Source organism: Portunus trituberculatus, chromosome 23 (genome assembly GCF_017591435.1).
Source record: "Portunus trituberculatus isolate SZX2019 chromosome 23, ASM1759143v1, whole genome shotgun sequence".
In the NCBI taxonomy this organism is placed as follows: domain Eukaryota; kingdom Metazoa; phylum Arthropoda; class Malacostraca; order Decapoda; family Portunidae; genus Portunus; species Portunus trituberculatus.
This window is the reverse complement of record NC_059277.1, coordinates 6,717,270-6,829,769: the sequence shown is the minus strand read 5'-3', so window position 1 is coordinate 6,829,769 and position 112,500 is coordinate 6,717,270. Positions and strand designations below refer to the sequence as shown.

General features: G+C 38.2%; 8 protein-coding genes across 38 annotated transcripts in view; 4 read left to right on the top strand and 4 right to left on the bottom strand.

Annotated features, from left to right (window-relative positions):
- Positions 1-10,595, bottom strand: part of LOC123507652 (death-associated protein kinase 1-like) — a 45,150-nt gene extending 34,555 nt beyond the window's left edge. For all 5 annotated transcript variants that reach the window (XR_006675698.1, XM_045260721.1, XM_045260722.1 and 2 more), the window contains exons 1-8: positions 10,460-10,595; positions 9,515-9,739; positions 9,087-9,225; positions 8,627-8,732; positions 3,815-3,908; positions 2,572-2,724; positions 1,575-1,710; positions 1,266-1,382 (exon numbers count right to left, since the gene is read on the bottom strand). Coding sequence is in view for 4 of the 5 variants with exons in the window: in XM_045260721.1 (XP_045116656.1) it covers positions 1,266-1,382; positions 1,575-1,710; positions 2,572-2,724; positions 3,815-3,908; positions 8,627-8,732; positions 9,087-9,225; positions 9,515-9,739; positions 10,460-10,527 (1,038 nt within the window). In the remaining variant the exon portion in view is untranslated. The remainder of the gene's footprint in view (positions 1-1,265; positions 1,383-1,574; positions 1,711-2,571; positions 2,725-3,814; positions 3,909-8,626; positions 8,733-9,086; positions 9,226-9,514; positions 9,740-10,459) is intronic.
- An 8,425-nt stretch (positions 10,596-19,020) lies between these two features.
- On the top strand, positions 19,021-31,211 carry LOC123507697 (tyrosine kinase receptor Cad96Ca-like). Its single transcript, XM_045260834.1, has 13 exons — positions 19,021-19,681; positions 23,616-23,842; positions 25,603-25,822; positions 26,012-26,208; positions 26,363-26,677; positions 26,796-26,966; positions 27,151-27,255; positions 27,551-27,731; positions 28,156-28,337; positions 28,479-28,618; positions 28,937-29,031; positions 29,259-29,353; positions 29,459-31,211. The coding sequence occupies exons 1-13, from the start codon at positions 19,615-19,617 to the stop codon at positions 29,636-29,638; spliced, it is 2,175 nt and encodes a 724-aa protein (XP_045116769.1). The 5' UTR covers positions 19,021-19,614; the 3' UTR covers positions 29,639-31,211.
- Positions 31,212-31,365: 154 nt separating this feature from the next.
- On the bottom strand, positions 31,366-39,111 carry LOC123507698. Of its 3 annotated transcripts, XM_045260836.1 has the most exons (5): positions 39,027-39,111; positions 38,738-38,916; positions 38,332-38,528; positions 37,355-37,534; positions 31,366-37,253 (listed from the first exon to the last, which is right to left on the bottom strand). In XM_045260836.1, the coding sequence occupies exons 2-5, from the start codon at positions 38,796-38,798 to the stop codon at positions 36,951-36,953; spliced, it is 741 nt and encodes a 246-aa protein (XP_045116771.1). In that variant the 5' UTR covers positions 38,799-38,916; positions 39,027-39,111; the 3' UTR covers positions 31,366-36,950. The 3 variants fall into 3 exon arrangements, with proteins under 3 accessions (XP_045116771.1, XP_045116772.1, XP_045116770.1); XM_045260837.1 differs by having other exon boundaries at positions 38,332-38,525; positions 38,738-39,072; XM_045260835.1 differs by having other exon boundaries at positions 38,738-39,070.
- A 1,333-nt stretch (positions 39,112-40,444) lies between these two features.
- Positions 40,445-47,035, top strand: LOC123507707 (transmembrane emp24 domain-containing protein 1-like). The gene is made up of 5 exons (XM_045260849.1): positions 40,445-40,676; positions 41,000-41,103; positions 41,228-41,414; positions 44,705-44,872; positions 45,239-47,035. The coding sequence occupies exons 1-5, from the start codon at positions 40,500-40,502 to the stop codon at positions 45,320-45,322; spliced, it is 720 nt and encodes a 239-aa protein (XP_045116784.1). The 5' UTR covers positions 40,445-40,499; the 3' UTR covers positions 45,323-47,035.
- Positions 47,036-50,281: 3,246 nt separating this feature from the next.
- Positions 50,282-80,116, bottom strand: LOC123507911 (hrp65 protein-like). 15 transcript variants are annotated; one of them, XR_006675819.1, is made up of 14 exons: positions 79,506-80,115; positions 75,363-75,395; positions 73,985-74,203; positions 73,714-73,872; positions 73,151-73,293; positions 72,867-73,016; positions 72,525-72,670; positions 72,183-72,373; positions 71,685-71,943; positions 71,446-71,498; positions 66,059-66,133; positions 52,770-52,796; positions 50,763-50,980; positions 50,282-50,418 (listed from the first exon to the last, which is right to left on the bottom strand). XR_006675819.1 is itself a non-coding variant. In XM_045261240.1 (12 exons), exons 1-12 carry the CDS (start codon positions 80,013-80,015, stop codon positions 63,568-63,570), a joined length of 1,851 nt encoding a protein of 616 aa, XP_045117175.1. In that variant the 5' UTR covers positions 80,016-80,116; the 3' UTR covers positions 62,634-63,567. The 15 variants fall into 15 exon arrangements, 9 of the variants coding, with proteins under 9 accessions (XP_045117175.1, XP_045117174.1, XP_045117168.1 ...); XR_006675823.1 differs by lacking the exon at positions 66,059-66,133 and having other exon boundaries at positions 71,877-71,943; positions 79,506-80,116; XR_006675820.1 differs by lacking the exon at positions 52,770-52,796 and having other exon boundaries at positions 79,506-80,114.
- A 583-nt stretch (positions 80,117-80,699) lies between these two features.
- LOC123507914 (putative glycerol kinase 5) lies at positions 80,700-96,237 on the bottom strand. Of its 11 annotated transcripts, XM_045261248.1 has the most exons (18): positions 95,799-96,237; positions 95,572-95,692; positions 94,059-94,169; positions 93,161-93,368; positions 92,642-92,767; positions 92,165-92,388; positions 91,721-91,814; positions 90,863-91,032; positions 90,468-90,557; positions 89,932-90,054; positions 89,425-89,616; positions 88,856-88,982; positions 88,298-88,402; positions 88,013-88,107; positions 87,642-87,805; positions 85,913-86,064; positions 85,548-85,709; positions 80,700-84,828 (listed from the first exon to the last, which is right to left on the bottom strand). In XM_045261248.1, exons 6-18 carry the CDS (start codon positions 92,312-92,314, stop codon positions 84,563-84,565), a joined length of 1,890 nt encoding a protein of 629 aa, XP_045117183.1. In that variant the 5' UTR covers positions 92,315-92,388; positions 92,642-92,767; positions 93,161-93,368; positions 94,059-94,169; positions 95,572-95,692; positions 95,799-96,237; the 3' UTR covers positions 80,700-84,562. The 11 variants fall into 11 exon arrangements, with proteins under 11 accessions (XP_045117183.1, XP_045117180.1, XP_045117178.1 ...); XM_045261245.1 differs by having other exon boundaries at positions 95,566-96,237; XM_045261243.1 differs by having other exon boundaries at positions 95,572-96,237.
- Positions 96,238-97,713: 1,476 nt separating this feature from the next.
- Positions 97,714-98,999, top strand: LOC123507614 (tigger transposable element-derived protein 1-like). The gene is made up of 3 exons (XM_045260628.1): positions 97,714-98,339; positions 98,468-98,561; positions 98,886-98,999. The coding sequence occupies exons 1-3, from the start codon at positions 97,714-97,716 to the stop codon at positions 98,997-98,999; spliced, it is 834 nt and encodes a 277-aa protein (XP_045116563.1).
- A 3,741-nt stretch (positions 99,000-102,740) lies between these two features.
- Positions 102,741-109,767, top strand: LOC123507823 (heparan sulfate 2-O-sulfotransferase 1-like). Its single transcript, XM_045261039.1, has 9 exons — positions 102,741-102,897; positions 103,703-103,836; positions 104,043-104,254; positions 104,424-104,509; positions 106,173-106,311; positions 106,525-106,622; positions 107,031-107,188; positions 107,478-107,557; positions 107,856-109,767. Exons 2-9 carry the CDS (start codon positions 103,704-103,706, stop codon positions 108,006-108,008), a joined length of 1,059 nt encoding a protein of 352 aa, XP_045116974.1. The 5' UTR covers positions 102,741-102,897; position 103,703; the 3' UTR covers positions 108,009-109,767.
- The last annotated feature ends 2,733 nt before the right edge of the window (positions 109,768-112,500 follow it).

The following is a 112,500-nucleotide window of genomic DNA, read 5'->3' as shown; positions in this document are numbered from 1 at the left end:
CCCTACCCCACATTTCTATGCCAGAACTTAGACACACAGCTGGGTTAAAGGCAGATCACAGAGCATCACTTCCACCAAACAAACCCAACAACACAAGAACCAGAAGTACAGTAAAAGCAGCCCAAAATCAAAGTCTGTAGTAAGCAAAAGAAAACCAAGAAAACCTGAAACAGAACTTAGATAAGGAAGATAATTAACAGACCATCATCTCCCCATAAGCAACTCCAGGAACACAAGAACCAGATGCATAACAAAACCAGTTACAATTCAAGTATTTTCACCAACCACAAGAAAACTAACTAAAAAGAACATACAGGCAAGTGAAGAAGACAAGTTACATCATTTCCAGGAACACAAGACTAAGACACAGCCTAGAATCATTGCAACAGAAGGCACAGTGCATGCAGGTCTTGCTCTGACTGTCACCTGGTCACACTCACTACACAATTCCTCAAAGAAATAAAAGGCTAATCATTCAAGCGTTCTCAGATGGCTGTGACAGGATACAAAGGACCTTAAAGGGTATGCTCATGGAAGGCTAGTGGTGTGTGTTGTAGGAAAAGATATGGTTCTGATTCATTGAGCAGGGTTCTCAATCTTTTTCTCATTAAGAACCCCTTGAGTTATAAGACCATCTCTGAACCCCCAGTAATTTGACAGTGAACAGCATGTTAATTTAGTCACTGATACTATTATATCAGCCATTTAAGTACCCTGCAAATCTTCCTGTGAACCCCAGAAGATTTGCAAACCCCATATTGAGAACCCCTGCACTACAGGAACGGGATAATCACAATGGCTGTCCTATATTAACCCTCAAGCTTAGATATAGTTCATACTTCATAATATCAAAGGCTTAAATATAGAGTCCAAAAACTCCAGCACATAACACACTGACATGACTCTTTCAAGGACACATATTCATTATCCAAAGAAAACACAAGATCTTGAAAGGTTAACTATGATAATGTACACAAAAAAATTCAATATGACATTTACATCCATTCGTAAGGTGTTTGCATAATCCCATCAAGCATACAAACACATCCTCCCCCAAAAAATGCAATAATAAAAACTATACATAATAATACCAACATAAATAAATATTATGTCAGAATTGTTTTGATTGGCTCTCTCAAGGCCACATGAACACACTCCCCCTTTCCCCACCTCTGCATGACAATTACAGAAAAAAATTAGTCATGCATGCAGAACACCGTGAATAAACACACAACACGACCTTGAGCAGAGCAGCCACCACTCACCTGGTCCTCCTGCAATGTTATGGCACTTGAGCGTGTGTCCAGCAGCTCAGCACTCTGGCTCCTCAGCTTGGCACTCCTGGACAGCCGGTTACACAGTGTCACTACCCTCACCGAGTGCTGTGTCAAAGGGGGAAGACAAGAAACGAGTTAAAATTTCTTGTAAGTGTATTTTCATATTCCATCATCACCTTCATTGCAACCTCCACCTGAGAAACAAGAACAAAGGTTATATTTCTTGTATGTGCATTTCTATATTCAGTTATCAGTTCCTCCCTTCCAACCATCTACCAGTCCTCTTAACAGCCTTACCTTCCAGCGACGCCTTGCTTGGTAGGACTTGAAGTTGTCCATGTTGGTTTGTGCATACCGCCTTTCCTCCTCCTGCTGGCTGGACTGAGGGCTCATCCAGGGGTGCTTCAGGGTCTGCTCGGCTGTCATGCGCTTCCTGAAGAAGGGGTGGAAAAAGCTGGTTACTCCCCCTATCTCCTGACTTTGTTGCTGTGGCACTGAACTATCAATGAATAGAAACAATAGGATCCTACAGTGCAGCAGCTATTAGTCCTTTGATTGACAAACAATGATTCTTTTGTTCCTGTTTTTCACCCTGCCTACAACTTGAACTGCTTGAAAAAAGGAGTATCAAGAAACAGTAAAAATCAATGGTGTATTCTCTAGTTTCTTTTCAAGAGCAACACTGTGAGCAAGGTTTTCTAACACCTTTTTCACACTTGGCCTGTTTCTCTGACACACACACACACACACACACACACACACACACACACACACACACACACACACACACACACACACACACGGTAGCTCAGTGGTTAGAGTGCTGGCTTCACAACCCAGAGGACAGGGATTTGATTCCCCGGCCAGGTGGAGATATTTGGGTGTGTCTCCTTTCACGTGTAGCCCCTGTTCACCTAGCAGTGAGTAGGTATGGGATGTAAATTGAGGAGTTGTGACCTTGTTGTCCCGGTGTGTGGTGTGTGCCTGGTCTCAGGCCTATCCGAAGATCGGAAATAATGAGCTCTGAGCTCGTTCCGTAGGGTAACGTCTGGCTGTCTCGTCAGAGACTGCAGCAGATCAAACAGTGAATCACACACACACACACACACACACACACACACACACACACACACACACACACACACAGATATGACAGGAATGGACAAGGAAACAGGACACAGAGAGCTTAACTCGGGCCCTGTAATACACAAATAGGTAAATACACACACACACACACACACACACACACACACACACACACACACACACACACACACACACAGTACAGCCTCACCTTGCATCCTTCAGCAGCAGACTACAGATGAAGTTCTTGGCAAGGTCTGAAGTGCTGGAGAAGTACTCTGCATCGAAGGAATAGTCCACAGCTGTTATGTTATTGAAGGTCTCTTGCTGGCTGTCCCCGAGGAAAGGTGACGCACCGGACAGCCTGACAAGATACACCACCGCCATCACTGTCACAGTCTATGCATACCTTCAAAGTTACATGAATGCCTCTCCTGACCAGTGGTAAGTGTCTACTGATCTTCTGGCTGATAGTGATAGTGATACTTGCTAACTGATTTGAGCAACCTTACATGATTTCACAGAGCAAAAATTAAAGTACCAGCACTATAAGATTCAAACTACTCAATTAGGTGAAAAAAAAGGAAGGGAGCCATACCAGTCTTCTTCATTTGCACAGTATCCACACCAATGTCTGATGATTAAATCACTCGTGTCACATTTAACAGTAAATGTCTGTTAGCTTTATATTCTACAAAATATGTCTACGTAACTAGAAACAGATTAGTCTTTTCTCTCTCACCTCCTATGAAGTTCACTTATCACATTCATAGTGTTCATTATTCTATCATCATCCTCACAAGAGATGCAAATTAATGTTAAAAATATTGGAAATGCAATGAACACTGCACATGTTCACTTAATACAAACATTCTGAATCTTTGGAAATCTATTCATTGCAAAAATTCAAATCTTAGTTTGAAAAACATTGCAAGCTGAAACCTAATAAGTGTAGTCTATAGAAAATGTTTCTTCATTATATCTAAAACAAAAGAAATTTCTCCTTAAAAAGTGAAATAATCATGCAAATATTTAAAATGAAGCATCTTCCTGATATATGAACAGTGTGCTTTTCAATAGTACCACTTGTTGAATCTTATCAAAACCCTCACAAGAAATTATCATATAAAAAATCCTGAACAATAATGGAGAACCAGTGCATGAGAAGATAAGTAAATATCAAGTGTAGCATTTGAAGCACTCACTCACTCACTCTCTCTCTCTCTCTCTCTCTCTCTCTCTCTCTCTCTCTCTCTCTCTCTCTCTCTCTCTCTCTCTCTCTCACACACACACACACACACACACACACACACACACACACACACACACACACACACACACACACAGGCATTTAACTACAAGAGGCAAGAAACACTGTTGATAGAGGACTTTACATGTGAGGAACTCCTGCCATCTATAGCAAGAGAAACCATGCTCTCTCATAACCCACTTACAAGATATAGGTAATGACCCCAATGGCCCACATATCAGTGGCCAGAGACAGCGGTTCATAGTTGACAATCTCCGGTGCCACAAACTCTGCCGTCCCTGTGATGTGTGGGGGTTTGGTGGGTTCAGAACAAAGGGTGAGACAGAGGATGCATCACACGGCATTGCTTCATTTATGACAACACCACTAGCCGTCACATTCAACAGGCCACAAACTAAGTTGCTCTGCCGTGTGGTGAGTTGCAAGTAGTAGTTGACACAAGAGCATATGCAGCAATTGTTGTTTATAATGTATACTTGGCTATTTAGATATCTAAACATAAATACTTGAACCAAAAAATGAAATAAGAAAACAGGCTTTTAGATATTATGTTTTATATGCTAAAATTATTAATGAAAAGCAAAAAAATAACAGTTAAGTCACAAACTAAACTCACTGTCATACACAGACTAACATGCTTAAATGGCAACTTTATTATTTAGTACTCAATCTTAATTAAACCACAACATTTTAATCTATCATTTAAGGAGGGGAAAACAGAACCAGAGTCAAGGTGAAGAACGACAGTACAAAGGAAAGTTTTATTCACCATAAGGTTAAGGAAGAAAGAGGGATAAGAAAATGACAGAAGACTTGCATATCCTTTGGCCACAACTATATTTATGTATGTGGATCCTATACACACAACCACAGACATGCCATACACTCCTTCAAAACAACACCATCCATCACAAAAAGTACATCAAATCTTGGAGGTCTCAAAAATTTTCCCTTTGATGTACATAGGAAAGAATTCAACTCATGCACTTCTGGTAAAATTTTAGACATCAAAGTTATTATATCCTTGAATGATGACGTCTATTAGATTTGAAAAGTGTCAAACAAATACAGTGGAGTCTGCAATACTGTAAAGGTCATTTAACATACAAATTGAATAACAAACTGGGTTAATTAGGATACAACCACCCACACCACACCCCCACACTCCCAACTATTTTTTTTTTTTTTTTTTTTTTTTTATGGCCTATAGCACCTGTAGGCATATTTGGAGTACATGTGGGAAGTGCTGTTCAGCTTCCACCCATAGCAGAGCAGGCAATTTTATTTATAGTGGTACCTGTATTAGGGCCCATATCACCACCCACAAGCACATCTTTGGTATAACCACCTAGAACCTGGGTATCATGGTGACATGTAGGTAATTTTAAACCACTCGACAAATGGCAAAGTTTTTAAGGCTGTATGTGGTGGGATTCGAACCTACGCTTGAACATCTGCCCAATCCCACGCTCACCACCTTATCCACTACGCCAACGCATCCCCTACAACAATTCAAGTCCCAGAACCATTAACACAACTTACAACCTACCCTCAGGACTCACAACCATCCATATTATCCACACACCTTCCCCTCTACACCACACAATCATCTACACCACCCACACACCCACCCATGTACTGCAACCATGCACACAAGTTAGTTCAAGCATCCTATTTTTAAGCTCCTCAAAATGAATACAATGTTTAGATTCGTTTCAAATAGTGAGCAAATCATCACACGATGAACAGCTAACTAGTGCAAAATAAATTCACTGTTGCAGACCTTGCTGTAATATTTGCCAATTTATCAAAACTTCATGGTTACTGTGTGTATTTACCTAGTTCTAGTTTTACAGGGCCTGGGCTTTATGCTCGTGTAGCCCCGTCTCCATATCTACACTTATCCAATTTTTCTTTAAAACTATGTACACTTGTTGCTGACACCACTTCCTCACTCAAACTGTTCCAAGTCTCAACACATCTTTGTGGGAAACTATATTTTTTAACATCTCTCAGACATCTTCCCTTCCTCAGTTTCTTACTATGTGATCTTGTGCTTCTAATGTCATATTCTTCTCTCAGGATTAGTTTCTCATTATCCACTTGATCCATTCCGTTAATCAATTCATAAACTTGTGTCAGATCCCCTCTCTCTCTTCTCTGTTCTAGGGTTGGTAGACCCATAGCTTTTAGTCTCTCCTGTCTCCTCATATGTCATCCCTTTAAATTCTGGAACCATTCTTGTAGCCATTTTTGTAGTCTCTCCAATTTCTTTATGTGTTTCTTTTTATGGGGGGTCCACACAACTCCTGCATATTCCAATCTGGGTCTTATTTTAGTACTTATCAATTTCTTCATCATTTCTTTGTCCATGTAGTGAAATGCTAATCCAATACTCCTTAGCAAATTATATGTCTCTCTGTGTGTGTGTGTGTGTGTGTGTGTGTGTGTGTGTGTGTGTGTGTGTGTGTGTGTGTGTGTGTGTGTGTGTGTGTGTGTGTGTGTGTGTGTGTGTGTGTGTGTGTGTGTGTGTGTGTGTGTGTGTGTGTGTGTGTGTGTGTGTGTGTGTGTGTGTGTGTGTGTGTATTTACCTAGTTGTAGTTTTACAGGGCCTGGGCTTTATGCTCGTATGGCCCCGTCTCCATATCTACACTTATCCAATTTTACTTTAAAAGTATGCACACTCGTTGCAGACACTACTTCTTCATTTAAACTGTTCCACGTCTCAATACATCTTTATGGAAACTATATTTTTAACATCTCTTAGACATCTTCCTTTTCTCAGCTTTTTACTATGCGATCTTGTGCTTTGAATGTCATATTCTTCTCTCAGGATCAGTTTCTCATTATCCACTTGGTCCATTCCGTTGATCAATTTATAAACTTGTATCAGATCTCCTCTCTCCTTCTTTGTTCCAGGGTTGGTAGATCCATAGCCTTTAGTCTCTCCTCATATGTCATCCCTTCAAATTCTGGAACCATTCTTGTAGCCATTTTTGTAGTCTCTCCAATTTCCTTATGTGTTTCTTTTATGAGGGGTCCACACTACTCCTGCATATTCCAATCTGGGTCTTATTATAGTACTTATCAATTTCTTCATCATTTCTTTGTCCATGTAGTGAAATGCTACTCCAATATTCCTTAGCAAATTATATGTTTCTCTAAAAATTCTATCAATATGGCTTACTGGTTGATTGTTTTCTTCCATCGTCACTCCTAAGTCCTTTTCCTTTTTACTTTCTCCAGTTCTACTCCATCTCCCATCTTATAGATTCCCACAGGTCGTCTTTCACTCTTTCCCATTTCCATGACATGGCTTTTGTTCACATTGAATTCCATTTCCCACTTTTACTCCATTCCCAGATCTTATTTAGGTCTTCTTGCAGTATTTCACAATCCTCTTTTGCTTTATAACTCTGCACAGTTTCGTATCATCTGCAAACAGATTTATGTAGCTGTTCACTCCTTCTGGCATGTCGTTAATATAAATGAGGAAAAGTATTGGTGCCAATACTGACCCCTGTGGCACTCCGCTTTCTACTGCTCTCCACTTGGACTTCATATCTTTAACTACTGTCCTTATTTCTCTCCCCCTCAAATAATTTTCTATCCATCTCAATGTGCTTCCTTTTAAGCCACCCTTCTCCTCTAACTTCCATAGTAATCTTGCATGTGGCACTTTGTCAAACGCCTTTTTTAAATCCAAATAAATACAGTCAACCCATCCTCTCTCTTGTACTCTATCAACTATTCTAGAATAGAAACTCAATAAATTAGTTACACAAGACCGTCTTTTCTAAAACCAAATTGGCTATTTGATATTAATTTGTTGTCTTCAAGGAACTCGATCCATTGTTTCTTTATTATTCTTTCACACATCTTGCATATTACACTAGTTAGTGATACCGGTCTGTAATTTAAAGGTTCTTCCTTCCTTCCGCTCTTATATATGGGAACCACCTCAGCTCTTTTCCATTCTACTGGTACTGTTCCATTTTCTATTGAGCATTTTATGATGTTGTATATAGGACTTGCTAGTTCTTCCCTACATTCTTTCAGTATTCTGCCTGAGACTTCATCTGGTCCCATTGCCTTCTCTTCATCCAGTTCCTTCATTAACTCTTTTATTTCAAGCTTGGTTACTTTAATCTCTTTCATATAGACTGTCTCTCTATTACCCTGTGGCCTTTCAAATTTGGATTCCTTAGTAAAGACCTCCTGGAATTTATTATTTAATAGTTCTGCCATACTTTTTGGGTCTTCCACCATCCCGTTCTCTCCTTTTAACCTTTCTATTGTTTCTTTTGCCTAATTTTTCCATTTATGAATCTGTAGAACAATTTTGGTTGCTCCTTACATTTTTCCACAATGTCCTTTTCAAAGTTCTTTTCCTCTTCCTTCCTCACCTTAACATATTCATTTCTCGCTGCCTTGAAGTTTTCCTTATTTACTGGATTTCTATTTCTCCTCCACCTTTTCCATGCTCCATCTATTTTCTCCTTTGCCCTAGCACACCTTGCATTAAACCAATCTTTCTTTCCTTCTTCTTTAGGTCTATATTTCGGGACATATTCCCTGACTCCTGTTGTGTGTGTGTGGGGAGGGGGCCACCATGTACAGAAATGAGAATTAAGAAAAGAAGAAGAAAGGGAAGACATCTGTCCCTCACTCATGCATCATCAACCAACATGACTACTCAGTGCCTCCTTGCCTTGCTTGCCTTCCCTTCGCTGCCACGCTACACACCAGCCAGAGTGACCACAGTGAGCATCATGCAGCTTGGCTCTTTGCAAGGCTGTGCCATGTTCTTAAAGTGTGTCATGCTAGCCAAGTGCTGCTAATCAAACCAAGAAGAGGAAGAGAGCAGGAGAATTAGGAATATACAAGAAATGAAAATAAAAGGTGAAAAAAGATGGAAGATGCTATGCAGGAATCAGGATGATAGGAGAAATGAAGGAAGGGAAGAAGGAAAAAGGGTGGTGGAAGCCTCACTTACCCATCAAGTCCCGCACTTCCTCCGCCTTAGTGATCTCCCTGGACAGACCAAAATCAATCAGCTTGATGTGCTGTCGATTCTTGCTCAGTAACAAAACATTTTCAGGCTGCAATACAAAACAGGAATATTTAGATGACATTGTCATAATCCTCAGCATTCTCCAATCATGATAAAGTATGTGTCTGTAAAATACCAATCCAAGTTATTAAACAATTTGAATTAGAAAAGTAAGTAAGATTAGTTTATAAGAAAACTATCACCAATATGTTCATGCATACTTCCTACAGCTTGAAATATTACCTGCTCTAAAAGACTCAAATCATCACTTCAGAATAACTTCATAATTATTAACCATTCTGTGTCCTGTCAATCTAAATACAACCCCTATTAATGTATTGCAAGCTACTGCAAAAGACAGCTTAAATGATGTTAACAAACACTGTTCCTGGGTGATGGCTACCTTGAGGTCGAGGTGAGCAATGCCCTTGGAGTGCATGTGGCTCAGTCCCTGCAAAATCTGGTGCAAGAAGGCTGAAGCTTCCTCTTCCGAGAGACGTTCCCGCTCACTGATATGCTCAAACAGCTCACCACCCCGCACCCTGAAATAGTTATTAAAAAAATTTATTTAAGATATTCTTTTTAACAAATATTTTGACATTTTTTCCCTTTTGAAGTGATTAAAATAAAACATCTAATGAAACACCAATAATAATAGTAAGCTGCTAGTGTGAATGACAAATACATCAGCCTTCATATCATACATGCATCACACATCTATCTCTCTCTCTCTCCCAGCACTCCTCATCCCACTAGCAAAGCTACAATATTCCCTGAACCTGATGAAGAGGAGTACTATCTAAATGGTCACAAACACACTGAGGAACTCACAGCTCCAGCACCAGGATTACATGTTGACCGTTGTCAAACACTTGGTGGAGGGAAATGATATTCTGGTGTTTGTCGAGCCTTTGCAGGACCCGCACCTCCCGAGCAATGGCCTCCAAGGGCAACCCACGCCGGGACGAGGCAACACGTCGCTTGCGAATGTACTTGGCTGCATATTCATTGCAAGTGGCCTTCTCCACACACCGGCGCACCACTGCAAACTGACCGCTGGGAAGGAAGGGAGTGGTCATTAATAAGTCTACTCCAGTTCAGAGAAGTATAAGGAACATGATAGTTGACAATATTAGGTTAGAGGAAAGTTAAGAGTAGTGCAGCCCCGCTGTTATGTCACGTTAGTTCAGTGGGGATTGAGAGGGGGCTGAGCATCCACTGTGTTAGATTAGGTAAAGGGTCAAAAGAGAAGTAACTCTCCCCATTAGATTAAGTTTGAGAACCAATATTTTTGTCATATTTGTTATACCAGCCCAAAAAGCTTCAGAAATAAATACTTTTCCCGTATACTTTTCACTAAGGTCTAAATTCATTATTTTTTGCATTTTTCACAGAAAACCCAGACTCTCCACTATGTCTTCAAGCTTATTGGGCTAGCCTGGGACGATTAAAGAATATACAAGATGCTATTGGCAGGATTTACTTCCCGGAGTTACCTATAAGTTCACTGGAAGGAAAAAGCTGACGAAAGATTTTTTACACACGAGTCAAAGGTTGAGTATTGGTACATACATACATACATACACCCCACATCCACGTTACTTTTCACTTTCTAAACACAACATAACACCAATCATACACACATTCCAAAGCAATAATAAAGAATAACCAACTAAACATGCAAATACAGCCAACCTACTTCATCGATGACTTAAGATTAAAAAAAAAAAGAGAAGCCCAACAGGTTAATTAGATGCACCTGCTTCCTTTACTCACCTGCCGATCTCCTCAAACACCTCGTACAGCTCCTCAAAGGGCTGGGTGCTGTATTCGATGCCCTCCATGTCTTCATGTTGGCCTCTGCCTCACTCCTTATTCACCACTGCCTGGGGACACCCGCCCGCCATCACCACCACTGTAAACAAACAAGAACTATAGACGCCTTGCTGATCCTTCATGATAATACATTACGATTCCTTTCATCTATACTCTTCGATTGCTTTTCAGTAATACGGTTAACTAACTCTATCTTACTGTACAGTCGAGGCATACAATTCTGCATGACGGCCATTTTTTTCTTTTTCTTTTTCTTTTTCTTTTTTCTTTTGAGCACACACACACACACACACACACACACACACACACACACACACACAGTAAGAAATGAATATGCTAAGGTGAGGAAGGAAGAGGAACTCAGGAAAGGAACTATAAAAAGAACATTGTTGAAAAATGTAGGGAGCAACCGAAATTGTTCTACAGATTCATAAATGGAAAAATAAGGCAAAAAGAAACAATAAAAAGGTTAAAAGGAGAGATGGTGGAAGACCCAAAAAGTATGGCAGAACTGTTAAATAGTAAATTTCAGGAGGTCTATACTAAGGAATCCAAATTCGAAAGACCACAGGGTAATAGAGAGACCGTCTATATGAAAGAGATTAAAGTAACCAAGCTTGAAATAAAAGAGTTGATGACGGAAATAGATGAAGAGAAGGCAATAGGACCGGATGAAGTCTCAGGCAGAATACTGAAAGAATGTAGGGAAGAACTAGCAAGTCCTATATACATCATAAAATGCTCAATAGAAAATGGAACAGTACCAGTAGAATGGAAAAGAGTTGAGGTGGTTCCCATATATAAGAAAGGAAGGAAGGAAGAACCCTTAAATTACAGACCGGTATCACTAACTAGTGTAATATGCAAGATGTGTGAAAGAGTAATAAAGAAACAATGGATCGAGTTTCTTGATGACAACAAATTATTATCAAATAGCCAATTTGGTTTTAGAAAAGGTCGGTCGTGTGTAACAAATTTACTAAGTTTCTACTCTAGAATAGTTGATAGAGTACAAGAGAGAGAGGATGGATTGACTGTATTTATTTGGATTTAAAAAAGGCGTTTGATAAAGTGCCACATGAAAGATTACTGTGGAAGTTAGAGGAGAAGGGTGGCTTAAAAGGAAGCACATTGAGATGGATGGAAAATTATTTGAGGGAGAGAAATAAGGACGGTAGTTAAAGATATGAAGTCCAAGTGGAGAGCAGTAGAAAGCGGAGTGCCACAGGGGTCAGTATTGGCGCCAATACTTTTCTCATATATATAAACGACATGCCAGAGGAGTGAACAGCTACATAAATCTGTTTGCGGACGATGCGAAACTGTGCAGAGTTATAAAGCAAAAAGAGGATTGTGAAATACTGCAGGAAGACCTAAATAAGATCTGGAAATGGAGTAAAAAGTGGGAGATGGAATTCAATGTGGACAAAAGCCATGTCATGGAAATGGGAAAGAGTGAAAGACGACCAGTGGGAATCTATAAGATGGGAGATGGAGTAGAACTAGAAAAAGTAAAAAAGGAAAAGGACTAGGGAGTGACGATGGAAGAAAACAATCAACCGGTAAGCCATATTGATAGAATTTTCAGAGACATATAATTTGCTAAGGAATATTGGATTAGCATTTCACCACATGGACAAAGAAATAATGAAGAAATTGATAAATACTATAATAAGACCCAGATTGGAATATGCAGGAGTTGTGTGGACCCCCCATAAAAAGAAACACATAAGGAAGTTTGAGAGACTACAAAAAATGACTACAAGAATGGTTCCAGAATTTGAAGGGATGACATATGAGGAGAGACTAAAGGCTATGGATCTACCAACCCTGGAACAGAGAAGAGAGAGAGGGGATCTGATACAAGTTTATAAATTGATTAACGGAATGGATCAAGTGGATAATGAGAAACTGATCCTGAGAGAAGAATATGACATTCGAAGCATAAAATCACGTAGTAAAAAATTGAGTAAGGGAAGATGTTTGAAAGATGTTAAAAAAATATAGTTTCCCGCAATGATGTGTTGAGACTTGGAACAGTTTGAGTGAGGAAGTGGTGTCAGCAAAGAGTGTGCATAGCTTTAAAGAAAAATTGGATAAGTGTAGATATGGAGACGGGGCCACACGAGCGTAAAGTCCAGCCTGTAAAACTACAACTAGGTAAATACAATTAGGTAAATACATGCACATACAGGACAGCACGTACGAGCATAGCTCTTTTCCTATAAAACACAACTATAGCTAAATACAACTATAGGTAAATACAAGTGGTGGGCAGGAACCGTCAACTCGAAGTATTCAAGGAACCGGTTCCTTGGGCGGGCGGAACCGTCGGAGCCGGCTCCGGAACCGGTTCCGCGTGGAATCGGTAGAGCGCGGCTGCCAGCCTGCTGGTGAATACCGAATACCATAGTTTCGGAGCCGCTGCTTGATGAATACCAGACGCGCTGGCGGTTCCGAAACTCTGAATTCATTAGCCCGCGGAACCGGTTCCGGAATCGTTTTCTCGGGGGAATCAGTAGAGCACGGCTAGTGAACACCAGTCTGAATCCCCAGCGCATTGCTTGATGGTTACCAGGGAAAGGTGTAGTGTCCCAGGATTCATCTAGATTACTGGCCGGGATGATTTTAGAATACAAAGTGCTGAGTCCCGGTCCTAAGAGACTTATAATCTGTGATGGATACTGAATGACAGTGAATGTAAATGGATGCACAGTTCAGCTAATGAAATACTCTTCTCACACAGGATTCCTTTAATAATACACATGCTTGAGCTGTCCTATTTCGCTTCGATGCCATTGTCTTAGTAGATTTGAATGTGATAAATGTTTTTTTTTCTAATACCGCAAATTTAGGTATTACCTCGATATATACATCTTTAACACAATGTTCTAGAAAAATCTTTGGTGTCTGGAAAAAATTACGTTATGATTCGATGAAAAAAGTTATTGCATAATCAGCAAATAATGAATTATGCGTGTGTAGGCAAATTATGTTTTTTATTTAATCATTAGAATGACGGTCGCGGGTCCCACTCTCAGTTCGGCAGGCTTAGCTCTTATGACGTGTCTTTCTTGGCCATCACCCTAGCATGGGTATTAGATAATTTTTCATTGGTTTAATTATTTTTTCTTATTCTATTTATTTATTTACTTTTTTTTTGGCCATCATCCTAGCATGGGTATTAGGTCATTTTCATTGATTTATTTATTCTTTTGAGATTTCTTGGATTTCTATAAACAATTATTTTTATTTATTTATTTTTATTTATTTATCTTTTATTTTTTTATGTTTATTTTTTAATATTAGCATTATATACACACTCAGGTTCTCATACACGCTTCATTAACACAGGGATCCTACTCCTATCTCAAAAACTTTGTCCTTTGTCAGGGCATCGGGGAGGAAGGGATAACTCACAAGCACTCAGGGTGGCTACGTAGCATCACTACGTATTGCACATATACATGGAGAGAAAACATTTACATCACATCACGCAAGACTGAAATCATGCACACTTTCATAGTTTTATTTACATACATAATATTGTTGAAATATTTACAGTGCAAAATAGATGAACACACATAAATCACAACTGATTAAATTGGTCTCAGTCAAGTAAATCATCAGTCTAGCGATAGAAATAGAGAATGAGAGAAATGAAATAGTCTGCCTTTTTGTTTAACCAATCCAGGGTCACTAAGGCCAGCATGTTGTAATGTAATTTATTCAGTAATATTTCAACCTGTAGAGAGCCACACAAATAATGCTCAATACAATATAGCACAATCAGTCATATGAATAACGTCACACCAGTAATAAGGAACTCTTAAATAAATCTGAAAATATTTAATTCTCTTCAAAAGAAGAAGAAAAAACAAAAATATGGAAACACATCATGAACATATGTGGATCAGTACACTGATAGTAAATATCTCAGACAGCACACTTATAACACTGCCAGGCCCTGCATGATGAATATGAGTAAATGGCATCTGAACTGAGGGCATAGCATCCCGCAAACAATGCAGTGTGTGTATATATATATATATATATATATATATATATATATATATATATATATATATATATATATATATATATAGATAGATAGATAGATAGATAGATAGATAGATAGATAGATATAGATAGATAGATAGATAGATACATACATACATACATACCCTATGTTGTGACGTCATAGGATATCTACCAATCAGAGCACAAAGAAATGATGGTGATATGACAACTCTAAATCGGTGCCTGCTATTGGCCAATGACCAGTATCATTCGTGCCATTTCTTTGAATAATGGATACAAGCCTGCCTGCAGTGCACATGATTGTATTATGCTCTACTTCGTTCATCTGTAGATACTGACATTTGCAAGGATTCCTAAATAATATTTATGATAACATTCTTTTAAATAAGCACTATATAGTATGCTATTTCTGATTTGTAACTCATGCGTATCTACTATCTGTAATCATGTGGAACCGTTAAAGTGGAACCGGTTCCAATTCTTAGGACCGGTTCCTGCCCAGCTCTAGTGAACACACACACACACACACACACACACACACACACACACACACACACACCAAAGCATCCCTCGTGCCCCGACCCGCCAACTCCCGCCAGCCCCGTCCCTTCACCCTGCAGCCAAATGATTTGGGGCGTTTTTCTAGTATTTTCAATCGTTTTGCAGGTGTTTGCAGGTGTCTTAAGATTTCGCTGTGTTGAAGTAGATGGATGAGATAAAGGTGGAGGGATGGGGAGGAATGTGGGGAGGGAGGTGAGGGGAACCGGAGATGGTGAGAAAAGGTGCAAAAAAAAAAAAAAAAAAAAATTGGCATTACATCACAAATTTTTCTCATTTATAATTGGAGTTTACATTACTTTTGTATTTTATTTGTTGATAGAAATGCAATATTATTCAAGTTATAATTCATGATAATTAAGATTGTTCTTATCTGCTTTTTTTTTTATGTTTGATTGTTTCTTGTTGAAATAACACTTTCGGTATTCTATGATGTTATTATTTATTTATTTATTTATTTATCTTTTTTTTTTTTTTTTTTTTTTTTAGTACACCGAAGATTGTTTTGATGTTTGATATAAGGTTTTAAAAGCATGAAAAGCATGACCTGAGGAATAATATTCAGTAAAATATATTTTCTAGTTATTCATATTTTCAAATTTAAAAAATGTTAACGGTACCATGATAGAAAGCAAAAATCATTACACGACCAGGAATCTGTTTTCTTTATTTGGCTGGAAAGTAAAAAAAAAAAAGAAAAATTAGTCTTCAGAAAATGTAATATAATGTATTGTGGCTCTGCTTTCCTACTTGACATTATGATGTGTTAGTGGCGCTGTTATTTTGAAATACAAACCGTCGTGCGACTTAGCTATGTAAATAATCGGTACATTAACATTATCATATTTTGGTTATTAGTTAAAATATTTGTTGCATCAAAAATTGTAGTGCATTTCAGTCTGGGTGCCTTTTTTCTTCTCGCGATTTCGAAAATGAATTACGTACGTAAATATTGAGGGGCACTTCAGCCAAGTTTCCCTCCAGGTCAGTCCACCAATGTTTACCTGCATTCCCCTGTGTTTCAAGAGATCCAGAGAGTGAAGCAAAACCAGAATCAACCACCAAAATAGATAAATACCCCATTACTGTGTTAAATAAGGCATTAGTTCCGTATAGGCCCGTTCAGACCACCCTGTGCCCACCATGACCCAGACCAAGACCCCATCCCACCAATAGCCTACCCATCCCTCCCTGTGTCAACTCATGAACATTTCCTTCAATTATCAGTTTTTCGGCCATCTCCTACGGTTGCCCTCCTAAAATGCATGAAGTGTAGTGATAGGAGGAAAAATAGGGAATGGAAGTGCGTGAGGTAGTTTAGTAGTAGTACCAGCAACAACAGCAGCATTATTATCGTTGTGTGTGTGTGTGTGTGTGTGTGTGTGTGTGTGTGTGTGTGTGTGTGTGTGTGTGTGTGTGTGTGTGTTTACTTAGTTGTGTTTTACAAGAAAAGAACTATGCTTTTGCTGTCCTGCCTCCATGTTTATAATCGTCCAGTCTTTTCTCTTTGACCTTGGTTGATATAGGCGTCAGTTTGGATTATCATTGTTTGTTAGTGGCCCTGTGATCTTGTTACTGCAACGAAGGTAAATAAATTGAGTTTTTTTTTTTATATTGATTTACATGTTTTCCAATATTATATCAAGTGTTAAAGAAGATGTCCGGAATTTTGATAGTTAATATATGGCAACCCTACTCTAAAATGCTCCTATTCTGAAACGCTTTGCTTTCTTTCATTTAAGAAACCTTTACGTTATCACACGATAGACAAAGAAATATTTTCTCGAAATAGAAGTACACAGTGTGACAAAGTTAACATGGAAGCAGTCATAAATGTAAAAGGGTCGCAAACGGCAGACGTTGTGTAGGTATATACATGGATGAACGCAGCGTGGGCGGGACGGTGGTCGGTCGTTAACAGGGTACTTTAAATAAGGTGGGAGATGTTGTTGGCAGAGAGTGATGATTCATTGGAATGGAGGGGTATCAACTGGAGAGGAAATTTGAATAACGCTTCAAAGGATGACGTACACTGTCCCACCGACGATGAGTTCAGGCGTCACTTGGAGAGTGTACTTAATCTCTCCCAGGAGGAGACTCACGATGTTGACACAAACACAACAATACCAGTGCTTGATCCTGTAATAACCGATGTCGACGTAAAACGACAAATAAACAAACTGAAGCCATGCAAAGCGCGGTATTTCACCAGGATTGCTTACTTTATCACCAGCTGAGTGGATTGTTATTCTGCATGAGTACACTGTTCAATAATGTGTTTTTCTCTGCATCTTATCCTAAGTCATGAATTAAAGCTACGATGTTTACACTTTTCAAGCAAGGAAATAAAATGGATGCAAATATCTATCAAGGAATAACTATAATTAACTGTTAGGCTAATTTACGACATGGTTTTGTGAGACAAACTAAATCTTTGGTTTACTCCTTCCACAGAGCAGGCCGAAGCATTTTAGTAAACGGGATTGTGTTTAACAAGTCGCCACCCTGCGGCTTCTGACAGCCATGGCGAAACGTAAGAGAAAGGAATTGCTTGTAATTTTTGAAGACTTATCAAAGGTATACGGCCTGTCCCTTAGGAATATTCTCTTTAATGTGCGTACTTAACTCATAGGATGTGGCAGACTGAGCATTTCATCAGCTCTGGTCTCCTTTATTACCAAAGAACATGGCAACAACCTCTGCCATATGCCTTTCACACCTTCCTGCTCAGATCAGCAGGTGACTTTAATGCAAAGATGATTATTCCAGGCAGTCTCTCTCTCTCTCTCTCTCTCTCTCTCTCTCTCTCTCTCTCTCTCTCTCTCACACACACACACACACACACACACACACACACACACACACACACACACACATACAATATAATATAGTACTCGACATCTATATAATATCTATCTATCTCTACCATCCTAAGGTTCAACTCAGTCTGTATAAGCTGGTTTTATTGCCGTATCAGCCAGTGCACTGTACATAACTATAACTTTTTGCAGGATCTACATCTCAATGTTTGGGTTATCTCTAGTCCCATTACATCCTGTTGGAAATTAATAATGTCTACTCTGTGGTGGACCTGGTCATAATAGGTGAAGTGAGCGACACAATCTCTCTCTCTCTCTCTCTCTCTCTCCGTATGTCCGGGACTGAACAATAGTCTGTGCTCGCTGGTGGTTCTATTTTCAGCACAGTATCATCTTGTCCAAGTTTTTATTTTCCTGTAATTAATTTCGAGCAGCTTATCGAGTTTATCCCTGAAAAAAAAAAAAAAAAAAGACTGAGCAGGACTTGAGATCATCTGTCTGGAACCGATATGTTCTCTTTATTTTTATTTGTTTATCTTTCGCTTTTGGCAAGGGAAAGTGACTGGACAGCAAGCTTATTTGTAGATCCGGGCGAAGGAAGGGAGCAGGTGAAGGCAACATATTTTAGTGGGTGATGTCGTGGTGGGAATGCCCGCACTAAAAAGGCTGTCTTGACGTCATTCATGTTGGGCTCACGTCGTCACCGCTGCCCAGCTTGTCTCTATGACTCTCCTGCTGATGCTACGTTGAACTCTTAAAGACATGGTGGTAAAGTTGATGGAAACTTGAGAGAGAGAGAGAGAGAGAGAGAGAGAGAGAGAGAGAGAGAGAGAAGTTTTCCACAAGGGAAAGTTGCTACTTGTATACATAACTTCATTATTTTTCATTTTCTCTAAATTATCGTTCGAGTGTCTATATGGTCGCGTGAAGTTACGTTTCTCTTTTCCCAAGACGCCGCACATTCTTCCTTCCTATTGGCTGCTGCTATTATGACCTCCATTCTGATTGGCTGCTTCGTGTATGACGTTGCGCCGGTGACAGACATTGCGAGCAAGAAGATTATCCCGTTAATGTACTCATACTGGCCATTCCTGCATGCACATCCCCACTGCCTGTTCGACCACTCAGCCTATCTTACAGGAATTAGGAGTAGGAGTGAGCTTCTTGTGACATTCAAAACTCGTTTATTGTGTCGTGAGTGAATATGATTACTCGCTAGATGGCAAAACTCTAGCAGGCGGATCTTTGGCCCTTCAGGCCTTGAGAAGTTCTGAGTGTGGGAGTGTGGTGCTACTGCTGCTGTGAGTGCGTGGCGCCCCTGGGTGGCTAAGGGTGTGGGCACCTTCTTTACGCTGGTCCCTACATGACCCTTTGAGTCTAAGTAAAATAGGTTCCTCTTGTATGAACGGAGAAGAGCGACTGGAAGTGAAATCTATTGCGGCCCAGTGAGTGGGGCAAGACGGGGCCGATTGTGGTGCGCTTGTGAGAAGTGTGTCGGGGAGACTTGAGTGCCTCGGCGTGGCTCACAGATGTCTGCGTGTACGAATTTTAGTGCCTCGCTGTTTCGCCTCGACAGGACCCGCAGGATGTAATCTGTAGCTGGCGGGCCTGTGGCGAGGCTGTGGTGAAGTGTGTGGGTGTGTGAGGCCTGGCTGGCCCTAGGTAGTGTGAGTCACCATGAATCCCTGGCGTGCACTCAGGGTTACTCTGCACCTCCTCCTCCTCCTGGTGCTGGTTACTCAAGGTGAGTGAGTAGCAGGTGCTGTGTTACACCTTACCCCTTCCTCCCCCTCTTATCCTTCCCCTACCTTGCTTTGATGTGACAAAAAAATAAGGGGAATCACCATCTGCCCCGTCTCTGTTCACTGTCATGGTAAATTTAGATAATCTTCAAGAATATATGTTTGTCATTGTAATCTTTTTTTTTTAATACAAATAAATGAAACTGACAACTTCAAAATATGACGTACATTGTCTGAATTATTGCTTCTTTTTTTTCAAATCAAGGCAAAACTTAGACTACTCGTCACTCTTCGTTTACCATTGTGCCACCTTCCCACGCATCACTGAATGTTCTTTCTTATTGTTACGTAGACGTAACAGCCTTACCACAGTACCATGAGGACATTGCTTCATCATCATATCTTTCGTTCGCTTTGGAAGGAAATACGTCGCTTTTCTCTCCCTTCGTATCCATCGCATTAGCTTTACCCGTGTCCTCGTCCCCGCCAGCCATCAGGAACCTCTACAGCGTGACGTAACAAGGCTCCCTCAGCGACAAGCGAGAGACTTCAGTGCTCTGTTAGAATACCATTCACTTCCTCAAGACTCGATCCCGCAAGGCTGCGTATTTCATTCATAGCAGGATGGTACAAGTGATTGACAGTTACATGACATATACGCACAAGAAAATAAATGTGAATAAATGTATAGAAATTAAATAGATAAATATATTAGTTTATTAGCGTGGGTCAAATAGAAGGAAATGTTTAGATAGATGACGAATAGTTAATGCTCTCTCTCTCTCTCTCTCTCTCTCTCTCTCTCTCTCTCTCTCTCTCTCTCTCTCTCTCTCTCTCTCTCTCCTTTACAAAGACAACTGGTACAACCACCTTGCTCTTCCTTGTTGCGACACACACACACACACACACACACTTTCACCAGCACAACACCGTTAGCTCGCGAGGTGTCGTTCGCCCCTTTCACGTGTTCTCTTGCCTTCATCAATATACGTGCTGTGTCCTTATGTCCAGAAGCAAAGGTACACTCACTAATACTCATATTAAATGGAAATCTGAATGTGGCAAAAAAAGAAGGGAATATATGCATGATATCTCTCAAGATAATGTGATTCTCATCGATGTGGCGTAAGATATGGAAATAAGAATGGATTGTGTAGTATTCAATAGCATTAATGTGTGAATTAGAGACATTTTCTCATTCAACATCTAGTAAGATTAAAAAAGATAATACTTATCGCGTCACAGAATATTGATACATTCCTTGTTCTTCTTACTGACCTCATAATATATCTTCACCTTTTCTTTCTTTGGTATTTCCTTGATTACATAGCGACATTCCCCCTTGTTAGTTCATCAAGACACACACACTCTCTCTCTCTCTCTCTCTCTCTCTCTCTCTCTCTCTCTCTCTCTCTCTCTCTCTTGAAATGTTTTTGGGGAGGACGTAGTATACTCAGTGAGTCAGGAAACGAGGCAGATACAAGGGAAGGACGTGCGGGTGATGGGAGGCTTACGAGACAACTCTATTAGTGACGCCGCGTTGTTTATTCGTCTATTGTTTCCCTTTGTTAGCTATTAGAGCGTAGCAAGTAAACACTGGAACTTGATTATAAAACTTTCTAACCATCACCGCTTTCAAAGCCTCTTGTTTTTTCCTCTTATCTTTTTAATAGAAAGTCTTCCTTGTTCAAGACCACATTCTCGTTTGAACATTTTTGTATTTATGCTTTTAACATACTAATGGAAGTTAATTGTTTTCATTAATTTTTGTTCATGTGTTATGATGATAGCTAACACGATTGATGGTGTTGCAGTGATTATGCTTCGTCAGTAGGAATCAAAAGCATCTAAGAGAACCAGACTAACGATCACCGTAGTCCTTGAAAACTCCCTTTACGAAAGAAACCATTTCAAAACACTGGCGTAGGTGTACGATTAGTCATCGCCAGGGAGAGGAAAGGAAAACTGGTCACAAACCAATAAGAAGCATTTCCCCTCAACACCATTTTCTTCAAGGACTTCGGGTCAAACAAGGTCGCTCTCCTCGTGTATTTAAAAACCTTGATCCTGTGATCGTCATCAGACCTTAACCACTGACCAAGTCCCCGACAAGTCACCCCCCGTTCCCCCACCGCGTTCCTCTTCACCTGTCCGCTGCTTGGAAGTCAGGTGCGGTCAGGTGCGGCCACTCACGCGTTACATGAACCGCTAAACTGAATCCAGGGTGGGTATTGAAGAGAAGCTAGGATCAGACTCGCGGAACTTTACTTTTAATATGTATACGCGTATGAGAATGACAGCTGAAGCCAGGCTTGATATAATGCTCGTTAAACTATCAGTAGAATCAAGAAAACTCTTAAAAATCCTAACTACTTCCACTGGAGCTGTAAAGATAAGACACAAAGTGTTTGAGATTGCAGTAACAAAAATATAAGTAATAACAAAAAAGGTAGTTGAAGTTACTACGTACGTTTATGCATCACGCTCCTGATGAACAGAGATACATAGGGGAAAAATCTCTAGGACGAACAGTAAAAGGGGAAAAGAACGTTTAAATGCAGTGACATGCAGCTCTCGTCTTCAGTAGTGCGTTACTAGAATATCTGATGCCCAATAGTAATATCTTGAATCACTTCCTTCACCTCACCGGGAACAAACATGATACTCATTGTTCAGCCTTCCTCAGTACAGTAACCCATTGCGTGGTGACTGACTGCTTACATGCATTTTCAGCCCAGTGTTTTGAGACGTTCTCTCATGACTATATTCAAAGATTATATTGATTATTTGTAGATTATTTAATATCTTTCCAAGATCACAGAGATGATCTGTAGAATATATCATTACTTTAGACACATTATTTAAATTCTTGATGGCAAAGGAAAACGCGGGAAGCAGGAAGTGCAGCAAACGTTGAGATGTTATCTATAGGGAGGGAAGCGAAAGTAGCCGGGATGCTCAGCAGCTCGTTTAAAATCATTTACAGGACATAGACACAGACATTTGCAGAATGCATTAGTACTCTGGGCAACTGCAGTGTAATCAACTTATGATATCATGGGACACACAAGAGGAAATGATCATATGAAGCATGGGAGATGTCATTAGGTGGAAAAGTGAATGCACTGCTAGCATCTCAGGTCAGAATAGTCATTGAAAAGCCATAGAGATTTGTAGTCTCAGTTTCTGATATCAAAGGAAAACGCTAAAAGGAAAGATTATGAAGTACGGGAAATGTTATCACATACGGAAGGGAGTGAAGCGTTCGTCAGCTCAGTGGCAAGCCTCAAATCATTCCTCCATGTCTTGACGAACCGCAAACCTGTTAGCACTGAGGAGTAACAGGTTTTTGCCGCTCTCCGTTACGAAGAGCGAGTATCATCAACTAACGGTCGTCATTTCCGCCACAAGGAAAATTACTGCTCTTCCTCATTTTCTTCCCTTGCCCCACTTCCTCCTTGCACTATACATAGAGGCATCGTATTTGAGATGCTCTGTTCTTTCTAAATGCCAGAGATAATTACTTTTTGATCCACATATTTATTCTCTCTCTCTCTCTCTCTCTCTCTCTCTCTCTGACGATTATGCAAATAGCAGAGTCCCTGGGGCCGCCGTGGTACAGTGGAACCATGTGCGCTTTGGGGTCCGAGGGGTCTTCTAGCGCACGGGTTCGAATCCTGTCCACGGTCCGAGTGTAGGTTGGGCTTCCTCACTCGGGGCAACGGTTTCCTAGCGGGTGGGCTTTGAGATAGGAGGTACCCCTAAAAGTATCCCCTTTAGCCCATAAATTTCCGTGAAAAGCCCACATGGTAAAAAAAAAAAAAAAAAAAAAAAAAAAAAAAACGCTCTCCCACTCATAAAGACATAAACCTTGGATCCACGCCGCATCGCAAGTAGTACTACATAATAACCCAGCTCCTTCCCTTAACCACACAGAGGCACGAGGGAACAACATTCCGCCGGGCTTGAAGTCAGAGAAGGACTGGTTTGTGTCGGAAGACGATGCTATTGGGACAGTGGTCACCCGTCTGATAACCTTCAATGAAAAAAATAACACTGTCACCTTCCTGCTCCAGCCTAACATGGAAGGCGAAACAATACACACGTACTTCGTGGTGGATGACCAACGGAGAGTTGTAGTCGCCAAGAACCTGAGTGATTTGGTGAGTACGGTGTAGGTATAGGCTTGCACTCATACAGGTTTTTATGTACCGTTTGGTTTGTGCGTCCCCTGTGAGGTTAAGGTCGCCCGGTGCAGTTATGTAAGTTGGCAAGCTTAGCAAAACTCCCACTTAGTAAAGATGTCAAGCAGATTGTTTAATATGTTTGGTGTTTACTTGCTTGCCATTTCTTTTACAGCTGGGTAATGTTGTTGTTGTTGTTGTTGTTGTTAATAATATTAGATATTAATGATAACAACAATAGTAATAATGATATTATTATTATTATTACTTCTGTTATATATATATATATATATATATATATATATATATATATATATATATATATATATATATATATATATATATATATGTAATATAATATAATATAATATTGTGTGTATTTACCTAGTTGTATTTACCTAGTTGTAGTTTTACAGGGCTTTATGCTCATGTGGCCCCATCTCCATATCTACACTTATCCAATTTTTCTATAAAACTATGTACACTCTTTGCTGACACCATTTCCTCACTCAAACTGTTCCAAGTCTCAACACATCTTTATGGAAACTAAATTTTTAACATCTCTCAGACATCTTCCCTTCCTCAGTTTCTTACTATGCGATCTTGTGCTTCTAATGTCACATATTCTTCTCTGAGGATTAGTTTCTCATTATCCACTTGATCCATTCCGTTAATCAATTTATAAACTTGTATCAGATCCCCTCTCTCTCTTCTCTGTTCCAGGGTTGGTAGATCCATAGCTTTTAGTCTCTCCTCATATGTCATCCCTTTAAATTCTGGAACCATTCTTGTTGCCATTTTTTGCAGTCTCTCATATTTCCTTATGTGTTTCTTTTATGGGGGTCCACACAACTCCTGCATATTCCAGTCTAGGTCTTATTTTAGTACTTATCAATTTCTTCATCATTTCTTTGTCCATATAGTGAAATGCTAATCCAATATTCCTTAGCAAATTATACGTCTCTCTGAAAATTCTATCAATATGGCTTACCGGTTGATTGTTTTCTTCCATTGTCACTCCCAAGTCCTTTTCCTTTTTTACTTTTTCTAGTTCTACTCCATCTCCCATCTTATAGATTCCCACTGGTCGTCTTTCACTTTTTCCCATTTCCATGACATGGCTTTTGTCCACATTGAATTCCAACTCCCATTTTTTACTCCATTTCCAGATCTTGTTTAAGTCTTCCTGTAGTATTTCACAATCCTCTTTTTGTTTAATGACTCTGCACAGTTTCGCATCGTCCGCAAACAGATTTATGTAGTTGTTCACTCCTGGCATGTCGTTTATGTATACAAGAATAAATATTGGTGCCAATACTGACCCCCGTGGCACTCCGCTCTCTACTGTTCTCCACTTGGACTTCATATCTTTAACTATCGTCCTTATTTCTCTCCCTTTCTAGTAATTTTTCATCCATCTCAATGTGCTTCCTTTTAAGCCACCCTTCTCCTCTAACTTCCATAGTAATCTTTCATAGTGCACACACATATAAGCTAAAAATGGTCATAGAAGAGAAAGAGAGAGAGAGAGAGAGAGAGAGAGAGAGAGAGAGAGAGAGAGAGAGAGAGAGAGAGAGAGAGAGAGGAAAACTGCATTTTATTATAGATTGCAGAAAGTGCTGCAGTGGGCATCCTTGAAGCTCCACACATCATAACTGCTGAAATACTGAATGTAGCTTAAGAAAGAGAGAAGGCACCAAATGATGGGAATAATAATTCTAATATCCTTAACATTGCAGTTGAAGCCCACAGAGAAGAGGAGGGACTTCATGCTGCGTGTGAAGCTGGTGGACGGTAAATTTAACCCTGTGGTGGTGGTGAGGGTGCAGGTAGCTAGGCAGGGGGAGCGGCATGAAGGCCCTAGAGGCTTTGAAGGTCCTCCAGGCTTCAGGGGGGAGCAGCCACATGGATTTCCAGGTGGCAACTTCCCCCACATCCAGACACCAGCAGACATCATGCGTAAGTGGGAGACCTCGTGTTTGTTGCACGCTGAGACTGGATGGTGAAATCTGAATGTTATTGTGTTCTAATATGTAGCTGAAATTGTTTGAGAAGCCAATGCAATTACAAATGAGTTGGATATATACACTGATTATGTCACTTGATATGTAACTGATTGACTGGTCTCTCTCTTTCCCATCACAACAGCTGTACCCTTTCTGTCAGTTGAAAAGAAGTGGCATGTGAGGGAGGGTGCACCAGTGGGCAGCCTTGTTAACACAGTGCATGTGTATGACTTTGCACAGAACGGTTACATCTTGGATCTTGTTGACCCAACTGAGCTCTTACAGATCAACAAGAAGACAGGACGCATCACCTTGGCCAAATCACCAACTGTTGAGAAGGTGTGACCTCTTGCTATGTGCTCAGGGCTCTGATCAGCAGCACATTTGGAGTAGTCTGAAACTTGAAAGTGATGGAATTAGTTTACTTGTGGTCAATGAATCTTACTATCATGAAGGGAAAACACATTTTACTGATACTCCTTGGATTTTTCAGGTTGGATCCTTCATTGTGAAGGTGATTGCCACTAGTCCACAAGGCAGTGCTGAGGAGGAAGTACAGCTACTTGTGCTTGCATCCCACCATATTCCAAGCACCAGACCAAATCAAGTAAATCAACTGGACCTCCAAGTGGTCGGGGGAGAAAGAGGAGTGGCAGTAACCAGCAGTACAGAGGCCCCATCTGCAGGACAGGCAGGAGGCAGCCTGACAGTCATCACTATTCTGTTAGTGGTGGGGCTGGTGCTTGTGGTTGGGGGCATCCTGTGGTGCTGGAATAGGCACCGCAGACTGGTGGCTGCAAGGTCTAAGGTGAAGTGTTGGCTGACAGCTGATATATGAAATTAATCGTGTACACATATTGAATATGCTTAATAACTTCTTACTTCTCTACACTTTTACAATTGCTAATCCAGTTTTCATCTCACAGAAGAGTGCAGTTATGTATGACAAGGAGAAGGAAGCTGCAGCTGCCGTGGAGCCTGAGGAGCAAAGAGATAGTGAGTCACAGCAGCAGGGAAGCATTGTGGGTCTGGCAGCACGATGGTGGCGCCGAGCCTCCAGCAACACCTATGAGGACTCCTTCAGGAACAGTAAAGAGGTGAACACTTTACTAGTAATTTTTTTTCATTGCTTCTTGTAGTGATTCTCTCCCTCATATATTTAGATTAGAAGTTCTTTATCTTATTATTGTATAGAGTAAATATGTTTCACCTGAATTCAAGCATAATAGTAATTTCCATCCATGTCTGTTTCTCAATATTCTGTTATTACATGCCCCTCAGAAGCGGAAAAGTACGACCGTTGCACCATCCTCTTCAGACATGTGGGAGTTTCCACGTCACCGTCTCAAGTTCATGGGTATCCTGGGCGAGGGATGCTTTGGCCAGGTGGGTGGTGCTTACTAGCAGTAATACCTTATTCCATTATCATTCTTAGCAGTGCAAGTAAGAGTCAAAATCTGAAGAAATGGAAATTTTCTTAATAATACCTTATAGCATTACTTAACCTGACCTTGCAAATAAGAATAAAAATATAACACATGGAGATTGTCTGAGTAATTCCTCATTTCATTACCAAATCTGACAGTGCAAGTATGAAACAAAAACTGAGGAGATTATCAGTCAGAATAGTAGATATAACTTTTTGTCATACCACCACTTACTTTGCCCTTCACCACTGCAGGTATGGAAGTGTGAGGCCACAGGGCTGAAGGGTGAGAAGACCATGTTGGTGGCCGTGAAAACCCTGAAGGAATCTGCTGGGGAGCGGGAGAGGAAAGACTTGGTGCAGGAGTTGAAAGTGCTGAAAAGCCTCGGTCAGCATCCCAACGTCCTGTCCATGTTGGCTTGCTGCACTGAGAAAGGTGAGACATGCAGGACATAACTGTTCTGGCAAAGAATGCATCAATTGGCAAGTTTTTAAGGTTGTACATGGTGGGATTTGAACCTATGCGTGGATGTCTGCCTGATCCCACGCTCACCACCTTATCCTCTTCGCCACCCTAGATATTCCTTACCTTTTCAGTTTGCTAGTAAGCATTGTTACAAGTTTTATTACTATGTTGAAATTTGATGTTCATTCTCAAAAGGGTTCTTAGTGAAAGATTGCTTATTATGTACGTTTGCTTTTCAAGATAAAGATAAAAACTAAAGGGATTAAATGTATATAAAAGAACAGGGTGATTTGAGGGAACATAGTTGACCTAAGAATAAAGTAATATATTGGTACCTGAATGAAAAGCAGCTCCTGCCCTCCATGAGGTTAATCTCAAGTCTCCACTGCCTCAGACCCGCTGTTCATTGTGCTAGAATATATGATCATCGGGAAGCTACAAAGTCACTTAAGGTCCTCCCGTGCGGACACCTCTTACAACAACCTGCATGGCTCTTCCTCCTCTATCACGCCAAAGGACTTGATTCTCTTTGCCTACCAGACAGCCAGAGGGATGGAGTTCCTGTGTAGGAATGGGGTGAGTCTTGATGCTTCTCTTGGGTGTTCAGCCTGTTTTATTTAAGAACTCTGAAATAGATACTACTTTATATTATCTTAAGCTAAGGATTTTTCTCAGTGATTTAGATGTACGTATACATGAATGTGAATCTTTTTCCAGATTGTACATAGGGATTTAGCAACAAGAAATGTGCTGCTTGGGGAGGATAAGGTGTGCAAGGTGGCAGACTTTGGCCTTGCTAGGGACGTGGCTAACAACCGGATCTATGAGAGAAAGAGTGACGGCCGGCTGCCTGTCAGGTCAGTGTCGTCAAGACAAGTCCTCTTTCCCGTATTCCATATAAAAATATCTAAAATTACATTGTGATCTACATGTCATGAATCTACTTTGGTAAGTGATCTACACCTTATACTGCAACCAACATGGTACAAGAACCAAGAAAATTCTTCTCTTAATTGGTTTCTAGAGAATGTGATGTACAAGAAGGTACAACAGTTGTTGAGATACGTAGAAGCAAGGTATCAAGCAGAAAATGTACACATAACTTGTTACATGAGTTGATATAGATAATTATTGGGTCTTTCGTGTATTTGTATTTTGTACATCTTATTTCACAGATGGATGGCTCCTGAGTCACTCTTTGACAATATTTTCTCTGCAAAGTCTGATGTTTGGAGCTTTGGTGTCCTTTTATGGGAAATTGTTACCCTGGGTATGTACTATTACAGCATTACTCCTTGCTGCTTATTCAGCTAAGACACTGTAGTATAAGGCTGTTAGTAGTGTGTGTGTGTGTGTTTGCACACATGCGTACATATATGGGTGATAACTCCAATTAAGCTAGATTCTAACTGAGAAAGTTGTAGACAAATGTAAAGAATATAATTGCTTTTCCATGCTAGCTAAGTTAGCATAGTAATTACACTGTTGTCATGGCAGGTTCAACGCCCTACCCAGGGATGGGCGCCAACGAGGTCATGAGAAAGGTGCGGGATGGTTACCGTATGGAGAAACCTGATCACTGTCGCCGGGAGGTAAGCCAGAGCTGAGTCATTAGGGACCATTAAAAGACAAATTTATCGGGTACTACAGCAAATCCAGATGACAGGGATGTAATAATTATGATTTTACCTTGGCAGATCTACAATATCATGTACTACTGCTGGGACAAGGACCCCATGGAGCGGCCGTGCTTCACTGAGCTGGTGCACACCCTGGAGGGGCTCGTTATGACAGAGGTGGAGTACATTGAACTAGACCGGTTTCCAGACCGCAACTACTACAACATTATGCAAGGGAAGGCTGATGAGCTTTTATAGGGCTGATTTAATCTGGGTGAAGACTGTTTGTAGTGAAGAAGAGAGTACAGTAGTCAGTTGAATTTGTTGTAGTAGTAGTAGGTTGATGCACAGTGTAACATCGTAAGAGCACAGTCAGTCTTATTGCCAACTTGTGGGTGTAAACAGTATCTTTAGTGTGTGTGTGTGTTGTCCTTTCACATTTAATTTATGGGACACTCTTTATGGAAGGTGCTGGTGCAGTAATGGTTAAAAGTTGAGCTAACCTGCCGCACTCCCTTTTACTGTGTTAGGTATTTTCCAAAAAGTATTAGTCCTCTGACCTCTTTAGAATCAAACACTTGTCAGGATGTGTATGGAGACTGTCAGGAAAACACTTAATACAGTGGGAAGTTGTGGCATGTTGGGACCTTTGACCCTAACTCTATCCTAAGATTAATAATCCTGTGCCTAAGTAGCCCTTCCTGTTTGTGTGAGTGCGGCAGTCCTAGCTGCCACTCGTCTGGTCACAGTCTTGAGCTCTTCACTCTCCCATTGAACACCTCAGGAGTCTCTCAGTGTTTTGGTCACAGAGAAATACTGTCGGAGATGCGAGATTAAGGTTCCTAGAGAATTATTCTTAAGAAATCTAGAATCTTTAAGTGGATACATGCTTCATTATTTGCTTTTATTCATGAGATATTTTATGTAGACTCATACTAGAACAATGGAAGATGATAGTACTCTTAAGGCAGTGAAGTAGAGAATTATAAAGCAGAGTAAATCTATGGAAAGTTTATGTAACTTAGGTATATTTAGTGAGGTTTATATTATAAATGATATATATTTTTATAGCATGTATCGTAGGAACCAAAATTATTAAAGATTTAGTGCTATATACCACCGTTGATCTGCCATTGATCTTGGAACTTGTACCAACTCTGGTGCTGATGGCATGGTGCAGGAAACCATGTATTTTGAGTGTGTGAGGTAAACCTTTTATAACTATATTGTTGTGAGACTGTGTAGCAGTGTGTATATTGGATGTTTATTTGTGTTTTAATAGATTCTTCTACTATTTTTACCTTCAAGATATTGATAATTTCATTATGTTCTGTACATATTAATCATGTATTATCATGTACTATATCTCTTGTGTCTTAAAAGGCATGTGGATCTAGAAAGGCAAGTCTAATCTCCTTGGTGTAAGGAAATGTATCTGAAAGCTCTTATGTGCTTTCTTGGGGAAAGCCATCCTATCCTTAAAGGCAGAAATATATGGTACTGTACATGTGTTGTTGTTAATTCTCATAAGTAATATTTATAGTAATACTCATGTTCATCATGCCTTATTATATAAAAATCTTCATATGAATTAACTGGTGACTAAAGATTAAGTGACTCACTGAAGAAGATTACATTGAATCACTGCCCAGTGACTCAGGGCCCCCTGTGAGGATCTACCTCCTGTCTTACTTGGTAGAGATAATTTATAGACACCAATATTTTTGACATGTATGTGATTAAAGATGGACCTTTAATGAAGAATATAATAAGGAATTCTTTTGTAACCACAAAATGTATGTATGTATGTACAAGAATCTGCCATTGCCAAGTGTTGGTTTTTATTCTGCACAAAACTTTACATTTATTTCCAAACTTTATTTGACTGTGAGACTCCTGATAACTGATTGTTTTCCTCATTGTTATTTAATATCTTGAATATTACACTTCATCAGGACAAACTATGAAGAGGAACAGGACACAGAGGGAGAATTAAGTTTTTATTCAAGTGGAAAGTAATGTAAAAGGAAAGGGTACACATATCACATGTTGAAAAGTGGCAGCTGGTGCTCCCCTACCATCTTGCTGTGAGGGGCAGTAACCACCTGAACAGTAACTGGCACTGCTACACCAGGCATGCCATGAAGCACAGCTGCCTCACCATTCATAAAAGATACACATTATGTACTTGTACATTCTTTAGAGCTGAATGTGCAGGAGGGTTATGGGTCTCTGTCATTGGCATCCATGATAATACTGATTCAAGGGAAGACTGGAATAGCTTTATCAATAAACAAGCTATCCAGTGCAGCACATTGCATATGTTTTCTGCATGTTGGGGTGGAGTCACTCAGCCCCAGCAAGACCATGTAAGAGCCTGAAACTGAACCTTACATTAAAAGAGTTACTGTCAAGGAAAAGCAGGAACTGACACATTCCACTAATTCATGTGGATTCATTTGATACAGAGGGGAGATCTGCAGAAACAGCAAACACCACAGGTAGAGACATGTATCACTTGGTTCCAACAGACGGTAAGTACTTTGTATGCATGAGCTGTACACCAAAAACATGGCCATTCACATGAGACATTTTCAGCAACTGTTTTGATTTTTATGAGATACATAAACACCCAAAAAGGAATGGTAATACTTTCAGCCATTTGGCTTGAATGTGTCAACATTTAAGAACATTTTCCATTTGGTAAATATATATATATATATATATATATATATATATATATATATATATATATATATATATATATATATATATAAAAGAAAAAAAAAAAGGTCTTTCTGGGATACTTAATCTGATATTGTTCAGGTGAACTTGTACTTCCATGGTTCTCTGTCAGTATGTTTATAAGTTGAGTTTAATAGTATTCTGAAATATGCATGAGTCAGTGGGGTAGTGAGGTGCTGTGGTGCACCCCTGCTGGATGGCAGGTGAACACCACACCCATGAGTCATCGCAAGACAGTGGAGCTCCTATAATGGGTACATTTATTGTTTTGGTTTCTAACATATTTGTTCACGTTAATTATTTTTTGGCAAATTGTCGTTGTTTGATTTAACTTGCTGAAGCAAATGCCTCTTTGGTAGAATTTAGCTTTTAATATTACTAATGTATTTATTGTTAGTTTCTTTAATCAAGAAATAGTTGATATAATACTGACAGAGTTTTTGTTATATATGAATGGATCAAGTATGAAAGTGACCACAGTGCAATATTGTGGTTATGTTGTCATAAAAAATATAATAAAGTTATGAAAGCTGACATGAAAAGCACCTTAGCTGATCCTTTTATGCAGATGTGTCACTCAAGAGTACAAGTGTTGAGATGAAGACTCCACACAGCAATTCATTAAAAATGTTGAGTTATTGTTGTATGATTTTCATGGATATAATCACAAGGCAGTGAGTGCTATTTAATATATCAGTGAATATCAAGCTATTTTTTTTTTCTTGTACATATCTGCACATGTTCTGTAAAGATTTTGGCAATCAAGTGGTAGGGGAGCCTTAAGCCCCATGATAATGAAAGGACTAGATAATAAAAGTGCAATGAATGCAATAGTCAAGCCAAAGATGCTTTCAAAACAATGTGTATGTCACACCCTCTCAGTGGATGTGTCATTCTTGGATACGAGTGTGATCAGATTCATAGGATGATTATGTAGCAAGATTATAATATAAGAACCTTATGAAAAATTGAAGTGCTTCATCTTGCAATTATAACACTGAAGAATTATGCTGTTAAGACCATATATATTTATGTAATAATCTTTTTGTGAAGTGTCTTGATACAGTAGTTGCCCAGTAATCTCTTGTTTGCATAATCCATTTCTTTAGTCATTCAGTCACTGACAAAATTAGATAAGACAATTATGTTAACAGAGAAATTAAATTAGCTCAAATCCATGCATGTGTGAATGAGCAAACATTTTTGGCATAATTACTGCGAGCAAAATTCCCAGTCAGTACTGCATCAACTCACTTTTAAACCTGATTGGATCTTTGCATGTTTACATTACTCCACAATGTACTGGGCAAACAATGGAGGTCATGCTTCAGTAGCAGGAACGCTACCAAGGTGGTGCACACCACTGATATGTAGACACCACTTTGAGACTTTCTGTTGAGGTAACTTGATTTCTTGGTGTTTCATGATCACCAACAAGCCTGGGGGTGGATCACTGGGCTTCTACTGTACACAGATTCACATCCAGAGTGTCACTACAGTGCTTTGTGCACTTAACCAGTAACTACATATATGATTCTTGTATATTTCTTGGTAAAAAATGTTATCTTAAAGTTCTCTGTTATTTCCAGTCAAGATACTTGACTGGAAATGCAGTGTAATTTACTTCCAGGTATTGAATAGATTATTACTGAGTTAAATACTGACAACAGTTGTAAATTTGGTAGTGAGAACACATGGCAATGTGGCATGTGTGACCACTCCCAGCAAAGGCACTGTGTTGATGTGAGGGGCTTGGAGCAACCCTCAGCCTGATGGCAGACCAGACCAGCCTTGTGTGGGAGCATCCTGGAATTGCAGTGTCTGAGAGGGAACAACAGATGCAATCATTTACTAGCTTAGGATGAATAAATGACACCTGATTTTTGTTGTTAAATCATAACAGTTTCAAAATTAATCTTGCTAGTTATAGTTGTGTGTTCCATCAATGGCAAGATTATGTCATCCTAATGAGCATCTTACAAGGTTATGTTGTGCTAGATATTTCTTGATCTGATACACCACATATTGATATAAAATGAATAAAAATGACATCATATCATAATGTGATAAATGTTGCAATCAAGGCAATCTTTACTATCTGGAATATCTGATGATTTGATTTTATCAATACTGCCTTGCACTGATGTTTTCTTCTATAAGTGGAGAAATATTCTGTACGGCCATGCGAAAAGAGAAGTTCTGAATTATAATTAGTATTTTACTGTTTTGGTTTGATATGGTATGAATTTTTAAAAATTCTTACATGGAAAGATCTACATTCCATCATATATTGTGAGAAACTGGTCATCACAAAGTTATATAGCTGCAATGGGACAGTGTTTGCATTTGCTCAAAGTCCCTTGTAGAATGTTCAATGGATTGTCAGTTATCACAATATAATTTCTTTGTTTGCGTACTTATTTTCCTGTCAACTCAATAAAATATTATTTCACATAACAATAATACCCTGGTGGCACTTACAAATCTGAGTCATTAAAATGTTACAAACGTTCAAGACTTATATACGTATACACATTTCACACCAATGGAGGAGCCATCAGTACATACTACATACTTCACTACTACTGAGTCTATCAGGCCCTTGACGTGCGACCCCGCACCAGTGCCGGCCCTAGACTCTACTGATGGACTGGTTCGTGGCACTTGTGTGGGGCCTCACGCCACTCTAGGTGGCAGTAGCAGCAGACATTAAAGATGCTCTGACCTCATGAAATGTCTAACTAATATGGTCTATTTAATTACACTAGGTTATTATCACACAGAGACCAACACTAACTTATCAATTCTTTTCACCTGGAATATATTACTGTATGCATTTAAATACTGGAATGAATATGTAATTATATTCATATACAGTGTGCCATTAGGCCATGGCACAATATTTTTCTATAACATTTTTAGTTCAATATAAAGACATTTATCTAACAGATGTATTACATGGAATTGATAAGCAAGTGAAATAGTAAGTGATATGTTGTGCTTCTCAGCAAACCTAATCCATAAGAGCATTCCAAGATGAGTTTCTTTATGCAAGACAGTATATTGAGAATAAAATCAAATTAAAGTGTAAAGCTTCGACCATAAAATGAGTTTTGAAAGCAGCCATTGTTCTTAAACACTTGACTTACTTTTAATGGATTAAAATTCTAACTAAAACTTGATTTCCAACAGATAATGATACAGGTGGCTTTATATATCCCGATGAACCTCTATACATTTCTAAAAATTTGTGTAAATTTCAAAAATAATAAATTGGGGAATTTATTTTCCCCAGACTTATATTATATTAGACGAGATACATTCATAAAACACAAGAAGGATACTGTACATCATACACTTGTGACATTTTATGCCACAAACATGCAAACATATTACATAGTATTGAGAGATAATGTATTCTGATGTGATACTGGAATTTCACAAAGAAGAGTTTATACAAAGAAGGCAATTTCATTGCCATACCATGAGAAGTTGCCCCCAAAGAAATTTTTTCATCAAAGTGTGAAATTTATGCACATTTATTTTTCAAATTGTTGAAATAAAAAGGTAATCTCTGTAAGGATGAATTTTGCGTTCTTAATTCAAGACAAAGGGTAAAAATAATCATAACTTAAAATTTGTGATCTGAGTGCCCATTAGTCACTGTTTGCCTGCATACTAATTTGTTCAAAAGCACTAAACACCATTATATGTATATTCAACAAATGTGCTGGTCCAGCATTTGTCAGACATCTAGAATTTTATGTGCTACCACCTTGTGCAAATATTTTGAGCAATATGCATTAAATAGAAAAAATATGACTGCAAAATTATACATTTCGTAAAGGCAGTATGTATTTGCATGTAATTAACAGTTTGTTATTTCTAAATGCAACATTACAAATTGATTGTGAGGTTTATAATACTGTTTGCACTTGTGTACTTAACAGTTTCTTATCCTGCATAGCCTTAAAGAAATTCATTAACATTTGGCAATTTATAGGATATGTAAATAGTCATATAAAATTATCTAACAAGTAACTTTTATAAAATTTTGCAAACTCAACACTTAGGTTAATGAACCCATCTTGAACAACAACGAACACCATCGCAGCTGCCAGCCTTGTATGCGACACCACCAAGCCACCACATAGGAACCCACAAGGCTTTCGTTCTCATACCTACACACCTTTGGGAATCTGACACTCAATGACAGCAAGCCAAATCTGCACACTGAGCTTCCTGAAGTATAATATTCTACATAGATGCAGGCATGTTGATATAAAAATACCAACAAATTGTGTTAAGTTTGTAATGCTATACTTTTTTGTTCAAAGCTATGTTGTCATGAAATACTATAAATATAATCGTTGAAGATTCTGAGATGCAGGATATTCAACATTGCTGTAAAAAATGGAATGTAAAAATTTGTCTTGCACTCTTTTTTGACAAACAGCTTAACTTACTCATCAGCACCAAGGGGCAAAAAATATGTAATGTATTATGGTCCCTGTTAAAAAGCATTCCTTCCAATTAATACTGATGACCCAGAGCAAAATATTTCATCCTCATGCTTTTCTGAAAGGGATTTGATTTACCACCAGTGTAAGAATGTATTTGTTTTCAGTAAGTCATCTCCTTTTTTTACTTTATTTTTGCAAGGAACTTTACTACACAGATGTAAGATGCAAGTGAATGTGTGGCATATCAATCTACAATACATCAATACACTGGAGGAACACTGAAACCAATAATCATGAGGGCCATCATCTGCTCTATACACACTCACTACCATAAGCCACAGAGAAGGAGGAAAGTAGACCCTCTAATAGAGGGAACCACGCCTCATGTACTTGTCAGTTGACTGCAGAAGCTGGAGGGACATTAAGCTGACGTTCTTCAGTTCATCATTAAGATGCTTTTTCAAGACCATGCTCAGCTCTGGTTCATGCTGCTGCCAGTGAGTCCTGATCTGATTTGCCAAGTGGGAACTTACGTACTTGCTGACTAGTGACCCACCAGTCATGTGGGAGAGGTCGAGGTGCACATCTCCCACCACCAACTCACTCCTCAGCTGGCCTACCTCCAGGCGTCCCCGGCATGTCTTCAACTTCACCCACAAAGTTATCTGAAGGACAAGATCGAACTTGTTACTATTACCATTTGCTGCAATCAATGTAAAAAACAATCCATTATATATCAACTAATGATTACTTAGGCAGTGCTTACCCTTGCATTGGAGGCAGTGACTGTGAAAGGCCCTCGAGTGGAGAGGGGGATGACCTTGACCAGTTTGCCTGAGATGTCGTACTCCCCATCAAGCAACAGGGAGTCATAGCGCAGGTTGATTGTCACGGCCAGAGTTTGGACATTCACACACACATCCTCAATGATGAACTCTGACAATCCCTGCAAATCAAATAAAAACTCAGCATTCTCTGGCCATATGCTCTAAGACAAATTGTATTTCTTAAATATGCATATTGTTTTGTTTTCAATAAATGGCATCCATTGAGTTAGTGGTTACACTTGCGTAGATATCACTATATTTTGTGGCCTGCCAATGTTGTTTATTATGGTACATGGTGATTTTTTTTTGTGCATTGAGTAAGAACTATTTATGAAGGAAGGAATATCTAATTCATATCATCTTGTAAGAAGAAAAAAAAAATAATAATGAAGCACACTATAGGACAAGGTTGTTTTGAGTGTACTGTCAGGGTCAATGTCTTAGTGCAAAATCAAGTAACACAAAAATTGTATTACCAGCTAGTGATGTCATATCAACCAAGTAGTAGTAGTAGTAGTAGTAGTAGTAGTAGTAGTAGTAGTAGTAGTAGTAGTAATTCCTTAGCTAATGCTTTCTGATTCTATTATTATTATTATTATTATTATTATTATTATTATTATTATTACTATTATTATTATTGTTGTTATTATTATCATTATTAGTGTTGTTATTGATGATGTTGTTGTTGTTGTTGTTGTTGTTGTTGTTGTTGTTGTTGTTGTTATTATTATTATTATTACTATTATTACTATTATTATTATTACTATTATTATTATTACTATTATTATCATTATTAGTAATTATTATTATTATTACTATCATTATTATTACATTAATAATATTATAATTGTTGTTGTTGTCTACTTGTATCTAATTATTCTTTAATGAAGAAAGTTGCAGTTAAAGTGAAACTTACAATTATTTCCATGCCTTGAAGCTTGACCACAAAGCTTGCGGCAGAGTGCTGATAGGAGAGGAGCTGAGACTCCACCACGAGGGGGTCAAGGGCGAGCACCTCATCCCCACCACTCTCCTCTTTCTTCATGTCCTCTCGGAGCGTGGCCAGCAGCCCTCTGATGACCTCCTCCCCCGCAGCACTAATGGCCCCGCCTGCTGGTATGATTAACAACTCTAAATTATCAAGAACTGTTGCATGAATTCACTGTCAGTTCTTCAAACGACCAAATAAAACCCGTAGACTTCATTCACCATGTGGGGGGGGGGAAGCATATGTATGAGGCGCGAGCTCGTGACACTGCCACTCTATGATCACAGCTATCGGTGGTGCAATCAGTGAAAAGGTGATCACATTGAAAACATACCCTCCTCAGAACCGGAGTGCTCTGTCATCGCCGCTATCCCCTTCGTTGCCTCACGCACCATCACGCCCTCATCCTCAGCTTACCGACTCACTCACACGCCCACCTCCGCCCTTCACGTGTCCACAGGAGTCTCAAGAGTTACATACTACTCCGCCTCCTCACATCGTGGTGTAGGCAATCTATAACAGAAATCTGTTATCTAAATACAAGGTAGAAAAGCTATATCTTGTCCTGGCGAGAGGCGTTGTGAGGACTGAGGAGCAAGGAAGCGTGTCCTTCTGTGGCGTACCTATTGATCGCTGAGTTGTGGCTTGTGGCACGTGCCTGGCTCTCTCACCCCCCTCTGGTTAGCGGCCCTCTCGAACTTCCTTCCCCTCGCTGGTTCCCCACCCCATTCTTTCCTATCAGTTACCACTTGTCAACTCATCCATCCTTCTGACCCTCCCACTCCCCCATAATCATTTATGAACAATCGAACTCCATCACAAATTTTTATTCGTAATGGTAAATATGTTAATAAATGTTCATGTTGTTCCGTTGCAATGCCATTGTCCTTGTACGTAGATATTTCTACTTTAATGTGTTCGTGCTTGTAACATTAAAGCATGTAATATCTAAACGGTTTTAATAACATTAGTGCACCTCTTCAGCCCATGCCCTTTCTTTGCTATTTACTATTCCTTTCCAAAATTCACAATCGAGGGAGTTTCTCAACTTAGAACTCACCGAAGTGCGCAAACAGCAGTTAGCCTACTATCTTGTGTTCACAAGTTCTTTTGTATGCATGAAAGAAGAAAAGCAAAGAACCGTATCGAGAGAGGCTGCTGAGTCAATAATGAGCTTTAAAAGAAGATTAGACAAATATATGGATGGAGATGATAGGTGAAAAAAAGGCATGTTCATACATAGACTGCCATGTGTGGGCCAGATGACCTCTTGCAGCTTCCTTCATTTTGTTATGTTCTTATTCGTGTTACAGTTGTTTGCCTTACGCACTGATAAGTTAGTGGTATTGTCGCTCATCTTATCACATATAGTAAAGCTATTACATAAGTATACCTATTTTAAAAAATTAAGCTCGTCATTAAACAGATAGGGAAATAGGAAAATGATTCTAAGTGAATAAAAAAAAAATAAATAAATAACAGCTATAGACTTTATCGGGCGATAGTGTGCCCACGTGGCTTACCTATTTTTACCTACACTGCGGGACTGCGATACAGATATTACAATATCTGCTTTACCAACTCACAAATGTGTTGAATCATACATCCCTGTAGCAACGTGTACCAGTGACACATTTCCAACGTGTCTCTTCCGATTCCCCCCCCCCCCCCCCCTTCACCTGCTCCGCCCCTTCACACCGGCATCCAGTGTGTTTGTCCCTATTTTATATTGGAAATATGAATATTAATGATGGATAATATAGTTTACTTTTAAGATATTGAAATAGGTTAGATGAATTGCAACAATAGGTGTATTATAGGGATAATTAACACATTTATCCTATGTAGTTATTCTCCCTCTTCCCTTTTCCATAACTCTCCCTCATCTCTCCAATAACCATATCTATCCATTGAACATCAGCAATAATAAAATCCTGGTTACTGTATCACAACATTTAAATATATAAATAGTCAGACCAAGTAAAACATTATATATGAAGAATAAGATATACAATTTATACTTGTCCTAGCTGGTATCTGACACTCGGCCTCCCATCCTGCCCTCCCCCACTTCCCTTCTCCTGTACGTGTAAACAATGGCTAGTCACCGAGGTACAATTCTAGTCATCAGCATCTTTCCCTTTTTCCTGCTCCTCCAACCTTCTTGTGGCCGAGATATAGAAAGAGAAATGACGGTGGAGGTGAAGGCAGGAACGGAGGAGTGCTTCTACGAGACGATAAAAGCCGGCGAAACTCTAGATGTGGAGTACCAGGTGAGGGGTAAATCTGTGCTAATGTGTCCTTATGCAAGTCAAGATTTTCTGCGTTTTTGTCATGTACGTAACTGCGAAGTGTATATTTATTAGCCAGTGTGGATGTGTGAGGGTGGGGTGAAAGGTGGTGTGTGCCAGACCAGGTTGTGGGTTGCCAAATTTTGTAGGCTCTGCTTCACGGGCACTACTGATAAATGTTTACAGCAGATTTTGGTAGAGCTGGGCAAGACTATTTTTTGGGACCTAACTTAACCTAATCAGCTTTTTTTTTTTCTTGTTTCGTATTGAGTCAATATTTTTTTGTGACCAGTATTTTCCTACAGGTTATTGATGGTGGTCAAGGAGAGCTAGACATAGACTTCTACCTGGCAGGACAAACCGGGGAAATTCTGCTACAGGATCTGCGGCGCTCTGAAGGCAACCACAGGTGTATATGTCATGTGGACGGTGTATCCACAGCTAAAGAATGGAGTTAAATCTCATCTGATCTCATGAAAATATTAAGGTAAGTTGGATAATTATAAAAGAAATAAATGCTTCTCTATCATCAGGACCACCATCAGCGAGGAAGGTGACTATCGGATATGCTGGGACAACACCTTCTCCCACTTCAACACCAAGACTGTCTTCTTTGGCATCACTGTCGAGAGTGATGAAGATGATGACCTCTGGGACGATGGTCTGGAGGAAACCATCACAGCAGAGGAGATCTATGAGATGAAGATTGAAGATATCAAGGTGGGAGCGATCAGATGTTTTTATTTCCTGTGAAGATTTTCTTTGAATTATTTTCTAAATTAATGCCATTGTGATGATAATACTTGGATAATCTCACTATCCATGCTAAAGGCCATTTCACACCGGATGCAATGTTTGGCAAGACACGCAGGTGGGCTGATTTACACTAGAGCCTCAACTTTCGCGCCTAATTGGTGCCAAAAAATCGGCGCGAAAGTGAAAATCGCGAAAGAGGGGGCATTGATCTTATGGAAAAAATAATAATCGGTTCTGGAGCTATCCATAAAATACCTATATCTCCATATAAATCTGACAAACAAATACATTCTATTATGAAATACAATTGTACATCAAATAAAAACACCTTGCACTGTATGAATGTAGTAATACTTACCAAATATACAAGTATGAGGTGCTAGCACTTATGTATGTTTATGGTGGCCACCCTACTGGGGCCCACTGCTGCTGCAGCTGCTGCTGCCGCCGCCGCTGCCGACACTGTCTCCGCCATTCTGCATTTCTTCCTCTTCCAGTCTCTGACGTAACAATTCCACTCTGTCTTGCCTTTCCACATCTGCCATTTGTTCTCGAATAAATCCAGAGAAATCTTCATCCATGTCGAGCTCAGCATCTTCCGTTGGTTCTGCTGCCTCATCAGCTTCCCCTTCTGCTTCCAAAAGACCCTCTGCCACTTCCCTTGGCCTTTGGAGGTAGCGGGTGATTAATGCCTGTTGCCCTTCATAAACTTTTTATTAAAAGTTCCCCAAAGGTATCAGTGATGGTTTTTAAGCTAGCCAAGATTTTCTGTTTGTGTTCAAAGGCTAAGGGGTGTATCTGTTCAGTCAAGGACTCAAAGTTAAGTAACAATGATGACAGTATGGCGGTTGATGGTGAACGATCTTGCTGAAGTTGTTGTTGTTGTTGTTCAGGTTGCTCGATGTGGTCCCCTTCCATGTTGTCCTCCTCCAGCAGGTCTTCAATATTATTTTCTTGGTTGTAGTCGACTAACTCCAGCATTTCCTCCCTTGTAACATCGGCAAACCCTGGGCTTCTAACCTGCTGTACCACCTCGACCGTCTCTGCCAACAACTGCTCGGTCTGCTGCCTGTCTCCCTGGGCAGCAATCATCAGTGGGAGTAGTGGTTTCCATGCATGTTTTAGGGTGGCGATTGTGAGAGTTTCCCAAGCCTTAACTAAAGCCTCAACTACCAGCCGAATGTTAAACTGGCGCCAGAATTGTTTTACTGTGACTGTGTCAGATGATGTAGAGGTGCTAACAAGGTCATCACAGTCACTTTCGCGGTCTGAGGACGGTGATGAAGTTGCATGATCATCTGTTTCAAGGTCCTGAAGTTCCTGAAGCTCCTGAAGTTCCGCCTGACTGTCTGTTGCCTTTCTTATTCTCCCGTGCACGTCTTGATAAAACAGTAATTTAGTGTTGGCAATTACTTCCTGGTCCATGGGCTGAATCCTTGATGTTGTATTTGGGGGCATAAAAACTACTTGTACCGATGGATGGCGGCCTACAAGGAAACGTGCATGCCCTGGTGCATTATCCATGAACAACAACACACGGAAATCCAAATTGTTAGCCTGACAGTTATCAAACCAGTCCAGTGATAAAGCAGAGGTCATGTACCCCTTGACATTTGACCTCCATATGTAGCCCTTAAGTTTGTCCATGTTTGCATTTTTGTAGGGGCGAGGGCACTTAGAATGATACAGAATTAGGGGTTTCATTCTGTGTGTTCCATTGGCATTAGCAGTTAGCAGTGCAGTAAATCGGTCTTTGGCCATTTTTACTCCACGAGCTTGCTTTTCAGAGACAGAAATAAACGTGGACTTTGGTGATCTTTTCCAGTATACGCCAGTTTCATCAGCGTTATATATTTGCGCCAAGGAATAGTTGCCATCTTTTATCAGTTGTTGGGCTACTGCAGGAAGCTAGAGGCAGCAGATTCGTCTGCAGACTGGGCCTCACCCTGATAAACAGCATATTTCACCTTCACCCTATTCTTAAAACGATGAAGCCAACCACGGGATGCAGTGAAGGGTGGGGGTTTTTAAGATTCATTTTCTTGATTACAGCATTGTACAGAACACGGGCTTGGTCCTGAATCTGGGGCCCTGTTACGCTAGCACCTCCATCATTTTGTCGATTTATCCACCTCAATAGATAATGTTCTAAAATTATCATCACCTTGTTATAATCAGTAACAGTTTTCACGCTTCTCTCGCCCCCAGAATGGTTCCCCACACCACTAAGGGTAAAATATTTCTTTGCTTGAGCCAGATTTTTCTTGATTTCACTATTCTGCTTCCTCATACTACGCACTGTAGATTCGGGGACATTGTACATACGACAAATCTCCACGTTTCTAGCACCTTGGTCAATCTGCTGCATTATTTTAGTTTTCATTTCATTATCATACTGCCGCTTTTTCACACCAACTCTGTACTCACGCCTTTTAACTTTCCCTCCTAATTTTGAAGGTCCTGGGCTCTTGCTTTCTTTGCTGGTATCACTAGGGGCGACCCCCACACCACCAGGCACACATGTGGCCATAGTTCGTGAGAATTCGCCTCTGTAGCAGGTAACCAGAAGAGTCAAGGTAGCACGACCATAAAAACAGGTATGAACACAGTGGCGGTAAGCAGTAGACTGTGACGAAAACACCGTGACGTCATCCAAGACGGCGGAAAATAGTTGCCGCTCAGCTTCCGGGTAGAGCGGGAAGTTTAAATATCGCCGGACACAAGATACCGCGAAACAGAGAATCATGAAAGTGGTTGTCGCGAAAGTTAGGGCTCTACTGTACTTTGTTCTGGGTATGTTCACACTGAAAGCTATGTCTGTCTACAAGGCACGAGCCAAACAAGCAGACAGTCTGAGAGTTCCTTGAGTTGAGGAGTCAGGTCACTGCGATCACAGTGAGGTGTGGGACAGCGGTAGGCGGGAAGCGAGCCTCTGGAGATGAGAGCACTAAGGCGGGAGTCCCTTGGGGACATGAGTCATCCAAGTTATGGCCAGAAAAATTGCCTGCCCACCGATCTTGGAAGTGGGTATGTGTCCCATATATTGGAAATATACTGAGGCGATTGTAAGCCATGTAGCTTGCACCGTATGCGTGGTGTATCTCACATCTGGTGTGAAACGGCCTCAATTAATTTATCTTGCTCTTGTAAGCCTTGTTACTACCATTGTCTTTGTCAGTATCAGGTTTTCTTTTTATCTATTACTGTTTGAATGTTAAGATTCTGTAAATACATCATTCCTTGCTTGCTTCCAGGATGCAATGGGGAGGATCCGTGCACACCTCACCAAGTCACGGTTCACACAGGATCAGCTGAGGGCATACGAGGCACGAGATCGCAACCTGGCCGAAAGTAACTGTACCAAAGTGACTACCTGGTCAATAATCAACATTACTGTCATGCTGGTGACTGGTCTCATTCAGGTGAGGGATGTTTATTTTCCTAGTTGTGTTGCACAGGGTTTGAGGTAAAGCCCATTTGTCCTGGCTCTATATCCATGGTTGTACAATTTTCTTTAGTTTGCTCACATTAACAGTTGTAACCACCTCCTTTAAACTATTCCAGAATTCAGTGCTTTGATATGGGAAACTATATTTCTGGTCTGTCTACTTTTTTCATATTAATTTGAGTTTAATTATCAAGCTCCTTTTCTGTTTCCTCCTACTTTCTCTATCTTCTTTTTCAACCCAAAGCTTAACCTGCTCTTGTCGACATGTCCACCCCTAACAACTGATGTCCATTCATGTGGTGAGAAGAGCTGTAATCTGATTTTTTTCTTGTCCCTCCAGGTCATATTGTTACGAAGCTTGTTTGATGATAAATCTCGGCTACATGGAATATGGAAGAAGGAAGTGCCATCTACATTTTCCTAGGGGGTGGCTAGTTAGGTTTTATTGATGTGTGTGGGTTTTTAACTTTTGTCGGAGGTAAGGACGGGATTGCGAAAGTGAGTGTTAACTATTTTTTCTTTTAAGTTTCTTGATTTTAGCCATTTTAAGATTTTAAAGACTTGAAACATGTGCCTGTGCTGACCTGAGTACACATGGAAAATGGTGTGTTGGGGATGGGATATGTTGTGGTATTATAATAGTTACCAGTTGTCAGGGAATGAAAGCACTTGTCACTTAATGAGTGGTATGTTTTAGTGCACAAATAATCATTGCAGCAATAATATCATGAAAGGCTTGTATATATTGTAGTTTGTGAAATTGTGACTGCATGATATATTAATTTTAATTACAGTATGTTCTGGACCAACTGGCTAGTTCTGAGGGTCTTTTTAGGTCAGTATGTCAATCTAAAAGGGCATTTCATGGTTCTCTGTACCTTAAAATTTTGCAGTTTTTAATTAGTGCCATATGAAACGATTTTGCTTTGAATGAAACTCTAGCATGTGTTTTTTTGTTGCACGTTGCTTCAGTCATTACGCTTCACTCAGTCTGCTGCAGAACATCCCAATGAATATCATTTGCTGCAAACAATCAGTAATAACAGAGTTTGTGTACAGAGACATTGGTAAGAAACTGACAGTAATGCTAAGTTGTACAACATGAAAAGAACTTAAGCTTTCTATAGTATAGAGAGATTCACCTTTAATATATATATAAAATTACTTATAACTGATGGTTCTTTCATACGAGTGGAGAAACAGAAGAAAGTCATATGAAGGTATGTTGCATAGGAAATGAATAGCAAACATTGCGTCTTGTGCAAAATGATGCTCTTTACTAAATTACCAGGGTTGTCACTCACATTGCAGATTGATCTGATCCACATGAAGAGTCACACACTTGTAGTGAACACTGGCCCACTGATGGAGTAGTAATAGTTGTTTTTGTTATTTTATATGGTGGTGTGAAAATCATTTTAGGACTACAGCCAATACTTTTATTCACATACAAAGGTCGTTATTAATGTGAAACAAGTAACTTCATAAATTTTGCACTGGCCATGAAAGACTCACTTTCTATAACATACAGTCCAAGAATAGTGAAAGCTGCATTTTGTTGCTTCGTTTGATAACTTGTAATTGCACTGTAACTTAAGTAGTTTTGATAATTTGGTAATAATTAACTTTTAAATTGTCAAAATAGCCTTTGGTAGTGTTGTACTTTATACTGTGCTTCTTAAGATAACCAGATACAGTATAGTAATTTGTAAACCAAAAACTTAACCAATGCATCACAGAAAGAGAAAGCACAAGTATGGATTTATTTTGTTGGCGATTTCAAAACATATAAGACTAAATTATAATGGAAAGAAATGGAAGGTTATTTGTATGTTTAAGATTGAATCATTGGAATGTTACTTTTTATCTGCAACAGGAACCTCCTCACACTGTGATCTGGCTGGGTGTTGATGTCTGGAGCTGGAAGTTTAATTTCTAAGTAACATGAAAATTTCCAAAATACTTCAGTCATTAGAGTTTCCCATGTAATTTTCAGTATGTAAAATATGTGTGTAAATTTCTACGGTGACTGGAGTGTTCAGTCACAGCAAGCGTGTGTGCAGGAAACGTTCACCTTTCCAGTTAACACAATCATGACTAGCTTTTTCAGGAATTTTTAAATAAAAATAACTGAAAATATTAATATGATTGTCCACATAGTTATACCATAACTACTTTTAGACTGGTACTGGCATTATCTTCAAAACTTAATGATACAATCATAGCTCACTATATGTCAGCCTCACAAGACTTCATTGCCATGTTGGATAAAATAATTTTAAAATAGTATCAGAATCACTCCACATCTAATCCTCAAGTGAGTTATATCTAGGCAATTCATAAACAGTTTTGCATACTTCCCATGATGGGAAGCATATCCTGGCCACAGAAGGACTCGTTAAATAAATACAGTTACTGTTGTATTGTAAAAGGAATGTTAAAAGGAACAGAGTCCCTCTTGCATTTATCACATGGAAATACTCCTTTCCACTAAACTAAAATTTGTGAACAGCTATATATTGAAAGAGAATTCTGTCATGTGATCATTTATTTTCTACATGATAATCATAGAAAAGTAAATAAATATGTTACTGCCACCAAGAAAGGAAGAATGCTGTTATGGAGGGAGGGACAAGTGAGGCTTTGACCATGCAATGGGCAATAACTGGAGAAAGGAAGAGATGGACATTTCTAAAACAACCGTGCCCTTGAGACTAGATCCCTGAGGGAGACCCAGCATTGGAGGTATTGAGTATTCAGGTAGCTGCTGCTGTTCCTCCTCCTCAGAACTTCCTCAAGATGGTGGCCATGGCAGAAAAGTCATACTTTTGCCTCAGTACATAAATCAAAACCTTGGATGTCACCTCACTCCTTCACTCTGATGAGCCACTTTATTGGCAGCAATTCCTTTCACATTTGACCTTCACTTTCAACCATATACACACTCTTCACTCACTTATTTCAGATAGATAGATAGATAGATAAATAGATATGCATATAGATATCTGACATGTTATTTGACTTGTGCTCTCACATTGACTTCAATCATACCAAGTTTACTACAATTTTAATCAAACATTGCTATGATCTATTGATGTATCTATCTATATACTGGGTTGACATCCCCTTTAAAAGAGGTAGCCAGGATAAATTGTCTACATAACATACATCAGTTTTCATTAGGATTCTCTCACATATTGGCCTCTAGAGGAGAGAGTACTGATCCACGTTCCACTAAAGTGTATGAAAATCAGTCCTTCCTCTTCTAGATGGAATCACCAAATCAATTATTTCACAACAGAGCCAAGATTTAAAGTGTCTAAGTATCAAGATCAAGTTCAACAGTTAATCCACAGAGTCAACTGAACTATGTCGCCCTACGAACAACTCTTTGTGACCTATATCAGCCAATCACCGGGAGACATGGTATTTACTCCTAATGCCTCTGCCTCGTTTACTGCTGTGAGTAGTTTATTGTAGTCAATCAACACTAGTTTTACAAGTCCTGCTTGTTTAACTAAGTCTATTTGAATGTAGTAAAGGATACTCAGATAAACCCACCTAAATATCTTAAATTTGTGATAATGAAAAACCAAAAATTGATCTCCATTAGAAACTAGAATCTGGCAAGGTTTTGATGCATCCTTACATGATGCTTACAGAGACTGTGACTATGTCATTCCTACATTATTACAAGTCAAGTGGCTCACAAAATTGTCTGTAACCTAATCAAAGGTTGCAACACACTGACTAAGGATGTAGCAGGCTAATACATCATATTCTTTTTTATTAAAATTCTTATAAAAAATAAATTTTAGCTGCATTACTGACAAAAATATATTTCTATAAAATATAAGAAAATTATCTTAACAATTCAACCTTGTAATTTCTTTTTGAATAAGTATCAATGAGTGGCTAGTAATGTTCCACTTAAGACAGTTACCCTTGAAAATGTGTCCCATATATATATATATATATATATATATATATATATATATATATATATATATATATATATATATATATATATATATATATATATATATATATATATATATATATATATATATATATATATATATATATATATATATATATATATATATATATATATATATATATATATATATATATATATATATATATATATATATATATATATATATATATATATATATATATATATATATATATATATATATATATATATATATATATATATATATATATATATATATATATATATATATATATATATATATATATATATATATATATATATATATATATATATATATATATATATATATATATATATATATATATATATATATATATATATATATATATATATATATATATATATATATATATATATATATATATATATATATATATATATATATATATATATATATATATATATATATATATATATATATATATATATATATATATATATATATATATATATATATATATATATATATATATATATATATATATATATATATATATATATATATATATATATATATATATATATATATATATATATATATATATATATATATATATATATATATATATATATATATATATATATATATATATATATATATATATATATATATATATATATATATATATATATATATATATATATATATATATATATATATATATATATATATATATATATATATATATATATATATATATATATATATATATATATATATATATATATATATATATATATATATATATATATATATATATATATATATATATATATATATATATATATATATATATATATATATATATATATATATATATATATATATATATATATATATATATATATATATATATATATATATATATATATATATATATATATATATATATATATATATATATATATATATATATATATATATATATATATATATATATATATATATATATATATATATATATATATATATATATATATATATATATATATATATATATATATATATATATATATATATATATATATATATATATATATATATATATATATATATATATATATATATATATATATATATATATATATATATATATATATATATATATATATATATATATATATATATATATATATATATATATATATATATATATATATATATATATATATATATATATATATATATATATATATATATATATATATATATATATATATATATATATATATATATATATATATATATATATATATATATATATATATATATATATATATATATATATATATATATATATATATATATATATATATATATATATATATATATATATATATATATATATATATATATATATATATATATATATATATATATATGATTAACTAAAATTAATTAGAATTTGAGCAAGTCTAAGGTGGTCAATAACACAACTACCCGCTGGAGACCTCGTGTGGATAACAGCACCTCTCAACCACCCACGATGGAAGCCAACCTGAAACAAAAGGCTCACACTAAACACAGCCACCCAACAAAGCCAATGCAATATTTCAAATAGTAACAAAGCACAAAGATACATTTGGTACAAGGATCTCAAGTAATGACAATTATTTCACTCATCTCAATACATAAAAAATACATAAAATAATGGTTAAGTGAAATGAGCATATGCTAATAAACATTTCAGCTAAGATTATTTATCTTGTATTCTTTCACTTCAGTTCATTACCATTCTTGAATTTGGAAGCCAAAATGCCAAACATGATTGTAGTGTATGTACTTCAGTATTGTTCTATTTAAGAAGGGATGGGGGCCACCAAACTGGCTTCTTTAGCTCACCTCTCTGGCATTGACAGGGTGCAGTGGAAACAACCCAACTGCCTCCTTTGACTACACCCTGTGCATCCTCCAGGCCCAGCTCCCTTTTCATCCCCACATGCCACCCGGGTAGTTCAGCCCCTACAGCTGCTTCACCGGCTGGGTGGCACCGGTCACGTTACCAAACCCATCCTGTTGCCACGCCTGTAGCCTGCATTGCGGCCTCTGTAATAAGTTACCTGGGGAGGAGAACATCCTCATTAGCATGTGCCTTTTGACTTATCAGTTGATCTGAAAAGTATTTTAAGTGTTGACTATCAATTACTTTTACATTAGAAGTTGGTATACTTTCACATTTCATCACTAAAAAAAAAACAATCAGCTTAGGTATGTTCAAAGGTGCACTTCAAGTTATTGGTACACTCGCATTGAGAATTTCGCCATTTAAAATATGCATGTCATAATGTTGTGTAATTTAATACCTTAATGCTCTGAAGAGACAAGTATTACTTCATATAGCACATTCCATCTCTCTTCAAAATTCAATACTGGATCTCACACACGATTGGTTTCACTAAAACTAGTATGACAATTTTTTAATTACACGTGTTCATCACAATCCCTCAATTTGGGCCATTTTCAGTTTGAAACATATAATTCTTCCCTAAAATCAATGCATCAGCAGTGCTGTGTGCCATAACCCGTAAAGGCTGGGTACCTTTAAAGCAGGAAGTATCGTGCTTTTCAAAAGTGTAAATAGAAGTACAATAAGAAATCTAACATGTTTTACCATCCCTCAGGATGTCCCACTCCATTTCAACACCAGGCAGTATCATTCAAGTACAAGGAAAGAGTTAGATGGTTTATGATGATTACAGGGGGCATGGACCCCCATCCCCAGAGATCCACTCAAAAATAAAAACAGAGGTATTCATGCACTACTTGGTTCCTTTTCACCAGTTACATATTGCTTTGGCCTGGTTAGCAGAAAAATACATTTTCATCTATAAAGAAATGTCAAGCTCATTTAATTGATGAATAAAAAACTTTTTGTGAAATTTCCCAAATCTAATAAATAATTTAAAAAAATAATTGTTTAAGGTATCCAGTCTTTAGGGGTTACAGAATCAACAGTAAAAAGGTTACACCAGGAGAAAGGATGGGGGCATAATAGGGGGTGGAGGCTGCCCTGTGTAAAGGGAAGCAGAGAAACTATGGCACCATTTTTTTTTTTTTTTTTTTTTTTACAGGATATGGTTGGGAGAGGGAGGGGAAAGATTCCATTGAGTTTAATGATTCAAGAGTTTAGTTTTGAGGTTGTAATAAATCTGGTGCCAGAAGTTTTGAAGGGGAGGGGGAAGGAAAAATTATGAGTCTAGTAAAGCAAATTGAGATTAGTTTTCAGTTTAATTTTCAGAGAATCAAAAAATGATTTGAGACCCTTTATCTCTCCTTTGTTTTCTTCAAGCATCCTGGCAAACAAAGAAAGCAAATACATACAGATTAAATGAGTAACTACAGCATCACTTGTATGTAGCATCTGCACTGCAATCTTTTACATAAAAACTGATGATGGGGTCACAAAGGTAAGGGATGAGATAATTTAGGACACTGAGCAGAGACCCTTTCTTTCCTTTCAGTGCTTTAGTTCACTGTCCTGACATGACATGTAAGCCAACTATTTCATCTGGTAATGCTCAGTAAGGTCATGTCTCAATGAAGCAATCCAAGGTCATAAAATGCTTTATGAATCCCCATATAAGTTCTCACACTTACAACACAGAATAAACTAAAAGCTTCTGTCTTGTACTGACATTTAATGAAGCTTGTATGTACATAGGAGTATCAAGTCAAGCAAGATCTTTTTTTAAGTTGCATAACTAACATTCACTCCCATGATTAAAAAGTTAAAGATATATTTATGCATATACACCAATTCTCTCTCTCTCTCACACACGCACGCACGCACACACACACACACACACACACACACAAATATGCACATAACCACATTCACAAATACATTACCTGTCTAGGCTGCCTTTCTCCTTTCCTCTGTAAAGGTAAAAATGTCTTCTGTGTGTTAAATAGCTTTCACTTGCATTTTTTTTTTTCTTTTCCAGACTAGGATTACCTACGGTAAACATGAGCTAAAGTGGAAAGACGTCAAGTCAATGGCAACTGTCCATTGAAAATGCAAATTATGTTTTTTTTCTTCTATAATTGCTAATACGAAGATGAGCAATCAAGGCAGGAGAAGGTGCAGCAGTTTTAACGATACTTTATACTTTCACAATGTAACTGATAATAGTTTTCAGAGGGTGACGGCTCAATGCCTCTTAACACACATTGTATCAATTCCTGCCTTAAGTAAATGGTGGCTGCATTCAGCCTAAAAATTGCCGCAAGTCTCTTCAACTATTTCAGTAATTCCTGCCTAAGTAAATGGTGGCTGCATTCAGCCTCAAAATTGCCGTAAGTCTCCAACTATTTCAGTAACTTTTTGCCCTACAGAAAATCAACGCCACCAAACTTAAGTCTTTCAGACACAATATTTGTCATCAATCAATACATACATTCAATATGCATGATAAAAAAATAAGAAAAAAAAAAAAAAAAATATTATAATAAATAAATAAATAAATAATAAATTAATTAATTAATAAAAATAATAATCACTAATAATTTGCACATTCTGTGCTTTTGATCTTTATACTTCATATGAAAAAACATCAACACAGCTTAATCCTTAATTTTTTTCTTACAGGTCGCAGAATAATTTCCATGTAATGCCATTCCAGAATTACACAAACAGTATACGTATACGTCATCACTTGAAGCGGTAAAGTAAACAATATTAACATTCCTTGTCGTCAAGCACCTTGAAAATCCTGTATAATTATGCATTTCAATCAAAACAGCTTGATTCTTTTTAGACCCCCCATTTCACTTCCTCCTCCATCTCCTCCTCCACCATCTCCTCCACCTCCTCCTCCTGAAAATACAAAGGTCTACAATAGTTTCTTACTCATTGAAGAATATCAATTCCTAAAATATTTACTGAGTAGTCTTACCTTTCTCTGCAAATCTTTCACACGGAGAAGTCTGCAAGGAGTTTTAATGTCAGGAGACAAGCTGGTGACAAAATATTTGCACTTGGTACTTGACCCTCGTCTCATTCTAATTCATCTGAAAACCAGTCTGAATACAAGTGTTACTCTCAACATTAGTGCAGATAGCTAAAGATTTCTTGGTATATCATCTGACCATGACTTGTAAATCTCCAGTCCCGATCAGCCAATGTCCTAATGCAGGAGTACACAGCCCATCACTTAAGGCTGAGTAACCCTAACACAAAACACTAACAGTAAAATATTAAATAACCCACATGAAATAGCAGTGTTCGGGAACTTTTATCCTGATGCTTTCATGCTATTTCCTACCTAATTTCATCAGCAAACAGTCACTGTTTCTCTCTTGATCACACATGTAGAGACAAAACCTACAAATGGAACCAGTAAATATATATGCTTACTGTCTACCTGTAAGACAAGCTAATGCAGCCATGAAATTTTGTAGCAGTAACTAATTTTGATCTACAGCATAGTTACAAAGATACGATCTAAAAATTTCTGCACAAAAATACTCTCCTTTTTTAAGTGTGGTTTGCAAGTTAACAAAACTGAAATGCTGAAAATTATATAATCATTCACCAAATATTGTTCCCATGCTCTCTCTGTAAGTAATCTTCAATATTTTAGTTTCACAACTCACTATACATTGGTTGCTCCCACTCAAAAACTTTTTCCCCAAGGTCTTCTCTTTCAAACATCTACCTTCATAAATCACTGGTGCATCTTTTATGCCAGTGTTTTTGTAGCCAGGCAATACTGCACTTGTCAGTAGTATATGATAAATTACTGCCTACTCTGGCCTAAGCATAATGCTATGAACATAACTGCTATCACACTAGTTAGTAATTAAAGAATATTTTACTGAAATAGATTGTGGAATACATGTATATAATCAACAACTATAATCACCTAAAACTGCAGTTCCATTGAAAATGCCCCATTTTCTTACATATATTATGCAGCAAATGTGAAGAGATGCACAAATCTTCAAAATGATTATTTACATTTCATATAGTTGAGTTATAATGTTGAAAATGGAATGTAGGGGCAATTACAGCAGTCTCTTATATTGTGTTGAAGTAGAACAGACAAATCAAGTAACAAAAGCACTTTAGTCAAGCAGTTTAGGCAGACAGACCACAGGCATCTCTTTACATTTACCTAGTTTTGTGGATCATTACTGAAAGAACGATTTTACCTGTACATCTGTAGACAACTGAATGCTTTCCTCTCATGATGCCACAACATAACAACACAGCATGCACAAGATGTTCCACTGCAGCTAGTCACCAGGGACCACTATGTTTACGTATTACAGCCGGTGAACGTTGCACAAAGTTTACGAATTTATGAACAATCTTGACAGATCATATGCTGAGATTTCTCAGGATATCTTTTTGAAAGGTGCAAATCACTGTGCACCATTCACAGTGTTATTTCAAGTTGTGTAAGTCCTCGACAGTTCAAAACTTTTAATGGTGATAGGAATTGGGAAAACAGCAATATTTGCAGAATTCTCTAGAGTCTGTGAGAAAGGGACAGATTACGACTCAACCAAGTGAAGACTACTTTCTTGTTCTCCCAGACAAACAATGATGTGACAACAGTAAGGAGTGAACACCAAAGGCCGTCACCCGATTTTAAATAATACAGTGGAGACTCAACACTCGAACTCGATTAGTTCCAAACGGCTGTTCGAGTATTAAAAAGTTTGACTATTGATACCTGTAAATCAGGTCATTCGTTCCAGCCATTGCCAAACCAAAGTTTTGAAAAAAGCAGCGGTTTAATTTTGCAATCGCTGTTAGCATTGACACACGGAAGCAGGGTTGGCCCGTCTTTCATGGGCTTGTGTCCTGGCAAACACTTCTCTTCCTTTGTTATATAGCTAATGGTTTTTCCCCCCCCAAAAAAAAAAAAAAAAAAGGCCAGTTTCATCACAATTAAAGATCTGTTGTGGGCTTAAGTGCTACTTATCCACAAATTTCTTAAATTCAGGCACAAATTACTCAGCAGCAACTCTGTCAGCACTTGCGGGCTCGCCGTGCGTCACAAGAGTGAATTCCCGTTCTTTTCTTGAAATTCACAAACCACCCTTTACTTGCTTTAAAATCATCATTGGAGTCAGATATAGTATCAGAAATAAGATCACAATGCAGCAGCCTAGCCTTCGCACTAAGAATCACCAGCCATCCAATCAAAAATTTTTCCATTTCTTCTACTGCCACAGGTCACTTAAACTGCCTTTTCACACCAATCGCCGCATCAGCTCTTTTAATGAACTGTCTTCTTCAGTATTGTGGCTACTGTAGATTTAGCCATACAGTACTCAGCTGCAAGATTGGTCATTCTTCCTTTTTTCTTGTATTTATCAATAACCTCCTTTTTCCTTTCGATGGTTGTCACTACATTCTTTCTTGTAGGCTTATTCTCACCACTAACAAGCCTCTTCGGTGCCATTATAAGCTTCTAAGTGAAGAGAGAGAGAGAGAGAGAGAGAGAGAGAGAGAGAGAGAGAGAGAGAGAGAGAGAGAGAGAGAGAGAGAGAGAGAGAGAGAGAGAGAGAGAGAGAGAGAAATCCGGAGAGAAAGCTCAGGACAACGTTATTCTTATGATAGCAAAGGATCAACTGGCTGTGGTGGACCGGTGGGGCAGCGGGAAGGATGAAAGCGCAGGACAATGTTATTCTTACGACAGCGAAGGATCAACTGGCTGTGGTGGACCAGTGGGGTGGCGGGAAGGATGAGACCTTTTTTGTTTACAGCCACATAGACGGACGTTCGACTAATAGGTATTTTTTTTAGTATTAAGTCGAACTTTTGCGTTCGACTATTGAAAAATTTGACTATTTAGATGTTCGAGTATTGCGTCTCCACTGTACTCAGGATGATGCCATCTGCATCAGCTTTTCTATATCCCTCTTGTGCCATCAACATCCCTCATCAGTAGCTTCTTTTAACAAATACAAATTTAAAAGATTTAGTTTCGTCTTGTAAAACATCTGTTGTATTTCTTATCTGCAATGATTCTTAGTAAAATAATATTGTGCCATGAAGATCACAACTATACAGCACAGTTAACAGTCAGACCAATACAAAATATATTTATCAACTAAATGTTAATTTTATCAGAATTTGTATGTAGGGGAGCTGTATCAGAATTTAACTAGTTCTTCCCATGGTCTGCAAATCATTACTAATTTAATAACCTAATCATGAATGTTGACCTGCAGATCAACATTTTGGGTGTATTTGGCATCATCAAAGAACAGATGACATGCAATTTATGAAGAAAGTTTTTCATTAAGGGTATAATTGCACAATTTAGCAGCCAAGTCAACTAATTTATTTGGTATTCAAGTGTGAAACCAGAAGGGAGAATTATACTGCAAAATGAAAACCAGAAGAGAATTGGTTGAATACTGTAGAGAATAAAGGAACTATAAGTGCTATAGTATAAATGGGATCAGGGCATGTGACTGTATGCTAGGAATGGCTATACACATAACTGAATCCCTTTACTAGAACAAGGATACAGTGCAGACAAGAATGATGAGCAGGTGGGATGAAGAAAGGCCAGATGTGAATGATTATCACTAATTCAACACTACATAATTATTACTATTAAGTTGCAATGTCCAAATGTCATTATTGATGTATAAACAATCTACACCTGGAAGAATAACATAACATTACTCTGGAATTTAGCTCTATTGCTACTTTTATTTTCCATATATCAAAAACTTCATTGCAAACACCAGCATGAACTACTAACTGCACCATGCTGCTGTTGCTGCTGCTGCTCCTGCCACCACTCATCACTTTACTGTGGACACAGAACTATCTCTTGCACCAAACACAACATGGAACACCACATACCACAGCATTCCACTCATGCCAGGACCAGACTCACTTCTCTACTGACTTCACTCACAGCAGTCACTTCACACACAGGCCAGTTGTAGTGGAAAAGTAAACATTTCTATAGAAACTCATTCCAGAGATTTTCCCCATAACTTTTATTTCCTTATCTATTTTCTTGTTGAAAAGATCCTAACTGGTTAGATAACTAAGTGATTTGGAAGTTATACAGGATGCTTATAATTCTGAAGAAAATAAATCAATACATGCACATGACTTAATTATTCATATTTTAACACACATGAAAGTATAAGCAGAGCAGAACATTTCAACACCACTTGATTCAACTCTGGAGAAACAACTGTTCATGAAAATGAAAATGGCAGTTTTGGTCCACAATCTAAAGTGATGTAAGGAAATACTAACTTTCTGGCAGTTCTCTGCTTCAAGTAAAGACATTGGTGAAATATATTTAGTTCTACATGAAAACTGACGTTTGATTTAATTGTGGAGAATAAAAATGGGTAGGGGAACTTGCCATTCACCATGGAATATCTTTGTTTACAAACAAGAGAATCTGAAGTTATTTCAATACTGATCTGTATAAAAACAATAAAAAATCATTAGTGTTGTCTCAAATCCAACTGCTTTTCTTGAATGGACATTTCCCCTTTTAACATTTTCAAGTTTAAAAGTTTTAAAAGGTCTGACAACAGACCAATCAAATGTCAAAAATTCAGTCCATAATTTCCTATCATCTTAAAGCCTGACCTCCTGGCCAGACACTGCTGCCATGGTAAAATATTGAGACCTATAAGAGACGATTGAGAGGAACAGATGACAAGGACACCAATTAAGATGGCAAAAAACCTACAAATTTATGAAAACAAAATTCTTATACTAAGTGTGGTTACACACATATAGGATAATATTAACATATATCTAATGCCTAATTCAAGGCTTGATTATAATAAATGTTCTTTATTTTAATAAAGGACAGTATTAACTCTTCATTAGTCATGAAGCTCCTTCTTTGTTTAGTAATGGTATGCTGACTCCTTGTTGCCTTCTCATGTAGAATGAGAGGAAATTCATGTTGTGCTGATATATTTTGATGATATTGGCAAATCATCCGGGGAGCAGCAAAAAGTGGCAAGCAAAGCTCATTTGTGGATAAATCCAGGTTTCATGAGGCAGTGTGGCTGGAGACAAAGATCATCATGACAGTACTTTCTCTGGCAATTGTTGCAAGCACTAAAATCTTCTATATAATCATGAGTATGCACCAAACTCATCAAGAAGGAACACAAGTGTCCCTCATCAGTGGCAGGTGTGTTACCCCGTGGTTATTGTTGTTATCTTACCTCTTTTATACACAAAAGAGGGTCCACATAGCATGTACATTTTTACGCATATAAATAAGAACAAAATAGCAACTGATGACAGACGAGATTCAAGGATATTACGGAAGGAATGTAAGCAGTAAAGTATGATGTCCCCTTTTGCATCTCAGCTGGAATTAAAGTGCCAAGTCTATAAGGCATCATGACATCCTGTATCTCTGGTTTATCTGACCCTCACATATCATAACTGCCAATTAACCAATGCTGGCAGGTTGTCATGACAAGCAGTGTTGGAATTAATCATGCCTCATTCATTAGAAGTGAAGATTCACAGTGTTCTCTTGAACAGATTATATAATCAACTAAAACATGATAGAAAATATCAATATTTTACTGTAGTTTCAATGACTTCAAATGTTCATCTTGCTACAAATCACTTCAACAGCACACACATGAGTGTGTGTACACACATACAAGCAAGCATACACACAATGTAACATACTGTTAGGTCCTGATCTTGCTGAATATGTTCTCTTACACCTGCTAAATTGTAAAAGACTACACCTGGTGTAATGATGTCCATGATTAATGTAAATCACATATTTACTGTGATTTCTTATGTTAATGGATGTAAGCTGGTAATGAAAAAAATCTGTCTAATTCTACAGTTAATCATCAATATATCACTGAATGTCACTATATAGAAAATTTCAGTATAAGCTTTTACATAACATACACAACACAAATGTTGCATCAATCACAGCACACTATACACTTCTCTAATTTCAAATAATTAGGGCATTTCTTGATTTCACTGGACACAGCCAAGCACATGACCTGCCTGTAGAAAGCCATATTCAAAAATGTTCAATAAGAATAATCAATACATAATCAAGTTCAGAAACTAAATAATTTAATGAATAATTTACACAACAAAGATTACCTAAAGTTATATACATATCACATCTACCATTCCATTCACTTATGATGCCTTTCACTGAGAGCCTAAATAATCTGTCTCTGTCTCTCTCATACACACACACACAAACACACCAAGATATACATACACTCACATAGTTACCTTCTTGTTTCCATACTATACCTGCAGCTGGATGCAATTGGATCCATAAGTCAGCACATTGAAGGATAAAATAAAGTATAATTTTCCTGGGGCTGAGCTACGCATCACACAGCGCACTGATGAAAACCCCTTCTTTACAATGGCAATCTATTGTCTAATCAAATAAATGCTTTCGAGGAATGTGTATGTAGAGGAATTGACTTCACCATAATAGTCAAGTTATTGTGGCTTATGAACAAAGTTCAACCTGAAAACTAATGCAACTTTTATGGAGTTATAATCCTTTCTTCCATTGAACAGTAGTTTTTGTGTTATCTTGGTGTACAAAAAGTCTATAGCAGATTGAAGCCCATTCTTCCTTCAAAGAGGTGAGGGCTAATCAAGGGTGTCTCCAACTGTCTCGTTTTAATAATTACCTGTGAATGTAGCATGTAAGATGAGGCACACAGTCCTCTTAACTTATTATAATGATTAGGAGAGAGAGAGAGAGAGAGAGAGAGAGAGAGAGAGAGAGAGAGAGAGAGAGAGAGAGAGAGAGAGAGAGAGAGAGAGAGAGAGAGAGAGAGAGAGAGAGAGAGAGAGAGAGAGAGAGTGTTTCAGACAGCTGCTTCCATCCATCTTCCATTCTTCTGCTTCTTCTTGCTTCATACAGAATCATAAAGGTTTTCAACGCTGATTATTTCCTACATTCACATCCATGTTGAAGTATATCAAAGCTATACATCTTGTATTTGTTTAAAGTTTATAATAAGATTCATGATCACATTAAGGATACGTGGTGTTCTTTGATGACAACACATGTAGATGCTTGTGGCATTCACTACAGAATTCCTCAATATCTTTGTAAGTCAGTAAAACAAACAAGGTAGAATTTGGCAGAGTATAAGGCTATATTAATTATGTGGCACACCAACATAGAAATTTGCTGCCTTGTGCACACTCTGCAATTTTCCATAATATTCTCTCTTCTTACTATATTAATATATTTTTGTAACGATACTTTCAAAGTACAAATTCTCTAGATAGTGACTTTTGTTTCTAGGAGCCCACATAATCACCTAGATCAGTAGTTCCCCAACGGGGTCAATTACCCCCAGTTAAATAACCTGGGGGTAATTAAACAATTTTTCAGGTAATGGAGAGGTGACAAAAAAAGTTGAAATGTGAAAATCAAGAAAACATTGCAGTACCTGGCAATAGGATTAATGTTATCTTTGTCTTAGTATACAAAGTTGTAAAGTAAACCTATTACAAAGTTATTAAATATAATTATTATTAGTTATTAATAACTTAAAAATTCTTGTCATCTTTGGCAATAGCTATCAGAGATGCACAATGTTCATATGCAATAAATAAAAGAAAATATCTCTAAATGTTTTAATTTAACTAAATATAAATCAATGTCAACAACATTTTAAGAAAGGGGTAATATGTCTAGTGAGGCATGTTAAATTGGGTAACAAATTGAAAAAGTTTGGGAACCACTGATCTAGATGATCAAGACAAGTGACAGACATCCTTGGATCTAGCTCCTTTAAGTCATTATAATCTTTAACTAGTCAGAGTGAGCAATGTCATCAATATAAAAAAGAGCAACTTCAATTATTGCTGCCCCAATCCAACACAAAAAGCTGCTTGAGCTGTCGCCAACTGGTTCTCTAAATACAGTAAGCAACCAACTGCACATTTCATGTTTGTCCTCATCCTAGTTTTTTTTTTTTTTTTTTGTTACTGAAAGAAGGCTGGTTATTCATGTGATATACTTTGAAGCTCATCTAAGTAGTTAACTCAAACCTAGAGACCATCAAACATTAAATGTCTAAACTATAACGAGAAGATATGCAGCACTTTCTCAACCACACCAGTGCACCTAAATTCCTGGCTCATTTCTACTCAGATAAGGCATAAGTAATTTCTTCTTACGCAACAGATAATATTACTGCACTGCATTCTTCTCAATGCATCGTCCCTGGCCTACATAAGATGAGCTCTATAGTAACCATACCATCAGACCACCTAAGATTAACTTCATCATTCCTGGGAAGAAGTATTGCCTCAACATTTACTGCTGGAATATTATTACATGGTCAACACACATTCTTGTTCTCTATATCTGCTAGAAGGTGACAGCAGTAATCCTTACCATCATTTTCTTAAAATCATTTTCCCAAAATAAACTGAAGGAGTAGCTATAACATTCCTTATTCAAAATTTCTGTATTTTCATATTTATCACTCAAAGTTGATATGGAATACTCTTTCTAGTCACTTAAGGATGGAATGGCTATCCAGCAAAGGTACAGCAGAGGAATGTACATATGAATGGTAAATGTGTGCAACCTTTCCAAGCAGTTCTGGCAGACCAGTGAAGGACTGTGGTCTGGCACAACACTAGGTCATTCTATCCTCAGGTCAAGAGCCACAACCAGTTTGAGCTACTAGGCAAGGAAAGGTAGTAGCTAATTACACATGTAGTAATTTTAAGGATTACATTTATTGTGACAACAATTATTCATACAAATTATGAAATTTGAATTTGATCTTTTGTACACTTGACAGAATACTAGGATATGATAAAATAAAAGTAATGCTTTACCAAAATATCTAATGCCATTTGACATAAAACACCTGACATTAACTTATCCTACAATGATTTGGTTGAGTGATAATATACTGAAATCCAGCTTGGAATATTCACCATCTTAAGATACGGAAAAACTACTTCCTAAGTTAATTTCATTCTAATAAGAAAATTCTCATTACAGTCATCAAAACTATATATATATATAATAATAATACGTAGTATGGGGGAAGCAAATGGTTTTTGCAGAAAGGATATATAATGCTGCAATAATGGATAATGAATCTTTCTGCAATATTCAGAGCTACTGCCCTTACTGCAGAGAAACTGTGATGGAAGGATATATAAGCTAGAGAATTAGTGCAGATCAAGCCATTCATTCAGCAGCACACAACAAGTCTCACTTGTGCATCATTACTTCACACGGGCAAACATCTGCTTCCTGTTGCACGCTGCATACTGAAAACACACCCCAGCAGTTGCCCTCTGCCCAGATGAATCCAGACAGAGATGAGCCAGCAGGATATTTCAGTGCAAGGCACAATGTAAAATCAGACAAGGCATGTGAAATAATAATGCAGAAGAAAAATAAATAAAAAAATTGTGGGGAAAAAAAAAAAGAAAAAAAAAAAAGATATATATAAAAAAAGACTCATTGTACTAAGGTCTCTTGCTTCAGCCCAATCCCTCTTCAGCCAATCCACCGGCAGCGAACGCCTGAACAGCCGCTGCTATTGGTACGCTGGCCGGGGGGTCGGGTCAGTGGAGGGGGGATGAGTGGGTCAGCACTACCCCCAGAAGCCTCATGGGCTGGCCTATCATCCACGTCTAGTAGCGTGCCCTCTTGGCCGGGCCGTAGTCATCATGGTCATTGCGTCCCCAGCGGCTTCGGCCAACCTCACGGCCTCTTTGGCCGGCGTAGTCAATTCCTTCCTGTTCAAAGTTACGCCCGCGGTTGAAGTTTTCCAAGAAGGTGTTGGGGTCCTATGTGAGTGGATGCAACGAAATGAAGATTGAGGGAGAAATATGGTGAAAATGAAGTTTTTTCCCTTTTTTTTTTCTTTGCAAGCCCCAGCAGTGATTGTGTCAACGATATGCCTACACATCCCCCAAGTAACAAGTGTGCTGACTATGTCACAGACACTGCCAACATCACAGCCATGTCCTGTTCAGTCAGACAGCAAGTAAGTGACAAATACCCTTTCACCCTCACTACATCTGTCACTCTATGAGATAAATTAGTCTAGTTTGAATTTCACGCCACAAATTCATGCCACATTAGTGACACCCTGATCACCCTCAACAAAGTTAGGCATCCTCTGTTTGACCAAATACAAATTATGTTTTCTTCAAAAAAAGGAACTGGAAAACTAAAAACAAAATCTTTCAGACTTCAGTGGTAATGAGCAGTTATGAATACACTAAAGATTGAAGTACAACAAAGCCTGACCTGGCTAGCAAGCTGATAGTTTTCTGGTGTGAGAAATGAGTCACACCAGTGGTCATCCAAGGGAATAACCAAAACTATCTTAAGGTACTACAAACCTAGCCAATCACTGGCCACAAAAAAGATGCTCACAAACTTCACAGTGACATTAAGGCACTTTCACACATGAGTCAGGGTTAGATGTACATGGAAAGGGCAATAAAGAAGCGAACCTAACTGTTCCCTTCATCTTTGAGTTCCACTGAACACAGAAATATTTTTGTTAGTGACTTGCCTACATCATCACCCCATAAAATCATAAACCACCCTGTTATTCTACTTTGAAAGGCACTTACATTACCTTTTAAGAACTATTATCAAAGATCTTGCTTAAAAGAATGGCCACTGATAGACATGCCATAATGTTTCATGAGTTACTTGACTTTACTTTAACCCACCATACTTGTGACAAATACAAACAATTAATGCTTTGGCAAATTGGCAATATGTCATACAAAATAAGTTGGAAATGTGGGCAGAATCTAAGCTTGGGCTGGTCCTCAAGACCTGGGATATACATGTAACTAAAATCAATTCAATTCAATGCAATGACATTATCAATGTAATTTTTTTCATGATGTATTACCTTTACGTCCCTTTCAGTCAGTCAAGTTGAAGCCCCCCAAAACACAGCCCAGTTTGCTATGAAACATCACTTAACTTACAGTTCAAGTAAATTTCTTAAAAAACATGTTGTCAGACTACGACAACAACAATAATACCAATTTCCCCATTAATAATAATGGTACTAGTGAGGTGCAGTTCTCTTGACCATAGAGTGATCACACAGTGTATCACTGGAGGTCAACTTAAAATGCATGAATGAATGAAAGACTCAGCCACTCCCTTGATCAGATGAATATATATAGAAAAGTTCATAAAAAATTTATAGATACATAAAAACAACGCTGGTTGTCCTTTTGTCATGTTTAAGTTATCTGTAAAGTAACAGCATGCACGGGAGTGAGGCTGCCGCACCTCAGCCCACCAAGACTGCCACACCGCACACCTCCAGCCTAACTGTCAGAGAGCAAATCTAAACTTTCACAGGGTCATTCTCCATTTTCTTTTCATATACATTTACATACAGATATTTTTTATATCTTAAAAAGAGTAAGGAAATCTGTGCCTGCTGTTGTGCCTTGCTAAACAATGTGAAAACAGCCCATACAGGTGTATGAAGGAATTTACAAGAGAAGAGTAAGCAAAGTACAAATACAAGCTAAGGTTTAGGCAGAAATTGAAGAATTATCTGATATGTTGAATGATGCAATTTTTTGTTATGTATTTTCAAATTTTGTGGCAATGTTAAGTATACAAAGCAGTCATGCATTTTCCAACTTGCCATGAGAGTATGCTAATGGGTGTCACTGGTCAAGGTATGCCTGCCGTCTGTCACCACAAGCACCCAACAATGCACCAAATTGATAAGCCATTTGCATCATCTCAACACATTGTTGGCAGTTTCAAAACAACCCATTAAGGGAGGAATGCGGAATGCTGTGATGATATGAATGGAAGAATGAGCAAAAAAGGAACAACTGTGGGGAGAGGGAGAGAGAGAGAGAGAGAGAGAGAGAGAGAGAGAGAGAGAGAGAGAGAGAGAGAGAGAGAGAGAGAGAGAGAGAGAGAGATAGAGGGGATTGCCCTGAATTGGCATAAAAATTGATTGTGGTGGAAAGAAAAAAAAAAAAAAAAAAAAAAAAAACTCCTGTAAACAAAAGAAAGGGAACGAAACCATCCCAGCATCAACATGGACGAAGTCAATCTTACAGAAATTATGAAAAAAGGTATAAAAAATAGCAAATATCTCAACATGAGCATAATATTCACCTTAGTTGTGTCTTGTGCCTCTTTCTCTTCCCCTCTGCTTGGGATGCGAATGGAGGGACTAGCATGGTTGGCGGTCTGGTGATGCCAGCCCATGCGATGAGAAACAGCATCAGTGTCAGAAAGAAAGGCTGCTTTAGGGACAAATATGGGTTACAGCATCATGCACCCACCACCCTCCCCCATGCTGCTTCAGCCTTCTCCACCATAACTTGTTCTCATTCATCGCCACGGACTCACCCGCCAGTGAGTCTTGCAGAACCTTTTCCTCCAGTAATCAGAATATGCAGTTCAGCAGAAAATCTCCATATCTCACTTCATCATGTTTCTCAAGTCCTATACATTTGTAGAAAATTCATGACTGTTGGATATAATCCGGTGCTCTTGATCTCTAAGTTATCTGCTATTTTGTCAGTTGCTATATTAACATTTATGACATTATTTTGAAAAAAGCTGATGACTAGTGTGCAACGATCTCATTCAAACAAATTAAAATATTGCCAATTTTCAAATATCAATGTCTTTAAAGAACACAATCCATTCTATATCCCCATGTAGTGATCCACTGAATCGTCTCAGAGGCAACAAGGGCCTTCAAGCTTGGCTTTCATGTCGTAAGTTGAACACAACACTAGAGCTGTTTGAAAAGCACTGTTAGAATAGAAAATATACAGTAGTTAATAAAAAAAAATAAATAAAATAAAATAAATAAAAAAAAAAAAAAATAAATAAATAAATAAATGAGGAAGCAGCACCGACTTTATGCCACTGATCACTGATACACAATATTCCAAACTTCATTCTTTGTAAGTATGGGCTGCGTTATCATGGTACTGATGGTTTTTATGCAGGCTGACACTTTAGCAATCACAGCTGAAACCACACTGAAGGAAACAAGAAAGTGATCCTAGTCTACAATTTACAAAAGGAAAAGAGATTCAAGAGTTTAGTTGAGGCAACTAGTCAACTACTACTTTCAGGAGAGAACACCTTAACACTCACATTACCATTTATGTCTTATCTCTAAGATACTCTCTATATTACTTTACTTGAAATCTGAGAATCAACTCTTCAATACTATGCTTCATAATCTAAGATTCAACACGGCAAAGCAACTCGTGTAAACACAACTGTGCTACAAGACTGCATCGGTAGAACATCCCCTAGAGACTTGAAATGTAATGATTTTAGTGATTCATCCCTGTCAAGATGCAACTGAACAGCACTAAAGATCATCTTGCAAATTAAACTAATTTGAGCCAGCATGCCCTCTTCCCAAACATACAATTTTATTGCTCATCAATATTATTTCTTGTTTCTCAGTGCCAATGTACAAAGGGCCATACAAGTGTAACTCCACTGAGTCAAAACTGCTCTCAGAAACCATAGTCACATTCAAACAGAGCTCAAAAAAAAGAATCTCACAGATGTGTAACAACACACTGGTTCAGTCCAATGTTGAACAGACTTCAAGGCGAGGTCTACTAATAGGAAATTCACAGCAATTCATTATAAGAACACTTTAAATTAGTAAAGGTATGTTTCTGCACTGATAACAACAAAACTAAAGTTTTGCTTCTGAATCTCAGGCTCACTTTCCAAATTTCCCAAATTTTAGTGGTGTGTGCTTTTGGAAGATTATCATTCCAGTACAAATGAGAAACTTCCATCAATTTTGTTGGGGAGAGAGAGAGAGAGAGAGAGAGAGAGAGAGAGAGAGAGAGAGAGAGAGAGAGAGAGAGAGAGAGAGAGAGAGAGAGAGAGAAACAATGCACTATGCTATATAGATTCTGTGCAATGGGGAAACCACCTCACAGCACCACACATCATTCTGCAAGCTTGGTAGAATATCACCACACTATTCCTCAAGCAGTGATGAAAAAGGAAGAAAGAGAATATGAACTCTAGCCCATGTTTCTAAGTTTTCACAAAACCTGTCCAGACTCTCAGCTAGCAGATACAGCCAGCATGACACTTAAAAGATATAAGGCTTGCTTCCACAGTAATCTCAAGCTATTTCCTATAGGTGCACTGTCAGGGACAATATGATACAGTTCTCAAGTGACTATGATGAATTTTATATGCACCTAAAGAACATGGCTTTGAATTCAGTAAAGGTGACACCTTGTATAAGCTGAACGAGTTCTTTGCGTTGTCATCCCAGCTATTTCATCTTCCTCCCATCATAATGACACTGCTCATTTATACTTCTCTGATAAATCAGGACCTTTACCAGATACAATGCAAGATTCAGGATTTAGATCACCAGTATACAAGTTAACAATCATGATATGTACACATCCATCAAGTGGGATCTTCAATTTACCAAGAATAATAATAAACAATAAATAAATAAAATAATGAGAATGAATAACTAAATAAACAAAACTTCAATAATCTAAAAATTCCTCTGAAAATGGTGATGAAGTTCATCAAGATTAAACAAAATTCCATGCATGATCATTCAGACTTCAGCAGACATACTTTAGACAAGTGTGGAGTGTTCCTGTACAATGTAAGTATAAGGCAATGAAGACTTGGTGGGCAAGCTATTATCACACTCTTTGAAAAATCCAAACATTTTACTCCCCCCCTTTTTTTTTCTATCATTTCCTAAATGGAGGGGTATGTCTGACAACCAACATGTGAGGTGGATTCATTCATCCACACCAAGACACGAAAAGACCAAGCTAACAATGCCAACAACTGTTACTGTAGCCACCGCTAAAAGCCATGGCTGGTGGGGTCCATGTTTACTGAGTAATGTTAAACTGATGGCAGTGTGCCACACAATCCTTAGAGAGGGAGGGGAAAAAAAAGCTACATGCTAAGACAGAATGTGTCCTCTCATTACCCTTCTTAATCCTCTTCCACAAGTACTAGTGTATAGTTTGGCTCGAAAGATATCTTCATTGAAGTACATCTGGGTTCCAGCTTATTTATTCTTTCTTTGCATTCCTGTGCATGCAGCAATAAAACTACATGTTATTTAAGTCTTCCTATCCTAATGAATAAGTTCATACACTTGAGGCTGGTGTCACAGATTAGACCATTACAAGGAATGAGTTGGATTCTGATGCCTAGCATCACTTCTGGGAGGACATAATGGGTATGTTAGCTTTCACTGTCACTGAAACAACTCCATAAGGCAAATTTCTCAGATATTCATTAGTCTTCTCTTATAAAATTACCATTACTAATAATGATGACATTTCTGAAGTGCTGCCTGAACCCAGGTTAATAAGGGAAGATAAATCTTTGGCAATAACATAAAATGAGAAAGGCAAAACTAAGAAAGAACTACAGCAAATGTCCCTCCTCCACTTGATAACTTGGTTCTTTAGGTTCATGCAGCTTATTACCATTCAATACATGGAAAAACGTACCATCTTAAGGATTGGAAAAACCCAGATCTATTGTTTGTCGCTGGTATAATGCAATAATGATGCAAATAATTAATCTTAGGAAACAGAAAGCAGGAATTTGCTAGGAACTTTTTGGTTAGTATTTTTGTCCCACACACTAACCACTGAGGTGGTACAGAGCACCCCAACAATGGCCCTGGTTTCCATCCATACCATCCCCTGCCTGACAGCAAGGCACAACTTTGCTCCAAGACTTCAATTAAGAAAGTATATAACCCTCAAAACTGTAATTGTAATCACTGGAGGAATGACCCAAACAACAACAATGCTCTCTGACATGAATAAACAACCACCAGCATCATCCCCATTTCAACATTCACTTGCCATTGTCGAAAATGTTACATAAAAACATGTATGAAGAGAAAACACCAAGACACCGTTTTGTAAGAGTTGGTATTTCAACGTGAACGAGAAGTTTCTTTTGCCGTGCAATTTCATTGTTAGCAAGGCAGACGCCATCCTTTCAGCAATATCATCCATGCTACTTTATGGGCACAACAAAATTGGTGTGTCAAACCACACGTGCCACACTTTGCTTTGCTTCATGAACTTAAAAGAAAAAAATGTACAGTCCCACCCAATAATTTCTTGTACATAGTGTAGGGGAAAATTTTCCCATTATGGTAACCTGAAAAGACTGTACAGTCCTGTTAAGACTTGTTATGGGAGAATAGTACAACTCCAACTAAGATGCACCTTACCAAGGCCTTAGAGCATCTAGCTAGTCACAGTCTGTACTAACGTCCCAACCAGCCCCTCATGTAGCACTAGTGAACTTTCAAAATTAAAGGAAACCAGCAAAGATAAGAAAAATTTCTTCTTTCAAAGTCAAAGTCTGACAAACTGTTCTTATGGTTCCTTTCCCCCCAAGTAAAGGTAACAGCAAAATTTTAAAGCATACAGTTGTAAGCACAGTAAGTCAACTGCTATTATTCTTCATGAGGCATCTCTAATACAACAAGCATGCCCACTTTTCTTTTCTTTTTTTTCTTTTTCCAAAATTGGATTTATGATGGATCAATCTGAACATTTCAGTGATATGAAGTCTTATGACAAACCTGAGCAGAATAAAATGAAGAATCCTAGTTTGCTTATACAAGTACATTTATAGAGCCTATCTGATGAAAACTAGAAATAGCAGAGAGAGAGAGAGAGAGAGAGAGAGAGAGAGAGAGAGAGAGAGAGAGAGAGAGAGAGAGAGAGAGAGAGAGAGAGAGAGAGAGAGAGAGAGAGCGCATGCTGTGAGTCTACAACTAAATGGATTTCCGAAGTTTTCTCCAATATCAAACTTCTAACCTGTTCCTGGTACAGCCCTGTAATGTGAATATAGTAAGCGCCAATTTTGAAGCCATGTATGGGAGTCAGGTGGAAGTAATAGGTGTGGAAAGAGCTCCTTCCCGTAAGTGAGCTAAAATAGAGAATGCTGAAATATTTTAGAGATAGACTCTGTTGAAACTCCTAAGCAAAAGTAAAGAGAAGATACACGAGATAAAATTAAAGTTTCAACGTTCAACTTGAAAATAAGGAAATACAGATCATGACGGTAATTCAAATATGTTTCAGTATTTTAGATTACTAGTGTAAAATGACCACAAACGTAATCATAACATATGAATAAATAAATAAATATTAAAAAATAAAACTCATGTATTGCGAAACTTCAGTATGGAATTAGTTGAATGATAATAGATGGAGAAAATGGGTAAATAATGGAATGAAAAATAAAATATGCTTATCAAAAATTCTTATGATAATACTGGAATGTAACAAAGACAATGGCAAGTTTTCTCAAGTTTGTGAGAAGACAAAAAATAAAAAATTTTCCTTGTTGAAATGGGGTGATGCCACACAACACTATAAGACTGTCAACATTTTCTGCGAATGGTTTCTGTGCCAACCAGCACAACAACGAGGTATCAAAGCAAAGGGTAAACGGTGAACAATATACAGGAGTGTAATACTCACCGGGGGAGGGGGCAGCTCATTCTCGTTGCCTCCACGCTGATAACCACTCCGATCTGGTGGAACAATGACATACAACTCTCTTTTATTCTGGCAAATAATAAATGACACAATGATACAGCATAATCTGACACTCAGTAAAAACGAGATGGTGTGGCACGACTGTAAAAACTACTCTTTTGGTCTGGAAATACCATTACAACATTAAGATTTTATGTTGTGACTAATGTGAATGAACTTACTGTCACTCTGCCAAGGGTCTGGACGGCCATCCCAGTTACTGTCCCAGCTGCTACCCATGCCAGAGGAGCCAGTGCCCCCTCGGCTCCCCATGCCTGAACGGCCCCAATTGTCACTGCCACCGCCACGCCAACTGCTGCCTCCCTGAGACCTATAACCATCACTGTTGCGACGCCAGTTACTGCCCTCATTACCTGGATAACCACTGCTTCCAAAGCTATCTTGACTGTTCTCACTCTTCATCAAGTCATTGGCACGCTCCTGAAAGATCAACAGTACAATAAGGTTTTAAAGCAAATTTAAAGCCAATATTGATTAGTTTTTGCCAACTTATCAGTTAGCATGTTTGGTGTAATAACAAAAGGCCTTGTGACCCTTACAGCTTGAGTCTAACATTGGTTATGTCCTTGATATGAAACAAACATGGTGATGGACAACCAAATAAAACCAATATCTGATATCTTTAAAGGAGCAAAAATTAAGGGAAGAGAAACACACACCTGCATGAACAGCCTGTTCTCCTCTTGCCGGCGCCTAAGCTCCTCCTCCTGTTGTCGGAACTTCTGAGAAAGTTCCTCCTCCTGTCGACGTTGTCTTTCCTCTTCAGTGCGGCGATGTTCTTCCCATTCACGCTGTCTTGCCTCATAATCAGATTTAGTCCTCTGGTTCATTTCTTCTCTCTGCCTCAACTCTGAGAAAGAGGAAGCAAACCAAGTTAAATAAAAAGCCACATTTCCACCAACTGTAGCTCATGATATTTATGTAGTACTAACAAGGCTAATCTCAGTGAGAGAATGCATCTGGCACACCAAACAAAAGAATGAGACAAGCATGACACTCACGTTCACGGAGCATTTCTGTTTCGTGTTCATATTTAGCATATTCAATCTGCTCTTCCAGCTTCCTCTTCTCATCCTGGAGCTCCTTTTCCAGTGCATCCCGTTTCTTGTCAAACAGCTCGTACAACTGTTTCCACTTAAGGCCATACCTAGAGGAATACAAAAGAACTCAATTTTAGTTTCACAGATTTTTTTTGGAGAGAGAGAGAGAGAGAGAGAGAGAGAGAGAGAGAGAGAGAGAGAGAGAGAGAGAGAGAGAGAAACTCAATTCATATCATAAATATCCATCTATCAAATCTATAACCATCAATACTAGAAATGGGGTTCAAGAATGCAGCAACTCACTCATATTCAAAGGAACCAGGATGGGCAAAGCGAGGACCCTGCTGTCTTTCCTTCACATACTCTGGGTTACGTTTGTTGATGTTTATTTCACTCATGCCCTCATTGTCATCAACAAGAGCCATCTGCTCCACAATGACAGGACGCGGTGACCTGAAGAAACAAAATATGATGAATGTGATTAGAAATACTTATTAACTAAAAATCAAATACTATCTACTTAGAATTTCTGATGCTGCAAACTGACGTTATTTCAAAGTGACAGAAGAGAAGACAACAATACTCACGCAACCATGAAGAAGCAACCCTCGTTACACTTTTTCAAAGCCAAGTTGGCCGAGGGTTTCTTGCAGAACTCCACAATGCCATCTCCAGTGGCTCTCCCCCTCTCATCAGTGATGACAATGGCTTTCTCCAATTCACCAAATACCTGTGCATAAAAAATTGGAAAATAAGTAAAGACTGACAACATTAGTAATTTCATACTGACTATTCTGCATTTGCTAGCTGCCTCTCTTCCCCCCTCTCCTGTAACATAGCAGCCCTCAAGTTTGTACTCATTGTACACCCTATTCTGTCCACCTCTTTACTGCAAGAGTTAAGGAAGGAATGAAGTTTCAATGCACCTTCAAACCAGAATTATTTCTTCCTATGGATTTTTTTTTTTTCTTAAAGGGAAAGAAGGGAAGATGACTAGCATTACTTATCTAGTTGTTTTTCTTTTTTTTTCTCTTGTACATATAACACCAAAAGAAAAGGATTAAATACTTAAAAAGCTAAGTGAAAGCTATTCACTAACCCAGCACAAACTTAGCCCATGGCCTGCACTCCCTTAACTTCCTACACTCACCGAGAATGCCTTCTCCAGGAGCTCATTAGTAACCCACGTTGAAAGGTTACGGATCTTGAGTGCTGTGCCAGGAGACGAGAAGCGTATCTTTAGCTGCCGACCTTTGTAATCCTTCATGTGGAGCTCCTGGCGTGCTTTTTCTGCATTGCTTTTGTAGTCCTGCAAGTCAGACAAGAGGATTAGCGATCAGAAAATGGTATTCAAGGACATTGTGATATTAGCCCACTACATTGCTATTTATTTATGAAAAAATTATTCAAAAAACACTTACCATACGAACAAAGGCAAATCCCTTGTTCTTGTCAAAATACACTTCATCATATTCTCCAAAAGGCTTAAACAGTTCTCTAACGTCATCCTCCTTTATGTCCAACGGCAGGTTGCCCACCCACAATCTACAATGGTTGGAGAACTTGCGAACAGTTTCCTCACGGGGTGGCAAGTCAATCAGCGGCCCAGCCAACTGCTTCAGTCTCTCAATAATTCTGTCCTGTGGAAGGAAATAGAGCATGGACTTCAATCTTTAGTAAGGACCAAGCCACAACCACATCATGTCTCTGACAATACCTGCCCTTGCATTCATTTACCAATGAAATTACTTCCTATGCAATCTTTTTTCTCGATCATTGTCAAGTATCTCATGTATCATATAAGCTGTACCTGATTATGACATATAGTACAGTTAGAAATACAGCACATCACTCTAATCCAGTCATGTGATGTGAGTTAGCTTTCTGTCTAAAAGATCTTGAGGCTTACATGGCTAAGATATAAGGGAATATTTGTAAATACATGAATGAAGTTGCCTTCTCTTGACAATCCTTCTTTGAGCTTCAAATAAATGTTTAAAAGCTTATATGTGTGTAATATCTCTTAAGGCTAACAGTTATTAGCTAACACTGTGATGTGATAACCTTACAGTACATACTCAATCTGCCAACAAGACACAAATGAGGTCAACACTTTTGTGGACGTGTGTTAGCAGAATCATGCAGCCTTGAAAACGATCCCTCACCGTTATGCGGATATCAATCTTACAATTTGCCTAGATTGCATTTCTGTAAGCCGACCCAAGCAAATTGTACACTTGTGTCATGTTACACAAATTTCTGGATATTTCATCCACTCAGGGCAACAACTGATGAGTTTCAGTATAACGCAATCACAACAAATCCATCCCGGTATCGTGTGCTTCTAGATGGCTGACATTGCACAATTGCCTTCCCAATAATGTCATAACACAAAATTACCAAATACTAAATGAATCTCAATATTAAAGAATAGAATGTAATACTGGTTCCAACAATGATACATGAAGGGAAGGGTCATCATTAGAAGTCTTTGCAAGAATAATTAGGGACAGTTTGGTCAACATAGTGCCATCAATGCTGGGATAATTCTAACACATGGTCACAGGAAGTGTCGCAATCCAGGTGATATGATGTGTGTAGAACTGTCAACGTCATGCATCGTGACTTCTACATAGTGATGTCTCACTTAGCCCAACGTGAAAACAATTGAACAGTTCAGCAATATGAATCAGGCAGTGCCAAAGAGGTGGCAAACTATCAGGATGCTGAATGTGATCAACTGCACAATTTTGTAACATGAATACTATACTTCATTCAGAAAACTGTATATGTCCACACCTTCAGACCACCCAGAGGAGGCCGCTTCCCCACCTGAGAAAGAATGGACAGTTTGCAGGCTGTACATTGGTAATCAAACTTTATGAGAATCTGAGCCAATGACCTTATATTCAGCAATAACCTATGCATACTGACATAACATAATAAAGTAACTAATCAAATCACTTCAGAATTTTTACACTCCCAGGATATACTTAATTATTTGAGAAGACTAATTAGCAAAACTTCTCAAAAGCAGTAAAGGAACCAAAAGCAACATTATGAAACTATAAAAAACATTGGGACAGCAACAGGTATGTTTTATTATTCCATTCTTCAATTTACAATTCGTCAAAGGAAGTCGGCGATGAAGGTGGGTGTGTAAAAGCATACTGCCTTCATAATTGGCTTTAAGAGTAGTGATAAAAATGTTACGGCATTTGTCTGATTATATCAATGTGTATATTGAATTAATTCTAATATATATACAGTAAGTTCTATGAAGTTAGGTGTTCTGAGGCGTCTCCGCCAGTTTTTCTCGCCCCTCCAACTGCTTACTCTGTATAAGGGCCTTATCTGTCCCTGTATGGAGTACTCTTCGCATGTTTGGGGGGGTTCCAGTCACACAGCTTTGCTTGATAGGGTGGAATCGAAAGCTCTTCGTCTCATCAACTCCCCTCCTCTGACTAACTGTCTTCACTCTCTTTCTCACCACCGAAATGTTGCATCCCTTTCTATATTTTATCGCTATTTTCATGGTAACTGTTCTACTGATCTTGCTAACTGCATGCCTCCCCTCCTCCTGCGGCCACGCTGCACAAGGCTTTCTTCCTCTCATCCCTATTCTGTCCAACTCTCTCATGCAAGAGTTAACCAGTACGCTCAATCATTCATCCCTTTCACTGGTAAACTCTGGAACTCCTTCCCTGCATCTGTATTTCCAAATTCCTACAACTTGTCTTCTTTTAAGAGGGAGGTATCGAGGCATTTGCTCCCCTAATTCTGGCTGACGGTTTTGGCACTTTTTCTTCTCTTTGGAGAGCCAGCGCTCAAGTGGGCTTTTTTTCTAACTTTTTTTTTTTTTTTTTTTGCCCTTGGCTGACCCTCTTCCCTACGTAAAAAAAAAAAAAAAAAAAAAAAAAAAAAAATCCGTTATATGGTACAGTATATATGCATTCCTGAAAACCTTACTGCAAGTCGAAATTACCGTATACTGAACCCATTATAATGTATTAATAGGGGATGTGTTCCAGCACAATGAAAGTCACCCCTACAGACATGAAAATAGTAATATAATAGAATAAAAAGTACTGCGCAAAAGAATTAAACAAAATGTTTTTATTTACCTTTCACTCGCCACATATTCTATCAGATGATGTCTCTCCTGAGGCTAAGGGACAGAAGGGATTTCAGCCACTACTCATAATATCCACAAAAAACACGCCATGAGGATTTCAGATTTCACTTATGTTCAGTGAGAAACGCAGGAAGAGACGATTGTTAGGTGGTGGCCGCACGGCGTGGTGGCACTATGGTACCGTGTAAACAAAACATTAACAGATACCATATCTGTGAATTTTTCTTATTGTAAATATAATCGAGGGTAGTAATTACCAAACACCGTAACTGTGAATTTACCGGATAGCAAAGTGTCGTATAAGGAGGACTTACTGTATATATACGTCTCCATCTCTCTCTCTATACACACACACACGATCAAAATGTCCCTTATCCACTGAGGGGGTTACTACGGCAAGAGAGCTCCAGTCTCTGAAGTTAGATGACACTACGATGAGTAATTACAAAATTTCATTTAGTTGCTTTATTCTTGTGTTTACTTTATCTATGAAATGTGCTTCATTACCTTAGGCATAAACTGCATTCAAATACCACATTTCCCAATTTATTACAGGCTTTGATGTGGTACATGTATAACGGACTTGGAACAAATTCTTATTTTTTATGCATTCTAAAGTAAAGTTCACTATACAATTGTCAACTCTATGACTTGATTTTTTTTTAGGAAAAATAACCCAATCATGCATCAAGAATTACTTGTATACATCTATAATTTTCACGGCAATTTGGTTGAAAAGACAATCTATCTTCTATCAATAAAGTCAACTCCCAAAATTCCCAGCAATGACATGGCTTGACACCCAGCAGAATATAACTATTTTGCAGTACAAGGAAAGGCAGCAAAGCCAGTCTTGAATTTCCAAACAAGTGGATGTGAGGAAGAGATGATAAGAGCAAAGGATTTACAAAAACAGTGAAGATATATATATATATATATATATATATATATATATATATATATATATATATATATATATATATATATATATGGTGAATCAAGGAATATACAAGTACAAATAGAGGAGGAATAATCATCCAATGGGGAAACTGATAAATGTAGAAGTGGAAACACCAGGAGTGGAATGCTATGAGAGAACAACTCACATGTGCTATAGTAAAACTAAATTGTACTGACTTGTAGGGCGAGGCGGATAATGTGCGACATTGCCATATCTCTCATTACTCCAAGGAAAATAGAATAACTGTTCTTTATTCAATTTAATGCATGACTTCGTGGGAAAAAAAAAAAAAGGTATGTAGGACAAGAAATAAAGATGCCATGGGTAAATTAAAATTAAATACAGTAAAGGTGCTGGTTATAAAAGTGCAAATGAGGCTGATAATTTACCTAATATTTACTATTATGTCCTCTCGAGATACCCAGTGTAATATAATGAGTGGGAAAAGGAAACCCTGATAAGACTGTGGTGCATATCTTATTTGCACTGGGACAGATCATCTTCCCCATGGCTTCAGACATACCAGCTGTATCTGCTGTCCTCTTCCTCACTTGATTTGTGGGTAAAAATGGTCCTTGCAAGGTTTTACTTTTAAGATTATCTGTTAATTCTGTAGACAAACTCTTTGGTTTGGCTGTACAACACACAGTAAGAAGGGGATGCGTCAGTGTGTCCTTCCATCACAGCAACCAGATGAGAAGTGAGTCAATTTGCACCTACGTGGTGACCTGACTACCCCTCTTCCCCAAGGGAAAATCCCACCTCGGGTGGGTCAAGTGGCAACGTCGTCCGACCTGATATGCCACATCATCATACATGTCCATGAAATGCCTTCATTTGATTTGGTATATAATACTTATTTGTATCCTCTGCTATTTAATGAAATAGTCAGAATATTCTCAAATGCTATTTGTTGACAATACTATGATTAAAAAACTGTGAGTACCATAGGCTGAATGGCGAACAACACCCTACGGATCAGTACAATGGTTTACTATAATGGAAGGTTGACAGTAATCATGAGGTAGACAGGGTGTGTGCAAAGGTTGGAAAATGGTGGTTGCAGGCAAAGGGTCAAAGAGAAACAAGGACTCAAGGATGGGAGAGGGGAGGTCTCCATCCTGAGAAAGCCGCTGTCTACATGTAAAGTTTGACACACCACACTCGATAAGGGATTCCAGATTCATTATCACCGACATACAAGCAACATTTTCAAAACCATACAACTTCCATTAGCAAATAATTCTGCCCAACTTGATCCTACTTTGTACTAGTAAGCCTCAACATCCGTCTCCAGCACAATGCCACACAAGTCATACACCACAAGTGCGGTGAAGCTCCACACAGGCATGCAGTTAGTGAATTAAAATGATTCAAATTAGATTCATTCAATAGCAGGAACACCATCTGCATCTTGAGATTAGCCAAGCATTTACTAACGAATTCAAACATCCACCCCCAACTCCCATAAGGCACCCACGTTCATGCCTCACCTGGAGGACCACAAACAACCTGCAGCCTTCTCTTCCCTCCAAGTGAACTAATCTTCAAAATAGGAACTCAAATTTCAATATATGAGTGAATTTTAAGCTTAAAAAAATAATAAATAAAAAAAAAAAATTCACCCAGAGTTAGTTTAACATTGATCATTAACAAAGGGCATCACCGAATCAAGCAACACCTGTGGACCCTCGCACACTGCACATAGATAATACTACTCACAAGGTCAGTGACATATACACCTCACCGGTCACACCTTTGCCTCAACCCCTGGACGCTCGTTTCTTGCCCCGCCTGGCTTCCTCTACACTCAACCCCGCCCCGCCCTGCCCCGCACGCCGCTCACCTGTCCTCGATCTCCCCTGTCGCCGCCGTAGCCGCCGCCGCCGCCGCCTCCTCCACGCCCTCGACCTCCTCGCCCGCCCCTGTAGTAACCACCACCGCCACCGCCCCGATGGTGGTCAGGTCTAGAGTCCGCGTTGTTGGCGGCGTTGCTGTTAGGAGCGTGGCCCGGGGTGCTGTTGGCATGGTGGGCGCCGCCACGCCCGACATTGTGGGCACCGCCGCGACTGCCTTCCAGAGATCCTATGCCACCAGGGATGCCCTGGTTGGTGGCGCCCAGGCTACCGATACCACCTGGGACCGGGGTGGAGGTCTGTACGGAACCAGGTCCACCGCCCCTGCCGCCGCCAGGGCCGCCGCCGCCACCCCGGTTTCCACGGAATCCTCCTCTGCCGCCTCGCCCGCCACCACGGAAACTGTTGGCGTTATCACTGTTTTCATTGGCCTTAGGCGTCTGCGGCTCTTTCTTGACGTTCTCAAGGTTCTTGGATTGAGCCTGTGTCTCCATAGCCATGGCTTGAGAAAGTACAAGGCTAAACCACACGCCCAACAGCTTGACAAGATGGCGGGAGAGCTGAGGGACACACGGCACGAAGGCGCCGCGCGGGATCAATGCTGCGCACGCGCCGCCAGACCCACGCCGCCCGCGTCCCGACCCCCAGGGATCGATATCTGTCCACACTCATTCCACTCTGGCCTCAAGGATTACACTTGTCCTATTCACAGATGATTATTGCAAAACAAACAAGTTTTCTACACTACAATGAATAGAAACATGTGATGGATTTAGTTTATCTTGCTTCCTGTATACAGCTGAGCGCCATGCAGGCCACATCCATACCAATCCGAACGAGTTGGTACCAATATATATCCTTTGTTGAAGATTAATATTGTCAGTAAGAGAGAATTTAAGAAAAATACACATACTTTATTTATTTTTCACCATTTGCACTCACACAGATGTCAACAGCATCAAAAATGGTTCATCTACTATCAGTTTCATGAGTCATCACTGCAGCAAGCTTTCCAATTTCTGCCCTTTGATCTTCATCTTAAGATAAATTCTGCGCAGATGTTTATAGTACTTTTATACTCATTTCAACGTTTAAATGCTTAGTCTAAGGGGAAGGAACAAGGAGGTTGAATTCAATCTCCTTGGGAAGGGATGTTTAATGAATCTTGCAAAAATAAACATGCATTTGCTATAAATTTTATTTTGTTTGATTTGTGCTATAAACTGTAGCTTATTTTGTATATAGAAAAATATAACATTATATGAGTACAAACATAACAATCACGAAGCCACGATATTATAATAATGAGCAGAAATATTTGCTTTTACAATGTAATATCACAACTTTGATAATTTAGAAATTCAATATCACACCAGTTATTTAAACATCATCTGCAAAATCTAAATCTGACAAAAACTGCTTGCTTACAGCTTTAGAAGATGTACAAAACTTTAAGGATTCTGGCAACCAATTAAAATATTGGAATAGTTTCTAACATTAAGCACTGCACCTACAATTGTTTGTGATAAATTTATGCAAACATCATATCAAATATCATCAAGTATGAGAGAAATAAGAAACCAATCCACACCTTTCTTTCTAGAATTAAGCAAGGGGTACAGACAGTAAAATGCTCAGAAATCAACCTGTATCTTTCTTTTCAGAGTGCTACACATCTCTACACTATTATATACTGTTTCAATCGCCTGACCTAATCCTGTTTGAAACACTTTCCTTCATGTTTAAGGAGTCATGATCCATTCTTGATTCTGTGCACAACAATCATTTAAAGCAAATTAGTCATTATGAAGTCTAATGTCTTAATCCAATCTTTGTTTTTGTACTAAGAAAGACATGTAATAATCTTCACTACACACTTATAAAGTAGACAATTAGTGTTCTTTTATCATACTAATTATTTTTTTTTCTAGAAACTATCAAATAAGTTGTCTTCCAAGGTGTCTCTTCACCTATGTTGCAATTACAAAAATTAAGCCCAATCTTGAGTCAGAAGAATTGTATTTGGAAGACCTTTTGAGTTAAAGAAAATTACTTTTTCAAATATTTTTGCCTCATGAAGTGATTTCATTGAAGCACTTCCATAAGTTACATTACATTTCAATTTACAGATTCACAAAATAATTAAAGTAAACAGTGGCATCACCAATTACATCCAATAAATACAAAAATAAGCCTTGAAAAGTCCTCTTCAATCTGATTCTCCTACATGATAGTACTGGTTTGACAACTAAATATGATATAGGCAACTATAATAAAAAAGCTGCCTTCCTCTAGCACCATCCTCTCATTTCTTTTTCAAACACACCAAAGTCCTGAGACAGGAGATTTAAGGATACAATGGAAGCATGCACATCTATATCAATATATTACCTTAATCCACACATACCACTTCTCTTTTAAAATTTTCCTACTGACTCAGCACAACCAATCTGCTTACTAAATATATTCCAGTTACCATTGCTCATTTGTGAACCAATTTCTTCCGATCTCCATTTTCAACCCTATACTAGCACAGATGTTTAAGGTCCACTAAAGCTCCTGAATATCAATGGTGTATCCTAAAACAGCTACATAATGCTAATTCCAAAATCTTTAGATGACAAATTATATATACACTTGTAAATTCATATAAAATTACAAAGCAAAGTGTTGACAATACAAAAGTAGAAATATAGATTTATCAACTTCAATAAGTCTTAAAGCTACACACAATTAATTCCTGCTTCCAAAAGCTCTGTCTTTAGAACTTGTATTAGTATTTGTAGTTTTGTGAAGATGTCTAATCTTTGTCTTATAGCTGCTGCAAACTGTACCTCCACATACATTTGCATCTTAATATATAATACTTGTACTCAATTCCTTGCTTTCAATTTTCATTACATAATAAAAAGGTATTATGTATAAAACCATACAAAACTTAAACACAGCCAAAATATAACAGTATATGTATCCTTCTTTCAATGTTATAGTAAATCTAAGGGATGAGTATAACATACACCAACAGAAAAGTAGGTAAAGTATCATCAGCTTGAACACTACAAATTAACAGAAACTTGTTAATGCACATAGCATGATTGCTTTCATCAAGTAGACAATAGAGCATTAATCTTAAAAGTGTTGATATACACATGGATACTTGAATGATTATGTTAGCAGCCATACACAGAATGATAATCTTTCTTGTTACCAGCCTATGAATTCACTACAGAATAAAACTATTAAGCCCAATAACATAGTATACTGACAAAACCATCTTGTTACAGAGCATACAGAAAGAAAGATGCCAAAGCCTGTACTGCCCTCATTTAAATAGAGATAAGAACCAAGTTCTTCCTGGTTGTGGGCCAAGTGTGATAATTCCATCACCACCAACCCATTTACAGTGAACCCTAGTCACATAAATAATGCTGCAACATATATGTGTGTGTGTGTGTGTGTGTGTGTGTGTGTGTGTGTGTGTGTGTGTGTGTGTGTGTGTGTGTGTGTGTGTGTGTGTGTGTGTGAGTAGAGATGAAAGTTTTGGTAAGAAAAATGCTGAGGTGTAGATTGGAGGGCAAGAAGGCATTGCACTGTACTGATCATCACCCAAAATTTACTTCCAAAATAAGCATTTCACTAATGTATATCAGATACTGCACATCAATCAATCATTCATGGAGGGTATACGCCGGGGGGTGTGTCATCTCGCCTATCCTATGGTGCCACTCCAGGCAGTCATGCCTCATGAGTCTCCATGCAGGCTCCCTTCCCATGCCAAATAACTCCTAGTAGGAGGCATCGACTTGCCAAAGCCATGAGTTCTGTGAACATCCCCTTGGCCTCCTCCATGCTGGGTTATCCTTTTCGGAGACAGCCCGGTATGCAAGATCAGCTTCCGGGTAGCATGCCACATGCCTGTAGTTGCAGTTGGCATTGATGGACTATCCTGGCAATCGGCCTCAAATCAGCCTCACGGAGCAATCACTGGTTTGACACAAAGTCATACCAGCAGTACCCCATGATCCTGCAAAGGCATCTAGTACCAAAGACATCAACTTGCTTCTTCAGCTTGGTGTTCAGTGTCCATGTCTCACAATCACAGAATAAGACAGGGATCACCAGTGGCTTGAAGATCCAAATCTTTGTTCATCTGCACAGGTATCGACAACGCCAAATACTCGTGTTGAGCGAGTGCATAATGCCGTGAGCCAGGCCAATCCACCGTACAACTTCCTGGCTCGACCCACCATCATTATACACTATACTACCAAGGTATGTGAAACTTTCTGAGATCTCAACGTTCTCGCCACAAGCATGGACAGACTGTACTGTTTCATCCAGTAAGCCTCCAAACACCTGAACCTTGGTCTTCAGCCATGAAACCTGGATTCCCAGGGGCTTCGCCTCCTCATGGAGTCTCTAGAGCCATTACCAGAACCTCCAGTCAGTGACTCTGCAAAGATTACTGCATCATCAGCAAACATAAGATCTGTAATCTCAGTATTGCCAACAGATGCACCACAATGACTTTGGTCTACAACTCTGCCTAGTACCCAGTCCGTGCAAATGTTGAAAAGTGATGGAGCAAGCATATGAGAACTTCCAAATAAATATTCTACTGATAAATATATATGATACAGTACATGGAAATGTTTAATCAAAATACAATTTTCTCTATATTTTTGAATGTGTTGATAAACCAGGCTGACATTCATCTTCAAAGAGCATAGCCAAGATAAGATGCCTACCTACATACAAAGCATAATTCTTTGCTGTAAATGAAAACTTCAGTCTGAGGCTGTAAGCAGAGTCATTGGAAGCAGAAATGAGTCCCTAACACCAATTATAGCACCATCAGAAGCAATTATATCTCAACTGCAGGAAATTACTATAAGAAAAGTCTTGTATAATCTACAATTTGACCTCTGAACACCACATGTGGCTTCTACAATGGCCTGAAGCTTAGAAGGAATGTACATTGATCTTCAAAAATCTCTGACACTTCAAAAGGATGGATGCTTCAGGCAACGACTAGAGAATATTGACACTACAGCCATGTGTAAAAGTATGAACTCAACAGGCAAAACAATATAGCACTCAGAACAAGTGAGAAAGAATTAATCATATTCCTTTCTGTAGCAAATTTTCTGCCTTCCTTTCTTGATGCTTGACTAGCATGGTAGGTGCTAGACTCATAATAGTTCACATCAGGCAGGTCATCATCACCCTCCCCCTCCCGTCCTTGGAGTAACATAGTCTCCTTCTTCTGCCCCACTGCCTCCCAAATTGTGTTGCCCTTGGGGGCCTTGGATTCTGCCAATGAGAGGAAATAGTGCTCACAGGATACCCCCAAGTTCCATTCTACCAACAAACATACAAGAAAACCTAATTTTGTAATGGATTTAAACATTTTCATTGCAACACATAACAAATACCATCCTTTTGATTTCATCTATACATGCAGCATTTACATTTCTGAACAAAATTTACAGAAAATTATTTTTGGGACACTGAATATGCACTGAATTAAAAGAATTCATGTTTTATCATTTATCCCATTTTATATCTTCATTTTTTTTATTTTAGGAATAAAACATATATATAAACTAAGATTCATTAATACCAGACTGAGACAAGGCATCTACATGCATATGCTTTAGTTACCAGTCACATTAATAAGCATTTCCAGCAGTGTAATTACAAAAGAAAGCTTACACTTAAAAGGACTATGCTGTAACATCAGCAAATTTTGATGAAACCAGCTCAACCATGCATTAGTGATCCCATGAGGTAGATTGCAAAGCAATGTATTACATCATACACACTTTCAAATTCCATTATTGATAAAGGATGGAAATAGCAATTCTACATAGCAATATGCAGCTGACCTAGAGCACAAAGGTTTGGTGAGGGGCAATGGAGTGTTATTTTTGAAAATGCATGAAGTAGCAGTTGTCTCCCTCACGTCCATGATGGAGAGCCAGCCTTAACCTAACCTTATAACTAAAGATAACACTTCTCCTAGGACTGACCCTTGTTCAGTCCACTCTTGGAGTGCCACTTGGTGCAGCGCTGCAGAGCTTTCTCCCATTGTTTCATCTGGTTCAGAAGGTGGTCCTGCAGCTCAAACTGGGGGTGGAAGGTTTTTTCTACTTCCCTCAGTGGAATCAACTCTTTGCGCGACTTCCAAATACCTAATGGTCAAAGTTAATAAAGAATTACAGTTGAAAATACAATCTGTATCCTAATAATTTTTTACATGCACACATAAATACACTCATGTTAGTAACTAGAGGCAACTCTCTAAGTACATGTGTTATGTGATGCATTGTTCATAAAGTTCTTTAGATATATCAGCACACAACGATGGAGTTGCTCCTCACTACTCACTACTCACCTGCCCCCATCCCTGCCAAGAAGGCAGCACCCAAAGCAGAGACTTCAGTGGACTTGGGCCTTTCCACTGGCCTGCCTGTAAGAGTGGCAATCATCTGCACCAGGAAGTCATTCTGAGCCACTCCTCCATCCACTCTAAGGGGAGATTTTTCACTGAGCATCATGGCATCCAGACAGCATGTCAGGATCCACAAAGCAGTGTTATGATCATGCAACAATATCAAATATAATAATTTAAAATGAATAAATAAAATAAAAATGTATAAATGAATAAATTAATAGTAAATAATTTTATAATAAAAAATTGAGAAAATGAATAAAATAAATACCAATAGATAAAATAAAATAAAAATAACATAACAAAACAAAGTAAACAAATATAAGAAAAGAAAAATTAATAGAAAAATAAATAAGATAAAGTAAAACAAATTTGAATACATGTTGTCACACATGCAATAAAAAGATGTAGTCAAATGTACCATCAAAATAATACAAAAAACAAAGTGAACATTATTATGCATGCAACCAGATGTCATTCATACAATCAAATGTTATCATCCATAATGTCAGATGTTATTATATTAAATCAGATGCCACACATACAATTTGGGGAAACAAGCAAGCAGTCATAGAAAAAAAAAAATGAAAACAAAGACAATGAGTACATACCATTAAGTAAATATAACATACCACAAAAAAAAAAAAAAAATAAATAAATAAATAAATAAATATATATATATATATATATATATATATATATATATATATATATATATATATATATATATATATATATATATATATATATATATATATATATATATATATATATATATATAGAGAGAGAGAGAGAGAGAGAGAGAGAGAGAGAGAGAGAGAGAGAGAGAGAGAGAGAGAGAGAGAGAGAGAGAGAGAGAGAGAGAGAGAGAGAGAGAGAGAGAGAGAGAGAGAGAGAGAGATATCGCAAGAAAAGAAAGAAAATAATAAAATCAATTGTAGCACATATTTCAAGCAAAACAGAATAAGCAATAAACAAAAAATAATGTATCACAAACCACAGAGGCACCACAGTTGGCAAGCACACAGATTACAATACCCAGTGTTGATCCCGTCAAATACAGTGGCAGGCAGAGGAAGGGGGGAGAGGGGAGAAAAGAAAATTATTATCACAGTTATACTCAAATCAATATATTTATATGTACAATAGTCAAACTTTGCCTTTTATCTATTTTGAGATACTATATGTAGTAGATAGATGATTTGCTGTAAAATTGAGGAAGATGCTTAACTCACAAGAAACATGAAGAGAATGGAAACTAAAAGCCTGAAAGTGCATCAGATCAAAATGCAGCATTTCATTTGAACCAATCACTGAAGTCATGCCATATGGTCCTATACACTTGACAAAAAAAGGATGTGGACTTCAAACTTTCTATATAGAATAAGTGGAAGAATTGTTTTTGTTTTTGAGAAGTGATATATAAAGGAGGCATTGAGAATACTTGTGTTGTGGTGAGAAAGTTCAGCAACTGCTGTCTTTACCAACATGAGACATAACACTTGTATCTCAAAGCTCTCAAGCATGGTTTATATGGAGAGCATAGTGTATGCAAAATAAGCTTGCTTATGAAGCTTTTTAAGATCTGAATAATAATGACGAATTACTCCCTCTAAGATGATAAAGTCAGAAAGACTGATGCCTGTTGTAATAACAATGGCATGCTCAGTACCTGAGACTCAGCAATTCATGGTCAGCTTCGGTGAGCATGGCCCGGTATATCTGGTAGATGCGGAAGGCGAGGGACTCCAGCATGGCTCGGACAAGGTGGGCTCGGGTGGTGGATGCACTCAAACCCAAAAAACCTCCAGTGGCAGTAGTATCATTCACAGGAGCCTGGAAGGATGGATACCAATTAAAAGTACTATTGATACGAGGATTGGTGGTCGACACATGGATGGAATCATTAAAGTTCTAAAGTAAGCAATCAAATTCAATACCTCTGCTGTATAACATTTCATATTAAGTTCAAGTTCTAGTGGTCCTCAAAACCAGTTAAAATGAGGACATGAGGCAAATATTCTGTAACTCACACATACTGACCTGTATACCCTGGAAGCCAGGGATGAAAAAGACCCCTTCAGATCCCTTCACAGATGAAGCCAATTCTGAGGTTTCTGAAGCCTTTTCATACAAACCTTAATATTAGTGGAAAAAAGTAACAATTTAGGATTTGCTAATCATGAGAACTGCAGTTGAAGAAATAAAAATTACACAGATATGTTTTTTATCTATCAATATTGCATCATATACAGAAATAAAAACTTGAATAGAAAGAATGAGCACATAATAATTGTGCAGCTTACAGAGCAGTGACTGACCACTCACCAATCATCTGTCCCCATTCAATCACTGTTCCATTGTCATTTGATGATGCCTCAGCCATGTGGACAAGCCCATCTTTGTCCTTCCAGCCATGTACTGGATAAATGCCTGTAACCCATAATACACAACAAATTATGTTTATAAATTTCGTATTAAAAAATTCAATGCATCATATGTTGTTTCATAAAATTTCTGGACCTCCAACTCATAAAGTTCAGAAACAATAAAAAATAAAGGAATAAAAGCCATGCATCACAGTGACATGTAGTACTTAAGTTTAACATGGAAACACTGAATAAATAAATTGGCCATGAAAGGTTGCTACCAGAGACAGAACGTTGACAAGAACAAAATTTATATTGTCAATAGAATATACTGATGCATTTTTCTTCAGAGTTATTTATACATAATACAAAAATATTTCTTATATCAAGTATGTTTGTAAAATAATAGCAATTTGATTTAGAAATTTTGCGTTGTTATCGCTGCCAATACAAAATGGCTGATAAATGCAAGATTACAACAAACATGATCATAACACAGATAAAAGACGTTATCCACCCTTTACAGAAGTGTGAGCCTTGCTGCCAGTGTTCACATCAAGAAAAGCACCAGTGCCGAGGGTGACCTTCACATCACCACGCTCAAAGCTGCACGACCCAAACAGGGAGGCTCCCTGATCAGATACCTGAGGAAAACAAAAATTTTTCTTTTTCTACATCAATTTAAATTAAATGAAGATTACTTATCCAAGCCATCTTTAAGGTGGGTAATATTTGGTTACTTTAGTTAGGCTTGATTGTGTAAGGATGAATACAGACAGGACAAAGGGGAATCTTAAGGGTTATGAGACACACATTGCATGAAAAGAGAAAAGAGAAAAGAATATAGTCATTGGAGAAAAATTAAATGTGCATAAGGAGACTTAGAAATAAGAAGCTAAAAAGGGCATAATCTAAAAAATCATTGTGTGTAAGAGAACGATGGTATGTAAGAGAACGATGGTAACTAAAAACACAAAAGAACACAATTTAAAAAGGAGACAAAACCTCCAAAAGTTGATGCTATTTGTTGTAAGACAAGAGAAACAAGTTAAATAACACCTGGTACAAAGGTGACATGGAGCTCACCACAGCTGTAATGGGGATGGGGACACCAAAGAACTTGGCTGAACACACACCCCAGTCTCCAACAGAGTCCCTCAGTTCTGGGAAGAGACTTTTGGGCATCTGAAACACCTTTAGGAAGAAGGTATTCCAGTCCTCCAGGTAAGGATCATAAAGAGCAGTACCACTAGCATTGGAGTAATCTGTGGCATGAACCTGAGCGAAATGAGAATAATATTACTGTTACGTTCACTGCCTGACTTTCATTTTCCTTCAAAATATATAAAACTGCACAAAACTTTATCATTCACACTCACTCACACCACTCCCTTAACCCTTTGTCCACTGATGGAGAAGAGAAAGTCTTCCTGTCCTCACTTTATGAGGATCAGTGACACATCTTGAATAGTTAGTCCAATGTTTCATAATGAGAGATCATCTGAAAATTCTTGAATGTAATGTAAGATTGCAGTACATGAAGGGATAATTGTGAATGCAATAAGCACAGGCACAGAAGAGATTTGTCCTCACCTTTCCTTCAGTGAGCCTGTAGATCAGCCAGGTGTCAATGGTGCCAAACATAACATGACCTTCATCAGCCAAATGCTTCACCATCTCATTGTTCTCCAGCACCCACTTCAATCGCATGTTTACCTGCAAGGTGATCATTAAATAGCATCTGGAAAATAAGTGATAATCTAAACACACATTGGTAATTCAGTATAGCAATAAAATACAGATATATACAGGTTACAATACATTCACCATTACATCAGTCTGCAGTGAGTGGTGTTTGTGTCATAACCATTTAAGTTCTATGCAATGGGAAAAGAGGAGAAGCATTCTGAAGAATAATTAAAATCTTTGAATCAGAGGAATGATTAGTACAATTCTTATGTATATATTTTACTGCTGATGGTGTACAATACTTTAAAATGATTACTAACATCATAGAAACAATATTCAAAATCTCCAAACTTTCCACTAAAACCAGTTAACAGTAAAGAGATGAGATGCAACACATTTAGGAATATGACTATATACTTAACTTTCCTTTTCAGTTTTACCTGAATGTTCATGAACTTCAAAACGCTGGCGGCCAGATACCTCTTGCTTCGCACAAACAAATAGAGAAGTGAGCTGCCAAAGCGAATTGCCTGAAATATGTGTGGTATCCTTTAATGCCCCTATCTGTGACTAAATCCATGAATTCCCTGCATAAGCTAAATTCTTGGCCACACATTTACAGAAATAATATGATTAAAGAAAAGAAAGCAAAGATAATGAGTATTACAGAGCTTAATAATGCATGAGTAAAGTTTGAACTTATAAGAGAAGTTACTACGTTTTGGTGAAAGAAAATTACATCTAGATCTGCCAATCTTGTAATAATTCTCAAGCAATTATTCAATAAAACAACTCCAGGTTTTTTCAAACAAACCTATCTTGGACAGAAGCTAACCTTCATAGTGAGGCACGAATTCCAGTGTCTAACCAAGGCATCAGCCCGAATATCCTTCCATGTGATAAAGTTGTGGAAGGGAACCCCATTGCGGCGGTCCCAAGTGATGAAAGTGGCTCGCTGCGTGCTCAGACCCAAGCACCGGATATCACCTGGACTCACTCCAGCATCTTGGAGAAACAGAAAAAAGTTATTGGACATACCTAGATCTATATCATCTTACTAGATGCTGCAAAACTTGAGTTATAGAGGTAAGAAAGATATTTTAGTACACTCTTAAAACAATTACACTTGTCTTATAAAACAATGCAATACATTTAGCCAACCTATAAGTATATCAAATATGCGAATATAAGATGGTTTGTACTCAAGTTGATAAACTTTTGAAGAGTTGAGATAACAAAGTTAAAGCACTATCAGCACAATCTGACTAGCATTCCAGTCATGGTAGCCTGGATGTGGCTAACCATAGTATGAGATAACACTACCTTTGCTTCTCAGCCAATAAAAATTGTCTCAGCCCAAGCAGCAACAGACTACCAGTTCTTGATAACATAACCATAGATTAAATCATTGTCATCTGAGGCTGCAGAGGTCAGTGCCCCTCTATGTTTCCAAGATTTTTTTTTCTAAGCAAATAGCAGTTTATTGATTGTTTGGTGCTACATATTTTTCTATAAAGATTTGCATATTAAAAAAAAAATCTGTAATAACAAAAAATAAACAATGTTAGCCATAAGGCCCTGGTTTATAATCTCTTGAAATTGCAAGTGTTTTGGATCCAAAGCATTCCCAGACCCCATCATGGCATCACCCCAAGGCTCCCTGTTTCCCTGTCTCCCTTGCTCCATGACTCACTGGATATTGCTGCATTCATGACTGCCATAAACTTGCCCCACAGTTCCTCAGGATCCATCTCCACCCTCCCAGGAGCCGGGTACAGGAGGGTCACCTGGAATCACGAGCATTTAGATACCTATGTAATATAATTGAGAATTATATCACATTTGCTGAGCAACCTAGAACTCAACATGTCCAATGCAATAAGTGGCCCTTTTTTTTTTTTTTATAACCTTTGTTGCCCTTGGCCAGTGGTCCTCTTGCAAGAAAAAAAAAAAAAAAAAAATAAATAAATAAATAAATAAACTGAAAGCTATCTAGTGGAACAATAATATTATACAGTACATGTCTAGACTTATTACACATAGCTTTATATATCATAGGACTATACACAACTGGAAAAGCAAGGTAGTACATGGCAGCATACATACAATACTGAGTTGAACTAAGGCAAACACCAACCTTCTTTTCTGCTCGGCCACAGAGCTGTGCCTTTCTGTTGTATATGAAGCATCGAAGAGTGGTGGTGCCCAGGTCGAGACTGGCAATGTACTGTGCGTCATGATTGGGTGATGGGTCTGGTGTGTGGTTGCTCTGCTCCGAGGCACCCATGCTGCTGCAGTCATCACTCAATTTCCTCGCAGACTTGTATGTCACCCACACTCAGTTTCTTGGCCTGCCACTGGCTAAAGAAAGGAAGAATAATTTGCAAAAAGAATGCCATGAAAAAAGTTCAGTTTTCAATACTGACCTCATGTCTAATATCTCTGTGATCCACAATGGTGTCAGTGATGAAAAAAAGGTACTAATAAAAGAAAGTAAGAGCAAACAACAGAGTGCATCACTCTGCATCAGGGAAAATTGTTACAAAAGTTAAATTTCTGACTTGATCTCTACATTTTACCATTAACAGGTGACATAATTTTATGAATGTCTTACCTTGTGCTATGAAGCTGTTTATCTGTCTGTCTCACCAGCCGGTAAGGACTTATTCTGTATGATAATTGCTATCTGCCAAGGTCAGATAAGAAGTTCTCACTATCTTCATTCTGTGATTGATATCAACTGTAAAAGAAAGAGAAAAAATCAGGTCACCATTTGTAAGTAAGAATGTTAGATTCCCATACTCTGGGTTGTAAAATACAGTATTCCCTGCTAGTCTTATTCTAGGTGACCAGCAGATGTAGAGTAAGGCTCTACATCTATATATATATATATATATATATATATATATATATATATATATATATATATATATATATATATATATATATATATATTTATTTATTCATTCCCATAATGAGATATGCTATGACATCCTGTCCTGGCTGTCATATTGAAGGGGAATATCAACCTGATGCATGAAAATCAAGCTTGGGTCTGAGTACAACAAGCAAGTACATGCATACTTAATTTAGAATTTTCCTTGGTACTTTTAGTTGGCCTTTATTTACTTACTAATTCGAGGAATACTGTATATTCAAGAAAAGGGGGCCGTGGTGCAGTAGGACCGTGTGTGCTTTGTGGGCCCCAGGGTTTTCAAGCGCACGAGTTTGAATCCTGGCCACGGTCCGAGGTTAGGAAGGGCATCCACTCGGGGTAATGGTTCCCAAATGCCAAAGCCAAAGTCCTCCTGACTCCTCTGTCAGGAGGCACCGTCCTAGCCCTAATATAATAGGGAAACCGGTCATGAAAAAAAAAAAAAAAAAAAAACTATATATATGTATATATTCAAAAAAAGTACAAAATACAAAATGTACATTCAAGAATAATATAAAGCACATTGACATGTGTGCAGCTGACAGTCAGGTGAGAGACTGACTAATGTGTGTCTTATGCTTGGTGACCAAGGCCATGCAAAGTTATCTAGGGCAGACACTGGAACTTATAATTTCACCCATCCCATCCCCAAGGTCAAGAACAATGGGCAGTCATTACTGAACAGATATGGGCTCTCACTTATACAGTTCCTAGCCTCTACAAGTAATCTATCTTAACCTTGCCTAACCTAACCCTGAGAAAATCTCACCCCTTGACAGTTAGTGAAAGTATCATGTTGGTGCACTTTTTCATTTATTACTTCATCTAAGTAAGCTTTGATAATTTCACAGAAGAGAAATAAAACTAGAACACATAAAGCTTTCAAAATACTTGATAACTACTTTTCAACAGAAGCAGCAATAATAATAATAATAATAATAATAATAATAATAATAATAATAATAATAATAATAATAATAATAATAATAATGTTAAGAGTGTGTGGTTTGGGTATTGGATTCAAGTTTGTGTGTGTGTGTTTAGTGTTACGAGCGTGTGATTCAGGTGTTGAATTCAGGTTCATGTGAGTGCATACGTGTGTGTTTGGAGACGAGGTGGTGAGGTAGCTGCATGGGACTAGTCAGTCAGGACAAGAGCCTTGAAGTCCTCACACTACCTCCTCGCCTCTTGCCCGTACAAGCTATACCTGTGCCAGAACTTTTATGTAAATTAAATACAAAGGAGGAAGAATAGTGTTTTCCTGTGCCTGGGAACCTGGGAGGAAAAGGAGTGGCCTGCCTATACACACACACACACCGAGTCCAGTCTCACTCAGGGAAGTGGGTCCATGTTGTGCCGCCTTACATGAGCCAACGGTCTCTTGACAGCCTTGGGAAGGCCAACGGCGCAACAATGATAATAATAATCCGGACACGGTGATTCAGACAAGGCATCACACATCCTTCATACTCTTAGGACTATCAGTAACAATAATAAGAATATTAACAAGAACACCTACACAAAATCTATATCTATTTAATATCCAAAAGCCCTACATCAATGGCCAAGAGTGAGAATAAAGCAGTGCAAAGCCTGATGAGTGATGATACATTAAAGGTTACTGTGTACATAATCACCAGAGTGGCAGGCAGGGCATTCCTCCACAGATAAGCCTCTATCTGCCTCTGTATCACATGATCACAGAGTCACATCACATCTAACTTTGGAGGCTGAAATATTACTGTTGATATACTCAATTAAGTTTTATGCTACATTTGACTATAACTCTTTGCAGGGTCTACATTCCACTATTTGAAGCATTTCTAGCCTCATTTTATCCAGAAAGAAATTAATGTTTACCTTATGTTGAGGTCCATATGGGTGAAACACGTTCTGCTTCCGCTAAGGAGTATACAAAATGGTAGATTACTTTAATTTACCTTAGGGGTCCAAAATGGCAAGACAAGGCAGTTAAAAGTGCTTAGTTAAGTTAGCTTAGTCAAATATGACACTTTGTCTCCTTAGACTTCTTAAAAAAAATACAAACCTAACCTAACTGTTTCTGTCACGATGTCTTGATTTTCAAAAGCAATAAGTTAGTAATAATTGAACGTGCGTAAAAAAAAAAAATTATTAATTAAATAAATAAATAAACAGAAGTGAAGTACAGTGAGTATACTACTACAACGCAGTCATATCATGCCCTACTGACAAGAGCCGGTGGTATATATATATATATATATATATATATATATATATATATATATATATATATATATATATATATATATATATATGGTTAATGCTTACTATCAATAAAAAAATAATATACATGTATGGAAAGTTATACTAGTGGGTGGTATTGAGAGAGAGAGAGAGAGAGAGAGAGAGAGAGAGAGAGAGAGAGAGAGATTAGCCAGGTCAGACAGCGAATTAATTTCATTGGTCTTATCAAGTTGTGGTGCTTGACGCTTCAGTTAAGGTGACACGTAACTTAAAAGCCCGAGAAATAGAAAATATTCTTTCGTAACACTAAAACGTCAGCAAAGAACAAACTTGAAAAGAAATAGTCCACAAAGCAAGGCGTCTGAGCTATACTGAACCTTTACCAGAGATTCCTAACGTGGGTTGATCCAGAGTAGGCATTTGCAACAAGACCTCAGGAAAAGGTGAATGGCCCCACTTTCACTCATGGTGTTTGACGCGCCTCGCCGTGATCAGTGACCACAGCTGGGAATTAAGTAAACAACTCGCCAATGGCATCTTTAGGAGTTGATTTACATCATTCTCTTTAGCAGGTGGTCTATATAATTTTCTTTCGCATACTGTAACTTACTGATCGTGTAATTCACTTGATATGTATAATAGTTGGGCACTCTCTTTATAATACACACGTCCTGCCCGCTCTCCTCGATTCTCGGCTCCCCTTTCGCGGCTCCTCCACCCATCTGATTTGAGGTCACATTATAAGCCACGCTATTGGTCAACAATGGAAAGAGAGAGATAATTAATGGAGGGAATGAGATTAAAACATGAAATAGCAAGGAAATGGATAGTAAATGGATGAAATGGATATAATATAGGACATAATTATAGAAAGTGGATAATGAATGGAGGAAATGGGAATGAAGCAGGATGGTAAGAATAATGGATAACGAATAGAGTAACATGAGGACATTAGGACATTGCCATATTGCCACGTGTGTGTGTGTGTGTGTGTTGTCGGCGTGGCTTCTCATATGTAACGTCAAATCAGCTGGGTGTAGGAGCTACGAAGCGGGAATCGAGGAGAGCGGGCGGGATGTGCATATTAGTCACTGCATATAATACAATTTTTTTTGTTTTGGGGCTTGATATAACACTTGATAGGTATGGGAAACATAACCCAAGTAATAATATTCCATAAAATTCAGTCTAACTATTCATGTTTTCGAATTCGAAAATTTTAACGGTATAAAAAAAGATTATATATATATATATATATATATATATATATATATATATATATATATATATATATATATATATACACGACGAGGAATCTGTCTTTTTTCATTTGGCTGGAAAAAAATAAATAAAATAAATAAATAAATAAAAATAAATAAATATTCGTATTCAGAAGATGTAACATGACGTAGTGCGAATGTGCTTTCCTTCTTGAGATTACAATGTGTTTGTGGCGCTGTTATTTCAAATTATGGACCATTCATTGGACATTGTTTTGTAAACAAAAGACTCGGTAACGTTATTATATTTCGATTATTTGTTAAAGTATTTATTACGTCTAAAAATGTAATGCATTCCAGTCAAGGTGCCTTTTTTCTTCTAATGATTTTTAAAATGAATTACGTATGTAACTATTGGGCCACAGGGGAACCTCACCCATGCCTTCCCCCCAGGTCAGTTCACCAATGTTTACCTGTATTCCCTGTGTTTCCAGACTCAGAGAGTGAAGCAAAGTCAGAATTAACCATGAATCAAAACAGATAAATAGCCCATTACTGTGTTAAATAAAGCAATAGCTACAGTATATAGAACTCTCTACCTGCTTCTGTATTTCCGCCTTCTTACGACTCATCTTCTTTTAAGAGGGAGGTATCAAGACATTTGCTCGTTAATCTTGGCTAACACTTTTCTTTTTTCTGGAGAACCAGCACCCAAGTGGGCCTTCTTTTTTAATATCTTTTGTCCTTGGCTGGCCCTCTCTCCTACGCACACACACACACACACACACACACACACACACACACACACATATATATATATATATATATATATATATATATATATATATATATATATATATATATATATATATATATATATATATATATATATATATATATATATATATATATATATATATATATATATATATATATATATATATATATATATGTGTGTGTGTGTGTGTGTGTGTGTGTGTGTGTGTGTTGTCTTGTCTGAGGCGGGCTGCTACACGTGGGATTACAGGAATACCTTGTTATACATCCAATCAATGTACTTTCAATCGTTCTTGCGTACAAGATAAAGTTAGGAAATACCCCGAGATACGTTAAACTGTAGCCCGCTCTTGCGTACAACGTACGTATGTATTTGAACGCGCTGGCCGTCCGCTGTGCAACCTAGCATACCAACTGAACGTTAGCGCCTCGCAACCAAGCTCCTCTCGCTCGTCCCACTTCTCGCTGCAATCACAGAGTGAAGACGTATGTTCCTGCCTCTCTTACCGCCACATTTTCGCCGCTGCTATGGTGCCCTCACCGTCTCCCAAGAAGAAGGCCCACAAGGCTCTGGACCTGAAGGTGAAGCTCAACATCATCGAGAGGATGAAGAAGGGTGCCAGGGTGTCCAGCTCGGTGAAGGAGCTGGGACTTGCAGGCAGCACCGTCAGCACGATGTGGTGCAAGCGGGACCGGTACAAGGGACTGGCCAAGACTGCCGTTGACGCTGAGCGCTTGAAGGTGGTGAGGACGAGAAATGAGAAGATAGATAAGATGGAATGCATGCTGTGCTCGTGGGTCGAGGACCGGGTTCAGCGACATCAGCCTCTCAGCCAGGGCCTTATTTGTGATGAAGCTTCGTCGCTGTACTCGAGTCTTGTCGACGAGCAACAGCAACAGCCCTCCACTTCTTTTGCGTCTCCTTCGGCGCCTCCTGCCACCTTCAAGGCCATCCACGGCTGGTTTTGCCGGTTTAAGGAACGGGCTGGACTTCACAGTCTCCGCATTCAGGGCGAGGCAGCCGCTGCGGACACTGTTGGAGCACAGGAGTTTCCTGCCACGCTGCAGAAGGTGGTGCAGTTCAATGGCTACGACCGCCGTCAGTTCTTTGATATCGAAGAGACGGATCTCTATTGGAAGAGGATGCCCAGCAGGTGTGTAAAGTATTAAAGTTACAAAACAATGAAATAAAAATGTACGGATGTTTTAGGTGTGATTAATAACATTTTTTTTTTTTTTCATTAATGATTTTTGACTTACAATATTTTTCCCATTGTTTCAGGACCTTCTTGTTCCAGGAGGAGAAGGTTGCACCAGGTTTCAAGGCTGCCAAGGACCGCCTCACCCTGACTCTTGGCTGCAACGCTTCAGGAGATGTGAAGCTGAAACCCCTCTAGTCTACCACTCCGAGAACCCCAGGTAAGTCAGGGCTCTCAAGGGCGTCCTAAAGGCGGTTGTGTGGCGTAGCAACAGGAAGGCGTGGGTCACGGGGAAGCTGTTTCATGACTACGTGACCTCCTACCTCTCGCCTTTCATTGAAAGGTAAGATGTATATCTATAAATCTATAGAAAGCTATGAAAAAAAAATATTCATGTGGTGGTGGTGGTGATGGGTGGCAAAGTGCTGCCACGCGTATGATGATAATGATGATTTTTTATTTTATTCCTGTTTCTTAATTTTCCATTTCCCTTGTCCGTAGGTACACAAAAGCCAAAACCTGGACAACGCACCTGATCACCAGCCCAACATGAATGACTGGTGCGACAACGTCCAGGTTGTCTTCCTGCCGCCCAACACCACGTCCGTCCTTTAGCCTTGCGATCAGGGCCTGATCGCAAATTTTAAGCTCCATTACACGCGGAGGACACTGCGGGAGCTGAAAGAGGCCATGGATGGTAGGGGCATGTCGGTACGGGACCACTGGAAGGCCTTCAACATCCGCCAGGCATTGGAACACATCCGCGAGCCATGGGACGAGATGACGTCAGTCATCTCGTGGCATAGTGGATAAGGAGGTGAGCGTTGGATCGGGCAGACGTCCACGCGTAGGTTCGAATCCCACCACGTACAGCCTTAAAACACTTTGCCATTTGGCGAGTGGTTTAAAGTTACCTACATATCACCATGATACCCAGGTTCTAGGTGGTTACACTCGAGAAGAGCTTGGGCGGTGATATGGGCCCTAATATGGGTACCACTCTAAATAAAATTGCCTGCGCCACTAATGGGCGGAATCTGAACAGCGCTTCCCATACACTCTTCAAGTGTGCCTACAGGCGCTATAGGCCTTACCGTAAAAAAAAAAAAAAAAAAACCGCCAACGCTGTCTGCCGGAAGTTGTGGCCTGAAGTGGTCCACAGCATCAGGGGCTTCTCTGCTGACGAGGCCGACGCAGCTGTCCGCTGCGAGTGTGTGCCCCTGGCGAATCAGGCGGCACTCGTCAACGGGGAAGAGGTGTGGGAGGAGGATGTGGATGAGTTGCTGCAATCCCACACACAGGACCTAACTGACGAGGACTTACTCGAGCTTCACGCGCACCACCACACTGAAGAACTGCAACACCTGACCTCCCTGTCCTGCAGTTCCTAGAGCACGACATAGATGCTGAGTCGCTGACAGGAAGTTCGGCGCGGCAGATGGTGAAGCAGGCCATCAGTATTTACCATGTCCTCCTCAAGGAGAAGAAGAAACAGACAGAAATCACCTCCTTCGAGCCAGGTGCCAAAAGGCGAAAGGTGGAAGAAGAGGAAGAAGTGGTGCCAGCAGTGGAGGAGGTGGTGGCAGCAGCAGAGGATAAGGATGGAGGAAGTGGATGACGTGGAGGCTGTGGAGGATGGCTGATGATGTGTTTGATGTACGTGTGTGTAAGTGTCTGTATTTTACATGTTTTTTTTTACGTAGGTTAGGTAAATTTGAGTTAGCTTATCATATTGTTTAATATTACACCTTCTACATCTTTATACATGTATATATACATAAAACGTGAGGTAAAAGGTAGTAAAACAATGTTTTAGACATGTGAGATCACCAGAAAAAATTCAGAAGGGGGTTACCAGTGGTCCAGGAACTTAATCCCTATATTTACATGTAAATTAGGTTTCGTTGTACGTAATTTCATTGTACGTTCAGCCACGTAGGAACGCAACCTTAATGTATAACGAGGTATTTCTGTACTCTCTCTCTCTCTCTCTCTCTCTCTCTCTCTCTCTCTCTCTCTCTCTATCTATCCATCTATCTATCTCTCTCTCCATGACCAGCCGAGTTTTTAAGGGTGTTTCTCCAGTTAATAATGCAGAAATGTTGTTAACTCAGTAAAACCTTACACCCTAAAACGCTCTGCTCTCTTGCCACTTTATATGTAAGACGAGGCCATAGAGAAGACTAGCCGCGTTCCTAAAAATATTTCTCCTCTTATTAATGCAGAAATATTGTTAATCTGCCACTAAAATCTTAAAAACACCCTTGAAATCCCTTACAACTTCAGCTGTGCTCTATTAACGAAGGTTAGACACACATTCCATCACTTCGGTGAAGCTTGTTCTGGTAGGAATTCTGGTTCTGGTAGGAATTCTCCAAAAAGCTATATGATGAACCGAGACGTTTCCAAGTAGTTAATCATCAGTTCAGGAGTTATACTTTGATTAAATAAGCAGAGTATGGAGCATCTCTAGCTATGAACTTCACTACTAACAATAAATTCTTCCTCTCATACGCCCTGGGAAAGTTGGTAAACCGAGGATCGGTCCTTTGAAGCTGGGTGATAGTAGGGTTGTTAATGATGTTGAGACAAATACTTTTGCTGCTACTTTTGCATCAGTATACACTAGACGAGTTTCTGACTTTCCTGGAGATTTGGAAATAATCGCTGATGATATTGATTTCATAAGGAGTTTCATAAGGAGGTTTTCTTATGTGCACGTAGAGAATTAATTTAATATTTAGAATGATCATGGACTTGCACTTTTCGGACAAATTTCTCCAATATGACCGTTAATATACTACAAAGTCTAGAGAACATAACTAGCATTCACATCTAGATAATAAACTCAAAGTCTCGATCTCTATAGAATCTAGATATTAGAGTATTAGATATTAGAGTAGTTCTCCCCTGTGCCAAAAATCTACTGTGCTCCAGAGCTTGCTCAGGAAAGTTATTTGGAAAACATAACTGCAAAGGACTGGACTGTGCCTGCAATTAGGTAAAGGAGGCAATACCTGTATATACATCCCTTATTCTGTCATCATCGATAGTTAGAATGAGACCCAAGCGGAATATTACCTGAAGGATAAAAAGTTGATTCAGTCACCCACCGAGACAGCCCCAGCGCCATGAAATACTGCCATTATACATCAAGTCTTTACCCCAGTGTTTGGTAGGCAGATTGAAATCTCACATCAGTAGTGCCTCCTTACTCAAGCAAAAAAAAAAAAAAAAAAATAATAATAATAATAAAGTAAATAAATAAAAAAAAAAAAGTTATAAGGGGGTGAAATATGCTACAACATGCGGACCTTAATTTCAACATACTTAATATGAAGAACATTTTAGATGTAAACATGCACCATATTACATGCTTAGGAACATTACTTGAAACATCGATCGTTTTTGATAATTAAGTTCACAACTAGGAATATTAATGAAAGAGTTAGGAATAGATGGGAGCAACCAGGATTGACTAATGCCCGGGATAGAAATATTGAAATCATGCAAAATATGGTGCAGGTAATGAAATTTTTAGTTATAGTCTAGTCATTGTGAAGCGCAAAATGTAAGTACAGCATAAAGGGAATTAACAAAAGTACAACACACAAAGGGAATCGTATAATCTCTATGCAACATTTATAGACTGATCTGACAGGCATTGCCATTTGCCCCACCTCCTGAAATATGTTGTCTCCAGAATGCATAGTTATTTCATAATATGTAATAGGATCGCGGCCTGTTCTTATTTGTGTGGCCGCACTAAAAAGCGATTTCAGGCGAGAGTTACCATGGCAACAGGATTTCACACGCGTCAGTTGACACTTGACACTTGACGGACACTCATTAGCAGATTTTTTACCTTACACCATGGCCGGGCTTACGTCCCAAAATTTGTTAGTTGAAAACAGTGTCATGACATCTTAAGTTTTATCAAGATTTAAGAATGTGTGGATGCACGCTTTCTCGCTCCCAGTGCGGACGCCCCCTAAAAGTTTCCTGTGTGCCGATCTTTCACTAGTTTATTTGTCATCTCCTTCATGTCTTTTCCTTGTATTTGTTCTGCCATTTTCTTAGTTTCTTTATACATCAGTGGCCTTTCCCTATCTCCTTCTTACATTTCTTTAAATATGATTAGGACGAAATAAGTGATTAGTGAGCGACATTATCTCGCAGAGTGGAGGAGGTTGAGATGCGCATGTCCGCCACAGGGTCAGTGGGTCCGCTCATCTCACCGCTGAACCATTTTTGCAGAATAATGTCATTATTTATCATTCATATTTCTCGAATTTTGCTAAATTAAACCACTGTTGAGTTAAAAGATAAGTACCGTTGAAAATCGTACTCATCAGCTGCTGCAGAACGGAGCGAGACGAACTGGCCCAGAGTCAACACAGTGTTTCGGTGCCAGTGTCAAGGCGGGCACTGGCTGACTTCTGTCCGCCAAGAACCGCAATATTAGCCCATCTCCTTTTTGTGCAGGAAGAACACAGTAACAACAAACAGCTAGGTACTTAAGGACACTAGGATTTTACATGCATCCTCACTCTACAAAAGAAGAAATTTATCATTTCAGTTCGGTCAATGAGGATGGAGCACTCCTAGCCATCAGTGGTATCCCTTAGACGTCCTTAGATGTATCCGCTGCATGTCCTTAAGTGTATGCATACGATGTCCTTAAAAGGACCATCTTGATGCCGCTGAATCTGTTCATTTAATGTTCTAAAAGTTGCCCCTTTGAAGTATCAACTTGCTGCCTTTTAGATAATCAGAATGAATATTAAAATGAGGCACACCGCTTTATTCTATACTACTGATTTCTGGAGATTTTTTCTGTAGTATCAAAATAGCTCCCATTATAACAAAACCAGTAATAACTCCTCCCTCACTTTTCTTGGTAAGAAGTGACATTTGACTATATTCTACATTACCCTGCCCCCAAAAACCCTCTTCCCCACCAGGTTCCCAGTTTTGTCGGGAGTTAGGAGACAAAAACATGAGTGAACAGAGCAGCATGCCTTGTCTTAATACTTAACTTAATTTGATTGGCATTTTCTAAAGGATCACTTCAGGAGGCAAATGATAACTTTTGTATCCCTTGGAAATATTCTGAATATAATATACATTTTTCAGATAAATCGTACCATAATGGGTCTTTATGTATTGTATTGCATCCCTCTCTGGGAAAAGTAAACTTGGGAACCTGAGTGGGAAAGCAGATTTCTAGGGTGGGGAAGGTCAAAATAGGCCCCCCACAACCCCTGTTAGCTTATTGTGACTGATAAAATTGCAGTTCTATACAATACTGGTTCCAGGATGACCAGCTCCAGGTTTAAGAGTTCTCGTGTGGCTGTGCTGCTGCTGGGAGGTGTTAGTGTGGTGGTGACTGTCATGTACCTCCATCTGGCCTCAGAGGTTGCCCAACTCCATACTTCAATGTACCCTAGTTGTGAGTTATCTTGTATTTTTTGTTTTTTTTTAATGAGGTCCAATTGTTGTCATATATGTCAAAGACATTGTGCTTTACAAGAGAGAAATGTTGGAAAATATAGAAAGTCATTGAAAATCTTTTTCTTTGCCACTTCATTGATAAGATGCAATGTAAACTGTGACTGCCTCCCAAGAAATGGCTAAAAACTAATCTTTTTACTGCAGCTGCCATGAGCTACCAGCAGCAGGTTGCTCAGTTTGGAGGAGCAGGAGGAGCACTAGACCTCAATAGTCTAGTAGTGATCTACAACAGAGTCCCTAAGACTGGCTCCACCTCATTCATTGGTCTTGCTTATGACCTCTGTGCCAGGAACAAGTTCAATGTTATCCACCTGAACACCACTAAGAACACACCAACACTCTCTCTCACTGACCAGGTGTGATACTGCTCTTTCTCTCTCTCTATGTGTGTGTGTGTGTTGTGACCTTTGTTCACATGCAAATATTGTTTTGGGTCTTCGGAGAATAGCTATAAGGTTTCATTTAAAAAAAAAGTAAAGCGGAAACAATAATTAATTCACCTCAAAATGCCTCCCCTGTTTTCAGATGCGATTTGTGTACAATGTCTCAAACTGGTTAGAAAAGAAACCAGGAATATATCATGGCCATCTTGCCTACCTGGATTTTAGCAGGTAAGTAATGTGTAAGTAGTGTGTGTGTGTATTTACCTAGTTGTATTTACCTAGTTGTAGTTTTACAGGGCCTGGGCTTTACGCTCGTGTGGCCCCGTCTCGATATATACACTTATCCAATTTTTCTTTAAAACTATGCACACTCGTTGCTGACACCACTTTTTCACTCAAGCTGTTCCAAGTATCAACACATCTTTGCGGGAAACTATATTTTTTAACATCTCTCAGACATCTTGCATGTGGCACTTTATTAAATGCCTTTTTAAGATCCAAATAAATACATCCCTCTCTCTCTTGTACTCTTTCAACTATTCTAGAGTAGAAACACAGTAAATTTGTTAATCATAACTGACTTTTTCTAAAACCAAATTGGCTACTTGATAATTTTTTTTTTTTTTCTTTTACGGTAAGGCCTATAGCACCTGTAGGCACACTTGAAGAGTGTATGGGAAGCGCTGTTCATCTTCTGCCCATTAGTGGCGCAGGCAATTTTATTTAATGTGCTCAATTCGAATTTGATAACAAAAATTTCATAACGTCGCATTTTTTTGTAAACTGCTGATTTACTAATTATGGTATCTTGAAAATCTGTATTAATTGCGTAATTAGTAAATCAGCAGTTTACAAAAAAATGCGACCTGTTATGAAATTTTTGTTATCAAATTCGAATTGAGCACACTGAACTTCATAATAAAACTCACATGAGAACTATGTTTTTTTCTTGACCCTGAAATTTGTTGGACAGTGTTATTTTTTCAATTGTTCCCTTATTCTTTGTTTTGTCATTTATAAACTTGTAGAAAAGTTTGGTTTCATCTTTGCTTTTATTCACTACATCTTTCTCAAAGTTTCTTTATTCCTCTCTCCTTACTCTAGCATATTCATTTCTGGCATCTTTGTACTGCTGTCTGTTATAGTAATTTCCCTGCTTTATGAGTTTCTTCCACACTTTATCTTTTGCCTTTTTATTTTGCATGCATCTAGCATTGTACCAAGCATGTATTTTTTTCTTAACTCTATAAACAGGTACAATTTTTTTTACTCCTTCATTATATTTCTGTTAGAATATGTCATATTTCCCTTTTACTGCCTTTCTGTACATGATATTACTCCACTCAATATCAGCAAAATAGATCCTCAATTTTTCAAAATCCACTCTTACATAATTTAATCTCTCCTTTATAGTCATCTGTGTGTGTGTGTGTGTGTGTGTGTGTGTGTGTGTGTGTGTGTGTGTGTGTGTGTGTGTGTGTGTGTGTGTATTTACCTAGTTGTATTGTACAGGGTTCGAGCGGGGCTCATAGTGTCCTGTCTCCATATCTCCATTTATCTAATTTTTCTTTAAAGTTATGCACACTATGTGCTGCAACAATTCCATTATGCAATGCATTCCATTTTTCCACCGTTCTGTGTGTGTGTGTGTGTGTGTGTGTGTGTGTGTGTGTGTGTGTGTGTGTGTGTGTGTGTGTGTGTGTGTGTGAGTGAGTGAGTGAGTGAGTGAGTGAGTGAGTGAGTGAGTGAGTGAGTGAATGAATGTGTGAGTGAGTGAAAATGTGAACTGTATTATAAATAAGATGGCAAAGCATGTAAGCTAAAGAAATTAATAAATAAGGAAAGAATTTGTGTTAGTGCAGGATGTTATTATACTTTGTTCCTCCTTCAGGTTTGGGGTGAGTCGCCAACCTATATACATCAACTTAATCAGGAAGCCACTGGATCGTCTGGTGTCTTACTATTACTTTGTGCGCTATGGAGATGACCTGCGACCCAACCACATCCGTCGTAGGATGGGAGATAAGATGGTGAGACCATGATGAGTTGTGGATGGCATGTTGTGGAAAGTCAAGTCACTCACAGACTAAGTATCTTGCTATTTATTATCAGTGTTGTTTTTCATAATGTTTTTTCATACATTTGTGCTTGCAAGTTCTGCATTTTACCATTCAGTGTTTCTTAATGGTAGCTTTTAAAATTTTTCACTCAGTTATGTATAATATAGTGATTTCACAACACAGACCTTGGATGAGTGTGTTGTTATGGAACACCCAGATTGCTCCACAACCCACCTCTGGATTCAGGTTCCCTTCTTCTGTGGTCACCATGCTGAGTGCTGGTCAGTCTTTACTGCTAAGCTACTGATATATAATTTACTAACAATATTTATGATTAAAGTTTCAAATTAATCTTTTTATTTGACATAAATTTGTTGTTTCTCTTCTCCTTTTGTCAGCAATGATGTGCTCTCACCTGGAAGAGATTGAATTAATATTATTCTAAATCATGATATATATATTTTTCACTTTCTTTTTATATGTTTTTATCCAGGTCATCTAATATTTGAGATATATAATTTTTGAACTCAAACTTATATTCTTGAAATAACTATGAGCCTTTACCATTTAGGTTTAGAATTAATTAATTTCTTTTCTAGAAGCAGCCTAAAGCGTTTAATTAATCTATCTTAAGTTGGTAAGAGAACATTTTCACAGCAGAATGTTTTTATCAAAGTGTTTCTCTACAGGGTTCCAGGATCCAATTGGGCCCTGGAACAAGCCAAACACAACCTGATCCACAAGTACTTTTTGGTGGGAGTGACTGAAGAGATGGGGGATTTTGTGGCCATGCTGGACTACTCTTTACCTCGTATCTTCAAGGGAGCCTATGACTTGTATCTATCAGGTATTTATAATGACACTCCAGCCCACATACTGCATGCAGTTTGTAACATAAGAAACCTTAAGTTAATAAAGACAAACCAAAGATTTCATTATGACTTGAGGAGGAAGGAAGGGTATTTACATGTGACAGAAAGAAATGTAATACAGTTATGATTGTACAAGGTGGAATGAAAAGTTCTACTGTGACGTATGTCTAAACAGAAGATACTGTATACAAGAAAGATGATCATAGTTAATTCTATAATAATGTTAGTTATTGTTTCCAACTTTTACACCTATGTATATTGCAGGTGTCAAGTCACATTTACGCAAAACTGTAAAGAAAGTCCTACCTTCCCAGGAAACCATAGCCAAGCTTCAAAACACTAAGGTTAGTGATTTGGCACTGCTTGTGAGTTCCATTGTTATTGTTTGGAACCACGGTTTTCATCACTTCAAACCAATTATATCTCAGTATTTGAATAACATATAAGAAGACATCCATGTGCATCTTACAATTGCTTTTACTTTAATGTCAGTTGTACATGTCATTAGAAGCTTGAAGTATGATCAATAAAGTTATTTTCCATTGGACCACTGCACATTGAATATCCAAAATTAATCTTGTTATTTAATGTAACATGTTTTTTTATTTCATGTACATATACTTTGAGTGACCTTTGTTTCAGGTATGGAGATTAGAAAATGAGTTTTACAACTTTGCTTTAGATCACTTCCACTTTCTGAGAAAAAAGACCTTAGTGGAAGCAGGAGAAGGTGGACGTCAAGTGGACAGAGGCCAGAAGTTTGCGTATGAAAAAATAAAGCCAAAAAGAAATTAAGTGATTACATTCTACACATTTCTTTTTCAGCAGATATGTATTTATTTGTAGTGCTTCAAAGATGCATATACTGAACTCAAGTGCCTATTGTAATGATCCAAGCTGTAGAAATGCTCCATGAAGTATTTTTAACCCCACTAGGATTCACATTTGAACTACACGTGTGTGAGTTTCATGTAGGACCCTAGATGGCAGGTTGGTTCCTCCCCAAGGAGGAGGATGAACGAGAAGATGACAGCCATTAATGGCCTTGATCTCCTTAGCAGTAGCATGTCTAGAAGCCACCTACCAAACCTGGGTCAACCCTCTTATCAGGTATAGTGGTATAGCAACATCTGTGTATAATTAGGAAGAGTCTATAAATCTGGGATCACAATACCCCTGTGAAGTGTGATAACATATGTTGTGTTTCTTTCGGGGAACTAGGGAGACACCAAAAACAGTACCAATGGTCTTACTGTTCAGGATTAGTTAGAGTGTCTGTCGGTCACCCTAATAAGTCCTCCAAGGCTGGTGGTGGTGTGGTGTTGCTTGCATTTCTCCTTCTGTGACTTCTCCTTTGCCCAGTTCCCAAGTATATCATTGACTGTTCCTAAGGCACCACAACCACCACATCCACATCATCCTCATCCTCATGTGTGAGATCCACCACATGCAGCTAATAAGACTCCATATTCACCACCTCCTGCTCTGTTTCTTCATCTTCTTCAGATGAAAGAGGGATGTGAGGAAGGTTGCTGCTGCTTGGAATGGGGTGGTGGTGGTGGAGGATTTGGAGTTGTACCAGCCTTGTGTAGTGGGTCTCACACATGAGGACAAGGTAGATTTCACACATGAGGACAAAGAGGATCTCATATAAAGACAAGGAGGCTCACACACATGAGGATGAGGTGAATCTCACACGAGGATGAGGATAATGTGGCTGTAGTGTCTCGGGAACAGTCAATAATATACCTTGGACTGGGCAAAGGAGAAGCCACAGCAGTAGAAATGTCAGCAACACCACAGCCCCACCAGCCCTAAAGGATCTGACATCCCCAAACCAGCAGCAACACACTTTATTTGAGTGGTGGAGGAGGCAATGGTAGCAACATTAGAGAAGAGGAAGGCATTATGGGTCAAGGTGATCTCTGTCAGACAGACACTCTAGCTAATCCTAAACAGCAAGACCATTGGTACTGTTTTTGGTGTCTCCCTGGTTCCTCTGGAAGAAACACAACATATGTTATCACACTTCACAGGGGTATTGTGATCCTAGATTTATAGACTCTTCTTAAGTATACACTGATGTTGCTATACCATTATACCTGATAAGAGGGTTGACCTAGGCTCGGTAGATGGCCTCTAAACATGCTGCTGCTAGGGAGGTCAAGGTCAATAATGGCTGTCGTCCTCTTGTTCATCCTCCTCCTTGGGGAGGGACCGACCTGCCATCTAGTGTCCTGCATGAAATTCACATGTGCTGTTCAAATGTGAATCCTAGTGAGGATAAAAATACTTCATGGAGCATTTCATACAGTTTAGATCATTACGTTGTATCTATTGTGTAATTTTATTTGCTCCAATGGTAATTACCTACTATTACAATAGGAAAATTTTGCTGTTGAAAGGATGAATAGTAATGATGATAATGGAAGACAAATTAGCACATGGTTACCCCCGGAAAATGAGATAAAGTATTTCTGTGTTACTGTTGTGCATTGTTGTATCATCACACTGAAGATCAGATATAGTTGCTTATTAAATACTCATCAAAAATACCCTTTTACTTTTAGCTTGAACAGTATATTTCAGTTGTGTATGGTAAAAGAGGTAAACCTTATTAGAATGGTAGGTGTATTTATTATTATTATTATTATTATTATTATTATTGCTACTGTTATTATTATTATTATTATTATTATTATTATTATTATTGTCATGATCATCAACATCATTCTTTTTATTATTATTATTATTATTATTATTATTGTTATTATTATTATTATTCTTATTCTTATTCTTCTTCTTATTATTATTATTGTTACTACTACTACTACTACTACTACTACTACTACTACTACTACTACTACTACTACTACTACTACTACTACTACTACTAATAATAATAATAATAATAATAATAATAATAATGTGTTCTTATATATAATTTTTTATAACAATTTTTGTAACCTCAAGGTTGACATTAACCATTTTTAGTCTCTCAGAGGAACCACACATTTGCAAACACACTCACATATAGGATTTTTTTTATAAATTCACAACTAGATCATATTTCAGCTTTAGTAAGTGAACAGAGATTGTAAATGGTGATGGTGTAAAGAAGACTATCCACTTGGTGCCTAGAAATAAGATATGGAACCTTTAGGTTGTTAGCCGAGTGAATCCTTATGTCACAGATCCATAAAATAAAGTAAATAGATATCATAAATTTACTTGGCCCATTGATCTTGTAACACTTGATGTGCAATAGGTTATCTAATAATTGTGCTGAATTAAGTCATGAATTGACATAAGTTTGATCATTGAGATACATCACTCAAAGATGTATTTCTACAATGCAAAGAAAGCGTTGGGTAGTGTATGTAAAGTGACACAACAGTATTCAAGAACCTCATGTATATTTTAGCATGTTCATTAGGTGAACACTGTAAATATTGTCTTGTCTTGTATATAATACTTTGTAAATTTTTGTAAATAGTTTTTGGTGAAAGTAATGAATGACAGTGCAGTAGAAAAGCACTACAAATAACATTCACAACACAGTTAACAAGCTACAGCAAAGTGCCAAGCATATTTGTAGTTTAACCTTGATTCAGTAGGACCATTTTAGCAAGAACTATGTAATCATTAGCACACTAAATGCAGATTTTGATGTTACTGTCTTCCGCAAAATTTGTATGCTGATGGCTCAAATATTCTACATCGCTTTCCATCATCCTGCAGTTATAGCCAAGCAAAGCTCTTAGACCGTACAGTCCTTCTTGTTCTGTGAAGTGATGTACACTGTACTTGACAGACAAACTGCCTGGCTCTTGCAGTTACTTCATAACATATGCTATTATATAGGTATTTGTAAACCAATGACTTGTGTTGTGGTTATGGTTGAAGGGGATGCATCAGCTGTAGATTGAAGTATTGTAGTTATATTAATTCTGAGTTCTGTAAAATTTCTGTGTGTTGTACCTCACTTTTATATGAGGTTGTCAGAACTGGAGGACACAAACCACTTCTAAGCTGTTATCAAGTAGATGTGTTTAGAGGTTGTTGGTTGCAATCTCATTTGTTTGATAATGTTAGACTCTGTGTGAAAGACAGGTTCCCTTCTTTAATTATATATAGCTGCATTATAGAAATTTGGTCTTCTGCCAAATAAGCAGAGTGGCACACAAGAAAAAAAAAGGATGTATCAAAATAATAGGATTTGTATGAATGCTCAGAAAATTTATTCTATAAAACTGACATTGTGACTGTATTAAGATGCCAATTAATTCAATTTATCACAATCTTCTTTAAGTCGTAATTTGTGCATATACTCTTCCTTGGCTACATTCCAAACTTTTATAGGTTTACATTATTTTCATAATTTTTAATTTACTTATAATTTTTAGCATTTTCATGACATATGTATGTAAAGGTATGCATGCATTAAGATAACCACCAATGTACCCATATTAATGCATAAATATCCATAATCATACAGTTAAGCTGCTAAATAGTTCATTGGAAGGACCTTGTGTGATATTTGTACTTGTACTGAACAGTTTACTTTGTTATACATCATACTGTGTGTTGCTTTGGAAATCCACAACCACAACCAGGCTCCAGTGCTGGTGGTTTATTAAAGTTTAAAAGCTAATTCATGTTGCTCAAGGTCTCAGATTTCAGCCACTGATTCTATTCCATGTTCCATACATGCTTCTGAACTTCCTGACCGATAGGAGAGACTGTAAAGGAGGAAGGAGTGTGCTGCTATGATGAGGTCAGACTGATAAAACAGTTGACAATACAAAGACCATTATTTATGTGTATCCATATTTCATTTAGTAAATTATCCCTCAGAAAAAATGCAGCAAGACTCAAATGGTTTGCATAATTTGACTTATCACATACTTTAGTTAGTATAAAAAATATGAAGACATTTCAAACATAAGTAACAATAAAGATTTTTAAAAAGAACACTGGAAATTGTTAAAACTTTGATCCTCATTAAAACAATTGAAATCTTTTACTAGCTCAAACCTACTGGCAGGGACATGATGAAAATTAAGCATGTAATATTAACATGAGATTGATAAAAACTAGGTACCTAACATTGACAGGAATATGAAAGATGGTGCCGACACATTATTCATTTTTAGCGGTAGGAAGCAGCAGAGTCCCGGCACAGACGCTAGACGGTACAAGCGTCAAGCGGTACCGGAAATGATGCCGGCACATTCAGTTGTAGCAGTACAGATGCGTCTCGCCGAGCTACCGAGACCACGCCGAC

Excerpts from the sequence above, each read along its gene's own strand:
- LOC123507697 (XM_045260834.1), top strand. The coding sequence starts at position 19,615 with ATGAATCCCTGGCGTGCACTCAGGGTTACTCTGCACCTCCTCCTCCTC. Across the intron at positions 23,843-25,602 it reads CCAAGAACCTGAGTGATTTG|TTGAAGCCCACAGAGAAGAG; the intron begins GTGAGTACGGTG and ends TTAACATTGCAG. Across the intron at positions 28,338-28,478 it reads AGTTCCTGTGTAGGAATGGG|ATTGTACATAGGGATTTAGC; the intron begins GTGAGTCTTGAT and ends ATCTTTTTCCAG.
- LOC123507698 (XM_045260836.1), bottom strand. The coding sequence starts at position 38,798 with ATGGTGCGTGAGGCAACGAAGGGGATAGCGGCGATGACAGAGCACTCC. Across the intron at positions 38,529-38,737 it reads GCACTCCGGTTCTGAGGAGG|CAGGCGGGGCCATTAGTGCT; the intron begins GTATGTTTTCAA and ends TAATCATACCAG. Across the intron at positions 37,254-37,354 it reads TCACTGCCTCCAATGCAAGG|ATAACTTTGTGGGTGAAGTT; the intron begins GTAAGCACTGCC and ends CTTGTCCTTCAG.
- LOC123507707 (XM_045260849.1), top strand. The coding sequence starts at position 40,500 with ATGGCTAGTCACCGAGGTACAATTCTAGTCATCAGCATCTTTCCCTTT. Across the intron at positions 40,677-40,999 it reads CTCTAGATGTGGAGTACCAG|GTTATTGATGGTGGTCAAGG; the intron begins GTGAGGGGTAAA and ends ATTTTCCTACAG. Across the intron at positions 44,873-45,238 it reads TGGTGACTGGTCTCATTCAG|GTCATATTGTTACGAAGCTT; the intron begins GTGAGGGATGTT and ends TTGTCCCTCCAG.
- LOC123507911 (XM_045261233.1), bottom strand. The coding sequence starts at position 80,015 with ATGGCTATGGAGACACAGGCTCAATCCAAGAACCTTGAGAACGTCAAG. Across the intron at positions 72,374-72,524 it reads AACAGAAATGCTCCGTGAAC|AGTTGAGGCAGAGAGAAGAA; the intron begins GTGAGTGTCATG and ends CCTCTTTCTCAG. Across the intron at positions 71,499-71,684 it reads AGACCCTTGGCAGAGTGACA|ATCGGAGTGGTTATCAGCGT; the intron begins GTAAGTTCATTC and ends TTGTTCCACCAG.
- LOC123507914 (XM_045261245.1), bottom strand. The coding sequence starts at position 92,314 with ATGGGTGCCTCGGAGCAGAGCAACCACACACCAGACCCATCACCCAAT. Across the intron at positions 90,558-90,862 it reads ATTCGTGCCTCACTATGAAG|GCAATTCGCTTTGGCAGCTC; the intron begins GTTAGCTTCTGT and ends CACATATTTCAG. Across the intron at positions 88,108-88,297 it reads TGAATGGGGACAGATGATTG|GTTTGTATGAAAAGGCTTCA; the intron begins GTGAGTGGTCAG and ends ACTAATATTAAG.
- LOC123507614 (XM_045260628.1), top strand. The coding sequence starts at position 97,714 with ATGGTGCCCTCACCGTCTCCCAAGAAGAAGGCCCACAAGGCTCTGGAC. Across the intron at positions 98,340-98,467 it reads TGGAAGAGGATGCCCAGCAG|GACCTTCTTGTTCCAGGAGG; the intron begins GTGTGTAAAGTA and ends CCATTGTTTCAG. Across the intron at positions 98,562-98,885 it reads GCTGCAACGCTTCAGGAGAT|GTACACAAAAGCCAAAACCT; the intron begins GTGAAGCTGAAA and ends CCTTGTCCGTAG.
- LOC123507823 (XM_045261039.1), top strand. The coding sequence starts at position 103,704 with ATGACCAGCTCCAGGTTTAAGAGTTCTCGTGTGGCTGTGCTGCTGCTG. Across the intron at positions 103,837-104,042 it reads TACTTCAATGTACCCTAGTT|CTGCCATGAGCTACCAGCAG; the intron begins GTGAGTTATCTT and ends TTTTTACTGCAG. Across the intron at positions 106,312-106,524 it reads GTAGGATGGGAGATAAGATG|ACCTTGGATGAGTGTGTTGT; the intron begins GTGAGACCATGA and ends TTCACAACACAG.